This window comes from Polypterus senegalus, chromosome 1 (genome assembly GCF_016835505.1).
Source record: "Polypterus senegalus isolate Bchr_013 chromosome 1, ASM1683550v1, whole genome shotgun sequence".
NCBI classification, from domain to species: Eukaryota; Metazoa; Chordata; class Cladistia; order Polypteriformes; family Polypteridae; genus Polypterus; species Polypterus senegalus.
The window spans coordinates 309404180-309537547 of NC_053154.1; the positions used below are offsets into that span (position 1 = coordinate 309404180).

A 133368-nucleotide genomic window follows, 5' to 3' on the forward strand; every position below is an offset into this window, starting at 1 on the left:
ACTGTATCCTCTTTTGCCTTGTTTCGAATTGCATGTTCACGAAGTTGGGGCCTGCACATGAAGAAAGAGTATAAAGCTTTGGAACATTGCCTGGCACACCTTTGAATATACACTTGCGCCTCAGAGTCGTTGGATGACTGCTTTTGTGAAGAAAGCTTATCATCTGTATTTTAGTGATCAAGACAAGGAATGGGCGCCTCACATTTGCTGTGCGACATGTGCTGTCATTCTGAGAGTCTGGCTCAGAGGCAATAGAAAGATGATGCCGTTTGCTGTTTCGATAATATGGTGAGAACAGAAAGACCATGTGATGGACCGTTACTTCTGTTTGACTGACGAGTCTGGTTTATCTGCCAAAAACAAGAAGTCAATTGAATATCCTAATCTGCCTTCAGCAATGAGACCCGTGCCACATGACGACAGTCTTCCAGTTCTGAAACCAGCAGATGATTGGACCTTAGACGAACCAGATAAAGAAACTGCAATGCAGGGTACTGACAGTGACATTGAACAGGATTTTGAGCTGTGCTCATCAGGCAATCCACATCTGATAACACAGTCCGAATTGAACAATTGGGTCAGAGATTTGGGTCTGTCAAAAGCAAAAGCCGAGCTGCTGGGTTCTAGACTGCAGGAATGGTGTTTGCTGTCACCAGGTATGAAAATTTCTGTGTTTCGATACCGACTTCATGATATAACCACATTTTTTGCACAAGTCGACAGTCTCTGTTTCTGTTGTGACATTGAAGGATTATACTCGGCCTTGGGTTGTGATCACAACTCGGAAGAGTGGCACCTCTTCATTGATTCGTTAATGTTAAGCCTGAAAGCTGTTCTGCTACACAATGGCAACGTTTGTCCTTCAGTACCTGTTGGCTATGCAGCACACACGAAAGAAATGTATAAGAATATGGAACTATTGCTGAAGCACGTCCAGTATAGCAGATACAACTGGAATATCTGTGGAGATCTTAAATTCATTGTTCTGTTACTAGGACTGCAGCTCGGCTATACAAAGTACACTGTGTGCACAATTATTAGGCAAGTTGTATTTTTGAGGATTAATTTTAATATGGAACAAACACAGTGCTATCAGTCAATCCAAAATGTTAATAAACCTGAAACCTGAATGTTTCACAACGGAAATGTGAGTGTGAACATCATCAGGGGAATACATATGTGCGCACAATTATTAGGCAACTATTAGTGTGCAGATTTATTATGCAACTAAAGGAAAAATGAAAATTTTCCCATCTCACTTGTTTATTTTCATCTGTTATAGTGAGAATAATAAACAAACACCTCAAAATTTACAAATAAACATCTCTGACATTTCAAAAAAAATAAATCAATCAATCAATGACCAATATAGCCACCCTTCTTTCCAATAACAGTCATAAGCCTTTCCATTCATGGAGTCTGTCAGTTTCTTGATCTGTTGACGATCAGCTTTTTGTGGAGCAGTGACTACAGCCTCCCAGACACTCTTCAGAGAGGTGTATTGTTTTTCTCCCCCGTAAATCTAGCGTTTAAGAAGTGCCCACAAGTTCTCGATAGGGTTTAGGTCAGATGAGGAAGGGGCCATGTTATTATTCCTTCATCTTTAAGGCCTTTACTGGCTGGCCACGCAGTGGAGAACTTCGATGCAAGTGATGGAGCATTGGCCTGCATAAAAATCATGGTCTTTTCCTGTATCACTGTTTGAAGAAAGTGTCTTGAAAACTGGCAGTAGGTTTGGGAGTTGATTTTGAGTTCATCTTCAATGCAAAAGGTCCAACTAGCTCATCTTTAAAAATACCAGCTCATACCAGTACCCCACCTCCACGTTGGAGTGGAGCTCTGTGCCCATTACTGATCCACAGGTCCATCCATCTGGTCCATCAAGAGTCACTCTCATCTCATCGGTCCATAAAACCTTTGAAAAAAATCTGTCTTCAGATATTTCTTGGCCCAGTTTTGACATTTCAACTTATGTTTCTTGTTCAGTGGTGGTTGGGTTTCAGCCCTCCTTACCTTGGCCATGTCTTTGAGCACTGAACACCTTGTACTTCTGGGCACTCCAGGTAGGTTGCAGCTCTGAAATATGAAAGTACTGGAGGATAATGGGTTCCTGGTAGCTTCACGTTTGATTCTTCTCAAATCTTTGGCAGCTAATTTGCATCTTTTGTTCTCAACACGTTTCTTGCGACCCTATTGACTATTTGCAACAAAATGTTTGATGGTTCTGTGATCACACACCAATATCTTAGCAATTCCAAAAGTGCTGCATCCCTCTGAAAGACTTTTTACAATTTTTGACTTTTCAGAGTCAGTTAAATCTCTTTTTTGGCCCATTTTGCCTGAGGAAAACTAGCTGCCTAATAATTCTGCACACCTTGATATAGGGTGTTGATCTCCTTAGGCCACACCCTCCCTCATTACACAAATACACATCACCTGACGTGCTTAAATCCAATAAGCATTGAAGTTAATACAGCTTGGAGTTGGAATATACGCATTAAAAATGATGATATGGTCAAAATACTCACTTGCCTAATAATTGTGCACACAGTGTACTGTTGTGATAGGGACAGCCGTGCCAAAGAGTCGCACTATTCTTGACAGAACTGGCCACTCCGTAAAAAGTTATTTCCAGGGCAGAAAAATGTGGCACATGAATCGCTTGTCAACCCAGCAAAGATATTTTTGCCTTTTCTTCACATAAAACTGGGACTCATGAAGAATTTTGTGAAAACACTGAACAAGGAAGACAATGGTTTTCGTTATTTAATACAGATGTTCCCAAGAATAACTGATGCCAAGATCAAAGAGGGCATTTTTGTTGTCCCCCAGATCAGACATGTCATGAGTGACAAGCGATTAGTTGGACCAGAAAAAATTGCCTGGAAAGTCTTCAAAGACGTTGTTGACAATTTTCTGGGCAATTACAGAGCCCCAAACTCCATTCAGCTGGTAGACAAACTTCTCAAAGTATACAAGACAATGAAGTGCAACATATCACTCAAGATTCATTTCCTCCACTCACACTTGGACTTCTTCCCTACAAATCTTGGTGCTGTCAAAGGTTTCACCAGGACATTGCTACGATGGAGAGACGATACCAGGGTAACTGGAATCCATCAATGCTTGGTGACTATTGTTAGACACTGCAACATGATGCACCAAACATTGAATACAAAAGAAAATCAGGAGCAAAACACTTTGAATTCTGTTAAATTTAATAGCTTATGCGAAACATAAACATGACTAAATACGTTATTGTCAGTAAAGATATAAATGTCTATTCCTCAGAGTTCCTACGTGATGCAGTAAAACCAAATCTATATTTATGCATAACCAGTTGGTACCTGTCATAATCAGCAAGGAGGACTTTTCGGGAATCAAGACTTTTCAAAAAAAATTATTGTGCAGTGTTTGCTGTGTGTTGTTGCTGCACTATTTCTTTATAGATGTTTTTTCTGTTTATTATCATTTGACTCGTTTTTGGGAGGTGTGTGGGATTTTATTGCACGAAGTTATTACGAAGTTCATTACGAAGTTCATTAGTATTCACAGTCTAACAGAAGACTTGACGAGTCGTATTGTATTTATTTACATGTTGTCTGTAATAAATGTTATTTATATGACTCTACAGTTGTGGCCAAATGTTTTGAGAATGACACAAATATGAATTTTCAAAGTTTTTTTGATGGCAATTTGCATCGACTCCAAAATGTTCTGAAGAGTGAGCAGATGATCTGCCATTAATTGCAAAGTCTCTCTTTGCCATGAAAATGAACTTCATCCTAATTAACCACTGCATGTCAGCCCTGCCCCCAAAGGACCTGCTGACGTCATTTCAGTGACACTGTGGTGAGAGTGTCGATGAGGACAAGGCTGGAGATCACTCTGTCATGCTGATTGAGTTAAAATAGAGAGGTGAAGAAGGACTCGGAGCATCAAAAAAAAATCCAGCAAGCACCAGGAGGATGGCCTGGTGGGTGTCAAGAAGAGCAGCAAAGAAGTAAAAAAAAAAATACATCAGAGACAGACTGATATTCTGGAATTGGACTGCTGAGGACCTCATAAATGCTCTTCAGAATGAATGGGCACCAATTCCCACAGAAACCCTCCAAAATCTTGGATAAAGCCCTCCGAAAAGAGTGGAAGAAGCTGTTATAGTTGCAAAGGGGGGCTGACACTATTTTAAAGTGTAGGTATTTGAATGCAATGTCATTAAAGTCCATGTTGGTGTAATGATCAGGGGCCCCAATACTTTTAGCCATATAGTGTATAAATTCCTTATTTAGATTTCAACCCGTCTTAGATGGGCATCACAGGTAGTTTCTAATAATTGGTAAACATTCCAAAAATCCTATTTTCACTTTGTTATTTTGGGGTATTGAGTGTTGCTTGATGTGTAGAGAAAAAAATATTTTAAGCAATTTCTGGAGAAGGGGACTTCTGTAAGCAGACATCTGAGTAGACACACAGGTGCATGCAATTGAGGAACACAGGATCATGGAGTTCTACATGTCTCAAGACAGTAGAAGCCAACATCCCGTGTAGATTTGCCGCTAGGGGTAAATGGAGTTTATTTGTTTGCCAGAAAAAATAAAAGCTGTAGGAGAGTTAGTGTTTCCTGCACAAAATGTTACAGAAGTACTTACTGGAGAAGAAGAGCTGAAACTGTGCAGAAGAAACCAACAAGGTGCAAACTAGGACTTAAGGGCATGTCGGACTTCAAGGAGACTGCATGGGGACCCCCTCCAGGTGTTCAAAATCCTCCAAGGCATTGATTAAGGAGATACAGCAGAATTCTTTTGAATAAACAGTGAATCGCGTACTTGATGACATCAGTTGAAAATAAACAGAAGCGCATTTAGGACTGAAGCCTTCTTTACACCGAGATTTGAGGGAATCTGGAGTAAGCGACCAAGAGAAGATGCAGAAACCTTGAGAACTTTTAAGAAGAATCTGGATGTGACAATAGGACGGCTTAGCTATTAAGTACTGAGGTGGATGGACTGACATCCCAGCAGGATCATCTGCCCATACACATCGGTGGCAATGTCCCTTCTGGTAAGACCCACTATGGGGCTCGCATGGGAGTTGTGGTCCTACAAGGCTGCACTGTTAAGTTCTATGAGAAGCTGTCATGAATGGAGTGCTCTGAGGCTAAGAGGGTTCCACCTGTCCCAGAAGTGCTTCTCTGGAGTGTCAGGCCCTCGGGTCCTCACCAGATAAATCTGGCGGACCCCGACTCCTTGATAGAGGGACCAAGGTCAGTGAGACAGTAAGAGAGGTGCAATTTGACAAATGGTGCAATAAATGGCTAAAACAGTCCCAAAAAATTGAGCTTAGCAAAAAGGCAAAGGAGAAAAAAAAATCCAACAGCTTCTAGAATGTACTACAGATGTACAGAAAATATCTCAAGCAACAAAATAACAAAATTATTGTGAAAATTGCACCCATCCAATTGTTGTTCCATCAGGGTCCTTCACTCCCTACACATTTCAATTATCAACGGACTCCTGCTGTCAAGCAACCCCGGACGTCCTACCCTTCACCCAGCTTATCCTTTTTCCCCTTTGCTACTTTCCTGATAGGCTTTTATAAATTCACTTAGCAATCAGCTGACAAGGGACCTGGGCACCCATTCCCCTGTCATGTGTCTCATGCCCCTTTAAACCAGGGAGTTAGCCACACACTCACTTATTCACCAGATGGCACTCGTTCTCGCTCATGTACACTTCCCAAGGGCTTCCTCAACTTCACCTCCTCAGCTGACAATAAAAGCAACAAAAACAGGGGGGCTGAACACACCGCAAGGAGATGCGGTTGCTCCTCCAAAGCCACGCTTAAACGGTGATACAATGGGAAACAAATAACAGTTGTTTAGTTTACCTCCTCTGGATCTCGTGCGGTGCTTTGAATGTTTAAAAGCCTGCACAGCAGCTGACCATTTGTGTCACTGCGTTGTCTCTCTTCTACCCCAGAAATCCTCAAACACTATTCAATCTCTTTTCGCTGTTCCATTATTTTACCGAGTAATAATTTCCGTTTGTTTGTGCTAATATGATCTTTACTCTCATTTTTTTGAGACTTTCGAATTTTCCTACTTCCATTATCTCTAACCTGCTCTGCATATGTATCACAGGACTTGCTTCCAAAGGTTGTACGTATGACGTGACTTGTCACGTCTCCTGGGACGTGAAAGTGTCTCTCTTCAAAAGATCACGTCTCTTCGCAGGATAAAAGTCTCGTATCATCGGAAAAAAAAAATTTTATAATAGAAAGATATATAAAAACCTCCGGCTAGAATATTGGATATCTCTGGGTCCACGGTTCTTTAGGCTGATCCACCAATTAGCTGTGAACTCCCCAGTCTCACTGATATTGCACAGGTGGTGAACCAGCTGAGGGGGGGAAAGGCTGTAGGGATCTGTGGTGTCCGGGGTGAACTTCTAAAGGCTGGTGGTAAGGCTGTCCTCCTGGCATTGCAAGCAATCTTTGCTTCCATCTGGGAGACTGGCATCATCCCAACTGACTGGAAAATGGGACATGTCGTCCCTAACTGGAAAGGGAAGGGTGACCGCCTGGATTGCAGCAACTACTGGGGGATAACACTGCTCTCGGTGCTGGGTAAGGTCCTTGCTAGGGTCGTCCTCAATAGGCTCCGTGATTACTTGCTCACCTACCAGCGACCAGAATAGTCTGGTTTTACACCTAAGGAGCCTACCATCGTCCTCATACTGGCACTGAGGGTTCTCTTGGAGCGCAAAGGCGAATATCAGCAGAGTTTCTTTGCAGCCTTTGTCGATTTTCTTAAAGGGTTAGACTCAGTTGATTGAGCTGCCCTGTGGGACATCCTGTGGGTTCGTGGGATCCCCTCGAGGTTGCTGGATATCATGGCTGGCCCGTACACTGGCACTGTGAGTGCTGTGCAGAGTGGAGGCAGGATTTCTGCATTTTTCCCAGTTGATTATGGGGTTTGTCAGGGGTGTATTCTGCTCCTACTCTGTTCAGTGCTTGCATGGACTGTGTTGTGGGCAGGGTTGTAGGGTCCAGCGGCTGTGGGGCATCTGTTGGTGAAGAAAGATTCATGGATCTTGACTTTGCTGACGATGCTGTGATCTTCGCGGAGTCAATGGAGGCTCTGATTGGGGCACTCGAGAGACTAAGTGAGGAGTCTGAGTGTCTGGGCTGCGAGTGTCCTGATAAAAACGAAGATCCAGGCCTATAATGACCTCTTGGGCACGGCCATCAGCAGAGTGTCGACCTTGTCGAGAGGTTTACTTACCTCGGCAGTGACATTCATGTCTCTGGTGACTCTTCCTATGAAGTCAGTAGACAGACTGGGAGAGCATGGGGGGTCATGAAGTCGCTGGAATGGGTTGTGTGGTGCTCCTGATATCTGTGCAAAATCTCGAAGGTCCAAGTCTTTAGAGTCCTGGTGCTCCCTATTTGTTAGACATGGACGCTATCCAGTGACCTGAGATGAAGACTGGACTCCTTTGGAACTGTGTCTCTCCGGAAAATCCTTGGGTACCATTGGTTTGACTTTGTGTTGCTTATGGAGTCCCCAATGAGGCACATTACCTGCATTGTGAGGGAACGTCAATTACGGCACTACAGCCATGTGGCGCGTTTCCCCAAGGGTGATCCGGCTGATAAGATTCTCATTGTTGGGGATCCAAGTGGCTGGACTAGGCCAAGGGGTCACTCACGTAACACTGGCTGCTAGAGATAGAGCTGGCAGATAGAGAGTCATTTCTGGAGGGTGGGACTGGACCGCATGTCTGCCTGTGGAGGTTGTAAACCAGTATCCCGAGTTTTTTCATTTTGTGGTGGGTGTGGCAACGTGCTGTACCAGTGGATGCGCCCCAACTTGACTTGCAGTCTTTAAGGCTTTATTGCAGTTCCATATACTTGCTGCCTCGAAATCCCCTGAAGAAATGGATGAATGGTTGCCAGTGCAACTCCCCAAGAGCCTGTCGAGGAGAGACGCCACCAACACTATCTAAAATCCTCCCAAGATGCGTCACCCGGTGATGGCTGACTTTGTCTTACACTCGTTCATGTACACCGGAAAGGATGCAGGTACGCGCCATTTCTCAAAATTTTATTTATATTACTGAAGATGGACAAGTGTTAAGCTCTCCATGATGGAATGAGCCTGTGCTGCATATGCACTCGGCTTCACAGGGCACACTGCTGACTCTTTCCAACTAAGATTACGTAAATGAAGGCTCAAGTCAACTAATGTGACACAGGCTTAAGTTGCTAAACACACCTTGTAAAAATGCTGCCATAGACAAAGGAAGAGTTGTGGTAACTTCTGGTGTTCCTCATTTAATGTCCAGAAGATTTTTGCTTACAAAACCAAAGTAAGGGTGCAATGAAATGATGTCACTCTGGATGTGACATGATCACTTGCTCTTTTGACTCACATCTCTTTTTGTGTTTTGGTCAGCAACAATGAGAATTCCTGGAGTTGGGTGGTATTTGAGGTTATGAAAAGTAACAGCATGAGTCCCTGAGAAATATCTCCTCTACTTGAAAGCAGACCGAAACCACTTTATTTTAAGTACTGTCAACAACAACATTTATTTCTGTAGTGCGTTTTCCTACAAACGAGGAGCTCAAAGGGCTTTAGAAGATGAAAAAAGAAAAATATAAAAATAACATTAGGCAATGCTAAGTTACAAAGAATAAAGTAAGATCCGATAGCCAGGAGGACAGAAAAAACAAACAAAAAAAACCTCTGGTATCCTCAAAGTCTTCCCAGTATCTCCACTCAGTCCCATACCCACAAGGCTCGTCTGCCTGATGACCGTGTTACACACATGCAACTTGAAGGCTTTTCTAAAGGTAGTTCTACTCTGAGTGATGGTGGTCCTTTTGCCTGATTCTTCTCCCCATTCCTCTTCTACAGATCTGATGTTTGGCATTCCCAATGATCCCACCCCTTCCAGTCTGGCTTCTTCTTAAGACACCGTCCCAGGGGTTTCAAACTCCAGTCCTGGTGGGCCGCAATGGCTGCAGGTTTTCAGGATTGGTAATAGGATTTCAGCCACCATTATCACAAACACAGGCACCCCACAGGGATGCGCTCTCAGTCCCATCCTCTACACCCTGTTCACCCAGGACTGTGTCACCTTCCACAAAGATAACATCATCCTAAAGTTTACAGATGACACTGCAGTGATAGGATGCATCACTGGAGGGGATGAGGTGGCCAACAGGAGGGAGGTGGCCAGTCTGGCATCATGGTGTGAGGACAACAATCTCACCCTCAACACATACAAGACGAAGGAGATGATAGTGGACATGAGGAAGGAGAGGAGACCTCACCGGCCACTGTTCATCCAAGGGCTTGAAGTGGAGAGGGTGAGCAGCATTAAATACCTGGATGTCTACATCAGTGAGGACCTCACTTGGACACTTAACACTACACAGCTGGTCAAGAGGGCCCAGTAGCGTCTGTACTTTCTGAGGAGGCTGAGGAAGTTTGGTATGTCAACTAAGATCCTCTGCAACTTTTACAGCTGCATTGTTGAGAGCATCTTGACCAGCTGCATCACCGTGTGGTACGGCAACACTACTGTTATGGACCGCAAACGCCTGCAGAGAGTGGTAAAGACTGCTGAGAAGATCAATAGGACCCCACTGCCCTCTCTGCAGAGCATCTACAACTACAGAGTCCGCAGCAGAACTAACTCGATCCTCAGGGACAGGGACCCCACCCACCCTAACACAAACTGTTCACACTTCTACCCTCAGGCAGGTGGTACAGACGTATGAAATGCAGGACTTCCAGGCTAAAGACCTCTTTCTTTCCCAAGGCCATTAGACTCCTAAATAACTTACTGGAGTTTATAACTGTGGTTCACCTCATTCTGTCGACCTCACACAACTGTATTTGACTTGTCCATCACACACCTACCTGCACATTACACTTTATATTTCAATTTTGTTTTTATACTTTATGCTGCCTCTGTTACTTATTATCTGTCTGCTACTTATTATTTATGTTTATCTTTATATGTTGGTTTTGTCATTTGGTGTGGACAGCAAAGAAAGAATCTCATTGTACAGGGAGACGTGTGATCAGTTTTCACAGCTAATTAACTTCTTTTCCCTTCATTTTAATAGCCCTGCTTTTAAGGATTCAGTCCTCTGAATCGATTCTTTCTTCATTAAATGGCAGCCAAACAGAAATGAGACCTGAAACAAACCAACAGTTTATCAGCTAAACTAAAATTTCACTCCAACCAATCTCTTAATGAGAAGCCGATTCTTTCTGTTAATTAAACTTGTTATTTAATTCCATGGCTTGTTGCTGCTCTCATTATGCCACAGCAGACATTTCCAAAACTGTTGATTTCCTGTTTTTTTAAGACCACCGTCAAAATGTTTTGGTGACCTGAGAGATCAACCTTACTGAGGCCTTTACCTTTCTTTATTTTCAGATATTGTGTGATGGGCACAGGTGAGCTGGTCATGTGGTGGCTTGTTTTGTGTCTCATTATTGTTTGGCTGCTAATTAAGGAAAAGAAGGCAACTAAGGGGTCTGAGTCAAGTTAGTTAAAACTAAAGAAAAAGAAGTTAATTAGCAGCACATACTGGTCACTAATGAAGAAGATGGTTAGAATGAAATCCTGCAGCCACTGAGGCCCTCAAGGCCCAGAGTTGGACACCCGTCATGTGACTCCAGTCTGGAAAAACCTATTGCAGATTTTATTGTTTTTTCCTCAATTATGCAGGGTTCGCCTTCAAGGTGCCCCAACACTTCATCTTTGTCTTGTCATATCTTTACAGCCTTTATTGCATGCCCTGTGTGTATTGTCCAACTTGTTACAGTAATAATTGTTTTATTTCTATCGTCCGACTTCATTGTCCTTCATATTTACTCTACATGTGCATTGAGGCTGTGGCTTCATTCAACTTCTAAAGTCCTTTCTAGTTGTTCTCGCTATGAAATGTGCCTTCACTGTGTAAGGCAGATTGATTGTAGATTTATTACTGAGACCCCGTATGCCAGAGGCAGTTTTTCATGCAGAACAATTATAGTAATGTCACAGTTTGAAAGGTGTAAAACCACAGTTCACACTCTTGTGTGACAGCCACCTTACAATGGCAGGTACAAAGTGAGTCAGATGTCTACATATAACTGTTCATCAAAACCAAAGGACATAAAGTAAAGCCCTGACATAATCAGGATTACACCAAAATAGGGCAACGTGTGCGATCTGTGTAAAGGTGGATCTTCCTGCACGTTAGCTGTCTAGCATGAGAGTAGGCGGAAGTTCTCAGCTGCACAGGCAGCTCTTTCCATTATAACGCTGGTAAGGACCACAGATGACATGCGGTTTGTCAAATGTGTCACTTGGCAGAAATGAGAGGGCCTTGTGAAGAAGTGAGACCAGGTTTCTGTGTGTGCCCCTCTCACGTCAAGTGTTGTGAAGTGGTTAAGTGATTAAAGCTCAGCAGTAAGCATGTCTAGACTCAGAAACCTGTTGGATGATGAACACAGATAACTAAAGAGGAAGAGCGAGAGGAACGGTGAAACCACACTTGAGGGGGGCTGCTTTCCAAAATCTGTAGTTGTTTGTGCTTTGCATCAGAAGCCCACATTGTGCAGAAAATATCTCCTTTCCTTTACAGCTTCTCTGCCATGGAAGGAATTAAAAATGATACCACTGGAGGGATGCCATCTCTGGAGGGCATTAGGCATGCATTACTGGAGACCCCTTTGCTCACATCACAGGAAAGGATCGCACATACATTTTCTTAACCTGCTTATCTACACCAGCAGCATCAGACACATGCCAGGAACCATCTAGGACACAATGACAGGCCATCAGATTGAGAAATTCACTTCTCCTTGGCCCAGATAGATAGATAGATAGATACTGTAGATAGATAGATAGATAGATAGATAGATAGATAGATAGATAGATAGATAGATAGATAGATAGATAGATAGATAGATAGACGTTCCCCGACGACCATGGTGCTACATGGAACACAGGACAATGAAGAATCCACGACACGTAACATAAAGACATGTAATATATAAACAACTTGCATATATAACAAGGTGCATGTGAGACAAATATGCAAACATGTGCAACCATGTGCAATATTGCAGAGCAGAACACATATCAGATATCAGGTCGGTCCATGAGTATTCAGGAATATGTCTGCTTCTGGGATAAAACTGTTACACATTCTGGTGTTGAGGGCCTGAATACTTCGGTACCTTTTTCCCAATGGCAGAAGTGTAAACAGTGAGTGTGCAGGGTGTGTTGGGTCATTCACAATGCTGGTGGCTTTGCGGATGCAGCGTTTGGTGTAAATGTCCATGATGGAAGGAAGAGAGACACCGATGATCTTCTCAGCTGTCTTCACTATCTGTTTTAGGGCTTTATGATCCCTGACCGTGCAATTTCCAAACCAGACAGTGATACAGTTGTTCAGGATCCTCTCTATGGTTCCTCTGTAGAATGTTGTTAGAATAGCTGGTGGAACATGGGCTTTTCTCAGTCTACGCAGTCCAGCAGTCCAAATCCCAGTGAGGTGCTATACAGACCTATTGCTTTTGGTACAAAGGACCCCCAGTCGTATTTCTTAACACACTTTTGCTAAATAATTCATTAGCCGAACATCCTCAGTGTTGGCGTGTCACAGAGAGGATGTGCAGCTTTATTCAGAATGGCAGTCAGTTGTGTCTTCAGTCTCTGCTCTGTCACTACCTACAAGGTGTGCAGAGGGCATCCCATAACCAATCCTGCCCTTTTAATCAGCTTCTTGATTTGGTGGTCCTCCCTTGAACTGATATTACTGCCCCAGCATGCCATACTGGCGATCACAGAGTTATAGAAGATATAAAAGAATATCACTAACTCAAACTGAAGGTGTGAAGTCTCATAAGAAAAAAAAGATCCTACTTAGGCCTTTCTTCTCTAGTTCCTCTGTGTTATGAGACCAGTCCCATCTGTCATTGATGTGGACCCTCGAGAACTTGTAGGAGTGGACCACCAATTCTCCATTCTCTGAAAAGTGATTGAACATGGGTGCTCTTTGGTGTGGCAAAAGTCATTAGCAGTTCTATTGTTTTGCTGATAAGATACCCCCTGTCTCATCCCCTTTATCGATACCCCCATAAGTGCAGAATCATCTGAGAATTTCTATAAGTGACCTGACCTGCTTTTCTATTTCTAGTCTGAGGTGTACAGAGTGAAGAGTAAAGCAGACAGGCCTGTTCATGTGGTGCTCCAGTGTTGCTCACACATTCCTTGAGTCTCACAAAGTGGGATCTACATGACAGATGGTCCATTATCAGGACACCACAGACTCAACCACTTCCACATCCCTAAATTTCCCACGTAAAAGGGATGGCTAGATGGTTTTGAAAGCACTGGAGAAATCAAAAAACAGAATCCTCACAGTGCTGCCAGGTGAGAATAAGCCTTGTTGTGCACAGAGATAATCGCCTCCTCGACTCGTCTTTGTCTGTTAGGCAAACTGCAGTGGGCCCAGGTGGTCTCCCAAAACAGAACTCAGGACCAGTATCTTAGAGGTCTTCATGATGTCTTTAGTCATGAGGTGAAGAGGTGCCTGCCTTCTTTGGAACAGGAACAATGTTTTCCACAGCAGTGACGCTTTCTGGAGCCTTAGTGACATACTGAACAGGTGACACAGAACATCACAAAGTTGGCTTGCACAGGACTGACTCTATCCACAGTTTTTCCTGTGTGTGTAGCTTCCTCAGTTGTCTCCTTCCTTGGTCTTCAGTTATGGACACTAATGTTCAGAGGTGGACTTTTCACTGACCATTCCAGCAGATGTGGTCGGAGTTGCTGGTGTAGTGGGGAAGGTGTGGAGGGACTGGTCATTGGAAGAGGGTGGAAGTGAGAGGGGAAAATGTATTTAAAATTGGTTCATGGTGTTTGCTTAAGTTACAGACATTAATAGAAGACTTTAGAGGGAATATACGAGACCACACACCTTCAAGTATGATACAGATCTCAATTTTCCGTTTACAATAAAACAGACATCGTTGATTTTTTTTTTTTTGAGATATGCAGGATTTGGGTTAATTAGCTTTTGGAATGTTTTGTTTCTTCTAGCGTGGGTGTGACTTCTATCTCACTAAACTTTGCAAACAAAAAAAAAAAAAAAACGACCTGCATTAAATGAAAGGAGGGGGCAGAGGAAAAACATGAAAGGGTGGCTGTAATCATAATGTGCAGGAAACGCGGGCGAGAAAGCGTAGCTGAAGAACTGCCGACTGCCTGAGAGGATCTTTAGACGCTGGTGAGTGGACATTTGCTAATTCAAGGGAGGCTTTCAAAAAGAAGTCAGGACAACTTGAAATAATGTCTTGAACAACTTGAGACATCTCAAACGCGTTTTGAAATATCCCAAGATGATGCCTCCTTGTTTTCAGATGCCTCACAATAGAATATAAGACTTGTTGAAAGCGGGAAGTTTTACAGTTAATTACAGTAGAGGTCTTTCAGACCCCTTCACTCTCTCCACACTTCGGTAGATTTTTTTTTCAGTAGATAAATTTGCCATTTTTGCTCATCAGTCTGCAATTAATAACCCATAATGTCAAACAGGATTCTGAAAGGTTGGCACAGTTATTAAAAATCACAAGCTGAAATCTGTCATTCCTAGACGTATTTCAGACCCTCCATTTAGGACTTTGAGGAAGCCCCTGGGCAACAATACCAGCTTTGAGTCTTCTTGGTTTATTACCAAAGCCTTTGCACCCCTGGATTTGGCCAGTTGATCCCTTTCGTTCTTAGATCCTCTCAAACTCCATTAGATTGGGTTGTAAGAGTCAATGAACTGCCATCTTCAGGGCTCTCCACACATGTTATATGGCAGGGGTGGGCAATGGTGGTCCTTTAGAGCCACAGTAGCTGCAGGTTTTTGTTCCAGCCCAGTTTCTAAATGAGGAGTCAATTATTGCTGATGAAGTGCTTATTGCTTAAGTGACCCTTTGATGCTTCATTTAGGTGGTCTCACTTAAGGTTTTCCACCCTTAATTGCTTATTTCAGTCTTAAACGGCTGCATTCAGTATTTTAAATGTTTCCTTATCAGCAATAACATGTAAATGACAAAGAAGACAGCAGTTCTCCATCTCGCTTGTTTCCATTTCCATCTGTGTATGTTCATCATGCTCTGTTTGAGTTAATAAAACACTGAACAGAAAATGTGACAGACTGAAAATGATCCGTTTTAGGCTTCAATTCATTTGGAAGATATCCTTGGCAAGGAACAAATCTACGATATAAGAACCTTACATTGCAGACTAACACGCCATACAATTAAATAAGGTCTGAGATTGGCAAGAGATTGGTTTCTAATGAAGCAGCTGGGTTGGAATGACAACCTGTAGCCACTGTGGCCCTCTAGGACTGACATTGCCCACCCTTGTTCTATGGGGTTTGGCCTGGACAGACAAGCACACTTGGAGACTTGTCCCCAAGACATGCCAGCCTGGGTGGAAACTGACTGAGGATGTGATGGAGGGATTATATCTCTCGGCTGACTTAGGACACCTGGGCATTCTCCAGAAAAAGCTGCAATCTGTAGCTGGGGAAAGGGAAATCGGGGCTGACCTGCGCAGTGTGCTGCTATTTCTACCATCACCAGGCAAATCAGTTTCAGAAATGAGACAGCAAATGATTACGAGAAATATTACAACTAATTGCCATGGGTATTATACAGAGTTACTGCTGTGTTACTGCGTTGTCTTAATTTTTTTTTAATCTTATCACACTGTTTTTTTTAATTGTATTTTTATTTTTAACTTTAATTGTACATCTTATATATAAACGTATAAGAGTGGAAGTGTGTGTGTCTGTCTAGCCAGGAAGTGCAAGGCTACAACATGAAGCTGAAAGAAAGCGAATCCGTTACCAAATTGAAACCACCGACAAAAGACAAACTTGCTTAGCCACTAATACACAAGTGAGGTGAGCAAATCGACAAAACTAAACCTCCGAGGAGAGAGAAACTCGCTTATCTGCTGATAGACAATGGAGGTAAGTACATCGGCAAAACGAAACCGCCGAAGAAAGAGAAACTTGCTTAGCCGCTAATACACAAGTCCACTGACAGACTGAGGAGATCGTTCCTCCCCCACACTATGCGACTCTTCAATTCCACCTGGGGGAGTAAATGCTAACATTACTCAAAGTTATTGTCTGCTTTTAAGTGCATTTTTATTACTATTTAATTTAATATTGTTTTTTTGTATCAGTATACTGCTGTTGAATTATGTGAATTTCCCCTTGGGATTAACAAACTATCTATCTATCTATCTATCTATCTATCTATCTATCTATCTATCTATCTATCTATCTATCTATCTATCTATCTATCTATCTATCTATCTATCTATCTATCTATCTATCTATCTATCTACAAGCGAGGCAAGCACATCAGTAAAACGAAACCTCAGAGGAGAGAGAAACTTGCTTAACTGCTGATCGACAATGGAAGTGAGCACATTGGCAAAACAAAACTTCCAAGGAGAGAGAAACCTGTTTAGCCACTGATAGACAACGGAGGTGAGCACATCGGCAATACGAAACCTCTGAAGAGAGAGAAACTTGCTTATCTGCTGATAGACAGTGGAGGTGAGCACATCTGCAAAACAAACCACCGAAGAAAGAGAAACTCGCTTAACTGCTGATAGACAATAGAGACGAGCACACTGGCAAAACAAAACTTCCAAGAAGGGAGAAACTCACTTAGCTGCTGACAGACAATGGAGGTGAGCACATCGGCAAAACGAAACCTCTGAAGAGAGAGAAACTTGCTTAGCCGCTAATACACAAGTACAATACAATACAATTTATTTTTTGTATAGCCCAAAATCACACAAGAAGTGCCGCAATGGGCTTGTGAGGCAAGCACATCAGCAAAACGAAACCTCCAAGGAGAGAGAAACTTGCTTAGCCACTGATACTCGAGCGAGATGAGCACATCAGCAAAACGAAACCTCAGAGGACAGAGAAACTCACTTAGCTGCTGACAGACAATGAAGGTGAGCACACTGGCAAAACGAAACCGCTGAGGAAAGAGAAACTCGCTTAGCCGCTGATAGACAATAAAGGCGAGCACATCGGCAAAACAAAACTTCCGAGGAGAGAGAAACTCACTTAGCTGCTGACAGACAACAGTGGCGAGCATATTGGCAAAATGAAACCTCTAAAGAGAGAGAAACTTGTTTAGCCAGTGATACACAAGCGAGGCGAACACATCGGTAAAACAAAACCTCCAAGGAAAAAGAACCTGACTTATCTGCTAATGCACAAGCAATGTGATTGATTGATTGAAGTACCAGAATCCATGGTTTCTAGGAGCTTGGGCTTTTTACCGCACGGGCTGACACATCTAGTACAATATAAAATGTAATTTTCCAAAGCTGACTGGATTGATTCTGGATTGATCATTACGTGGCAGAGAAATCAGTACAAGAAAGTAGGTTAAAGTGGTATGGGCATGTGATGAGGAGAGGCCAGAAATATATGAGCAAAGAGTGATGGGAATGGACATGCAGGGGAAGAGAAAAGTGAGGAAGGCCAAAAAGGAGTTGGATGAATAAAGTGAAAGAAGATCTGAAGATAAAAGGGTCAGATTGAGGAGGAAGAGCTGTTTGGAGAGGGCTGATGAATCATATCAACCCTACATAGAAGAAGAATAAGATCAAATGTCATTTAATCAATTTAATGCAGAGATTCTGCAACTCACATACTGTATAGCAGTTTACAGTTGTGGTCAAAAGTTTTGAGAATGACTCAAGTATTGTTGTTCACAAAGTTTGCTGCTTCAGTGTTTTTAGATGTTTGCGTCAGATGTTTCTGTGGTATACAGAAGTAGAATTACAAGCAGTTCATAAGAAAAAAGAAAAGGAAACATTTTAAAAATAACGTAACATGCTTGTCAATGTAACTGTCATGGTCTTATTTTAGTATTGAGAGTGGAGTTGATGATTGTAAAGAGTTTAATTTAGGATTGTAAATGTCGTGTATGAGAAATGCCCATTTCTAAGATGTAAGGACCTCTTTGTAAACGACGTTTGCAGTTCTGTCCTCGGGCTGTAAAATGACCGAGCTGTCTGCTAAGCTTACTTTTGAGCATGCAGCGTACAGTCGGCCAAGTGAGAAGCAATCTTGTGTCAAGTCAATGACGACCTTACTGGAAATTGAAGGCGTTTGAATTGGAATGGGAGGTCAGAGGGTATGAGAGGGATGTGAGAAATAAATCCATTCTCCCCTGAACCAGTTCCATTTTAGACAGTTGCCTCCGTGAGGTTCTTGTGCAGAGATTTGATCTGAAGCCTGGTGCCATTACAAAGTTTTGGTGGTTGTAAGTTTCGTAGTAACATAATTGGTGCGCCGACCTTCAATAGTAGAGGATGCGGAGGCCTGCCCGGAGGATTAAGAGTGTGAAGAAACTAAATGAAAAGTCAGGAGTCACCAGCAGGAAGAGGTGAAAGAAGGTGAACAATAACAGGCTTGAAACGGTGGAGTAAAGAAGAAGGGAGCAGTGAGCATGACAAACAGTTGAGGAAAGTAAAAGGAAAGGCACATGAGCGCGGAATGTCATTAATGTATATAGGCAGGGAGCCAACCTCGTGGTAGGTGCGTGGACAGCGGCCGTGTGGAAAAAGGAAGGGGGAACGTGGGTGGTCCTTGTGCATCTCTGCCATGAAATAAATCCGCTGTTAACAGAAATAAGGAATGAAACCGCCAAAAGGAGAGGTCAGTTTCCAAAGTTCCTTATGGCATAATGGTGAGAACCACCAAAAAGAAGATTTTCGAAAGTTCGTTACGGGGCACAGCATGAAATGAAACATTCTTAACGTTTGTAAGTATAATGTAAAGGATGAACATGGGAAATTTGGGCATCCTACATATATTGGAAGTCCCAGAAATAGTGAGGAGGGGTTTCCCCTATCTATATATACAGTTTAGGGGGTACACCCATTTCCCCTCCTTGGGTGTTGCAATAGGACATGAAACATACCAAACTTTTGTAAGTACACTGCAAGGAATGAGCAGGCGAAATTTCAGCTTCCCACCAATATGGAAAGTGTGAGAATTAGTGAGGAGTCAGTGAGGACTTTGCCTTTTATATGTAGAGGTACATTAAGTTTATATAAATCAATATTTGCAATGTTGGCCCTTCTTTCTTTTTCAAGTATTCTGGACCAAATCCTGACCAATGGCAGCCCATTCTTGCAGAATCAATGCTTAGAGTTTGTAAGAATTGATGGGTTTTTTGTTTGTCCACCCACCTCTTGAGGATTGACCACAAGTTCTCAATGGGATTAAATGTCTGGGGAGTTTCCTGCCCATGGCCCCAAAATTTGAATGTTTTGCTCCCCAGGCCACTTAGTTCTCACTTTTGCCTTATGGCCCGGTGCTCCATCATGCTGGATTGTTCATTTTTGGTCACCAAACTGTTCTTTATTCATGGCTACAGGATCGGAAGGGCACCATCAGTGCAGAGCTTGCTCAAGAATGGCTTGGAATTGTCTAAACAGCATTGAAGAAGTAACTGTTTATGTTTAAGAAATGTCAGCAAAGACATTTTTAACCAACATACAGTTTAATGTCACAATGATTGCACTAATCTCTAGAGCAGACTGCGATAAGATCTGAAAGCAGACAAGCACAGACCATCTAATAAGTGGGAGGCCTGGTCTGAATTAAGCTCATGTCTACTGTATTTTAGCTCGTCTCTTACTTCTTCTTTTTAAACGTGATAAGCAGCACTTGCATTTCACCCACTTTGAAGTTCAAATTCCCTAAATAGGCTGCTTGCTATTTCTGACTACAATGCGTTCCGTAAACTGACAGCTCATGTTGACTCACAGATAAGAAGCTAAGCAGTCATTATAAAGCTTGTGCTGCTATTTCCTAATAATAAAAGAAATAAACTGGGTTTGTGTGCTGTTCACTTCTTTTCATTTTAAAGTTAAGGTATATTTCTACATCAAAAATTACAAAAATGCAGAAATCAAAAGCTTCCACAGCCCTGAGAGAGCCCCCGGTTCAGATGTGCCTCTCTCATGATCTTCTACAACTCTATGAAGGCCATCGTAATTTTCAGCTCTGTGCTATACTGGGCTGCTAACATTACTTCAAAAGAAGTCAACTGAATCAACAAGGTCCTTAAAAGGGCAGGCTTGGTTGTATCAGCACTCCTTAAATTAACTACAAATTGGGGGTCCACATTCATGACAGGTTGGAGTGGTCTCGTAACACAAAGGAACTATAGAAGAAACATCAGAGCAGGATCTTCTTCCTTCAGACACTGCATTCCTTTAACATGGGTTGGTTTTATCACTCTGTGATGGCCAGTGTGATGTGCCAGGCTGGAAACATCACTTCAAGAGATGCCCACAAAAAGAACAAGCAGATAAAAAGGACAGGCTCAGTTATGGGACGCACACTGCACCCCTGGAGGTCATAGCAAAGGAGAGAATGAAGACAAAACTGAGTGCCATTATGACCAGTGCTGCACATCCTCTCTCTGACACACCAACAATGAAGGCTTTAATCCAACAAATCATTCATTAGAAGTGTGCATAGAAACACGACTGGTGGGCTCCTTTATACTAACAACAATACTCCTGTATATAAATTGCTTTTTTCTCTTTTTCTCTTGGGTGGGGATTGAATTATACTTTGATTTGATTTGTTAAGTTTGACTTGACTGTGTGGAATGTTATCTGCCTCTAATTAAAATCAATTAAAAAAATGTCCTTGCTTATTAGCCATTCTGGTGTGTGATCAGGCCATTGTGGGAGTATAGACACACATACATGAGCTCCAATATACACACATACAGTGGTGTGAAAAACTATTTGCCCCCTTCCTGATTTCTTATTCTTTTGCATGTTTGTCACACAAAATGTTTCTGATCATCAAACACATTTAACCATTAGTCAAATATAACAGAAGTAAACACAAAATGCAGTTTTTAAATGATGGTTTTTATTATTTAGGGAGAAAAAAAATCCAAACCTACATGGGCCTGTGTGAAAAAGTAATTGCCCCCTTGTTGAAAAATCACCTAACTGTGGTGTATCACACCTGAGTTCAATTTCCATAGCCACTCCCAGGCCTGATTACTGCCACACCTGTTTCAATCAAGAAATCACTTAAATAGGAGCTGCCTGACACAGAGAAGTAGACCAAAAGCACCTCAAAAGCTAGACATCATGCCAAGATCCAAAGAAATTCAGGAACAAACGAGAACAGAAGTAATTGAGATCTATCAGTCTGGTAAAAGTTATAAAGCCATTTCTAAAGCTTTGGGACTCCAACGAACCACAGTGAGAGCCATTATCCACAAATGGCAAAAACATGGAACAGTGGTGAACCTTCCCAGGAGTGGCCGGCTGACCAAAATTACCCCAAGAGCGCAGAGACGACTCATCCAAGAGGTCACAAAAGACCCCAGGACAACGTCTAAAGAACTGCAGGCCTCAATTAAGGTCAGTGTTCACGACTCCACCATAAGAAAGAGACTGGGCAAAAACGGCCCGCATGGCAGATTTCCAAGACGCAAACCACTGTTAAGCAAAAAGAACATTAGGGCTCGTCTCAATTTTGCTAAGAAACATCTTAATGATTGCCAAGACTTTTGGGAAAATACCTTGTGGACTGATGACACAAAAGTTGAACTTTTTGGAAGGCAAATGTCCCATTACATCTGGCGTAAAAGGAGCACAACATTTCAGAAAAAGAACATCATACCAACAGTAAAATATGGTGGTGATAGTGTGATGGTCTGGGTTGTTTTGCTGCCTCAGGACTTGGAAGGCTTGCTGTGATAGATGGAACCATGAATTCTACTGTCTACCAAAAAATCCTGAAGGAGAATGTCCTGCCATCTGTTCGTCAACTCAAGCTGAAGCGATCTTGGGTGCTGCAACAGGACAATGATCCAAAACACACCAGCAAATCCACCTCTGAATGGCTGAAGAAAAACAAAATGAAGACTTTGGAGTGGCCTAGTCAAAGTCCTGACCTGAATCCAATTGAGATGCTATGGCATGACCTTAAAAAGGCGGTTCATGCTAGAAAACCCTCAAATAAAGCTGAGTTACAACAATTCTGCAAAGATGAGTGGGCCAAAATTCCTCCAGAGCGCTGTAAAAGACTCATTGCAAGTTATCGCAAACGCTTGATTGCAGTTATTGCTGCTAAGGGTGGCCCAACCAGTTATTAGGTTCAGGGGGCAATTACTTTTTCACACAGGGCCATGTAGGCTTGGATTTTTTCTCCCTAAATAATAAAACCACCATTTAAAAACTGCATTTTGTGTTCACTTGTGTTATATTTGACTAATGGTTAAATGTGTTTGATGATCAGAAACATTTTGTGTGACAAACATGCAAAAGAATATGAAATCAGGAAGGGGCAAATAGTTTTTCACACCAGTGTACATGAGCTCCAATATACACACATGCATGAGCCTACAGTAATTTCACCCTGGGGACAAAAAAGATCCATCTATCTACAAATCAAAGGAGACCTAATAGTACTTTGGCATTGATGAGCAGTGGGTGCTGCCACTGGGGATGCTGGGGGATGTAAGACTGATCAGCCACCTTTTGTGTTTCCACGCAACCCACATCTGGAATACTAATCACCCACTGGATTACAGTTCCTTTCTGGATTTATGTGCTTGTCCTGTGCCTGTTTGTTCACACAATTTCATTTTGGTTGGTAAAAGTCTTTGTCTGGGAAATGCTCCCATTAATAAAGTATCTATCTATCTATCTATCTATCTATCTATCTATCTATCTATCTATCTATTATATAGTGCCTTTTAATCTATCTCACTATCAATCTATTATGCCATGCCTTTCACTCTATCTATTGTATACTGCCTTTCACTCATCTATCTATAATATAGTTCCTTTCACTCTATCTATCTATCTATCTATCTATCTATCTATCTATCTATCTATCTATCTATCTATCTATCTATCTATCTATCTATCTATCTATCTATCTATCTATCTATCTATCTATCTATCTATCTATCTAGTGCCTTTCACATCTATTTACAATATATTAAAAATAGCAGCGGCCCTGAAGGGCACTGAACCCTACTGGACACTATAATTAACATCACTCAATTCTGATAGGTTTCCTCACACTACAACACTCTGCTTCCTTCCAAAACTCTACCCATGATCCTCACTGTGATAAGACAATCAAATAAGAAACGTATCCTTATCTAAGGATAATAATAAAGAATGCTTCTCAGACCCTGTCATTTTGGGGTGCCTTGCTCGCCTCCTGTCCACTTTCTGACTACTGTAAAGAGGAGATGGGCCCACATTTCCTGCTGTGATAACATAATACATTTTCTTGCAAACACTTCCCATCCTTGACTTGGGTTGTACTTCAATAATATTTACCCACCCAATGTTTCTCTGTATGTTTTTTACTTTGTTCCATTTTACCCCCTATTTTGCCATCCAATTAAATTGCTGGGCTGGATTGGCCACACACGCACACACACGCACACATGCACACACGCACACACACACACACATATAGATAATAGCATTTTAAGGTTTACTAACAGAATTAATACATTTTTCTGCAAATCTTTACACTTAAGTCAATTCATTTTATTGCAGAGCGAGTTTCCTGTTCAGCTGGTTACAAAGGAAAGATGATGCCAAAACACAAGATAACATGGGACACTTTTAGATAAATGCAGGAGAAAGCGTGGCTTTGAGTTAAAGCACAAACCTCACTTAGTTATCTAGAGGTGCAGCTCCAGCCTATTTGTCTGCTGTTGTATTCACACACGTCACGTTTGTCCATTTCTCAGTTCTAGTTAGGTTTGTGACTAATTACGGCATACACTGATGTGATATCTTCACTTTTCAGTGTTCTCTCCGTGTTCTGAATTGTCGTGACAAAAAAAAACATAGAAAAGAGTAATTTAATTTAAAAGTATCACTCAAAAGTATATTAGCTACACTACCAATCTTATTTTCTTCTTTCACTTTCGTTAGTATGTCCCCATAATTCAGACTGCATGATTTTTTAGTGCCCTCCATAATGTTCGGGACAAAGACACATTTTTCCTTCATTTCCCCCACTGCTCCACAGTTTATAAGTGCAAATCAAAGAATTCAAACAATCGCGATCAAAGTGCACATTGCAGACGTTCATTTCAGGGGATTGCCGACATTTCAGTCACACAATTCTTTTTCTTCCTGTTCCTGTCATTTCAGCCCCCATTATGTTTCGACTGTGCCAGCCATACATGCTCAAGCCATAACACCCCCAGCACCACCCTGTTTAACAGATGAGGTGGTCTGTTTTGGATCTTGGGCAGTTCCTTGTTGCCCTCACCATCACTCTGATGAGGTTTACCTTTATCTTGTGTCCACAAAACCTTTACCCAAAACCTTTTTCTCCAGTTTTAGTCTGGCCATCCTGCTTTTGTGGTTTGCATCTTGTAGTGTGTCCTCTGTATTTCTGTTCATGAAGTCTTCTGCTGATAGTCATCTCTGACATGTCCACATCTGACCCCTGAAAACTGTTTCTGTCAGACAGGCATTTCAGGATTTTTCTTGACCATAGTCTGTCATCAGCAGTGTTGGTCTTCCATGGCCTACCAGTCCCTTTGTGTTTATTGAGCCCACCAGTGTGTTCTTTCTTCTTCATGATATTCCAGACAGTTGATTTTGTTTTTTTCTAATGTCTCTAATGGTTGTATTCTTGTTTTTCAGCCTCATAATATCTTCATTGACTTTCATTGGCACAATTCTTGTTCACATGTTGAACAATGACAATGGCAGGCTTCAAAGGGGGAACTGCAAACTGAGGTATCTTATGAAGCCATGAAACCCACCTAATGAATCACAGACACCTGAGATGCAAATTGTCCCAAACATTATGGAGGACACTGTATTTTGTTCATCTCTTTTATGCTTTGTTCAAGAAATTATTGGAAAAATATTTCCAAACTGAAATTATTATTATACTTTTGCAACAAACATACAGTCATTTGAAAAAGTAAGTACACCCCATGGAAATTGTTTGCCTTTTTAACATATTAGAATTAGCAAACAGTAAATCATCATGCAAACAATGTCTACAGATAATGTTCATATACTTGAATAAAAACATAAGGACAATTTGTGTTTCAACCAAAAAACTATCAATGTTTCCAAAAACTATCAATAGATGTAATTGTCTGCTGAGGAAAAAGCAAGTCCACCATTCAGCTCAGAGGCTGGTATTGTCCCCATTAGGAGGAGTAACTAATTGTAAGCCAGGGTGCCCAATTCTAGTCTTGGTGGGCCACAATGGCTGCAGGTTTTCATTCTAACCATCTTCTTAATTAGAGGGCTGTTATTGCTGCAGATTAACTTGTTTTGACTCAGTTTTAATTGACGTGACTCAGACCCCTTAGCTGTTTCTATTTCCTTAATGAGCAGCCAAACAATAATGAGAAACAAAACAAGCCGTCACATGATCATCTAACTTGAAAATAAAGAAAGTTGAAGGTCTCGGCCATGTGGGTTTGTTCAGGTCACCAAAACATCTTGACGGTGATCTTAGAAAAAGCAGAAGATCAATAAAATGCTGTGGCAGAATTAGAGCAGCAACAAGTCATGATATCAACAGCAAGATTTGGCTTCTGGTTGGAGTGAAATTGGCTGGAGTTTGACGTTCTAATTTAGGTGGTCATCCATTAGCTCATTTCACGTCTCATTTCTGTTTGGCTTTAATTTAATGAAGAAAATAATCAATTCTGGGGACTTAATCCTTAAAAACAAGGCTATTAAAATGAAGGGAAAATGAGTTAATTAGCAGTGAAAACTGAACACTGATTAGGAATAGGGTGAGAATGAAAACCTGCAGCCACTGCGTCCCACCAGGACCTGAGTTAGACAACCCTGTTGTAAGCATTTTGCATAACTGGTCACCAGTCTCTGACATCAGCTCAGCGATATTTTAACCCCAATGCCTTCAGCTGTGACTGTTTCAAATCCCTTCACAATATTTCACTAATGTAGTGAAAAGGTATTTCCATTCAATCATATAAAAATGCTATTTCTGCATCCAATGATAATAATATCTCTGGGGTGTTTGGCTTTGCTAGTGAGTATATTACATTAAAAAAGCGTTGAAGATTGAAAGATAAGTGTCGACCCTTCATAAATCCAGTTTGATCTTGTGATATTACCGAATGCAGCACTTTCTCCATCCTCCTAGCTATGATTTTTGAGAGTATCTTAACATCATTATTCAAAAGTGACATTGGCCTGTATAATGCACGTTGTAATAAGTCCTTATTTTGTTTAGGAAAGCCGTTGATTAATGCTTGGCGAAAAGTTTGAGGTAGAATTTGATTGTCTCTAGCTTCTGTACATGTTGCTAATAAGAGGGGAGCTAGCTGAGTGGAGAATTTCTTATATAATTCAGCAGGGTAACCATCAGGGCCTGCTGCTTTCCCGCCTTGAAGTGACTTTATAGCATCTAGTAATTCTGATAGCCCAGAGGTTTATCCAGTTCCTCCACACTAAAAGTATCTATTTGTGGTATCTGTAATGTATCCAGAAATACATTAGATTGTGTGTTGTCTTCTTTAAACTCAGTAGAATATAAGGATTTATAGTAGTCTCTAAATGTGTGCATTATATTTTTATGGTCAATGATTTCATCTCCGTTTGTGTTGGTGATTACTGGGATTGCATTGCGAACTTCTTGCTTGTGGATTTGTTGAGCTAAAAGCTTATTAGCTTTCTCTCCGTGTTCATAGTAATGATGTCTTGATTTATAAATTAGTTGTTCAGTTTCTTTAGTTGTTAAGAGGTTGCGCTCTGAATGCAGAGCCTGCCTTTTCCTATGTAGTGCCATGCTTGGACGCCGGGCATGTTCTTCATCTATTCTAGTAATTTTGCTTTTTAGGTCTGATACTTTCTTGGTTTCTAATTTACTCCTGTGGGAAAGATATGAATTAATCTGTCCTCTTAAGAAGGCCTTTAGAGTTTCCCAGTGTATTCCTGCAGAAACCTCTGAGGATGTATTTGTCTCTAGGAAGAAACTGATTTGTTTTGATATAAATTCTGTACAGTTCTCGTCTGCTAACAGAAGCAGGTTAAGATGCCATCTGTGAGATGAGTATGTGGGGCATAATGATTTTAGCTCTAAGATCAGAGGGGCATGGTCAGAAATAACAATAGCGTCATACTTGCAAGATTTAATCGTAGGCAAGAAATTATTATCTATAAAGAAATAATCAATCCTTGAGTAGCAATGATGTACTGGTGGGTAGAATGAACATGTTCTTGAGTTTGGGTTTAGAAACCTCCAGGGGTCTGATAAGTTGTGGTCAGTTACAAACTGTGTAATTGTCTTTGCAGTGTTAGATGTCATCCCCCCTGTGACAGGAGTCCTATCTAAGAGTGGATTTAAAACACAATTAAAGTCCCCAGCCATTATAATTTTATGAGTGTTCACATTGGGAATGGATGCAAATACATTTTGCATGAACTCCTTATCATCAACATTAGGTGCATAAACATTTATCAAAATCATTTTACAGTTAAATGAGTTGTCCATGACCATCATACAACTCCCTTCAGGATCAGATACTACATCTGATGCTACAAATGAGACTGTTCTATGTATAAGAATTCCCAAACCTCTAGTTTTCTCTAGAATGGAACATTTGGTAGTCCAGTCTTTTTGCAGCCAGAACTGATCCTTGCTTAGTAAGTGGGTCTCCTGTAAAAATACTATTTTAGCATTTAAACCTGTTAGGTGAGAGAGTACTTTCTTTCTCTTTAATTCGTAATTCAGGCCTTTAACATTCCAGCTCACAAAGTTACTTGTCCCATCATGGAGACATTGATTCTGAATATTTGATGTAATTTTGAAGTCTTAACTGTAAGGGAGACAGCTTTAACCTTAATTTCCAATTCTCCCCACAAGTTATTGCCATGTAGCCTATTGTTACATTGGTAGTTATCATTATAAGGATTAATAGGATAGATTAGATATAGCCTGCTCTCTTTCTCTCCCCCCTTGTCCTTCACAATATTTCAATGGGATTCAAATCACGGCTTTGACTCTACCAGTCCATAACTCTCCATTTCTTTTTATTTGTAGCCATTCCTTGGAAGATTTGCTAGTGAGCTTCATATCATTATCATGTTGAAAGGTCCATTTTCAGTTTAGCTTAGGCTTTCAGACAGATGGCCTCATATTCTTCTAAAGCACACTCTGATGTGATGCAGAATTCACAGATGACCTAATGACTGCAAGCTGTCCAGACAGCAAAGCAACCCCAAACCACATTTCCACCACCTTGCTTCACAGTCGCTTTTTGGTTCTTCTTCTGAAATGCTGTCTTCAGTTTATGCAAGTCTTGCTAGAATGCTTGCTTTGGCTTTTCCCTGACTCACCTCACATGCAGGTCACATTTGTTCAGTCTCTTTTTGATTGTAGTTGTATGCACTTTGACACCAACTGTTGCAAGAGTTACCTGCAGCTTCTGCAATTTAATTTTGAGATTCTTGGAGACTTCTTTTATTTATGCTGAGGCTATGGTGCTCAGTAGGGAAAAAGTGGACTTTCCTCTGAGTGGGTGGTGAGTTACTGCTTGAAATGGAAGGGCTTACATACCTCAGGGTCTTGTTCACAAGTGAGGGGAAAAGGGATGGTGAGATCCTCAGATGGATAGGGGCAATGAGTGCAGTTTTGCAGTTGTTATACCGTTGTGTATTGGTGAAGAAGACGCTGAGCCAGCAGGTGAAGCTCTCATTTTACCTGCTATTGCAGCAGTGCTACCACTGGGAAGGACTCCATTTCCCAGCAGCCCCAAAAAGGTATTGCCCTCATTACATGTCTGAAATGGGTGCATGGGGCTGCTGGGGACAAGAAAGGTCAGTGGGAAACTTGAAAAGTGGCCAACGAATCATCAAAAGGAAGGTCTGTGTTTCTGTGTACCCCTTTGTCCCGTCAAATGTAACCCCTGTGAAATCATTTATACCCTGGATCGATGGATTAATAGTCTCATTGCCTTCCTGTCATGTGTATAGTGGTGGATAAGTCGTCATGCGTCTTCAGAGGGAGCACTCCCACAAACCTCACCCCTCACCACTCAGGACTACCGGTAGGACTGTTTAATTAATTTCTTATGGAAGCTGTTCCTGGAATTTTCGCCACCATATTTACTTTATATCATTTCGTCCATTTCTGCTACATTGGAACTGTGTTAAGGACATTGTCGTGAGTGTTTGTTGTGAAGTGCTTATTACTGTGTGTTGTATTTGATCTTGGCGTAGGGGAAGAGGCGGATTAACTGATTATTTGTTATCTATATTTACTTGCCATTTAATATATTATTCACTCATGTATTTGATCTGCATCTTTGTCTCTGAGTGTGTGCAGGTTGGGATTCGATCCTGGAATATCCACCCAAAAAATAAATACATCACCGTCCTATAGATGGTGTGAATCTGAGTGGCACCAACCCGCTATAATATATTTCCTAACCCTCACCTATGATCATGAGCTTTGAGTAATGACCGAAAGAATGAGATCATAGGTACAAAGCAGCTGAAATTAGCTTATTCTGCTGGGATGCTGGACTCACCATTAGAGATAGGGTAAGAAATGCAGACATCTGGGAGAGGATCGGAGTAGAGTCACTGACCCTCCACATCGAGAGGAGCCATTTGAGGTGGTATGGGCATCTAATTCAGATGTCTCATGAATGTGTGCCTGCATAGGTTTTACAGGCATGTCTTGCTGGGAGGAGTCCCTGGGAAAGAACCAGGCCTTGCTGGAAGGGTTATATCTTCCAGAAGGCCTGGGAATGCCTTGGGATCCCACATTAGTAGTTGGCAAGCGTGGCTGGAGAAACGGACGTTTGGGGCTCACTGCTAAGACTGTTGTCCCCATGACCTGGTCTTGGATATGCGGTAGAAAATGCAAGTCCTGGACAAATTAGCATTATAAGTAACCTACAAAACTAGATCTCTAGTTGGTTACCCAGCAGGAGACAAAGAGAACATAAAAAAGGAGAATTCTCCATATGGAGTGAGGTCATCATTGGAGTCTCTTAGGGGTCTGTCCTTGGACCCTCATTACTTTTTCTGATTTATATTAATGACAATGATTCTTGTATAGTTAGTAACCTTGTCAAATTCACAAATGACAGTAAAACTGGAGGGATGGCAGACACTGAGGAGGCAGCAGAAAGAGTTCAAAATGACCCCGACAACCTTCAGAAATGGGCGAACACCTGGAGAGTGCAGTCTAATGTACTATACAAGAGAGCAAAGTGCTACACATGGACAAAAGGAACAACAATGATAAATACAAGATGGGAGACATTGAGCTACAGGAACCAACATCTGAAAAGGATTTAGGGGGTTTATGTTGACGCAACATTTCATCAACTAAACAATGCAAAGAAGCAATTAAAAGGGCAAATAACATGTTAGGTTATATCATGAAAACTGTTGAATTTAAGACGTTATATTCAGACTGTATAATGCACTAGTGAAACCACATCTGGAGTATTATGAGAAGTTCTGGTCAACTCACTACAAGAAAGACTGTGCAGGGGAGAACAACCAAGTGGATCATGGGACTGAAGGACATGTCCTACTCTGACATTCAGAGAATTAAATCTGAGAAGACTGAGTGGGGACCTAATCCAGGTATTTAAAATCCTCAAAAGCACTGATCAAGTAGATTCAGCAACATTCTTTCATCTTATGGGAGAATCAGGTACTCAATGATGTCAGTGGACATTCAGGGGAAGTGCATTTAAGACAGAAGTCAGGAAGCTCTTCTTCACACAGAGTTGTGAGACTCTGAATCAATCTACCAAGAAATTAGAGCAGAAACTTCAACAACCTTTAAGAAAAATCTAGATGAGATGTTGGGACAGCTTAACTATTAGCTAAACACACGGGCTTACCAGACAGAATGGTCCCCTCTCATTTGTCAAATGTCTCATGTTCTTATGTTGTAGTGGTTGTTTGAAATTTACACCACTTGTAGATGGTTTCCCTTACAGTGGAATGATTGATTTCAAGTTATATTGAAAGGTTTTTTAAATCCGTTGCCAAACTCATAGGCATCCACAATGTTTTATCTGAGGGTCTTGACGAGAACTTTTGATCTTGGCATGGTGACACCCCACAAGTCAATAGCAAAGAGAACACCAAAACCTCAATATCTGTGGTTTAAATAAGACAGTCAGGTCCACCTGCAGATTCCATAAGGAGGTTCTAATCATGGGCACCTCATCTAGAACATCTGATTTTAATTTGATGGATTTGAAGTGGCGATTAATGGAGAGATGGTCTTACTTTTTCCAATTGAAAAATCATTTTTGTTCTTTTAGATGTTGCGAATGAATACACTACATCAGTTTGATTCATCATTTGTTCAAGTATATCACCTTTGCACTGTCTGCATGAAGATCTACTGTTTGCCTGTTCAAATATGTTGAAAAAGTCAACAATTTCCATGAGGTAAACTTGATTTTTCATGCGACTGAATAAAAATTACATTTTCAGGGAATGTGTTCCTCCTACATGACACAACATAACTTAAATTTTCTGACAGTGAAATTAAAGCTAAAGAAAAACCTGCACAACTAGCAGACAGGCGACAGTTCCGCATTTCTATAACATCTACGGCTCTCAAGGATATTTGGAAAACAACATGTTGGTTGCAGTAAGAAGTTGTTTACCTGAGCATCGCTTTTGTTTGACACGCAGCACTTCAGTCTTTTTCTGGTCATGCAGCCTTATTTGAAATAAATAAAAAGTAAAAAAAAAAAAGAGGATTGTACGTGAGAGAGTTGCAATTATTTCAGGTTAACAAACCAGTTATTTTCTTTTACAGCTGTTTATCATGCAGTTTTTTTCCAAAGTAACTTACAATTTACACACATTCTGATGTGGAAGTATACAGTGCTGACATGGACAACCAAATCTAGTTGTGACTCTAGTCTTTAGAAGAAATATGTAGAGTCTACTCATGACAAGTGCTAAACAATTTTGCTTTTCTCTAATACGAAAAAAAAAAAAAAAAAGATGACAATATCCATCCATTATCCAATCCACTATATCCTAACTACAGGGTCATGGGGGTCCGTTGGAGGCAATACCAGCCATCACAGGGCGCAAGGCAGGAAACAAACTCCGGGCAGGTCGCCAGCCCACCACAGAGATGACAATATCATTTTATCTAATACCATTCAGAAAAACCCAAAACAGTTATATAAGTAAATGCTGTTAGATGAAGAGGATGTGACATGAGAGAGAAGAAAAGGACGACAAAAATGAAATGGTATGACAAGCACATTCTCAAGGAAAACCCATTCTGTGTGTGTTGGCTTTAGTTATTTAATTGAAGCTCCTGGTAAGCACCTCATTTCTTCTTACAAAAGAGGCACATGGTTGTGGCCAATCCACTTTGTTCTAGAAAGTCTTTTTTTTTTAAAGAGGTAGGTGGGCTGCCGCTATCAGAACTGTCTATTACCGTAAATGTTAAGATTTCATCTCACAAAACCACAGCAAACTACAAGCTTAAAAACAAAACGTCAAATGGTGGTCGTGAACCACTTCTCTTTCCTATGGTTGCTTATCTTCTGATTTTGTTTCTCATTCTATAAAAAGTTAAACTGTTCCCAAGAGCCTTTTAATGTATTCCTAATAATAATAATAATAATAATATGGCGGCACAGTGGCACAGTGGTAGCGCTGCTGCCTCACAGTTAGGAGACCCGGGTTTGATTCCCTGGTCCTCTCTGCATGGCATTCACTTGCCCTCCTCCGGGTGCTCTGGTTTCCGCCCACAGTCCAAAGACATGCAGGTTAGGTGCATTAGCGATCCTAAAATAGTGTGTGCTTGGTGTGTGTGTGCGCACCCTGCGGTGGACTGGCGCCCTGCCCGGGGTTTGTTTCCTGCCTTGCGCCCCGTGTTGGCTGGGATTGGCTCCAGCAGACCCAGATAATGGATGGATGGGTGATAATAATAATAATAGTATAAGGATAAATCAAAAAGTTAACACAATTTGAAAATTACAAGATAACCACAATGGATAGAAGTGGGTATAATTCAAGACTGTTGTAATAGCTTATGTGTAGTTTTAACAGGCACAGCTCAGTGCTCCTCCATTAGTCAAGTTCAAGCCAAAATCAAATAGACATCGATGCTCTGGGATTGTTGAACAACATGCCATCGTCAGATTTCTTCAGACAGAGGGAGAGAAACCTGTTAAAATTCACTGACGAATGTTGGCTCAGTACAGAAGTGAAAACAGCAGGACTCCATAAAAAGTTGATGAATGGATGAGGTTTAAAGCAGGAAGAGCAGATACAACCAACCAGGCTTGAGCCGATCGACCATCAACATCATGCCCACATAGCAAACGTCTTGATCAGAGAAGACTGCTGGATTATGTTGTCCGCTCTTGCTACAAGTTTGGATGTCAGCTGTGAATCCGCACATGGCAGAGTGCTTGATGACCTAGGATACCGTAAAGTTTGCACAAGATGGCTATCCAAACAGCTTAAAGATCTACTCAAGCCAACCTGCTGAAATTTAGTGAATTTCAGCAGTTTTGACTCCCTATGCCTACAGAAACCTCACTACGATGTGTTCATGTTCATGTCACCTTGGCTTCATCACACTGTTCCAGCGTGGTGCGGTGGTGTCACCTAATGCACTTGGGTCCCAATCCAGGTGGTTTATTGAATGGTGGGTGTGGCAATCAGCACATGCCCCCCACCGCTGGCTATCTTCAGTTAAACTAATGGCAGAGTACTGCGCTGTGTCCTTTACTATTTTATTGCTCCTTCTTGCTTTCTCTACTCCTCCATTTCCTCATTTGCAACATGTTTCAGTGCTTCACTATGTATCACCTCAAGTATTAATGAGGGATGGTTGCGCTGATCTCTCAATGGCACTTGCATATTTAATTAGCCTAACCCTCGATTAACCACTCTGTGTCAGGACACCTACACTAACATTTGCAACATGCCAAAAAAAAAAAAAGCTGCACCGGCCATTTTAAAAACAGCCCTATGACATCACACAGTACCAGACTTTCAAACTGGTTTGGACAGTATTGAGCATAAAAACACCAAGTAGTCAAACATGCACATCTTTGATATGTGGGAGGAAATCAGGATCAGCAGGACAAAAGCATCTTTTGCTGGAATCTACCTTTAGCAGTGTTTATTTTATTGATGGTGCTTAGCTGAGCCATGTTTGTCTACCAGAGAAAAATCCAGACAGATAGGGGCAGAATATGGCCACCTCAAATACAACAATTCAGATGTAATATATATACAGTCATATGAAAAAGTTTGGGAACCCCTCTCAGTCTGCATAATAATTGACTCTCCTTTCAACAATAAAGATACCAGTGGTGTGTCTTTGATTTCCTAGGAACATCAGAGCACTGCGGTGTTTTCCAAACAAAGATTTTTAATGAATCAGTATTTAGTTGTATGGAATTAAATCAAATGTGAAAATCTGGCTGTGCACAAATGTTGGTCTTCTTGACATTTTGCTGATTTGAATACCTGTTACTGCTCAATGCTGATGACTTGGTTGGATGAGCTCGTTAAGCCTTGAACTTCATAAACAGGAGTGTCCAATCATGAGTGGTAAAAGGTATTTAAGGTGGTCAATCGCAAGTCGTGCTTCCTTTTGACTCTTCTCTGAAGAGTGACAGACAGCATGGGACCCTCAAAGCAACTCTCAAAAGATCTGAAAACAAATTGTTCAGTCTCATGGTTTAGGGGAAGGCTGCAAAAAGCCATCTCAGAGGTTTAAACTGTCAGTTTGAACTGTAAGGAAAGGAATCAGGAAATGGAAGGCCACAGGCACAGTTGCTGTTAAATCCAGCAGGTCTGGCAGGCCAAGAAAAATACAGGAGCGGCATATGCAGAGGCAGGATTGTGAGAATGGTTACAGACAACCCACAGATCACCTCCAAAGACCTGCAAGAACATCTCGCTGCAGATGGTGTATCTGTACATCGTTCTACAATTCAGCGCAATTTGCACAAAGAATATCTGTATGGCAGGGTGATGAGAAAGAAGCCTTTTCTGCACTCACGCCACAAACAGAGTTGCTTGTTGTATGCCAATGCTCATTTAGACAAGCCAGATTCATTTTGGAACAAAGTGCTTTGGACTGATGAGACAAAAATGAGTTATTTGGTCATAACAAAAAGCGCTTTTCATGGCAGAAGAACACCGCATTCCAAGAAAAACACCTGCTACCTCCTGTCAGATTTGGTGAAGGTTCCATCATGCTGTGGGGCTGTGTGGCCAGTTCAGGGACTGGGGCCCTTGTTAAAGCCGAGGGTCGGATGAATTCAACCCGATATCAACAAATTCTTCAGAATAATGTTCAATCATCGGTCACAAAGTTGAAGTTACTTAAGCAGGGGTTGGATATTCCAACAAGACAATGACCCAAAACACAGTTCGAAATCTACAAAGGCATTCATGCAGAGGGAGAAGTCCAATGTTCTGGAATGGCCATCACAGTCCCCTGACTTGAATATCATTGAAAATCTATGGGATGATTTGAAGCAGGCTGTCCATCAAATTGAACTGAACTGGAGAGATTTTGTATGAAGAATGGTCAACAATACCTCCATCCAGAATCCAGACACTCACCTGTCTAATTTTGTTATGATGCGTATTGCATATTTTCTGTTAATCCAATAAACTTAATGTTACTGCTGAAATACTACTGTTTACATAAGGCATGTCGTATATTAAAAGGAAGTTGCTACTTTGAAAGCTCAGCCAATGAGAAACAAAAATCCAAACAATTAAGAGGGGTTCCCAAACTTTTTCATATGACTGTATAATATATAATCGTAAAGAGGTCTCTTCAAAGCCACCTGCTGTGTTATAGGAAGCAGAGTCATAAGAAAACTGAAATGTTTACAGCTTTTATAGCTTTAGTAAGGAACAACTAAAACCCTCAGGATTAAAGTATCACATTGAGTAGCTTATAGCACTGAAATATACCAACAGCCACAAAACCATGAAACCACTTAAATAGTCAAATAAAAGAAGAAGATATACAAAGCAGAAAATGAGCAGCTAAGACAGAGCAGAGGACACAAAACTAAAGTGATACTTTACAAAGTCTAGGGATTAAAAAAATAATTATAGAAGAGCAGTTATGTGCACTTACCTATCAATACCAAGAAAAGGAGATTGAAAAATAATGAAACAGCAAGAACAAATTTCACACCTTAAAAAAAGTGTAGAGTAATATTTTAGAAACAATGCAAAACATGAAAGTTTAATTTTGTAAAAAAAAAATAGAGAGCTATACTTAGGCATATACACATATACAGCTACAGTTATTGCATATACACGGATCCGACACAACATTAAAAGTGCTGAGAATGGACACAAATAGATGAACATACACAGGCTTGGTCCGCAATAGAAATTAAATCCTGCTGCACTGCTTTATATTCTTTGCTTTGTAGCCCAATAAATACAAGTTTTTGCCAATTTTAATTTTTGTATTTTAGTTTTGTTTATAATGTGTGTTTAATCTGTTGTTCGGTGTCCTTGAGTGTTTAGAAAAGTGCCTACGAATAAATAAAATGTATTATTAAAATGATATACTAAGAACCCAATTGTGCTTCTCTCACTCAGAATATGAACCAATGTAGGAAGCATTTTAAGAGAGAGAAGCTTTTATCGGTGGCACCTCTACATGAGAACCATCTTTTTCCACCCTCTCAAACATATGCAGTTTTTAATGCCTGGAAAACATTTGGGATTAAACCACTTAGAGATCTGTACATAGACAACGTCTTTGCATCCTACGCACAACTACACTCCAAATTTAACTTTCCAGCAACACATTTCTTTCACTACCTTCAAATTAGAAACTTTGTTAAACAGAACCTGCCCAATTTTCTCCATCTCCCACCTCCCTCTATGCCGGAAAAAATATTGATCAGTCTTGAGGACTCAGACAGCATTTCTGTGATACAGTGGTACCTCGGTATACGTCCACTTTGGAATAAGTCCAACTTGGTATACGTCCTGTTTAGATGCGAAACATTTTGCTTGGTATATGACCTTTGTTTGGAATACGACTCGTGTGCTAGAACACCGCGCGCTACCCGCGTTTACCTTTCTTGAGACAAAGCCACGACTGCCCACGAGCATCAGTACGCCAGTTGCTAGCATTCAGTAAATAAAAGTATGAAAAGTATGAAGGTGGCATGCATCTCCGGGACATGGCTGCTGCATACCGTATGCCGAGAATGACGGTATCTACGATTGTGAAAAACAATGACGTTATTAAAAAGTAAATTGAGGTTACATTTTCATTTATTTCATCTAATTGCTTTTGTATTTATGTATTTTAGTATTAAGCAGTGTTTAAATTATTTTATACAACCCCATCAATGTATAATATGCCAATAACAAAAGGATTTTTTTTTCATGAGAACGGATTAATCATTTTCCCTTTATTTCTTATGGGAAAATTTCATTTGGTATACGTCCTGTTTGGTATAAGTCAAAGGATCTGGAACAGATAAAGGATGTATACCGAGGTACAACTATATATAAAAAATATTTTACAGTCCTTCCCTTTTAAAGATCAAAGAGGTCACTGGGAAAAAGATCTCTCACTCAACATATCAGAAAAGGAGTGGAAGGTAGCAAAGCAGAGAATTCATTCAAGTTCCATATGCGCAAAGCTTACAATTATTTAACTAAAAATGATATATCAAGCACATCTCTCTCATTTAAAATTGTCCAAAATGTTTTCAGGGCAAAATCCAACCTGCGAACGCTGCAATCAAGTCCCAGCCTCACTGGGTCACATGTTTTGGGCCTGCACCAAATTAACATCATTCTGGACCAAAATCTTTCAGTGGCTTTCAGACAGCATTGGTGTCCCAATCCCTCCTAATCCACTAACAGCTCTGTTTGGTGGGCTCACAGAGGGGCTTAAAGTGGAGAAGGACGAACAAACTGTCAAGGCCTTTGCTACACTATTAGCACATAGACTTATTGGAAGAATCCTAACTCTCCTCTCCTAAGTCAGTAGGTAACTGATGTTATACACTATTTGAAACCGGAAAAAATCAAAACCTCACTTAGAGGATCTGTGCAGAACTTTTTCAAAACCTGGCAGATCGAATCTACAGTATAATATTTTACAATAACCTTTTAAAAAACTGAGGAATCAGATTCTCTCCCCTCTTTTACTCCATTTATCTTTATTTGTGTATTAATTAATCTGTGTATGAAGTGTTTATTTGATTTTAATAAATTCAGTAAAATTTAAATAATAAGTAAATAAATAAATACAAAAAACAAAAGCGAATATCATTGATTATTGCATCACAATGGCACCTGTCAAGGGGTGGCATATATCGGGCAGCAAGTGAACAGTCAGTTCCTGAAGGTGTTATGCAGGACCTTGAAAAATAGGCAAGCATCAGGATTTGACTAATATTTGGCAGTGGCTTGACAACTGGGTCAGAGCTTCTCCAAAATGGGAGGTGATTAGAACCTACCAAAAGTGGTAAAAGGAATGACAACAAGTAAACCAGCAACAGGGTCATAGGTTTCCAAGGCTCATTGATGTGTATCTGTTGCAATCCTACAGAAGAGCCACTGTGGCACAAATTGCTGAAAAACATCATAATAGCCATGAGAAAAATGTGTCAGAACACACAGTGCATCATGACTTTCTAAATAGCCACAGACTGGTTAGTGTGCCCATGCTGACTCCTGTCCTACACCGAACGCAAATACAAAGGGGCACGTAAGTGTCTAAGAACTGAACCATGGAGCAATAGGAGAAAGTGGCCAGATCTGATAAATCAGTTTTCTTTTAGATCATGTGGACAGCTAGTTGTGTGTGTGTCACTAACCTAGGGGAGGGTTTGGCAGCAGGATGCAGTATGGGAAGAAGCCAAACGAGCAAAAGTAGCATGATGCTCTGGGCAATGCTCTGCTAAGAAACTTTGGGTCCTGACATTCATGTGGATGTTACATTGACATGTACCACCAACCTAAAGAATTCTGCAGACCACATACACCCCTTCATGATAACAGCAGATTTCAGTAGAATATTACACTGTGCCACACTGCAGAAATTATTCAGGAATGGTTTAAAGAACAGAACAAAAAGCTCAAGGTGTTGATTTGGCCTCCAGAGTCCCCAGATCTCCATCCAATTGACCATCTGTAAGATTTGCTAAAAAAACAAGTCCAATCCATGGAGGCCCCACCTGGCAACTTAAAAGGCCTAAAAGGAACTGCTGCTAACGTCTTGGTGCCAGATACCACAGGACACCTTCAGAGGTCTTGTGGAGTCCATGCCTTGATGGGTCAGAGCTGTTTTGGTGGCTCAAACATCTCTTTAAATTGTTATTTTCATCATGCCCTAGATATGTTTTTTCCTCTCTGAAGCGTCACTCATGCCACTTTTTATAAAATGTTCACTTCTTCTTCCTGATTTAAAAATGCTGAACATGCAAAAGGATGCAATAGCTCTTGTGGTTTATAAGAAATTACTACAATGGTTTACAGTTGTGCTTGAAAGTTTGTGAACCCTTTAGAATTTTCTATATTTCCGCATAAATATGACCTAAAACATCACCAGATTTTCACTAAAGTCCTAAAAGTAGATAAAGAGAAAACAGTTAAACAAATGAGACACAAATATTATGCTTGGTCATTTATTTATTGAGGAAAATGATCGAATATTACATATTTGTGAGTGGCAAAATGATGTGAACCTCAACGGATTAGCAGTTAGTTTGAAAGTGAAATTCGAGTCGGGTGTTTTCAATCAATGGGATGCCAATCAGGTGTGAGTGGGCACCCTGTGTTATTTAAAGAACAGGATCTATCAAAATCTGCTCTTCACAACACGTTTGTGGACGTGTATCATGACACGAACAAAGAAGATTTCTGAGGACCTCACAAAAATAGTTGTTGATGCTCATCAGGCTGGAAAAGGTTACAAAACCATCTCTAAAGAGTTTGGACTCCACCAATCCACAGTCAGACAGATTGTGTACAAATGGAGGAAATTCAAGACCATTGTTACCCTCCCCAGGAATGGTCGACCAACAAAGATCACTCCAAGAGCAAGGCGTGTAATAGTCAGCGAGGTCACAAAGGACCCCAGGGTAACTTCTAAGCAACTGAAGGCCTCTCTCACATTGGCTAATGTTCATGTTCATGAGTCCACCATCAGGAGAACACTGAACAACAATGGTGTGCATGGCAGGGTTGCAAGGAGAAAGCCACTGCTCTCCAAAAAACACATTGCTGCTCATCTACAGTTTGCTAAAGATCACGTGGACAAACCAGAAGGCTATTGGAAGAATGTTTAGTGGACGGATGAGACCAAAATAGAACTTTTTGGTTTAAATGAAAAGCGTTATGTTTGGAGAAAGGAAAACACTGCATTCCAGCATAAGAACTTTATTCCATCTGTGAAACATGGTGGTGGTAGTATCATGGTTTGGGCCTGTTTTGCTGCATCTGGGCCAAAACGGCTTGCCTTCATTGATGGAACAATGAATTTTGACTTATATCAGAGAATTCTAAAGGAAAATGTCAGGACATCTGTCCATGAAGTGAATCTCAAGAGAAGGTGGGTCATGCAGCAAGACAACAACCCTAAGCACACAAGTCGTTCTACCAAAGAATGGTTAAAGAAGAATAAAGTGAATGTTTTGGAATGGCCAAGTCAAAGTCCTGACCTTAATCCAATCGAAATGTTGTGGAAGGACCTGAAGCGAGCAGTTCATGTGAGGAAACCCACCAACATCCCAGAGTTGAAGCTGCTTTGTACGGAGTAATGGGCTCAAATTCCTCCAAGCCGGTGTGCAGGAATGATCAAAATTTACCGGAAATGTTTAGTTGCAGTTATTGGGAAGTCACACCAGATACTGAAAGCAAAGGTTCACATACTTTTGCCACTCACAAATATGTAATATTCAATCGTTTTCCTTAATAAATAATTGACCAAGTATAATATTTTGGTCTTATTTGTTTAACTGGTTTCTCTTTATCTACTTTTAGGACTTGAGTGAAAATCTGATGATGTTTTAGGTCATATTTATGCAGAAACACAGAAAATTCTAAAGGGGTCACAAACTTTCAAGCACAACTGTATATCTAATATAACAGCCAGTAGTACAACAATGAATTTCATTACATACCTAGTGAGGAGATAATCAGCCTCAGCCAATTATTGACCACTTGTGCAGGCACATTTGTTACCTTCATTTATCAGATGATTATTTTTTGGTATTATTTTCCATTGAATCCTTAAACCAATGCTTTCTAAATTCTTTCATTGGCATCAAACCTTAGAGAAAGTGGACAGGTTGATTGCTGAGTTTGAACAGGTTAATATATTCTGTTATGGATGTTGTGGCAGATGCCCGGGCCCTACACCTGGCTGGGATGCTCCTTTGGCACTGAATCCAGGGTATCACCCATGGGAGGCTTATTTCTCCCCTGCAACACTTGGTGGCAGCCCCCTGGGTTGCACTGGGGCCACAATTATGGAAGACTGGAGCTCATCCCTGTTGGGCTCTGTGGTCACCACCAGGGGAGCTGCACGGCTTCCTGAGCCCACGTGGGTTATAATGCTACAACACCCTGAATTAGGTTAATTATCACCTGAAGCTCTCCCAGGTGGGCTATAAGAGGGGACTGCAGCCACTACTCAGTGCGCCAGAGTCGGGAGGAGGAGGAGAACAAAGCTGCCTGGGAGGAGTAGAGGAAGAAGAGTGTGTGTTGGTGCTTTTCTTTTGTGTGTGTGGCAGGAGGCTGGGGACCAGACCCCGCCAAGATGCCTGGAAGGATCAGGAGGCGATCTATATGTACCCTAGGCCACGAAGGCCAGCCTAGATAGCAAGGGGACCACGGGGAAGTAGCAAGGAGGCTCAAACCCGTGGCTTCCGCCAGGGATTGCCCCAAGCCTCATAAAGCCAGGCAGATGCGCAATTCCACCACACCTGGGAAGGTGGAGGAAGGTCCTTCCAGCGACGCCCAGAGTGCTTCCATCCGCCACACCAGGAAGTGGGAAGAACGTCAGCAAGCACCTGGAGCACGTCCAGGTGACTATAAAGGGGGCCGCCTTCCTACATTCAAGGAGCGAGAGTTGGGAGCTGGAGGTAGACGAAACTCCAGCGACAGAGGGAAGAAAGCTGGCCCAAGGACATTTGAAAGGCTGTTATTCATGACCTGGAAAAATAGGCAAGCATCAGGATTTTGACCAATATTTGTCAATGGCTTGACAACTGGGTCAGAGCTGCTCCAAAATGGCAGGTCTTATGGGATGTTCCCAGGATGCAGTGACTCTGCTAAGAAACCTTGGGTCCTGGCATTCATGTGGATGTTACATTGACATGTACCACCAACCTAAAGAATTTTGCAGACCACGTACACCCCTTCATGATAACAGTAGATTTCAGTAGAATATTACACTGTGCCACACTGCAGAAATTATTCAGGAATGGTTTAAAGAACAGGACAAAAAGCTCAAGGTGTTGATTTGGCCTCCAGAGACCCCAGATCTCAATCCAATTGACCAACTGTAAGATTTGCTGGAAAAACAAGTCCAAACCATGGAGGCCCCACCTGGCAACTTAAAGGCCTAAAAGGAACTGCTGCTAACGTCTTGGTGCCAGATACCACAGGACACCTTAAGAGGTCTTGTGGAGTCCATGCCTTGATGGGTCAGAGCTGTTTTGGTGGCACGAGCATCTCTTTAAATTGTTATCTTCATGATGCCCTAGATAAGTTTTTTCCTATCTGAAGCGTCACTGATGCCACTTTTATAAAATGTTCACTTCTTCTTCCTGATTTTAAAATGCTGAACATGTAAAAGGATGCAATAGCTCTTGTGGTTTATAAGAAATGACTACAATGGTTTACAGTTGTGCTTGAAGTTTGTGAACCCTTTAGAATTTTATATGTTTCTGCATAAATATGATCTAAAACATCATCAGATTTTCACTCAAGTCCTAAAAGTAGATAAAGAGAAACCAGTTAAACAAATGAGACAAAAATATTATACTTGGTCATTTATTTATTAAGGAAAATGATTGGATATTACGTATTTGTGAGTGGCAAAAGTATGTGAACCTCAACGGATTAGCAGTTAGTTTGAAAGTGAAATTCGAGTCGGATGTTTTCAATCAGGTGTGAGTGGGCACCCTGTGTTATTTAAAGAACAGGATCTATCAAAGTCTGCTCTTCACAACACGTTTGTAGACATGTATCATGACACGAACAAAGAAGATTTCTGAGGATCTCATAAAAAGAGTTGCTGATGCTCATCAGGCTGGTAAAGGTTACAAAACCATCTCTAAAGAGTTTGGACTTCACCAATCCACAGTCAGACAGATTGAGTACAAATGGAGGAAATTTAAGACCATTGTTACCCTCCCCAGGAGTGGTCGACCAACAAATATTACTCCAAGAGCAAGGCGTGTAATAGTCGGCGAGGTCACAAAGGACCCCAGGGTAACTTCTAAGTAACTGAAGGCCTCTGTCACATTGGCTAATGTTCATGTTCATGAGTCCACCATCAGGAGAACACTGAACAACAATGGTGTGCATGGCAGGGTTGCAAGGAGAAAGCCACTGCTGCCCAAAAAAAACATTGCTGCTCGTCTGCAGTTTGCTGAAGATCACGCGGACAAACCAGAAGGCTATTGGAAGAATGTTTTGTGAACAGATGAGACCAAAATAGAACTTTTTGGTTTAAATGAAAATCGTTATGTTTGGAGAAAGGAAAACACTGCATTCCAGCATAAGAACCTTATCCCATCTGTGAAACATGATGGTGGTAGTATCATGGTTTGGGCCTGTTGTGCTGCATCTGGGCCAGTACGGCTTGCCTTCATTGATGTAACAATGAATTCTGAATTATATCAGAGAATTCTAAAGGAAAATGTCAGGACATCTGTCCATGAACTGAATCTCAAGAGAAAGGTGGGTCATGCAGCAAGACAATGACCCTAAGCACACAAGTCGTTCTACCAAAGAATGGCTAAAGAAGAGTAAAGTTAATGTTTTGGAATGGCCAAGTCAAAGTCCTGACCTTAATCCAATTGAAATGTTGTGGAAGGACCTGAAGCGAGCAGTTAATGTGAGGAAACCCACCAGCATCCCAGAGTTGAAGCTGTTCTTTACGGAGGAATGGGCTCAAATTCCTCCAAGCAGGAATGATCAAAATTTACCGGAAATGTTTAGTTGCAGTTATTGGGGAGTCACACCAGATACTGAAAGCAAAGGTTCACATACTTTTGCCACTCACAAATATGTAATATTCCATTATTTTCCTAAATAAATAATTGACCAAGTATAATATTTTTGTCTCATTTGTTTAACTGGTTTCTCTTTATCTACTTTTAGGACTTGAGTGAAAATGTGATGATGTTTTATGTCATATTTATGCAGAAACATAGAAAATTCTAAAGGGTTCACAAACTTTCAAGCACAACTGTATATCTAATATAACAGACGGTAGTACAACAATGAATTTTATTACATACATTTCTTGATAAATTTCAGTCGGATTTTAGAACAAATCACAGCACAGAAACTGCACTCGTTAAAGTAGTAAATGATTTGCGAGTGAATGCAGACAGAGGCCATTTATCTGTTCTCATCCTCTTAGAACTGAGTGCTGCATTTGACACCATTGATCACAATATTCTTAGAAATCGCCTTAGTCAATGGGTGGGCCTCTCTGGCATGGTCTTAAATTGGTTTGAATCCTACCTGAGAGGGAGATAATTTTTTGTTAGTTGTGGGAATTACAACTCGAAGACACATGATATCCAATATGGTGTTCCACAAGGCTCTATCCTGGGTCCGCTGCTCTTCTCAATCTACATGCTTCCGTTAGGTCAGATTATCTCAGGGCACAACGTGAGCTACCACAGCTATGCTGATGACACACAACTGTACTTATCAATAGCACCTGATGACACCGACTCTCTTGATTCACTAACAGAATGTCTGACTTGTATCTCAGAATGGATGAATAGTAACTTTCTCAAGTTAAATAAAGAGAAAACTGAAATCTTAGTGATTGGCAATAATGGATACAATGAGGCTATTAGAAATAAACTGGATACATTAGGATTAAAAGTCAAGACGGAGGTAAAAAGCTTAGGGGTAATTGTTGACTGTAATCTGAATTTTAAATTGCATATTAATCAGATCATTAGGACAGCATTTTTTCACTTAAGAAACATAAGTAAAGTTAGACCTCTTATATCACTGAAAGATGCTGAGAAATTAGTTCACGCGTTTGTTTTCAGTCGACTAGATTACTGCAATGCAGTCCTCTCAGGACTACCCAAAAAAGACAGAAATCATTTGCAACGAGTGCAGAATGGAGCTGCTAGAATCCTAACTAGGGAAAGAAAATCCGAACACATTTTTCCAGTTTTGATGTCACTACACTGGTTGCCTGTGTCTTTCAGGATTGACTTTAAAATTCTGCTTATGGTTTATAAAGCCTTAAATAATCTGCCCCATCTTATATATCGGAATGTCTGACACCTTATATTCCAAATCGTAACCTCAGATCTTCAAATGAGTGTCTCCTTAGAATTCCAAGAACAAAACTTAAAAGAAGTGGTGAAGCGGCCTTCTGCTGCTATGCACCTAAAATCTGGAATAGCCTGCCAATAGGAATTTGCCAGACTAATACAGTAGAGGAGTTTAAAACACTGCTGAAAACACATTACTTTAACATGGCCTTCTCATAACTTCACTTTAACTTAATCCTGATACTCTGTATGTTCAATTTCCTCATAATAACTATTCAAGGTGGATCTAAAATCCATACTGACCCCTACTCTCTTTTCTGTTTCTTTTTCCGGTTTTTTTGTGGTGGTGGCCTGCGCCACCTCCACCTACTCAAAGCTTCATGATGCTCCAACAATGATGGACGGATTAAAAGGCAGAAGTCTACATGACCATCATCATCATCAAGCCCTTCCGTGAGAACCCTAAATCCAAAGAGGACTGTTTCATTTATGTTAGGTAGAATGCCCAGAGGGGACTGGGCGGTCTCATGGTCTGGAATCCCTACAGATTTTATTTTTTCTCCAGCCGTCTGGAGTTTTTTTGTTTTTTCTGTCCCCCCTGGCCATTGGACATTACTCTTATTCAATGTTAATTAATGTTGATTTATTTTGTTTTCTTATTGTGTCTTTTATTTTTCTATTCTTTATTATGTAAAGCACTTTGAGCTACTGTTTGTATGAAAATGTGCTATATAAATAAATGTTGTTGTTATTGTTGTTACATACGTAATGAGGAGATAATCAGCCTCAGCCAATTATTGACCATTTGTGCAGGCACATTAGTTACCTTAATTTATCACATGATTGTTTTTTTATATAATTTTCAATTGAATCATGAAACCAATGCTTTCTAAATTCTTTCATTGGCATCAAACCTTAGGGAAAGTGGACAGGTTGATTGCTGAGTTTGAACAGGTTAATATATTCTGTTATGGATGTTGTGGCGGATGCCCGGGCCCTACACCTGGCTGGGATGCTCCTTTGGCACTGAATCCGGGGTATCAGCCATGGGAGGCTTATTTCTCCTCCTGCAACACTTGGTGGCAGCCCCCTGGGTTGCATTGGGGCCACAATTCTGAAGGACTGGAGCTCATCTTTATTGGGTTCTGTGGTCACCACCAGGGGGAGCTGCACGGCTTCCTGAGCCCACGTGGGTTATAATGCTGCAACACCCTGAATTAGGTTAATTATCACCTGAAGCTCTTCCAGGTGGGCTATAAGAGGGGACTGCAGCCACTACTCAGGGCGCCAGAGTCGGAAGGAGGAGGAGAACAAAGCTGCCTGGGCGGAGCAGAGGAAGAAGAGTGTGTGTTGGTGCTTTTTTTTGTGTGTGTGTGGCAGGAGGCTGGGGACCAGACCCAGCCAGGATGTCTGGAAGGATCGGGAGGCGATCTACAGGTATCTGTACCCTGGGCCACGAAGGGGCAACCGCCTTGGATAGCAAGGGGACCACGGGGAAGTAGCAAGCAAATCTGTGGCTACCACCAGGGAGTGCCCCAAGCCTCATAAAGCCCGGAAGATGTGCACTTCTGCCACACCTGGGAAGGTGGAGGAAGGTCCTTCCAGCGACGCCCGGAGTGCTTCCGTCCGCCACACCAGGAAGTGGGAAGAACGTCAGCAAGCACCTGGAGCACAACTGGGTGACTATAAAGGGGGCTGCCTTCCTACATTCAAGGAGCGAGAGTTGGGAGCTGGAGGTAGACGAAGCTCCAGCGACAGAGGGAAAAAATGTGGCCCAAGGACATTTGAAAGGCCATGATTTGGATGTTTTAGTGTGGGAGCACTGTGTGCTCTGCGCGATTTTTGTGGTGAATAAACATGTGTTTTATACTTGCTGGTGTCTGTCTGATGGTGTCTGGGCGACCTCTCACATGTGTTTTGGGGACAGTGTAGGGCCTGTGGGACACCCATCTCAATAGAACTGGGTGCAAGAAAGAAAATGGCCATGGACAGATCACTAGTCCACTGCTGGAGCCACTCAAACACCAACAACCTCACAGAGAGCCTAATCTCCTACCCTTCGCTGGTAATTTGGGAGGGAAACCAGACTCCAAAAAGGAAAAATCATATCGAAGTGAGTATAAAGTGTAGGTTTCTCACATACATACAACATTTAATTCAGGCAAGCAAGAAGCACACTAAAATGTCCAAACCCAGAGCTGCTAATGAGTGATCAGAGGTAGGAGACAGAAAAGCTCATAACAGAAATTAACGACATGATGGCCTGAGGAAGGGAACCTGAGGATCAGTTTGGAGAGATTCGGGATACAGTTTAAAGCCACTCTTATTGAGTGTACAGTCAGGATGAGAGCAGGAGAGAAAAGACGAGGACTGAGGATAACAGAAGAGCAGAAGTGAGAAAGGCACAAAGAGAGAGAGAGTGCATTGTGTGCTCTGGTTTAAATAAGTGCTTACCTTCATGATATGACCCATTTTCATTTCCTGAAACCAATCATAATGAAAAATATGAATCTCTCCCACAACCTCATTTTTATACCAGTTGACAAGGGCATAATTTCCCCCCAAAAAATTAAACTTTCATTTGATAAACTTGATGAGCTCTATAGAGTATCTTCCTCTGAAAACATTTAAAGGACATAATATAGCCGATAAGGTGAAAGACGGTCCAAAGGAATTATTGCAGTATTTTAGTAGTAAACGAACAGTCAAGGAGAGGGTGAAGTGCATCAGGAATAGTAAAAGGGAATTAAAGAAATTCAGAAAAGTGAAAGAGTGGATGCTCTAAACTCCAGAGGTAACAGGGACTACTAAGGAGGTACTGAGGGATTTGGAAATTACAGAGAGGGAAGAGCTGCTTAGATTAAATAAGATGAAATCAAACAAATCACCAGGACCAGAGAATATTTATCACAGAGTTCTTAAAGAGGTTAGCGAATATGATAGATATAAACCCTTGACACATATTTTTAGGAAGTCACTGTGCACTGAAGAGATTCTGGAGAACAGGAAAAGGGCAAAAAGTATCCCATTATATAAAAAGAGTGACCGGGCAGATCCTAACAACTGTAGGCCAGTAAGCTTAACGTACATCACAGGAAAATTAATGGAAGGAAGTATTAAGGATAAGATTGAGCATGTGGACGAAAGTCGAGTCAACAGCAGGCAAACACCAATATAAAATAAATTTCTTTATTCTTGGTGGCAGAGAGACTATGCAGCCCCTGTCAGCCAGTTCCACTGAAAGTTAGATCAGATAGCCTCACATTACAAGGAGTTTCTCTCTTTTATAGTAGATCTGTTACATGTTCAAAGCAGAACTTACCATAGCAAGCTTTAGTAATCAACATCTTATCTTGTTTAGGCATTCAATGTTTTTGCACAACGGCCTGGAGGAATTAGCTACATACCAAAGTCTTTAGCAATATGCTCAAAATAGTTTAAGCAAGGGCTCAGAAACCGGTCACAGCTGATTTCGTAATATCACAGGGTGTTCTGTTATTATCAAGAGATCGGCAGTTTATAAATAATGCAAGTTAGTCTCTCAATTCTGTGCACAAAGCTTAATTCTTTTTCTGCATAAATGAGGAACAAATCATATAGCTCTCTGCAGCATGATTAATATAAAATACAGTCCTTGATATTTGTGAGTTAAATAATAATGTTTTCTCTTCCTCAAGCAACACATGGCAAGGACAGTTTTACTGAACAGTCAGCATGGGATCAGAAGATGGAGGTCGTGTTTTACTAACATGCTGGGATTCTATGAGGAGGCAACAAAAGGATACGATCAAAGTGGAGCAGATGAGATTATTTATCTTGACTTTCAGAAAGCATTTGATGAGGTGGCACATGAGAGGTTGGGCATCAAACTAAAAGAAGTGGGAGTTCAGGGTGATGTTTTTAGATGGGTGCAGAATTGGCTCAGACACAGGAAGCAGAGGGTGATGGTGCGAGGAACCTCATCAGAACTGGCCGATGTTAAGAGTGGTGACCAGCAGGGGGCAGTGCTAGGGCCGCTGCTATTTTTAATATATCTACTCTAAATGGTTTAGATAGGAATATAAGTAACAAGCTGGTTAAGTATGCAGATGATGCCAACATGGGTGGATTGGCAGAAAATTGAGAATCTGCTGAATCATCACAGAAGGACTTGGACAGCAGACGGGCTTGGGCAGATTTGTGACAGCAGATGAAATTTAATGTCAGTAAATGTAAAGAATTACACATAGGAAGTAAAAATGTGAGGTTTGAATACACAATGGGCGGTTGGAAAGTCAAAAGTCCACATTATGAGAAGAATTTAGGAGTCATAGTGGACTCTAAGCTATTGACTTCCCGACAGTGTTCAGAAGCCATTAAGAAGGCTAACAGAATGTCAGGTTATATAGCACCTTGATGTGTGGAGCACAAGTCACAGGAGGTTCTGCTCAGGCTTTATAACACACTGGTGAGGCCTCATCTGGAGTCCTGTGTGCAGTTTTGGTCTCCAGGCTACAAAAAAGACATAAGGGCTATGGAAAAGGTCCAGAGAAGAGCGACTAGGCTGATTCAGGGCTACAGGGGATGAGTTATGAGGAAAGATTAAAAGAGCTGAGTCTTCACAGTTTAAACAAAAGAAGATTAAGAGGTGACATGACTGAAGTGTTTAAAATAAAGAAAGGAAATTAGTCCAGTGGATCGATACGGTGACTTTAAAATTAGTTCATCAAGAACACGGGGACACAGTTGGAAACTTGTGAAGGGGAAATTTCACACAAACATAAGGAAGTTTTTCTTTACAATAAGAACGATATACACTTGGAATAAGAGACCAAGTAGTGTGGTAGACAGTAACACTTTAGGGACTTTCAAAACTCAACTTGATGTTTTGTAGAATAAATAAGTGGATAGGACTGGAGAGCTTTGCTAGGATGAATGGCCTGTTCTTCTCCAGATTTTTCTAATTTGCTAATATTCTAATAAGGCAGGGAGCAGGAAGATTTTAAAATTGATTGTGAGTGGTACATTCCTCTCAGTTCCATTCAAAATGTAATCATGTTGCATTGAAAAGATGTGAAAGGCATTGAATAAACGTTATAACCAGATTAGATTAGAAGATAAGAAAAACACATGCATCTTCTGTAATCCTTCATCCACTGTTGTAGCAAATAAAAACAAGAATAGATGGATTCTTACCTTTTGCAAGGTGTGTCTGTTCTTTGACTTCTGTTTTATCTTCAACAAAACAAAACATTTTAATAAGTTATGATAAAAAAAAGCTTATTCGGAGGATATGAATGCTTAAGACAGTTTACATTCACTTAGAGAGAAGCATGAAGTGTAGCTGATAAGACCATTCACACATCCTTCTGTTTTTTCCAAACCAAGCTGTGGTCTTTGGGAGCAAACCTTGAGTGGGATACGTCATTGGGCCCACTCTTTACACGCCAAGGCTGGGCCCACTTATAGAAACATCCATCAGGAATTCCAGAATTTGACTTCACAGTTTGTTCACACAAGACGTGTCTAAGGCTCTTTACATTACAAATCATATATGAAGAATATTTGAATATAATTATATAAAAAACAACACAACAATAGTGAGGAAAAAGATTATGGAATATATTAACCAATACAGCTAAAATAAATTGGAAATTCTTGATAAACAGTGAATAGGATTTGGAATTTCTTTCTAACTAAAACATTATGCAACATAACATCAGTACAAACAAGAAACTGGTTATTAATTTTCACCGCTCCAAAGAGCCTCTGTGTTCGGTCACCATTCATGAAGTCCATGGAGAGGTGGTGCACTCTTAGGGGGTCCATATCAGTGAACACAGGAGGTACACTCTTGGAGCACATTTAGCCAGGGGTTCATTCCACCACGGTATGCTAAGAAGCAACACTTGGGGTCTTTTCTCCCCATCAGGCAATCCACCCAATGTACTTATTAAGTGTATTTATTTATTTGCTTGTTTGTTTGGTTTGCTTGTTTATTGGTTGATTGATCGGCTGTTTTATCGATCCTGTGAGTCTGCATCTTTCTTTTTTATGTTCCTCATGCTGTACACGTTTGAACTCCCCCTTGGGATCAATAAAGTTTTATGTAATCTAATCTATAACTAGATGGGCCCTACCATTCCCTACAAAAATTAAATATATTATGATATACCCAAAACTGTCAACATATATTTCAGTTTAATATAAAATACATAAGGGTAAAATTGTATTTTTAAGATTTTACTTGAAAAATAATGAAACATATATTTCACTTAATGTATTGCAACAAACATATTTCCATCAATATTGTGTATAAGACAAGCACAACACTGTGTGTCCAGACATCTATATTAACTTATTTGGCTTTTTGTTTTTCTTGGAAAAAATTAAACACAATGAAGTCCCCAGAAACTCACCAGATGTCATTCAAGTAAGCAGCTGCGTTGATTTCTAAGCTGCTATTTATTCCCGACTGAAAGAACTGCATATTTTCAGGAGACGCCTTACTTATTACTTACTTTAGACAGTAAATTATAAAAAAACAGCTCAGCACTGTAATTTTAGGATAAACAAATTACTTCAAGGGGCTATTGGCAGAAAACATTTTTAATTTATATATTGTCACAGGAGGCTGGGGGACAGACCCAGCCGGGACACCCAGGAGGACTGGAGGAAGGCTTATGCCTCCTCCAGACCACAAAGGGGCGACCACCCTGGTGGCTTTTGGGACCATGGGAACTGAGCATAGAAGCTCAACCCTATAAAGGCCCGTAGTTACCCCAGGGGGCACCCCAATGCCTGAGGAGCCCTGGCCCTCAAGAGAAAGAAAACCAGGGACACCCGGCGTGCTTCCGGGTGCGCAGTCGGTACTTCCAGCACACTGGGGAGTCTTGGCGGCAACTTATTGGGAGGCACCTGGAGCACGTCCAGGAGTGTATAAAAGAGGTCGCCTCCCTCCATTCGATGGCTAGAGTCAGGTGAGGAGAGGAAAAAGTCTTATTGGAGAAGAGTGGAGGTGGCCTGAAGAGAGAAGCATTGGCTAGAGAAGGCCTGGACTTTGGGGGAGTTTTGGGGGTTGTGTTGCACTCTTGTAAATAGCTGAAGTTGTAAATAAACGTGTGCTGGTGCTTTTCAACATATCTACCTGTCTGTGTCTAGACCACGTTCCACAATATCTTCAATAATATTTTCTGGAAATGAATAAATCAACTATCAGGCTAACAAAAAAGGTCTGGCATATTAGAGCATTGGCTCTTACGCAAAAGACATTCTCATGTAGCACATCAACATTTACAGCAATAAGCTTGAACTAAAATGACAACTCCATCCATCCATCCATTATCCAACCCACTATATCCTAACTAAAGGGTCACGGGGGTCTGCTGGAGCCAATGCCAGCCAACACAGGGCACAAGGCAGGACACAAACCCCGGGCAGGGCACCGACAACTCAAAAGCAGGAATGTTAAAGAATTCAAAGATTCTTTAGAAACAATTTTCTTGAAATTGACTACTTTTAATTACAATTTAAAAACCAAGAACTGTACTGAGGACAGAATATACTGCAAGTGACAAACTTAACTTAGCTTACTTCTCCTTGGCTAAGATTAGAATTTGTGCTGTCTCAGAGCAATATACTGTAGTGTTTAACATATCTATATATAAAAAACACCTACGAGGTATTGATTGGAATGTATTCTCAATGCTGAGTTAATATATATTTTTTAAAATATACTTCAATAAAAAAAATTCTGTATATATATATATATATATATATATATATATATATATATATATATATATATATATATATATATATATATATATATATTAAAATATACTGAAATGTGTAATATTTAAATATATCATAGAGTATAATATAACTGAAAAATACACTGTTACTGAACCTTCTGCAGGTAGTAATGAAGGAGAGAATTAAAACTAAACTGAGTGCCATTATGAACAAGGCTACACATGATCTCTCTGTGACACACCAACACCAAGGACTTTCAGCCAAAGAATTACTCAGCAGAAGTGTGTCAAGAAACACTATGGGGGGTCTTTTATACCAACAGCAATATTTCTATGTAGCACCTCATTGGGACTGGGACTGCCAAGTAATTTTCACGCTTTATAGCCATTCTAGTGTATGTTCAGACCAAATTGTGTGTATATGTTTACTTACTTATCTGTCTATTTATGTATTATTTATTCAAAGAGCTTCTGTAAAAAGCCAAATTTCCCCCTGGGGACAAATCTATCTATCTATCTATCTATCTATCTATCTATCTATCTATCTATCTATCTATCTATCTATCTATCTATTATATAGTGCCTTTCCTATCTATCTATCTATCTATCTATCTATCTATCTATCTATCTATCTATCTATCTATCTATCTATCTATCTATCTATCTATCTATCTATCTATAGTGCCTTTCCTATCTATCTATTATATAGTGCCTTTTAATCTATCTATCTATCTAATTTCCAATTCACTAAATACCTCTTTAGTAGTCCCTCTTACGTTGATAATTTTATAATAATAATAATTGATAATTTACTTCATTTGCCATATACAATTTTTGGTATTAGGATTTTGTCACTTTTCACACACCCTAACATAGTCTCCAGAGAGCTTTGGGGTCAGAGTGCAGGGACAGCTATTTGTATGCCATCCCTGGATTAACTGCAGATTAAGGGTCTTGCTGAAGAGCCCAGCAGAGCAGCATTCCTTCTGTTAATGCCAGGGTTTGTATTGGCAAACTTGGAGTTGCCAGCTCAGATGCTTTAGCCAAGAAGCCCCTGTTTGGAGGTTACTGACTTCTTCACACATATAATCTTCAATAAATTGCATGTTTAAAGCATTTATTATTTCACTGTGTGCACTTCAGAAAGTATTCAGCCCCCTTTATTCTATCAGATGTTGCTACACATAATGCCTAAAGGGCTCTCAAATTATGTGAAACAAGATGCTCTGGTCTGATGAAACCAAGATTGAACTGTTTCACTTCAGTTTCAGCATCATGTCTGGAGGAAACCGCTCTTCATCAATACCATTCCAACAGTGCATCATGGTGGTGTCAGCATATTGCTGTGTGCTTGTTTTTCAGTGGCAGGGACTGGGAGTGAAGACAGAATGAATGACTTCTGAGTTAAGCAAAGTAATGGAATATCTTTAATGAGAACCTCCTCTAGTGTACTCTAGGCCTCACACTGGACTAAAGGTTAACCTTCCAACTGGACAACTAGTCAACAATGGCCAATGCAAGAGTGGATTGGGTCGACTCTGTGAATGTTCTTGAGTTGCCCAGCAAAAGACCAGACTTGAACTCAATCAGATGACCCAACAGTCTCCATCGAAACTGACAGAGCTTGAGAGGATCACTAGAGAAGAATGGCCGAGAATCCCCAAATCCAGGAGTGTGAAGCTTGTCACGTCACACCCAAGCAGACTCCAAGGCGGCCAAAAAGGCTTCAATGAAAAACTGAACGCGGTGGTCTGCCAGTTGCTAGGATCTGAAGTACTTGTGTCAAAGAGATATTTCAGTTTTCCATTTTTACTAAATTTGCAACAATTTCTAAACTGCTGTTGTCACTTTCTCATTCTGGGGTATTGAGTTTTGCTTGGTGAGGAAAAAAAGTGTAATTATTTTAGTGCACAGCAGCAACATAAATGAGAGAAAAGTGAAGGGGTCTGCACGCTTTGTGAAGGCACTATGTGTTTGAATCTCCCTTTACTACTCCTGGTGCACTTTCATCTCCTCCTTGACTTTCCTTTTGCTTCTAAAATATTGAAGGAATTCCTTTGGCTCATCTTTCACCTTTTCTCCATATTTCTCTCTAACTCTCGTTTAGCCTTCCTAATCTCCTTTTTTAACTCTTGCTTTCTTGCCGTGTGCTCTACAGTTAGTACTTGAATTCTGATTAGATTTGATTTGATATACTTTAATTAACCCAAAGAGGAAATTGTCTTTTTGCAAGATCTTTGGGTGTCAGAGCACAGGGTCAGCCATTGCACGGCACCCCTGGAGCAATTTTCAGGTTAAGGGCCTCGCTCAAGTAGGATCTCTTCTGGCAGTGGCGGAATTTGAACCGGCAACCTTCCAGATACCAACGCAGATTCTTAACCTCAATTACTAGACTTGTATGGCATCACATATAAATCATTTTTAAACCTGACACACTCACACTCTTAAAGACTTGGGACAGTTTATCTTATTTACACTGGATCTGCTCAGAGTTTCTTCTACTAAAATAAAAAGTAGCTCTTAGTTTTTGAATATGAGCTATAAGTGCGCTATAATAGCATTATTTTATAGCCACCAGATCCTAACAGTTGAGTCACATATACCTCCTCAATCCTATCCTGACTATTGCTGAACACTAAGTCTAGTCTTTTAATATTTAGTGTAAATCTGCCCTTCTACTGTCTTAAAAATCCTGGTCCTTTAATTGCACTTCATGGTTCCTTACTGAGTCTTGTTATTCCTTGTAGAATTATCACTTGACCGAGCGCCATTTCACACTGGAGCGGGTTCTCTGCATATGAAGTTGGTTCTTTGTGCTTTGAAAAGCTTCCTAATACGCACACTGTAAAGAATTGCTCTAAATTCACAGAGAGTTTCCTACAGTAGTTTCCTGCATCTTGTTTACACAGTAACATGCTGTAATATTTTAACAAATGGCTGTACATCTACAGTAAAGAACGTTTTTCAACACTTAATACAGCAGCATATTGAAAATGCAATATGTAAACTAGTTAAGATACAGTAACATACTGGACAAGCAAGGCATTCTGGGATTGGTTTGTGACGACGAAGTAAGAGCGGTGCAAATTGAGCAGAGGTTTTAGTTCAGAAAACCACATGAGAACGTTTAGAACTTACGTCCTGTTAATTATGTTATAGCTTATAATTAGTTATCTTTTTATCACTCCACCTATTCAGTTCATTTATTTTCAATATTATTTGTTTTCCACTTTCCATTGTTGGGTCGTGACGGGTAATAAATAGCGTGTGAGGTGGGAGAATCGAAAGTTCCAGAAACAGTTCACTGCCGTTTTGACTTGGTGAGCCTCTGTCTCATTTAGTTTTTGTCAACGTGAGTGAGTTTAGTTAGTTATTAATTTATCAATCGTTTCACATCCTGGGCATTCTTGTTTGTATGTGTGTATAACTGTGTAACATCATTAGTTAGTTTGTACTTAAAAGTATCAGGTAGCCTGTGTAGCCCACACAACGGTTTTGCCCTGCTTGTAATGGAAAGGCCTTTCATCCAGTTCATGTTTAAACAATATCTTTATTTTTAACTTTGCACAAAAACCCTGCATATGCGTTTTTTCCCAGTGTGTCATTAGACCGGATACATAAAGTAAAATGTCAGCTAGACATCCAGACATTATAATATAATAGATGTTACAGTGCTCTATCATTTTACATATACGGACAGAGTGGTTTTGCACAAAGTACATGTATTCCAAACTCATTTAACTCTAATATTACAGAATCATACTGTATCACACTGTATTATCAAATTATAGTGCAATACACTAAATGTTAATTACAGTAGCTTCACTGTAAATGTACAGTAACTGGCTGGCAACTCTGTAAAATTACAAAGACACATTTTACAGTGCAGAAAAAGCTTGAGATCTTCAATGTCTGCTAGACTACGTAACAGGACACCAACAAATTAAGAAAACCTGCAGGTAGCCTGACTTACTGGACATATGCAGCATGAGTCTTTTTAAAGTCATGGCCCATCAGTATTTCACAAATCTGTTCCCATCTAGTCAGGGTTATTCACTGTGTAAATAAATAAAGGTCCTTTCTGGAGCCTTCACGTTGACGCGTCTTTTGGGAACCAAAAATGGTTTGTCTATGGTTTTGCTCTGAAGAACTACCCGGATTTTTAAGAGTGTAGAATTCTCTTTAAATGTTTTAGTGAGGCTTCACCTGGAGTAACGTGCAGTTGTGGTCTCCGGGCAAAGAAAAAAGACAAAGCAGCACTGATTCCACATGATCTGCCATCCCTCCCAGTTTTGGTTATACAAGAAGAGTCGTCTACTGGAATAAGTAAAACTCACTCAAGCCTTGTGAGTTTAGTTCTAAGACCAGCAATTTCATTCATCCATCCATCCATCCTCCAACCTGCTATATCCTAACACAGGATCTGCTGGAGCCAATCCCAGCCAACACAGGGCAGCAATGCATAAAACAAACCCCAGGCAGCGCACCAACCCACCGCAGGGCACACACACACACACCAAGGACATTTTAGAATTGCCAATCCACCTAACTTGCATGTCTTTGGAGTGTGGGAGGAAACCCACGCAGACACGGGGAGAACATGCAGACTCCACGCAGGGAGGACTCGGGAAGCAAGCCCAGGTCTCCTTACTGCGAGATAGCAGCGCTACCACTGCGCCACCATGCCACCCATAGCAATTTCACCGAACTAAAAATAATAATAATAGTAATAATTAAATAACAATTCTTTACATTTACAGTATATAACACTCCGACCACCACTAATGTGTAGCAACCACCTGGACGATGGCAGCAATTTTTTTGCACCACCACACATTAGCTGTTAAGTAATAAAGTGGTGAGAGACAGTGAGCCAATTGGAGAGAGGGGCGATGATTAGGGGGCTAGAATGACCATTTTCTAGATGTGATGGTATCCTGCTAGGTAGCCTGCTGGACATTAAAGATTTCTGTTTTGTCCACAAATTAGGAACCTTTGTAAGCTCAAGAGAGCCAACTTCGTATGAAAAGAATCCCTCCCAGAATGGAATGAGTCCTGGTAAAGCACAGGGTCTTGCTTTTCCTAGTAAAGTGCCATCACAGGATCAGGATTTCTAAGAGTGCATGTCAGACTTACTGTATGATCTAAAATTTCAGTTTAATAATAACCTGAGTAAACGTTGAGCTTTGTGAAAGATGATTAAAAACACAATGAGCATGCAAGCTTTGTAGTAAGCTGTACCTCAAAGCTGTAAGCATAGTCCACTTAATGAGAAATAATTTTAATAATTTCTAACTACAGGGTCACGGGGTCTGCTGGAGCCAATCCCAGCCAGCACAGGGCGCAAGGCAGGAAACAAACCCGGGGCAGGGCGCCAGCACACCGCAGATTAAAACGATGTAAGAATGGTAAATACTTCACTGTGAGAACTGAATGATTGTATCAATGACCTCTTATTCATGTCAAAATAAAACAAACATTCCTCGAGACGCGATTTACTATAATGCATGCCTTACTTTTCCTTGAAGGGTTAGTAACGTTTCTAAAGATGATCTCGCACTTTTTGTCTTTCTCCACACAGTAATAGTAGGAGTTCTTGTCCTCCTCTGTCGCGTTTCCGATGACCAGTGTGCCGTCCGGTGTCACCGAGAATCTGTCTGAGGTCCCAAGGTTGCGGAATACCGAGTTGTCTCCTGGTCCGTATGTGTGTAGTAGCGGCACCGGGAGCTCCGCTGGGTGTTGCAGTCTGAACCAGTAGATCGTAGTGTTGGTGTGTTCACAGAACACCGACACGTCTGAGCCAGACGAGTAAAAACTCAGCAAAGGAGCACAGAGAAATCCATGCCCTGAAAATTAAAATAACATAAAAAAGGAAGAAAGTAGTTAACATTTAATACAGACGACAAGCAGTGCAGAAAAAGTAGATACGTACATTCCTTATACAAACGCTAGTGCACTTTTCATTGATTAATAAGAATTACTTACACAGAATCCATACTGAGGCGCAATGCAGAAACCCGTTTATGTCCATAGGTTAAGAAATGCGAATTAACGGCGACGGCAGGTTCTTATGATGTTACTTTCAAAGTCATATTTATAACAGCAACGGCAGACTGTTCATCGACAAGCACACGTTGATCTGAAGGAAAGTGAACTTGGGATCGCCCAAAAGAACAGAAAAACTGATGTGGTTTTGATCAGGGCGGAGACTGAAGGGAACTACAATGAGAAAACTCATCAGCGGCAAAAATAAATAAAAAAAATGTCTCCAGTTTAAACGTTATTTTTTCAATCAAAGCATTTGGGATCGACTAGACAATTTTTAAATTATGCGATATACTCGAACAACCGTAACAATGCACGGCATTAAAGCAATACTGTTCATGTATCAAAAAGAAAAATAAACAAATAAATAAATATTGGAAACAACCATGGAAGGTCATTGGTCGAACACTAGCGATTCCCATATCCACGTTTCTGATCAGTCAATCATACTGCAACAAATATTGTGACTTAGAAAATATTTTGTATGAATGTATATAATAACTGTGTATATGTGTCCCATTTTTTGGCATTCTATAGATTTCCTAGGCATTCCACAAAATGCCTAATTTCACACATTGACGGTAACATAAACGGTTATTACACTCATGGAGCAAATCATTAGGAGCACTAGGCTGATACTGGACAGAGCCTCCTCTTTCTCTCAGAACTTCCTCAATTCTTCATTTAATCGATTTCACAAGATGCTGGAAACATTCCTTTGAGATTCTGATCCATATTTAACATGGCTGAATCAGGCTGTATCTGCAGATGCGTGACTATATATATAAAATACATTTCCTTAGCTTTCCATTTGTCTGTCCAGGATTTTATATCACCTGTAGCTCTCAAACAGTTTGAACTATTGACCTGAAATTTGGTACACATATACTATGTGACATCTACTATCCGCTTTCAGGGTGATGATTCACCTCCAATGTTATTCTTCATATTATTTTTTATTTTATTTTACTGTAGAATCAACTCTCGGCAGCGGCCAGCAGGACGGTCGTGTGGCACATGTGTACTGGTGCCGTTCTCTTCCCTACCACCTTGGCCATCACTTCCCCTACCTTTTCATATATTAAATCATTCTTGAGGCAACTTAAAGACTTAAGTTCCAGCTTAACTGAAAAATTAAGGAAAACATACCAAGAAATTGCAACACAAACACTGACTTAATTAGTTTTAACGCGAAAGAAGAGAAGAAGCAGGCTGCTAGGGTTGAGAGAAGAAGAGCTGCTCAGGAAGCAGCAAGCGCATCAACGACTGAGCAAACGAATGCTAAACATACAGAGAAAGACTAGGAATGGTCAAGCCAAGTGGATTCACTGAACGTTATCATGCAGTGCTCTGTTACTGGTTTATGTATACTGTATATACTTTATTGTGGAAACCAGTTTTACAGCACAATTCTCATGCACAGTACACACTTCTTTTATTCTTTCTTTCTCTTCCTCTCTGTCCTTCCTCCTCCACTCCTCCTGGCAAGCTTTCGTGCACTTCCTCCCAACTCTGGCTCACCCAGTTGTGGCAGCTGGCCCCTCTTATAGAGCACCCAGAAGTGCTCCAGGTGTTCAGAGATCTTCTTCCAGCAGCACCTCTGAGTGTGACAGAAGTACTGCACAGCACAGGACTTAGCAATAATCCAGGTGCCCCCTGGAGGTAGCAACAGGGCACCAGTTGGGTTGATCTTCCAGGCTCCAAACCTGTGGCCCCTCTTCAAGCCCGGGGGGCTGCCCTCTAGTGTTCCAGTGGAGTTAATGCCCTGAATATGCTATCTCCTGTGGTCCGTCCATTATAGGGGCGTACCATCCACCACAATATATATATATATATATATATATATATATATATATATATATATATATATATATATATATATATATATATATATATATATATACTGTGGGGTACAGCCCGGACACAGACAGGCTGACATGTTGTTTCACCACACACGTGTTTATTTACAATACTCTATATTACAAATAAGTGCACTAACCCAGTGCCGCAGCACCAATCACCCCTTCAAGTCCTGGCCGCACGACAATGCCTTGCACAGTCGTCAGACTGCCTCCACTCCTCTCCTCTGAGCTTCGTCCACTTCCACCTGACTCTTGCTGTCGACTGGAGGCGGCCCTTTATGCGCCCGGATGGGCTCAGGTGCTTCCTGAGGAGCTTCCGCCGACACACCCCCATGTGGCGGAAGCACCAACTGTGTAGCCGGAAGTCCTCCGGATGTTCCTGGTCCTCTTCCCCGCCACACCAGGAATTGCTGGGCTCCAGGGTTCTTCAGGCACCAGGGCGACGCCTGGAGGTGGCTTCGGGCCCCTACAGGGTTGGGCTTCCAAGCCCCCTACCCGAGGCCACCAACAAAACCAGGGGAGTCACCCCCACGAGGCACCAGCCCTCCTCCGGTCCCCTCGGGTGTCCCAGCTGGGCTCCACCCCCAGCCGCCTGTGACAATACACTGTAAAAAATAAATCTTGCATGTGTGAAAAATAATAATAAAAAATAGCTAACTATACGCAAAATAATCATTACCTTAATTAATAAAAATGGGTTTTACCCTTTTTCTTGATTATTTTAATTCTAATTCAATAAAAAAATTAAGAATAATGTTAACTTATTTTTCTTAAAATATAAACATTTTTTATAACTTATTGTTAAGTCAAATTTAATGACATGGCACTTCCTCTCACATCGATTTCTTGGTCTTTAAAACAACGCATTCAGCTGTAACGCTTATCCATGATAAGAGATATTTTACTACGAATGTGTAAGTATAAAGCATATTAATTCCGTAATGAATAACTGGTATTTCATTTCGTATAGTTACAAACGTAAGCATCTGTTGTTTTCACGAAACCTTTCCCTTTATGTGGGAAACATGGCGGGCAAGGTAGCGTCTTTCTAACAACTTACCTCGTTGGTTTGCTTTAAAAAGCAAGTACATTTCTCGGATAGTTACGTATGTTCATATGTTTTTTTTTTTTTTATCGTTTAAAACTTTTATTTTACACAGAAAAATAAAATGACACTCTGAGATAAGTTTGAGAACGATATGGCGTTTGTCCTAAACTATGACCTGTAAACAACATATAAAGATGTTTGCCTAACTGTCACGGTATTATTTGACCTCTTATTTAATGAGTGTTCTACAGAGGCCATGTATTTTCTGGTTAATTCTTAACACTGTGATTTATTTAGCGATGTTTGATTTCCTATTTTATTTTATTTCAGGATTTTCGCTATCGCATACTGAAAAGTAGTGGAAAAGGCGGCCATTCATTTAAGCGGACATGTTGGCGTAAATGCAGGACGTGTTTGAAGAGCGGCACCTGCTGCAGGATTTCACTCCTTCACTCTCTGTTTCCTTCCCATTTACCACTCATTCCTGGGACATTATTTGATTGAGATATACTTTTTGAAGAAAGTTTAAAAAAAAGAAAATAAAATTTTCATTGACATTTGAATGTCAGTAATTCAGTAAAAATTCTCCTCAGACATTTGATTTAATTGTCCTTTGAAAATATAACTCCGTTGTTGTGACTATCTGTGTATGTTCAAATAAATAAAGATATATGGATTTTAAGCATGTACAGTATTTGTTATAAAGTCATTACTGTCCAGCATTGCATACTCACTTTTTTTGAGTACTTTAATTCAAATGAAAATCAGAGTAAAATGAAATCATTTTTGCCATTACTTATATTTAATCAAACTCATTTATTTTAGGTAAATTTGAGTTAATTAATAAATTAAGTTTATTCAATAGTGCAGTATATTAAATCTACTCAAAAATATTGCTTGTAATTTGTTGCCTTATTTTTTTTAAGTAATTTTAATGCAGCATTTTTTACAGTATATATAATACAATATATATTATATATATATAGTATATTCAGTGGTACCATGAGATACGAGTGCCCCAATGTACAAGTTTTTTGAGATATGAGCCATCACTAGGTCGATTTTTTGCCTTGAGTTACGAGCCAAAATTCAAAATACGAGCCATCAAAGAGCTTGTTGCCACACATTCGGAGGAACTGACAACGGAGGAGTTGACGGAACTACAGACACAGCAACATACGGAGATTCTGCAGGAGATCAGTATCAAAGAGGAGCCAGAGGTGGAGGTGGTTATCTCTTCAAGTGAGATAAAGGAAGTGTTGGCAATGTGGGAAAAAGTTTTCGGACTTTATTGAAAAGAAACACTCTGAAAAAGTTGCAACTGGTAGTGCAGCAGCGCTATTTAATGACACTTGCCTAACTCATTTCAGAAACATTCTAAAGGGGAGGACTAAACGAAGCTCCATGGACAGGTTTCTATTAAAACGCCCTGCGAATGAAAGTGACGAAAGCATGGCAAAAAAGAAAAAAACTAGTGAAGAAGAAAATGAAGTTAAGCAAAAGTGAAGTGAAAGAAAAAATAATACAATACGCTAATCGGCTCAGCCAATATCTGTTTACTTCTTTAGATTCTCTTTTATGTATTAGGTTTTATTTTGTTTGTATACAATATTTGTTCATTATAAATACATTTCTTATGATGAAAACATTTAACAAAAAATGGGGGTGTTTTTTGGGGGGCTGGCATGAACTAATATCATTTCAATTAATTCCAATAGGGAAGATTGATTTGAGATACGAGCATTTTGACTTACTAGCTCGGTCACAGAATGAATTAAACTTGTATCTCAAAGAACCGCTATATATATATAGTGGCAGACATCCAATGACACCTGGAAAAAGGAAGGACCAGAAGGGCAATATCTTCCCTGGGATGCAAGAGGGCAGCTCCTTGGATTTCATCAGGGCCACAGGCCTTCAGCTTGGAAGCTCAACCCTGTTGGAGACCATGGCTACTGCCAGGGGATGCCTGGACGATCCCGGAGCCCTGGACCGCAGCACTTCCACCACTCCAGGAAGTGCTGTAGGAAAATCATCAGAGTGCTACCTGAGCACATCCTGCAACATAAAAGGGGTCACCTCACTACACTCAGGGAGCCAGAGTCGGGAGGCAGAGGATGGAGCTTGCGGGAGAGGAGTGGAGGCAATAACCAAAGATATATATATATATATAGAATCATTACTTGGCCAGGACGTCCAGAGTCTGGAAGGACCGGGTGAGATAGTATTATCAAGACAGTTTCTTCCCCGGGCCGATAAAGGGCAGCTCCTTTAGTTTCCAGTGGGGCCACAGGTTATGAGCATGGGAGCTCAACCTTGTTGGAACCCGTGACCACTGCCAGGGGGCATGGACCATTCCAGAGTCTTATTTGGTAACGCTTCCACCTGGTGGTGTCACTATATACTGTATATATATATATATATATATATATATATATATATATATATATATATATATATATTCATACTGAGGACAATGGCAATGAAACTTGATTTCACATTTTTCCAAAATGATTTGAAAAAATATACTACTCACTTTAAAAGGTTTTTTATGAAAATTTCCACTTTTTTATTACTCTATTGCTCCGTTACTTCTGGTTACAATGCAATGTTGAAGGCTGTTTCATACACATTGACTTTCATACTGAACTTCTTTTAAAAAGCCCTATAAATGCAGAGCAGATTGTTTTTCCTTCGATAAGACAAGAATGTCCCTGCTGTATAAGAAGTGAGCAGCGTTTGATCTCACACTTTCGATTTTAAAGCTCAACACTTTCACCTAGAGTGATCATTTCACAACAGTTTATTCAATTTCCTCATATAATCTTCATAAATCTGATGACCTCAGAAAAGGTTGGGCCGTTCGAGTGTTCATCATTCCTATCACTTTTTTTTTTGTTTTTGTTTTAATAACATAAAGTGTTCGGTCATTGAAGGCAAAAGTTGGTTAAGTTTAGTAAGCAGAATTTTTTCCCATTCATCTGTCTTGCATGTCTTCACCTTTCCGGGACATTTCTTTCTGTATTTTACACCTCATACTGCGCCATGCAGGTCAGGACTACATGCTGGTCAATCTCATACCTACAGTCATACACTTGTAATCTGGCCAGAAAAATGGAGGAACTTCTCCGGAAAAATGATCAGGATTGTCATTTTTTCCAAAAAATATTTGAAATATTGATTTATTGGGCCACAAAACGCAATTGTACTGTTCTGCTTTCCATCTCACATGAGACCAAGCCCAGAGAAGTAGATAACACTCCTGGTCAGTGTTGATATTTGGCTTCTGCTTTACACAGTAAAGTGTTCATCTGTGGATACCACAGTGAATGGCATTAACTGATAAAAGGTTTATTGAAGTACTACCAAGCCCATGTCATGACATCCATTACAGGTGTACAGTAGAGGGTTAAAAAATGCTCCAAAATCCTACCAATTTGTCTTTAGGGAATATTGATCTGAAAGTGATGAATTATTTACTGACACATCATTGAAAACTTGGTCAGTCAGGTCTCATCCTTGTTCTTGAAGGACTTTGCTTTTTTTGGAGACTCTATGTATACAATAACACAGGCTAAGTTCCAGGGTTTTTAAATATGTGAGTGTCCTTCAGTCCAGAATACTTTAGAAATGTACAGTTTTTGTCTACATATTAGGATGTTTTTCAAAGCAAAATGAGCCAGGATTTTAAGAGTGCACCCTGTAATACTGTGATCCTTTTCCATTAAAGATATGGGTTTGTGGCAGACGACCATGGACCCTGCCCCACCGGGAAGCCTGGAAGAAGGACAGACCAGGAAAGGGGCACTATCTTTCCCTTGGCGCAAGACGGCAGCCCCCTTGGATTCCGTCAGAGCTTGGATGGTCCTGGAGCCCTGGAGGACAGCACTTCCGTGCTGCCAAACCAGTAACTGTGTACGCCCGGAGTGCTTCCGTGTGCAAGGGCAGCACTTTCACCACATTAGGAAGTGCTGCCGGAAGACCATTACAGAGCACCCGGAGCACATCTGGGGCATGATAAAAGGGGCTGCCTCACTCCCTTCGAGGAGCCGGAGTCAGTTGGAAGAGGATTTAGAGCCCGTGTCTATCTGTGCCGAGGCTGGTCTTTCACTGGTTAAAATGTTTTAGATAACTATGGGTGGATGAAGCCCCACAAAGCTTTTGAACCATCTTCCTGATTGTGCCAGAAAAAGATCTGAAGTTTTGAAGCTTCAGAAATAGTGCCATCTGGTGGGTGACAGAAATCATAGCAGCCATGATTTCAATATAGCCCAAATACCCCTCACCCTTGTTGATTGCATAGTTTCTATCGGACAACTACACTAAAACACACCTCTGTGTGCGTTCATTTTGATCTTATGACAGTCATGTTCTCATTAGTCCTAAAAATATAATTTAATGCCATTATGAATGTTGTAGCAATGCACAAATGCATCCTGACAGATAGTGTTGTTACTAGTGATGGGAAAATGAAGCCTCGTGAATCTTTGAGGCTTTCTTTCTATATTTGTGCTGAAAAAGATTTAAAGCTTTGAAGCCTCAGCCCCAGTATGAACAGTGACATCTGGTGGTTAACTGAGTTCAAGACACACTGACAAGAGTGCAAGTGAAGCAGCACTCACTGTTTCAGTCTCATGTCACCAGTAAAAAAATCAGAAAAATCTGTGTTTATTATATTCTGCTAAGGTCCTTGTCTATTTATACTATTTAATGAATACACAATCAAATATTAAATAATGAATTTATTTCTTAGAAGAGACTTTGGCACTGTGCCAGCAGTAAGTGTTCTGTGGCATCTCTAAATTAAGAGTATGGCAGTATAATGGCAGACTTAATGTGCAAACACACTCATCCACACACAAGACAAATTCCAGATTTAATTTAAGGATAAATATAACTTGGCAGATTTAGGATTTAGAGAGTTTTTTGTTTTTTTTTTTAAAAAAAAACAAGTTTGAATCCGAAACACTGGACTAAAAAGACTTACCAGAGATATTTCCTGCTGCAGCTTTACAAGTGGTGATGGGGTTTGGATGAAGACCTAAAGGTCTTGTTTTGTTTAGTCTTTGTGTTTCTTTTTATAAGTTAAGTTTTATTTACCAGTTGTTTAGGTGAATAATATGGTACATAAGGATTGCTAATAAACAGAAGTGAGGTGACAAAAGGATTTTTCTTCAAAGGTTTTTTTCAAAAATAATATATTTTCTGCCGTGGCAGGCTTCAGTCAGCTCCTCTTCCAGCTCACCACTTCCTAAGCTCTGGAAAATATTCTCTCACATGCAACCGATGATGCTGGAATGCATAGATATTTTGAGGCCAGTTTCCACAATGTAGCATAAAGTGTCCTGAGTGCTGCCCAGTATGTGGGGGGTCCTCTGATCTTGCCAGGTGTGGCTCTCTCATATACAGTACCTATGAGACAGTAAAAAAGGTTACTTAGGATGGAAAAGAATAATGTAACTTTCAGCAGTATCGGGTGAATCTACAACGTACAGTGTGGCGCTGGCAGATGCACTACTTATGTGTTATTGAGATTCTACATGGCTGTCCAACAGTGCCCACAAGTTGTAGTTTTCACTGGCTGATGTAGTTGCTCGCTGTGTTAAGTCAACAACTTCTGGGGTCTCATGGCTCATAAGGCCAGCACACTCCCGTTTCAGCCTTTCTCCAGCTGCCTGGGCATTACTTGGGTTGGTAAACTCAACCTCTTTAAAATGAGGATCCAATATCGTGGCCAAAGACATGGATGTGACTTTTTCGAGGTTATCTTTGTTGATCTTTAACATAATGGCTAGTGTAGCACTGATTCCATGACCCATTTGGGAACACTGTCCTGCAATAACATGCTTAGCAATCATTTATAAGGGGAATTGCCTTGGACCCTGACACCCGCCTCTCCTCAGAGAGCTCTACTGTTGCCTGATTAAATGGCCTAAGAACTGATAGACATTGATTTATTGCCTCCTACTCTTTAGCACTGAAAGATGTTCTGTCAGTGCTCAGAGATGCCAGTGCTGCCCCCAGTGGTTCTCTCTGCTCATATAGGCATTGAAACATCCCATAGGTGCTGTTTCATCAAGTGCTCACCACTTGTACAAGCTTCATTTGAGGGATACCCATATTAGATTGCATAGCACACATCTTTTCCTTCGCAGTTTTGCTTGATTTGAAGTGTCCCACAATTTTGCGGGCCCTGCTGAGCATATCTTCAATCTCTGGGGTTTGGGAAAGGGATTTCCTCACAATGAGGTTTAGCATGTGTGCAAAGCAGTAAATGTGTCTAATGTTCAGCTGATTTACACCAGCTACAATGTCGTGTGCCCCCATCAGTGTCCATGCCACTGACTTTGTCAGATATTTCCCACTCAGCCATTAACTTAGCAGTAACTTCGGCTATACGAGCTGCTGAGTGGGTCAGGGGAAAGTGTTGTACCCCTAAAAGTAAAGTTGCCAAATATAGGCTCTCAGTTACATAGTGGTATGTAAGAGGGAGATATGCATCCGTGTTAATGGATGTCCACATGTCTGATGTCAAGTTAACTGCTGTAGCCTGCTTTACTTCAGCCATTGCTTTCTTTCTGGTGGTGTTATATCTTGCTCCCACCATTGCCTTCACAGCTTCTCTATTGGGAATGGTGTAAGATGGATCCAGGATTTTAACAAAGTGTCTAAATCTTTCATCCAAAACCATGGAAAAAGGACGGCCATCCTTTACTATCATTTCCACTAAGACCTCATCCAGCCTCTGTGTTCTGGACATGAGGTCATGTATCTGTTAGGTTCCTTTATGTTTTGATGAATTTAACATTTTATTAATATATATTTTTATTGTTAGATATATTCATATATACTAATTTTATCCTACTGTGGAGAAATAATTAGCTTTATGTCAGGGTCTCCAGCAACAACAGGACTATCATCATGCCTGGCACATACAGTGCATCCGGAAAGCATTCACAGCACAACACTTTTTCCACATTTTGTTATGTTACAGCCTTTTTCCAAAATGGATTAAATTCATTTTTCTCCTCAGAATTCTACACACAACACCCCATAATGACAACATGAAAAAAGTTTACTTGAGGTTTTTGCAAATTTAGGTTTTGGTCTGGTTTCTCCAGAGATGTTCAATCGGATTCAAGTCTGGGCTCTGGCTGGGCCACTCAAGGACATTCACAGAGTTGTCCTGAAGCCACTCCTTTGATATCTTGGCTTTGCGCTTAGGGTTGTTGTCCTGCTGAAAGATGAACCGTCGCCAAGTCTGAGGTCAAGAGCGCTCTGGAGCAGGTTTTCATCCAGGATGTCTCTGTACATTGCTGCAGTCATCTTTCCCTTTATCCTGACTAGTCTCCCAGTTCCTGCCCCCCACAGGATGATGCTGCCACCACCATGCTTCACTGTAGGGATGGTATTGGCCTGGTGATGAGCGGTTCCTGGTTTCCTCCTAACGTGACGCCTGGTCAAAGAGTTCAATCTTTGTCTCATCAGACCACAGAATTTTGTTTCTCATGGTCTGAGAGTCCTTCAGGTGCCTTTTGGCAAACTCCAGGCGGGTTGCCACGTGCCTTTTACTAAGGAGTGGCTTCTGTCCGGCCACTCTACCATACAGGCCTGATTGGTGGATTGCTGCAGAGATGGTTGTCCTTCAGGAAGGTTCTACTCTCTCCACAGAGGACCTCTGGAGCTCTGACAGAGTGACCATCGGGTTCTTGGTCACCTCTCTGGCTAAGGCCCTTCACCCCTGATTGCTCAGTTTAGATGGTCGGCCAGCTCTAGGAAGAGTCCTGGTGGTTTCGAACTTCTTCCACTTACGGATGATGGAAGCCACTGTGCTCATTGGGACCTTCAAAGCAGCAGAAATTTTTCTGTAACCTTCCCCAGATTTGTGCCTCGAGACAATCCTGTCTCAGTGGTCTACAGACAATTTCTTTGACTTCATGCTTGGTTTGTGCTCTGACATGAACTGTCAACTGTGGGACCTTCTATAGACAGGTGTGTGCCTTTTCAAATCATGTCCAATCTGAAATTACCACAGGTGGACTCCAATGAAGCTGCAGAAACATCTCAAGGATGATCAGGGGAAACAGGATGCACCTGAGCTCAGTTTTGAGCTTCATGGCAAAGGCTGTGAATACTTATGTAATGTGCTTTCTCAATTTTTGTATTTTTAATAAATTTGCAAAAACCTCAAGTAAACTTTTTTTACGTTGTCATTATGGGGTGTTGTGTGTAGAATTCTGAGGAAAAAAATGAATTTAATCCATTTTAGAATAAGTCTGTGACATAACAAAATTTGGAAAAAGTGATGCGCTGTAAATACTTTACGAATGCACTGTAGGCGTCTCACCATGGTGTGACGATGCGGGTTCAGCTCCATGCTCCCATCGCTGTTCGGGAGCCCTTGAAACCAACACCGTTGGTAATGTCACCGATGAGATAGACAGTTGAGGCAATAACTATTGAGCAAGGGGATGGTTCAAAAAGTGCAAATTGCTTTTATCAAAAAGATCAAAACAAACAAAGTGTTTAATAAATAGTGCTGTGCAGTTCAAAATTTTTCATTAAATAAATAATCCATAAAAACAAACGTGGAGGTTAAAAAATACACAAAAAAAAAAACAATCCTTTAAAATCGAGGTTAAAACGTTCCTTAGGAAGCAGACTTTAAAACCAAGAACAAGCCCGGTGCCTTCTTTTAACTGGTGACTCCTCTGCTTCTCCCTGTCCAGGCTTCGCAACAGGGGAGCCACTCTACCTGCAGCTGACCTTCACACCACTACAGATCTGGTGGCGTCCCGATCCCTGGCTTCGGTTCTGCTCCCTCAAGACCGAGACTTGGGAATTCCTCTCACGGCCAAGGCTCTCATGTAGAGGACACCACATCCCAAATCCTGACTCCCGCTGCCTTCCGCGGCCCCATGCGGAGTCACCCGTCTCCTTCTTTGGTCACTCCCGCTACATGCTGGCTCAGCGGAAGCGACAACAACAACTACGCCCACTCGCTTGCTTGCTCTCCTGCACTGACTTGCTTGCTCTCTCGCTCCCTGTAACCTCCGTTCTTTCCGTTTCCTTTTTTTTTTTTTTTTTTTCTCTGACCTCTCTCTGCCCGACTCGCCCATATTTTATATTGTGAGGGGCCATAGTAGCTGCAGCACATTAGCCACGGGAACAGTCATGGATGTGGGCAGTTCCTCACCTGCGCACTAGGTGAGAAATGCCCACACCGCAGATTGCCCTCTGGCTTGCTATGGCCCAACGCCCCCTCACTAAGCTGCCGCGAGTGCGGTCACATTTATTTAAAAAACGGCCTTTGCTCAGCGAGCTGTGGACCCATAACACCACATATGGATGACGTGTTGTTGATGTAACACAACTCTTGCGTGCACAGTAAACACCACCCCTACACTGAATTGTAGAATTGAGACACAATAATTTTTAAATTTCATTTAACAGTTGTAATAAGAAGAGACAAGAGACATGGCAAGGTTTGGGGCAGCCACCTTTATAATTCAGTATCCTGGCTTCAAAAGTAAATGCTTTTCAGTTTTAGTCAAGTTTACAAGACCAAGTCCAAAACAGAACTGAATTCCAGTGAAAAGGTGTGAGGCTTTATAGGAAGTCTGGGGGAAGTGATATCTTCCTTGGGGCCAGGACCGAAAGTGATGTCGTCCTTGGGCCCGAGACTGTAAGTGATGTCATCCTCGTAGCCGGGACCAGAAGTGGGGTGTCCCGAGTCGAAGCGGTGGCTCCTGGTGGGATTTTCCGGGAAAGGTCTGCAGGGAACTTAGAAAGAGTGTTAGTGCACCCCGCCACCCCCTGGTATTATCATTCATCTCCAAGCCCTTCAGCTGCCTCCTATTCACACGTGTGTGACACAGTGTAAGAATAAGATTTTAATCAGAATATAAAATGTAGACCATAAGGAGATAACATATTCTACCTTATTCGGTGGTATGAGTGCTCCAAAACTTTTGAACGCCGTTTTCCGCTGTTAGTCGCCATCTGTCACCAAAGCTCTCCAAATCTCTCTCTCTTCACAACCCAACATTGTTGAATGAGAATGATGCATTTTAAATAGCCTGCCTGTTAATCCGACGAAACGCTGACAAACCAGTGAAGCGCACTGTGAAGCACTGATGATGTTCGAAGCATCAAATGTCATGGGTCACGTGACAGCGGTGTTTTGACACAAGCTCCGACAGAGTGATTCGACTCACTACGCTTCAGATTGACTGACACAAAGCTTCGACGCTTCGGTATCATTTTCCCATCTATAGTTGTTACCATAGTGATGTAAACAACAAAAATAGATCAGGGCATTTAGATAGAAATGCTATCATACATTACAAACCATAAGTGCCCTAAATGGTAAAGAGAATCTTAACAGGGTTTATGGAGTATGCTTGTGGAACCTGGCACACATGAAAGAATTTTGTAATGTGCCTATGGTAGGCTAGAGCAGGGGTCATCAACATCAGTTCTGGGGTCCCGCTGTGGCTGCAGGTTTTTGTTCTAATCAGTTTAAATTTTTAATTGGACACCTGGGATAATTAAGTGAACTGTTATTTGCCAGACTCTGTGTTGTGGGACAAATGCAGAAATTAGAAAACTAAGTTTTGTAAAAAAAAATATATATATATATATATATATATATATATATATATATATATATATATATATATATATTAAAATGTACCAAGCAGTTAATGGGAATGATGTATTTTTTTTCTTTTTAACAATATTTTCATCTTGATTTTCATTCTATTTTTTGCCGGGTGCTCTAATTGTTTAATTAATCCATTATTGTCTAATTAGTGGGTCTAATGCTGCAGTAGTTGTAGCTTTCATGATTCCATGTTTGCCTGGCTGTCTGCTCTGCTCGTTTTTAATTGTCATTATTAAGATACGATAAAGGGAGCAAACTGCACAGAGAAAGGGCAAAATATAATAAAATCAACAAAAGGTTGTTAAGCATTTAAATCTCCAGCAAAAATGGAAATATTCCTAAATGTCTTATAAATGTAAAACATGCTGTGGTACTTTCTTAATGTAGAATAAGAGAAGAGAAAAAAAAGTACCAGCTAATTAATTGAGATCGGTGTTATCAGGTGTTGTCACTGATTAGGAATCTGGTTGGAACAAAAACCTGAAACCACAGTGGGCCCACAGAACCGACGTTGATGACCCCTGTTAGAGTATCAACAACATATTATACATTCAGGAACAGAAGAAAAGTATAGCATGGGAATGATTTTATCGTTGGATAACAGGTTCCACACTTCTGGGCTCCAAATTTAATTCAGTATCTTCTGGGCAAAAGATGCGAGCCATAGTTCCACATCCACTTTCATTGCATATGGTACAGCACAAAACTTCAAAGCAGTCCGAGCGCTGCTGGTGCTTCAGTTACGTTTGAAGCTTCGGACATCATCACTCACATGGCTGAAAAGCTTTGACACAAACTTTAAAACAGTGAGCTTCATTAAACCAATACAAGCTTCCAAGAAGTGGTGTCAACAGTCTGATTCTTAGCTTTAGGCTAGTTTTATATTGTTGGTTATTGCAGTAATCAGTACATCTATATTTAATTGCTTTGGATTTAATAATAATAATTATTAATAACAATAAATTACATTTATGTAGAGCATTTGTAACCTATTTAAAAAGCAATTTACATAGACAGTGGGGAAGCACTTCAACCTCTACTAAAGTGCAGCCTATGAGTGCAGGGATGAGTGAGATAATTAGCCAGTTAGGGACAGGGGATGATTAGGGAGCCAGAATGAACTGGCAAAGTCATGATAGGCAAATTAGCCAGGACATTGGGGAACACCCTACTCTTTTCACAAGATGCTCTAGGAACTTTTATGACCACAGAGAGTCAGGACCTCGGTTTTAGATCTCATCTGAACAACGGTGCCAGATTTTAAAGCACAGTGTCCCTGTTGCTGTACTGGGGCATTGGGACCCACATACAGACCACAGGAAAGTGCCCCCTGATGGCCTCACCTACGCTTATTCCAGCAGCAACTCAAACTTTTTAACTAGATGATGTGACCCCTAGGGAGCATTGAAGCACCCCAAACCCCAAACACAACCTCACAGACACAAGTCCCAGTTTAAATAAAAGGGTTTATTCTCACATCTATCTGTTCAAACAGGTTCAACAATAACATAAACACAAACACAATTGTTCTCTCTCTTTTGTTCTTCTCCACACCTTCCCAGCAAGCTTTGTCCTTCCTCCACACCTGACTCCAACTCACCTGGATGAGGTCGGACTGCTTTTTTTATCTATGATCCGGGTGCACTTCAGGAGCTAGAGCACAGCTGGATCAAACAGAAGTCCTTGAGAGTAGGGATTATGAATCCTGGGAGCTCCCTCAGCGACTGCCCCTTAGGGTTGCACCATGGAACTACAGGTCCCAGCATGCTCACTGGGTGTTCGTGTGGGAATAATACATCTAATGTACCAGGGGAGAAAATATTCAGCAGAGCTCATCTTTTCTGGCCCTTCCATTGCACTGACCTCCTGGATGAATATGAATCCTTTATCAATCCTTGCTAGGATGGCAGAACATATGTGCAATCCATTACAATGATCTCCCATCCAAATGTTTCCAGGGGGATGATAGAAGGCAAAATGGTTATAGGATATAGATATACATATAGATATAGGGTAAAGGATATCTCTTAAAATTTTTGGAGAATGATAATGTTTGGGAACTATCTGTTGATTTAAACATCTGTGATATGAGTATCCCATTTTAAGCATAAAGGGGTGTTTACAAAATGTTATGAGGTGTAAGGTTTGATTATGTATGCTTCATGGCAAATTATTAGGTGATCTGGGGCTGCACTATCAATTTGGTATTAAATGCTTTGATTTTGCTCTGATTTACTTTTTAGTGATGGCATATTACGAAGGGGAGTCAAGCTAAAGTTACAAAATGGGACTTATCAAAAAATGGAACAAACCTTTACAAAATATTATTAATAATAATACAATTTATTTGTGCGTTGGCGCTCAAGGACACCGAGCAATAGACAAAACACAGATTATAAACAAAACTAAAATACAAAAATTAAAATCAGACAGAGCAATTGTAATCAAAGAGAAAAAGAAATGAGTTTTAAGTTTAGATTTAAAAAGTGAAGATGATTCAATATTTCTAAGTTCAGATGGTAGTGAGTTCCAGAGCTGGGTAGCAGAGCAACTGAATGGTGGTAAGAAGGACGAAGGGGACAGTCAACTGGATGGAGGAAGAGGATCTAAGGGTGCAGGAGGGAATGGCAACATGGAGGAGGTCAGACAGATACAGAGGGACGAGGTTGTGGAGAGCCTTAAAAGTTAGTAGGAGAATTTTGAATTGAATTCGGAACTTAACTGGAAGACAGTGAAGCTGCTGCAAAACGGGAGTGATATGGTGAATAGAGGGGGTTCTAGTAATGATGCATCGGGCAGCTGAATTCTGGACCAGTTCAAGCTTTTAAAGAGATTTGTGAGAAAGACCAAAGAAAAGGGAATTACAATAATCCAGACTAGAAGTGACAAGACTATGAACAAGGATAACAGTGGTGTGGGGAGTGATGGAGGGGTGAATACGATTAAAGTTACGCAGGTGGAAATATGCAGACCGGGAGATGTTGTTGATGTGGGACTGAAAGGATAAAGTACTGTCAAGGATGACACCTGTGGGGAAGGGGAGACAGAGGAATTATCAATAACAAAGGAAAAATGATCAGTTTTGGATAATGTTGATTTTGTACAAATGAGGAGAACCTCAGTTTTGTTACTTGTTATTTAATTTAAGAAAGTTTGAAGAAAACCAGGATTTGATTTCTGCTATGCAGTCAATAAGTGAGGAAGGTGGAAAGGAAAAAGTAGGTTTGCTAGTGAGGTAGAGCTGGGGGTCATCAGCATAACAGTAGAAGATAATGTTATATTTACGAAATATATTACCAAGGGGAAGGAGGTAAATAGCGACGGTAGAGCCCACCTGAAGTAACAGTGGTGGGTTGGGATGTGAAAGTTTTAAGTTGAACAAACTGAGTGCGACCTTAGAGATAGGATCTGAACCAACCTAGTGGAGTGTGGGTAGCGCCAAGCGAAGATAACCTATTGAGAGAAGTAGTGTGACAAATTGTGTCGAAGGCTGCACTCGAATCAAGGAGGATGAGAATAGGAATTAAACCAGAATCAGCTGCCACGAGGAGGTCATTAGTAATTAGTCCTGTTTCTGTACTGTGGAGGGGGGACGAAAACCAGACTGGAACTGTTCATGTAGATTATTTGGAGATAAATGAGAATGAAGTTGAATAGCTACTATTTTTTCAAGAATTTTGGAAATGAAGGGTAGTTTAGAAATAGGACGAAAATTACTGAAATTAGTCGGATCGGCACCAGGTTTTTTCAGTATTGGTGTTATTGTAGAAGTTTTAAAAGATGAAGGAACGGTACCAGTAGTGAGAGAAGAGTGGATTATAGCAGAGATAATGGGGACCAGAAAGGGGAGGCAGGCTTTGACCAGGTGGGTGGCTTAGACTTACAAACAAGATCTGAGATTTCTGAGAAAGTAGGAAGCTGTAAAGAGGACAATAGGTGAGTTGGTGGGGGAAAGTCAAATGAAATACTGGAGGAATCTGTACAGAGAGACTGGTGTATCTTCTGGTTTATTTAATTAAAAATGGAGATAAGGGAATTGCAAAAATCAGTTGAATAAAGGTGAGAAGGTAAAGAAACTGGGGGTTGTGTGACATTATTAAGCAGTGAAAACAATGACTCGGTGTTACCTTTATTGGAAGAAATAATGTGAGCATAATAGATAGATTTGGTTTGGGCAATACAGTCATACAGTAGATTCTGTCATTTCTCAATGTATTCTCCATCCTTCTCAATACACTTATCCTGTATGCATGTATTCCAGCAGAATAAAAGGAAGGGAGAGAGGGACTTTATGAAGGGCAACTGTGTTTCTTTGCCATAGTTTTACTGTTAAGAGAGCCAACATACATATTTCTCTCCCTCTAGGTTAAGTTTTAATTTCCCCTTGGGGACAAATGAAGTATCAGTATATTTTACTTTGTGGTAGAAATTTAACATTTTATTAAAGAAAGAAACATCCTCTAACAGGGCAATTGAGTAATCAGGTAGGAGAAAAGCTGCTCATTGCATCTTTTAATGACTCCTCGGCAAAATGCCTTGGAGGGAGCATTCAGTCTGTTAGAGCAGGGTCAGCATGGTCTGAGAAACAAGGGATATAAACTGTTGAATTAACATACAGTGTCAAATCAATGCATACATTTTCTGCTGATTTCTTAGTCATCCTTCAGTACATTTTATATATACTGGTACATTTTTTTTTTACTTGACCATCTCAGTATTTTTCCTAAACCAAATCTTATATTTCAGTGTACATTTTGTTGTTAACTTGGCCTTTATTTGGTTTCCCACATTAATTAACTCTTCATATATCCATCCATTATCCAACCCGCTATACCCTAACTACAGGGTCATGGGGGTCTGCTGGAGCCAATCCCAGCCAACACAGGGCGCAAAAGCAGGAAACAAACCCTGGACAGAGGAGAACATGCAAACTCCATGCAGGGAGGACTCAGGAAGGGAACCCAGGTCTCCTAAATGCGAGGCAGCAGCGCTACCCACTGCACCACTGTGCCGCCCCAAGCTTCATCCTCTGTTTCAAAATGTTCTATGGAAATAAGTTTTACTTTGTTGTTGCTGTAGTGAGTGTTTAGTAAGCAGTTACAATTATTTGGACTTTTGAAACAAAAACCTGTTGATGACGATGAGTCATCAGACTGTTGTTGAGGTGGACAAGATCAGTTGCAAGTGGGCAAAAATGTAGCAAAGCTGTAAGCATTTAATACAGTTCAGAATGAATTAAGTATGGTTTCACAGGCATTGAAGAAACTGATATTAAACCACTTCAGTGTGTAATATGTGCTGAAAATGTAAGCAATGGTACAAAGAAACTACAAAACTGTTCCACCATTTGAATCCAAATGCAATGATTTTGTTGGTAGGTCTGTAGTCTTTTTAATAGTTGAAATTAAGAAAGAAAGTAATAGAAACTTATTGAATCGATGATAAAGCTAGCCTAAAAGTGTTCCTACCCAGTGCAGCCATGATAGCTCCATTGAGTAAGAAAATTTGGGGCATCATCCCATTTATTGTCCACAGACATAAAAAAAAAAAAACACTTTTCGACGTGTGCTTCCTGATATGTGGGTTATTAAGGTTAAACAAATGATGTTTTGTTGTGCTCCTTAGCCTTTGTCGCAGTGCTAGCGGAGCTCTGTCCAGCGGGTCTCTCATGCCAGTAATGATGCCTCTTTCAGGGAGGCCTGGGTTTTTATAGCGGCTGAACTTAAAAAGGGGCAGTGTTAGTTACCCTCACAGGGAGAGTGCAGTGTTAGCGATAGAGCACCTCTCATCCTGGTGGGTTATTATATACCTGGGCTGAGCCTGTGAGGAGGTCCTTCAGCTTGTATGCATGACAAAATCTTATTTTATATCTCTAAGAATTGCTCAAGCAAAAATCCTTTTACCATAATAATAATAATAATGATAATAATAATAATAATAATAATAATAATAATAATAATAATAATAATAATAATAATAATAATAATAATAATAATTCTTTATATTTATATAGCACTCTTCTCACTACTCAAAGCACTTTAGTTAGTGTAGAGCCACTTCATCGACCACTATTGTGTAGTATCCCCTTGGATGCTACAATGGCGGTCATTTTTGCACCAGTACACTCTCCACATATTAGCAATTAGGTGATGAAATGATGAGAGAGAGACAATTAGATAGAATGGATGATTAGGGGGCCAGAATGACCAGGCCATGGAAGGCAATTTAACCAGAACATCGGGAAACACCCGCTCTTTACGAAGGATATCTAGTGATCTTTTATGACCACAGAGAGTTTGAGCTTTACATCTCATCTGAAGGACAGTGACATTTTCAAAGCACGGTGTCCATGTCAGTACACTGGGGTACTGAGATCCACTCTCAGATGACGGGGTAAACGCCTCCTTCTGGCCTCACCAGCACCTCATCCAGCATCAACCCAAGCTTTTCCTGGTTGGTCTCCCATCCAAGTACTGAACATACATAGCTTCAGGTGGAGGGCCTGTTCTGAAGTGCAGTTGGTATGGTTTTATAGGCAAAGATTTTATTTGCCATGTGTCCTTGACATAACTCATGAAATGGTGGGAGAGAGTCTTCCTGAAAAAATGACATCCAAACCCCTTTCAAACAATAAAGTTACATGAGGGGTGGAGGCTATGTCTTTAGACATAGAAAATCAATTGATATTAAAAATGAAACAATCAAAGTGGTTTTCTGTTCAAACTGATGAGTCCACTAATGCACCAGACACACTAGTGTACATTAAAGACATTGACTTTGAAAAGCTTTGTGCTTGTGAAGTAGATATGGCTTTACTCAAAGTACCAGGCCTTGAAACCGGTGATTAAACTTTTAAAGCCTTAAATAGTTATGTACAAAAATAAAAATTCATCTTGGACTAAATGTGCTGGTTTGTGCACTGATGGTGCTGATACATTGATAGGGTAGAAATTTGGAATTACAAGTTTAGTTAAAAAAGAAACAGGTGAAGATTTACAGATAACCCATTGAATTGCCAGGCAACATAGTTACTCTGAATTTCTTGGTATTCCATCCATACGCATAACAGGATTAAAATAATTAAACATCACAATATAAAATATCTATAATGGGCTGGTGCCCTGTATAGGGTTTGTCCCTGCCTTGTGCCCTACGCTAGGTGGGAAAGCTTCCAGCAATCCCCTGTGACCCTGTTCAGGAGTAAGCCAGTTAGAAAATAACTGACTGAATATACAATACATTACACCATCAAGACATTATATACAGTACAGGTGAAAAATACATCACTTCGCTCGCCAACCCCCAGTTCAATGTAACATTTTCGTCTGTGATATTTAAAGGTAAGTTAAATGTTTTGTGAGCTGTTTTACCATATGGAAGAAGAATTGCTGCTATACCTGTCCATGCTATCAATGTAATGTTTTTTTAATAGCTGTTTGCAATAATGGAGTAAATATTTATACAAAAGTGTTTTTCCTGTTCCACCTGGTCCATCTATGAAGAATAATAGCTGTTTAATTTCTCTGAGGAGACTTTTTTGAATTGTGTCAAAAATGGATCTTTAATCATTGTTTAATTGTGATATATTTTTCTATGGTCTTCCACTGTTACATCTTCATCTGCTTTTATCTCTTTCTTTATCTCTGATTCGTTAATTTCTTGTGGAAGTCCAAATTGTTGCATCATTAAATCTTCTGCTTCTAACAATTCTTTGATGATTGAAAGAGCTGTTTGTTCATTTGACTTTTCGGATAATGGTCTTTTGAATGCTTCTCATAATTGTAAAGCATCAACTTCACCTTTCATAATTAAGTATACGAAGAAGTGTCAGGCATCATTACAGACATGGCATCAGACATCATTTCATACATATAGTCGTCCGATTTACATAATCCTGAAATTCCATAACAGAAATAAGTTTCGAGTTTGGTATTTTTCCATCCAGTCATTTTAGCTCTAGACCGTCCTCAAGAAACTGTGACACACAGACACACACCCATCATCAAAATATTGATTTTTTTTGGTATCATGGGACCCTAAAACATTGACATACGTTGACAAACTGAAGATTCAAATTTTGAATCTAAAACTTTCGCTTCTTCTCCATAGATGATAGATTATGGTGGGGGAGGGTGCAAAGCAAAAAGTGCTTGCCTGTTATGTTAGAACAACCACTTTATATTAGGACTAGACATTAAGCCCGTTACAATAACTGGCACTAGAAAAGTAGTGCATAAACATTAGTAGGAACAGTCCATATTAAATGGCAAGGGACCTTGTATGTGGCTGTAATATGCGTCACTGTATTGTGTGCCTTTAATTTTCTCTCTCAGTAATACTGGTTTGTATTTCCGTAAAATGCCTGTAATTTTCTCTGACAGTAATACAGTGGAACCTCGGTGCACGACCATAATCCGTTCCAAAACTCTGGTTGTACCCCGATTTGGTCGTGAACCGAAGTAATTTCCCCCAAAGGATTGTATGTAAATACAATTAATCCGTTCCAGACCATACAAACTGTATGTAAATATATATTGTTTTAAGTTTTTAAGCACAAATATAGTTAATTATACCATTGAATGCACAGTGTAATAGTAAACTAAATGTAAAAACATTGAATAACACTAAGAAAACTGTGAACAGCAGAGAAAACTAACACTGCAAGAGTTCACGCCATAGCGCTATGAACCGCTCGCTAAAAACACTTTTTTAATGAGTTTTAAGCACAGGGAAAAAAATGAACATCTGAAAAATCCGTAATTTAATAAACCACCAAGAAAAGTAACATTGCAACAATGCACGTGGGCGCCTGTGTGTGTGTGTGCCTCTCTCTCGCGCACCTGTGTGTGTGTGTCTCTCGCGCGCCTGTGTGTCTGTGTCTCTCGCGCACCTGTGTGTGTGTGTCTCTCGCGCGCCTGTGTGTGCCTCTCTCTCGCACACCTGTGTGTGTATGTGTCTCTCTCTCTTACATGCTTGTGTGTGTGTCTCTATCTCTCTCGCGCGTGCCTGTGTATGTGTGTGTGTCTCTCTCTCGCACACCTGTGTGTGTGTCTCTCTCTCTCTCTTGCATGCCTGTGTGTGTGTCTCTCTCTCTCTCTCTCTGCACAGGGAATGCACACGGAAAGACTGAACACGTGAGACCCCGCGCATGCGCACTTCACCAGAAGACACACACACGGACACCTGGACACACAAAGGGATTTTATTAAAAAGATTAATGAGATCATATACTGTATATAACATTTAACCTTGTGCTTTGTTCTGTTATAACAATTTTCATATAAGAAGTTTAATTATGTAAACTGCATTTTAGACTTTTATTTATTAAGTACTTTTAGAACATTAGAACAATTTAGATGAGAACAGGCCATTCAGCCCAACAAAGCTCATCAGTCCTGTCCACTTAAGTATTCTAAAATAACATCAATTCAAGTTTGGAAAGTACTTAAAGTCCTACTGTCTATTTGGTCACTTTTTCCAAGACGCCTGCTTCATACAAACACCAGCAAAATGAACCAATCACAATTTCTTTTTCCTCCTCCAAAAAGAGTGTTGCCCAATGTCTACCTACTCTGACTCAATATAACTGAAGCAGCAAGCTTCCTTTTAAACTAAACCTTGGAACCTGGGCCATGCAGAAACCAGGACAGTCCTCCCAACAGGGCTGCATTTCCAGCCTCCAACTCTCATGCCACCCTGCAGGTGCCCTGATTGGGTTTAGCTCTGAAGAACACTGCCACTAGCCGTATGGGGAATCTCCCGATGAGCCCATTCAACCGATACTGAGGCTGAGCATGAATCTTTCCTTTATCCCAGCCAGGATGCCTATCCTTACTCTCTGGCATCTACAATGGAAAAATGGTCTTTAAATGTAAAAACTTTGTGAATCGTTGTGTTAGTCTTACATGACTGGCCGTGATGAAGACTTGGGACTCTCAAAATGTGATGGTCTCAGAGACATTAAGACTCAATGGTTTCTTTAATCAGATTCCTGTCGACATCAGGTCTTGATGCTTGAAGATGCAATAAAGCATTATTGTCAAATTATGACAAATTACCTGAGATTTATTTTCTAAAAAAGTGTAATAAGCATGTACAGTAATATGTGAGTTTGCTTGCTTACATGTAAAAATGTTGGAAGCCTTTGTGCTTCAATGTAATGATTTTTTTACAATTCTAATAATGTGGGTAGATGTTCTTTACAAATATAAAGACATCACAAAGTTTATAATATGATGCAATTTACAAAGAATTAAAAATGAAGCAAAATGAAGTACAAATCTGTTTTTATCCACTAGACGGCAGGCAGCCCTTAGAGAGAGAGAGAGAGAGAGAGAGAGTCTGGGAGTATTTACTACTGAGCCACAGCTGTGAAGAAGCTGATGTTTAAATCCCTTATTTATTTATTTATTTATTTATTTTCTTTAGTTTATGTTAATATTTTTACCTTTGTTAATTATTTCTATTATTCTGCTTTTTTTTTATTATTATTTTTATTTTTTTGTGTACTATTACGTCCATGTATCCATGCCCATGTTTTGATGTTTCTTGTGCTTTGTGGGTGGTTTCCCAAAGAGTCGGGGCCACCTGTCCATATACAAACTAAGGAAATACACAATTCCTTGTGGTACACTGGCAGTGGTGAATTCTTGAGATTGCAGCCTATCTATTGCTGATTTTTTGGATTTCAGACCTTATGCTGTTTTTGACTTTGTGTTTTTGGGACTTGTTTGCCTTGGATTGCCTTTGTTGTTTAATATAATTTTTTCTGAGCCTTTTGCACTCCTCCGAGATTCTTGTGCTACAGAACATTTTGGAAAATAAATCTTTTATTTTATAAAGATCCTTTGTCTGCCAATTATGTTTTACAAGCTGAAGGATTATTGATCCTGCAACTTGTGAATTTTTTTGCAACAGTTTTTGGAACTTTGTGCTAAGGAACTCTCCAGGACAACAGTCCCATACAGAAGCTCAATTTATCTCTTAATAAGGTAGGTAAGATCCGAGGAGATGACCCAATAGAATTTTAGATATACAGTGTGGTCCAGATCTAATTATGCAGATCCAGATCGTCTGGATGACTTTGATTTATGCGGAGATGATTCCAGTTCGGCGCAAAGACGATTCTTCATGTCACCAGTTCGCACACTTCTTGATGGTCTGGGATTTTTCGAGTGATTTTCTATGTAATAAACTTAATAAGTTATAGCGTAACTAAAATTGCATAATTAGATCTGGATTACCCTATAGTATTCCTTTATTTGGGAGACATCATAACCCAGAAGTCATCACTTCTGCTTCACATCTCCAAGAGTCTAGGACTTGAATCTAGCAATACCTAAATGAATTTTGCATGTTCTCCAGTGTCTATATGTATCATCCAATGTCTAGGCTATGTTCTAGGTTAATTTTCAACTCTAAAGTGGTTGGGTTTGAATTAATTTGGCTGTGTGTGTGTGTGTAACTATGTCCTGTAACTGACTAATATCCCATTTACTCTAGAGCGAAGTCCTGCTTTGTGCCCAGTGTTGCCAGTATAGGCATAAGCTATACCTAGTAGTAAAAAAAAGGGATCTAATGAAGAAATTGGTAAAAGTGAAAAACAACAAGCACAGCAGACCTCCAGGACTGTAACTGAGGACCTCTGATCTACAAAGGAACTAAACTTTATATTTGATGAATGAAAGCACCAACAAGGTGGCACGGTGGCGCAGTGAGTAGCGCTGCTGCCTTGCAGTTAGGAGACCCGGGTTCGCCTCCCGGGTCCTCCCTGCGTGGAGTTTGCATGTTCTCCCCAAGTCTGCATTGGTTTCCTCCCACAGTCTAAATCATGCAGGTTAGGTGCATTGGCGATCTTACATTGGCCCTAGTGTGTGGTTGTGTGTGTGCCCTGTGGTGGGTTGGCATCCTGCCTTGCACCCTGTGTTGGCTGGGATTGGCTCCAGCAGACCATCGTGACCCTGTAGTTAGGATACAGCGGGTTGGATAATGGAGAGAAGGAATCTCTAAAAGGCATAGAGTTAAACACCAACTATCATTATCAACAAGGACTAAGTTCTAATTAGGACACTGCGGCCCTCCAGGACCGTGATTGAGGACCCCTAAACTACATGATGAGCCCCATCTAAATGATAATATGTGGCTTCCCCTGAAAAGCATTAGAGAAAGAGGTCTTATTTTAGGAGTGTGTTATAAACCACCCAATGCAGACAGTAATTTCAACACTCATCTTGTTAGTAATATTAAAAAGGAAAAGATTACAGGGAGATATTATAGTCATGGGGGACTTAAATTATCCAAATATTAACTGGGATAACCTTGCAATTAAGGGAGCACAAGAGTTTTTAGAAGTAATCAGTGACTGTTTTTTAGCACAGCATGTTAAAGCACCAACACGGGGTGAAACCTGTCTGGATTTAGTACTATAGAACTAAAATATAGCAAACAAGGTTTTAAAATAAACATAATGGCAAATAATATATCATTTTAATGACATAGTTCTGTATAAGTCAAAATAAAAATCTCTAACATATAAAACACCAAGTCCAAGGCTGGGCAATATAATGGATACTTACTGACAATAAGAATAAGAAGCTCTCGCTAAACTAATTTTGCTCATTTTTTAAACACTCGGAATGCTAAACAAATACATCAATCCAGTCACCTGAGTCTGTCTCTTTCGGAAATCACTCAAAACAAAAGTAATGGGACAGTCATGTGATAACACTAGTCAGGAAGTGATGAGTCGGATCCAAAAGAAGGAGATCAGCAAGCACCATGCTGCATGAATCTAAAATGTCACAACACAATAGCCACAATCATCACACCCCTCTGACAATGTCACTTAGACAAAGCCATTTATAAAATCACCGGGAATGATTTAACGATGTTTTTCACACAACTTAAAGTAGTTACTGTGGGGCACAGCCTGTTTCAGTAACTATGTGGAGAAAAGAGAAGAGTGGAAGGAACAAACTCCAGGTAAAGAATACATTCCTGAAAGGTGGCATTATGACAGCAGACTTGACAACAATAAAAAGAGTGTTGCCCTCTCTCGAGTAATGATGTCCAGTTGCACAATCCTCCAGATTTAAAGGGGCAGAGCACAGAGTAAAGTACATCCTCATGCAAACTAAATAAAAAATAACTGAAATCGTTAAGCAACATCAGACTGAAATGAGTGTCATTGGCATTTTTTTTGTAAATGTTACTCACTTCAGATATGTTCAAACAGTGCAGATCAGTGGTATCAGCTAGGGATGAGTCCCACATTCAGTGAGCTGGCATTCCTTCTCTCACCAGCAGCAGGGTACCTACTGTATAAAAACAGCAAGCGAGCATGCAGTGTCCTAGAGAGAATGCTATCTAGTACAGCAACGGGAAGCAGTCCTTTTAATGATAGCGAGCCACCTAAAAGAGCAAAGAAGAGAATAAAGAGGAATTGATACTTTTCATTATGTGCCCAGCTTTTCCTAAAAACCAAATTAATTTATCAGTCTCCAAGCTTACTTAGTCTGAGATGGGTCAATATTCTTCAAGAATGTCTAATCACAGCACAAGCTTCAAAACTGATCACTAAATAATACATTAGAAAATTAAAACAATCTAGAAGAGAACAGGCCATTCTGACCAAGAAAGCTTGCCAGTCCTATCCACTTATTTCTTCCAGAAAAAAATCAAGTCAACTTTTGAAAGTCCTTAAACACTTATTGTCTACCACACTACTTGGTCGCTTATTTCAAGTGTCTTCGTGTAAAGAAAAACTTCTTAATGTTTGTGCGAAATTTACCCTTAACAAGTTTCCAACTGTGTCCCCGTGTTCTTGATGAGCTCATTTTAAAGTCACTGTCCCGATCCACTGGACTAATCCCCTTCATAATTTTAAACACTTCAATCAGGTCACCTCTTAATCTTCTTTTATTTAAACTGTAAAGGCTCAGCTCTTTTAATCTTTCCTCATAACTCATCCCATGTGGCCCTGGAATCAGCCTAGTCGCTCTTCTCTGGACCTTTTCTTGTGCTGCTATGTCCTCTTTTTGGCCTGGAGACCCAAACTGCACACAGGACTCCAGATGAGGCCTCACCAGTGTGTTATAAAGCTTGAGCAGAACCTCCTGTGACTTGTACTCCACAGATCAAGGCGCTATATAACCTGACATTCTGTGAGCCTTCTTAATGGACGAGTGGTCATAGATATAAATAATTGCTGGAGCTAAGTATGTCGTATGACTTCATCCCCATTTTGCATGTAAAGGCTCAGGAAAGCCAACTGGTAGCAAGGTCTCTTTTCTGTTACAGCTTTGGAGCAGCAAACAGGGTCAGATTTAAAAAGCCATCATACAGAAAGGTATGAGCAACTGTATATCCATAAAGGACATTAATAGTAATAAACTGAGGATCGCCCATGATTATCTGTAATTTACTTTATGACGGATAAACTAGAGATCTATTATAGTAGCAGATGTGAAGTATGGTATGCAAAAATGTGTGAAGCTTTGCAGATGCTAACAGAATGCAAACTTAATGAGCTTAATGTCTTGCGCCCTGTACTGGTTGGGATTGGCTTCAGCAGACCCCCGTGACCCTGTGTTAGGATATAGCGGGCTGGATAATGGATGATTGGATGGATGTGTGCCGTGCCTGCATTGATCACAATAACACCATCCCTCCAAAATGAGTGCCTGAAGTACCACACGATTCATCCAGCTGTATTTCTGTGGGCCATTGAAACAGGGTGTTTAAATGAATCAATGCACATAAAGCAACCAGCATGGAAGAAATTACAGAGAAAAATAAAAAAAAACTGTCTTAGGTACCGATCTGTTGGCTTTTGGACTTCTTTAATATTTTCACTGTGGAAAAACGTACTGCAACTCATAGATCTGGCTGTAGTGTTCAACAAGTAAGTATTCAGTGTATTTAGTATTTACTATTAACTATACTGTGTTTGCACGCTTGCTTGTCTGTTAAGATCACTCAAGAAATTATCTGAAGCACAAAGAAACCAAATAAGAAAAAAATTGCAATGTTGTCATTTTTTTCTTAGATACAAAGTGGACTTTCCTGTTGTCCTCTGTCAAAGTAGGGAAATAGAGAGCATTCTGGGAAATGGAGAGCATCAATTTTGAAGCATATTTTGATGAAAGGTGGCAAAGAGGAAGCACATGTTTAATGAAAGATTTAAAACAGCTGACAAGGGGAGTCGTAGAAGACAAAGGCGATGCCCAGATTGCCAGTTTCAGTAAACCAGTCAGTATATTTTTATTGTGCAGGTTACTTAAGGTAAATGAATTGGTGAGGATAAATTGGTGTCTGTGTGCCCGCCTTGTGGTGCTCTGGCAGCCTCTCCTGGTGTTGGTTCTGCCTGATGTTTGATAAGCTTATTAGAAATGCATTACCCTTTTAAACAGCCATTTCACTCATAGTCAGTAGGTGGCAATGCACCACAGTAGTAAGAGAATTTTAAAATTCATGCACAGTTTTACATTTTGATCATTTTTGGCACACGAGAACTGCTGAACAGTTGGCTGGGCGAAGGCTTTCAAGTAATATTGAGGATTATATTAAAGAAGGCAACGTGAGTCATATATTACAAATGAATTATTTTTGTAGTTTGTCCGTGATGGCGGGTCTTCACAGCAGTGATGCATTATGAAAGTTATTGAAGCTTGTGTTTCTGTTCTTTTAAGTTTTCCGTAAACATTTTAGATATTAAATTAAGTGTTGTGCATATGATATCTATTTTCCTGTGAAAGGGGAATGAACTTTTAGAAGATAACATTAAATATTATGGGTCTTTTTACGCACCAAACATTTTAAGGCATATGATTAGATGTATGAGTAGGTTAGTTGAGGACTGTTAAACTAGGGAATACAGGGAGTTAAGGAAAGGTAAGGGTTAAAACTGTACATGAAGGAACAAACGGTGTAGAAATAAAAATAAATAGTAATGTAAATTCAAACCCAGAATTTAAATGTAAAACTAAAATGAGTAACGCATTAAAAGAGCTTAACTTAAATTCAGAATTATGCAAGTCTTCTTCACCTAGATCAGGGGTCCTCAATCACAGTCCTGGAGGGCCGCAATGGCTGCAGGTTTTTATTCCAAGTAGTTTCCTAATTAGAAGACAGTCCATGCTGATAATGAAACTTGGTATTGAACTGTTTGGCTTGTTAACGTTTGCATTTATCTAAGAGATGTCTGAATTGCACTGTAGAGTTTCCTTCTGTGAGAACATTATCATCATGTTTTGTGGACCAGAAGAGATTTAAATTTACTGGTCCTTCCAATTCCCCTCTATTTATTAATTTCTAAACATTTTTTTTATCTCAGAGACAGAGAGAGCTGCTGGTTTATTGGTTATCTGCCTCTCATTATTAACTAATGTCTGATTAAGAATACAGGCAACAATTAAAACTTAAATGCAGCTGCTAAAATCTAAAATAGGCAATTAAGTGTTCTGAATGGCAATTGGCAAGAGAACTCAAATTAAGCCCAAAAAAGTATTGCTTTAGTAGTAAATAAAAGGGGGTCTAATGAAGAAATTGGTAAAAGTGAAAAACTGCAAGCACAGCAGACCTCCAGGACTGTAACTGAGGACCTCTGATCTACAAAGGAACTAAACTTTATATTTGATGAATGAAAGCACCAACAAGGTGGCACAGTGGGTAGCGCTGCTGCCTCGCAGTTAGGAGACTCGGGTTCGCTTGCATGTTCTCCCCTTGTCTGCGTGGGTTTCCTCCGGGTCGCTCCGGTTTCCTCCCACAGTCTAAAGACATGCAGGTTAGGTGCATTGGCGATCTTACATTGGCCCTAGTGTGTGGTTGTGTGTGTGCCCTGTGGTGGGTTGGCATCCTGCCCGGGGTTTGTTCCTGCCTTGCACCCTGTGTTGGCTGGGATTGGCTCCAGCAGACCCTCGTGACCCTGTAGTTAGGATACAACGGGTTGGATAATGGAGGGAAGGAATCACTAACAAGGCATAGAGTTAAACACCAACTATCATTATCAACAATGACTAAGTTCTAATTAGGACACTGCGGCCCTCCAGGACCGTGATTGAGGACCCCTGAACTACAAATGAGCCCCATCTAAATGATGATATGTGGCTTCCCCTGAAAAGCATTAGGGAAAGAGGTCTTATTTTTGGAGTGTGTTATAGACCACCCAATGCAGACAGTAATTTCAACACTCATCTTGTTAGTAATATTAAAAAGGAAAAGATTACAGGGAGATATTATAGCCATGGGGGACTTAAATTATCCAAATATTAACTGGGATAACCTTGCAAATAAGGGAGCACAAGAGTTTTTAGAAGTAATCAGTGACTGTTTTTTAACACAGCATGTTAAAGCACCAACACGGAGTGAAGCCTGTCTGGATTTAGTACTATAGAACTAAAATATAGCAAACAAGGTTTTAAAATAAGCATAATGGCAAATAATATATAACTTTATTAACATAGTTATGTATAAGTCAAAATAAAAATCTTTAACAAATTAAATACCAAGTCCAAGGCTGGGCAGTATAATGGATTCTTACTGAAAATAAGAATAAGAAGCTCTCGCTAAACTAATTTTGCTCATTAGTTAAATACTCGGAATGCTAAAAAAAAAATACAGTAATCCATTCACCTGAGTCTGTCTCTTTCGGAAATCAATTAAAACAAAAGCAATGGGCCATTCTGTTCAATAAAGCTTGTTGGTCCTATCCACTTATTTCTTCTAAAATAACATCAAGTCGAGATTTGAAAGTCCTTACAGTCTTACTGTCTACCACACTACTTGGTCGCTTATTCCAAGTGTCTATCGTTCTTTGTGTAAAGATAAACTTCCTAATGTTTGTGTGAAATTTCCCCTTAACAAGTTTCCAGCTGTGTCCCCGTGTTCTTGCTGAACTCATTTTAAAGTCTTAATCCACTGGACTAATTCCCTTCAACATTTTAAACACTTCACTCAGGTCACTATTTAATCTCCTTAAGGCTCGGCTCTTTCTGTCATTCCTCTTTGTTCATTCCCTGTAGCCCTGGAATCAGCCTAGTTGCTCTTCTCTGGACCTTTTCTTGTGCTGTTATGTCCTTTTTGCAGCCTGGAGAACCAAACTGCACACAGAACCTCCTGTGACTCCACACATCAAGGCACTATATAACCTGACATTCTGTTAGTCTTCTTAATAGACGAGTGTGTATGCATTGTCACGCACGAGCGCATGGGGAGCAGTTTAAAGACTCAGAACTTATCGCGTCAACCCATGCCGAGGGACAGCGGCGGCGCACTAACCTTTCTCTTTTTATCTCATCAGCCAGAACAAGGACTCGCCGCCGTAATAAAGCATGATGTGAATGAAAGACGCCATGCTTCCATCACCCATCATCTATCTCACCATTTCTGTTCAATTTCCTGTCCCCCTGTATAAATGTTCCCTCATTTGATTGTTTCTTTGTCCGTTGTGACCATTTGTTGTACTATGGAGATATTACTCGTTTTGTTGCAGTAAACCGGAGCGGAAACCCCAAAAGTTTATCCTGTCTCACTTGCTTTCTTCACAGATTGGCAGGATAGAAACCCGAAGATGACAGATGGGCAGGACATAAATGCTGTGTTAAATACCCTGGTAACTGAACTCCAGACCCAGCCGGGACACCTTGGAGGACCGGAAGTGGGCGTCCTCTTAATTCTTCCCCCCAGAACTTCCTGGTGTGGTGGAAGTGCTGAGGTAACAGGTCCCCAAGGCATTGGGGCGCCTCCTGGTGGTGACCACGTGCCCCTACAGGGTGGGGCTTCCATGCCCTCAACCCGTGGCCCCCAGAGCAACCAGGAAGGCGGCCCCCATGTGATCCAGGGTCATTGCCCCTGGCATCCCTGACAACATGTTTAATGAAAGATTTAAAAGAGCTGACAAGGGGAGTTGTAGAAGACAAAGGCGATGCCCAGATTGCCAGTTTCAGTAAACCAGTCAGTATATTATTTTTATTGTGCAGGTTTCTTTCTGCAGTCCAAACACATGCAAGGTAAATGAATTGGTGAGGCTAAATTGGTGTCTGTGTGCCCGCTTTGTGGTGCTCTGGCAGCCTGTCCTGGTGTTGGTTCCGTCTTCTGCCTGATGCTTGATAAGCTGATTAGAAATGCATTAACCTTTTAAACAGCCATTTCACTCATAGTCAGTAGGTGGCAATGCACCACAGTAGTAAGAGAATTTTAAAATTCACTAACAGTTTTATATTTTGGTCATTTTTGGCACACGAGAACTGCTGAACAGTTGGCTGGACAAAAGCTTCGAAGTAATGTTGAGGTTTATATTAAAGAAGGCAACGTGAGTAATATATTACAAATTAATTATTTTGTAGTGTGTCCGTGATGGCCTGTCTTCACAGCGGTGTTGCATTATGAAAGTTATTGAAGCTTGTGTTTCTGCTATTTCAAGTTTTCCGTATACATTTTAGACATAAAATTAAGTGTTCTGGATATGATATTTATTTTCACGTGAAAGGGGAACGTACTTTTAGAAGATAACATTAAATATTATGGGTCTGTTTATGCACCGAACATTTTAAGGCTTATGGTTAAATGTATAATTAGGTTAGTTGAGGACTGTTTAAACTAGGGAATGTAGGGAGTTTAGGAAAGGTCAGGGTTAAAACTGTACATGAAGGAACAAACAACGGTGTAGAAATAAAATAAACAGTAATGTAAATTCTAACCCATAATTTAAATGTAAAACTAAAATGAGTAACGCATTAAAATAACTTAACTTAATGTCAGAAGTACACAAGTCTTCTTCAATTAGATCAGGGGTCCTCACTCACAGTCCTGGAGGGCCGCAGTGGCTGCGGGTTTTTATCCCAACTCGTTTCCTAATCAAAAAGCAGTTCATGCTGATAATGAATTTTGGTATTAAATTATTTGGCTTGCGTTCATCTAAGAGCAATTTAAATTACACTGTAGAGTTTCCTTCTGTGAGAACATTATCCTCGTGTTTTGTGGACCAGAAGAGATTTAAACTTACTGGTCCTTCCAATTCCCCTCTATTTATTAATTTCTAAATTTTTTTTTTTATCTCAGATACTTCATGGTAAGCACATGAGCTGGAGAGTTGCTGGTTTATTGGTTATCTGCCTCTCGTTATTAACTAATTTCTGATTAAGAATACAGGCAACAATTAAAACTTAAATGCAGCTGCTAAAATCTAAAATAGGCAATTAAGGGTTCTGAATGGTAACAGGCAAGAGAACTCAAATTAAGAACAAAAATGTATTGCTTTTGTAGTAAATAAAAGGGATCTAATGAAGAAATTGGTAAAAGTGAAAACCTGCAGGCACAGCAGACCTCCAGGACTGTAACTGAAGACCCCTGATCGACAAAGGAACTAAACTTTATGTTTGATGAATGAAAGCACCAACAAGGCATAGAGTTTATCACCAACTATCATTAACAGCAATTAGGACACTGCGGCCCTCCAGGACTGTGATTGAGGTCCCCTGAACTACATGATGAGCCCCATCTTAATGATGATATGTGGCTTCCCCTGAAAAGCATTAGAGAAAGAGGTCTTATTTTAGGAGTGTGTTATAGTCCACCCAATGCAGACAGTAATTTCAACACACATCTTTTTAGTAATATCATAAAGGCAAGTTTACAGGGAGGTATTATAGTCATGGGGGACTTAAATTATCCAAATGTTAACTGAGATAACCTTGTAAATAGTGGAGCGAAAGAGTTTTAGAAGTAATCAGTGTCTGTTTTTTAACACAGCATGTTAAAGCACCAACACGGAGTGAAGCCTGTCTGGATTAAGTACTATAGAACTATAATATAGCAAGCAAGATTTTAAAATAAACACAATGGCAAATAATATATAATTTTAATAACATAGTTCTGTATAAGTCAAAATAAAAATCTCTAACATATAAAACACCAAGTCCAAGGCTGGGCAATATAATGGATACTTACTGACAATAAGAATAAGAAGCTCTCGCTAAACTAATTTTGCTCATTTTTTAAACACTCGAAATGAAAAAAAAATACAGTAATCTAGTCACCTGCTTCTGTCTCATTCGGCCATCAATCAAAACGAAAGCAATGTGACAACACGAGTTGGGAAGTGATGAGTCGGATAGAAAAGAAGAAGATCAGCAGGCACCGCGCTGTTACTCTGCAAAATGCTGCATGAATCTAAAATGTCACAACACAATAGCCACAATCACCCCACCCCTCAGGCGATGTCGCTTAGGCAAAGCTATTTATAAAATTATCAGGAATGTTTTTACAATGCTTTTCACACAACTTAAAGTAGTTACTGTAGTACACAGCCTGATTCAGGAACTATGTGGAGAAAAGAGAAGAGTGGATGGAGCAAGCTCCAGGTAAAGAATACATTCCTGGAAGGTGGCATTATGACAGCAGACTTGACATAAATTAAAAGAGTGTTTTCTTGGTCTAAAGCTGACACGACTGAGGTTGGAAGGAGCCATGTAACATGGAATTTAACTCTGTGAGGTGAAGTTTAAGAAAAACTGATTCTATGATTTGACACCCACTGTACACCCAACCTAAATGGAAAGGGGGTCTCTCTTCGAATTGCCATTCTCGAGATTTCTTCCATTTTTTTTCTTGTCTTCTTAGAGAGTCAAGGCTGGGGGAGGCTGTCAAGTGGCAGGACCTTTTAAAGCCCACTGTGGCATTCTTGTGTGATTTTGGGCTATACAAAAATAAACTGTATTGTGTTGTATAATTGATGTGCGCATCTGTCATCTAACCACTGTGTCTGTATGTGATTCTGTTAGCATGTTATAAGAAAAAGATGTAGGCCAAGGCTTTTACGTGTTTTGAGTCACATTCAGTAAATTCAGTTTGACAGGTAATGCGTTCTCAGATCAATGATTTCATGGCATACTGACTGCTCTGCTGTTTTATCAATCACTCAGCTCAGCATCATTTGTTACGAACCGTGGCAGAACATATCCATTGATGTAACAGAATGAATGGAACAAACTAAAGGAGTAAAATATGCAGCCTGTAGTGACAGTGAAAGTGTTGGTTAGTTTTGCACCCACGAGTCTGTGAGCAGGCAAGCAAACAGGAAACATATCTTTACCTCAACAACACCAATATTTATTTCTGTATGTCACAGAAGTACACAGAATGTAACTCAAAGTGCTTTACAAGACGTCAAAGAAGTAGTTACAAGAAAAGAAAAACAAATGAGATTAATGAATAAGATAAAAAATCAAATATCAGCGTACATAACATAGGTATATAATTAGTAGAAAGGAAGAGCCCTTATGTACTATATAGTATTGTATTCTAAATTTCTGTAGAGGAGTATGATGATAAAATCAAATGTCTGTGAGGACAGGAAAAACAGAAACTCCAGTGAAGAAGGAAAAAAAGACCACTCAGCACCAACCTACCACTTCTACTTTAGCACTTCTACCTAACACAAATGTTCTTAGATGATTCCTCATTGTTTTCAGGCTTTGTCCCGGAGGAATTGACCCAGCAGGTCTTGTGGACGGCTGAAATCTATTCCTTCCAGTTTACTTTTGTTGTCACAAACATGTCCTAAAAATGTGGATTACTTTCTTTAATTGAAACCTTTGCTCTTCTAACTGCCTTGGCATGACTCCGGCTCAGAATTTAATGTAAACATGGTAAGGTCCGTATCAGACTCTGGGTGATGTGCTTTAGTGTTTAGCCTGAATAACTCTTGGGGCAGTACTGCGTCTCTGCGTCTGTCTAGTGGATAAAATAATATTATACTGCAAAAACCATGAATTTTTCAATGTGTTCTGTCACTTTATGATAATACTGTGGCAACTTATCTATATTCATGAGTGGGACGGAGCCTTCAACCAAAAACACAATAGCAAATGAAAATCCATAAAGCAGAACAAACTGTAACTGAACCGCTGCTTGAATGAAGCAATTGTAATGATGTGAATTGGTCATCAGACATCAAAGACTGACTCCTGTTCAGTAGATTTCGACCAGCCAGACTGCGTTATGTTCGTGTTTGGTATCAGTGTCATATTGACAATCCTACACCTCCTCATTGTTTATTTATGGGTAACCCTCGTCTAAAGGAGTCCATGTCAATATGCTCTGAGCTGGTGATGATCCTGTAAACAAGTAACAAGTCCAACTTAGCATCATTGCAATAGGCCTCAGAGTGCTCTAGAATTGCAGCGGATCAAGACCAAAACTTAGTGCAGTTGCAGTCGGCTTTTAGGAGACTGAGATTGGGAACAAAGTTGCATACTAGCTTAGACCACTAAGTGAACAGGTTTAACATGTTTAATATGGTGGGTAATGTTACAATATAAATTTTATCACTAAAAAAGCACAGATATGCCATGTTAGGTTTGAACACACAATGGGAGGTCTGAAAATCGAGAGTACACCTTATGAGGAGGATTTAGGAGTCATAGTGGACTCTAAGCTATCGACTTCCTGACAGTGTTCAGAAGCCATTAAGAAGGCTAACCAAATGTCAGGTTATATAGCGCCTTGATGTGTGGAGTACAAGTCACAGGAGGTTCTGCTCAAGCTTGAGCAGAGGTCTCATTTGGAGTCCTGTGTGCAATTTGGGTCTCCAGGCTACAAAAAGGACATTGCAGTGCTAGAACAGGTCCAGAGAAGAGCGACTAGGCTGATTCCAGGGCTACAGGGGATGAGTTATGAGGAAAGATTAAAAGAGCTGAGCCTTTACAGTTTAAATAAAAGAAGATTAAGAGGTGACATGATTGACGTGTTTAAAATGATGAAGGGAATTAGTACAGTGGATCAAGATGGTGACTTTAAAATGAGTTCATTAAGAACACAGGGACACAGTTGGAAACTTGTTTAGGGTGAATTTCACACAAACATTAGGAAGTTTTTCTTTACACAAAGAACGATAGACACTTGAAATAAGAGACCAAGTAGTGTTGTGGACAGTAAGACGTTAGGGGCTTTCAAAACTCAATTTGATGTTTTTTGGAAGAAATAAGTGGATAGGACTGGCGAGCTTTGCTGTGGTGAATGGCCTGTTCTCGTCCAGAGTGTTCTAATGTTCTAATTTACACTCTATGAATATTACATATTCAAAAAAAAAAAAGGAAATAAAAACAGCCAGGATTGTGGTCTCCTTCAGAGATTTAACCGCATACACATATTGTGTGACCGGTGAAAAAAAAATGTCGCCAATGCTATTGAGAGAGTGTGAGATGTTAAAAATTTCATGACTGTAGCCACAATACATCCACTTTTAGGAAGGAGTGAAATTTCTAGGGCATAATCTCCAGGTCCACCGGAGACAGCAGATGAAATCTGGAAATATTCTGACCTTTACAATCTGCAGTTAAGGGGGTTTGGGTGATTATTTTAGCAGGGGTGATGTCAACATCCTAAAAATCCTGTTGTGCTACAGTCAAATAATATCACCTACTGTTCAATGCAGGAACATGCACAATATAAATGAATGTGATCTTACGATTGCTATAAACTCTTCTAACAGTATGACAAAACTAATCAATTGCACTGACATATCTACCTTAAGAAAGATAAAATAGATGTTTTTATAACCTCTCGTCTAGATTACTGCAATGCACTTCTTTTTGATCGCTCGCCTACAGTTGGTGCAAAATGCCACTGCTCGATTTTTAACCGGCACAAGAAAGCATGAGCACATTACCCCAATTTTGGCATCCCTTCACTGGCTTCCAGTTCATTTTAGAATCCATTTTATGACCCTTGTATTTGTTTTTAATGGTTTAAAATGGTTGTGCCCCATTTTATTTGTCAGAACTGCTGCACCATTATTTACCATCTCACTCTCTCAGGTCAGCAGATCAGATGCTTTTACGTGTTCCTAAAGCACGATGCAAACTCCGAGGTGATCGAGCTTTTTCAGTTGCAGCCCCAAAACTCTGGAACAATTTGCCGTTGCACGTTAGGCAGACTCCTTCACTTGCTGTCTTTAAATCTTATTTACAAACACTCTTTTACTCCCTGGCTATTAACCCAGTATGATATGTTGACTATCTGTGTACTTTTTTATTATGAATCTCTACAGCTCTTATATGTTTATATTTCTTTTACTCTTTGGTTATTGTGTGTCTTATAGGTTAGGTTTTATTGTACAGCACTTTGGTCAGCCTTGATGTTGTTTTTAAAGTGCTTTATAAATAAATAAATATTAGTTTGCCTTTGGCAATACTGATAATTAATCAAATAATTCCTATTTTCCTTACCTTACCTTTCTCTGTTGTAGGAGGGGGTCTCTGGCCTTTAGATTTATATCAAGTTAACTAAAGCCTACTCACTTTAAAAAACAGAACAATACAATTTATTGAAAAACACAAGGATTTTAGAAGTACAGCATGATAAATGCACGCATATATTGACATATAAGACTGGACGCAGACACACTAGACTGACAAACATATAATACTGAATAGGCTGACTGGTATTTAAAGTTCTATTTTACCTTGGCACAGATAAATAGTTTTGCGATACCAAGTCTTTAAGTGGAGGATTCTTCGCGTGTTGGAGTTCACTTGTTCTCTTTGCTGCCTGATCCTTGTCAGTGCTGCGCTACTGCTGCTGTTAGGCCCTTTGCTGTTCTGTCCACAACTTAGAGAAAATCATTCATTTTTCTGGCACAAGAGTTTAGATTCTGAAGTTCCCTTCTTGAAGCAATGGCTGCTTCTCAGCCTTCAGATTGGCTCACTGTTGAGCCTGGCAAACTGGATCTCAGCTCTCAAGTTCACAAAGAAATGAGATGAGTTTGTCGGATTCAGCTCTCCGAGGCTCGCCACTTTTTCAGTTTCAGAAGATTATTTTGCATATTTCTCTTTCCCTGAGAGAATCTCCAGGGAATCCAGCGAATATCCCAGAGAGACAGAGAGAGAGCTTCTTCAGGATGGTGTAGAGAGTTTTAAGGTTAGGTCGAACCTTCCCCTGATTGGATTAAAGTCACTTCCAGTTACAAAACCAGTGTCTTCTAATAGATGGGTTCTTCTGTCCTTTTTAGTTGTCATCCCTTGAATTAGAGGCCTTTCAGGGTCAAGAGGGGCCTCTGTATACAGGTCAGGTCACCTCTGATTACACCTTTGCTATCAGTGGAAGTCCAGGCAGATCCTGCTAAAAGCTGGGGTTCAGCCACTTAGTCTGGAATGCAAGTGGGGGTTTTGTGAAACTGGATGACCGCATCCCTTTTAAATCTTAACAGGCCTGGTGTGCCTCAAAAGCCTTGAAGAATGAGTCATGTCCCTTTGTCTTACACTGTCATTATGAGGTGGACTGGTGGCTCTGACGCTAAGGCTCTGCGCTGGTATCCTGAGGGTTGCCGGTTCCCTGTCCTTGCCAAAAAGAGATGCTACTCTGCTGGGCCCTTGAGCAAGGCCCTTAACCTTCAATTGCTCCAGGGGTGCTGTACAATGGCTGACCCTGTGCTCTGACCCCAAGGGGTATGTGAAAAAAACAAGTAATTTCCTTTGGGATTATTAAAGTATAATTAAAAAAATACTCTTTCTGAGTCCCAGTGTACTATTGATTTTTACTTATTTGGGTTCTCAGATTTAAAAAATTAAGAATCCCTGATCTACCGTGTTGGGTGAAGCAAGCACGGCCTATTAGGGGAAGATTGAATGCCATGGTGGAGGCTAGACTTCAGGTGGAAATCAGTTTCGGTGTAAAAATTCCTGATACCAGAATCTTAATTTAATGTGGACCTTTTATTTAAACTGATAAAACAATACGAATCCCAGATCATGCTGCCATTGCTAACTAACCCATTCTTCTTTAGTTGCTCCCATGCAGTACTTCTCTTGTGAGGACCACTCTTAGCAATCTGACAGGTTGGTAAGTCTGAAAAGTACGCAAGCAAGTAAAGTGAAGGCTCTCGAGCTAAATTACAGGAGTGCTAACCATAGTGTCGCCATTACGTTTGACATCCATAATATGAAAATAATTAGTAACATAACGGTGAGAAAGTAAACGATACATTTTAGAATATCTTTCAACTTAGTTTAACAGCTAAAGTAAGTGACTAAAAAGGTGTTATCAAAATAGCAACAGAGGTTACATTTTGAATTATTCTATTTGGAATTTCAGTTTTAGTGTGTTGGCTGTTAGAAAAAAAAAATTTAAGTGGGTTTGACAATCTAAATTTTATGATATCTATGAAATATCTAATATGTCTGAAATACATTTTCATTAAAAGCATGCTTGCTCTGTTTTGTCTAGGGTACTTTTCTTTCCATGTTTCATTCAACTGTGTTGCCTTCATCCCAAAGGTATGGACACTTCAACGTTACTCATTACTGTTTTGTTTGTTAAATTATATGTTGTTCGTGTAAATTCAGAATACCTGTTCAACTTCCATACAACTCTTGTATTCAAGTTTAAATCCGCAGTTTGGATCACATATACCGTTTAAGGCCTTGCAGTCTTTTACAAACAAACATTTCTGGTTTAATTTAGTTAATAGGCCAAAATAACTTAAACTTGAACTTCCGTCTTCCAAGGACATAACTCTGGGGAAGGAATCTAGTTAAGCTGACACTTTTTACAGAAGGAAAATCTTCATGTTTAAAGTGATGACATTTTAGCAGCTTTAGGGGATTTGAACAACTTCTGTTCAGCAAGGACACAAAAGAAAAAGCATCTTTTTCTGTTACTGCCTAAGAACTTTTTGGAAGTTTGGACTGTCTGGTCCCCTTTCTTATGACTTGACCAGACCCAAAAACCTAATTCCATCAGCACATGTGAGTGAGTAAATTCACGTTTTTGAAGCCCAGTTCTTGCACTTCCATTATATACTAGCGAGATGTTAGCTCTTTATTTATCCATGGGGGAAATCTGGGTTTTTACAGAAGCTCTTTAGATAAATAAATACATAAAAATAGGCACACACTTTGGTCTAAGCACACACAAGAATGACTATAAAGCAAGAAAATTAAAAAAAGACAGAAATCTTCTGACTGGGCAGTCCTAGTCCCAGTGAGGTGCTATCCAGACACATTGCTGTTTGTATAAAGGACCCCCAGTCACGTTTCTTGACGCACTTCTGCTGAATAATACGTTGGCTGAAAGTCCTCAGCATTGGTGTGTCAGATGGTAGATGTGCAACATTGTTCATAATGATACTTAGTTTTGTTGTAATTCTGTGCACCACTACGACCTCTAGGGAGTCCATGATTGTGCCCCATAACAATTCCTTCCCTTTTAATTAGCTTGTTGATTCAGTGGTCCTCTCTTCAATTGAAGTTGCCAGCCCAGCACACCACACTGCACTGGCCATCACAGAGTTGTAGAAGATATGAAGGATGTCACTTCTCACATTAAAGAAACTCAGTCTCAGTTGGAGCATAAAATGCACCAGAGATTCTCACCTTGAAAGAAGGCTCTAGGAGTCAAAGGATAAGCAAACAGAGTAATTCATTTTATTTCAATAAACAATAACGTGGACTCAACCCAATTAAGCCAAGCTGAGTTGAGCTCCGAACAAGCCAAACATTACAGCTTATATAATCATTCCTAGCTTGAAACAGCTCATTCACTGCTTATTCTGACTCCCCACTCCAGCTGGTCTCTTGCAGGCCATTTCTGTAGCCACCAATATTTCTTGTAACTTGTCCCTCATTATCATTCCTTCTCTTATTTCCTAACCGGCCCTTAACTGGTTCTCTGACCCCAGGATGTCTCCATTCATCACTACATGACTTTTTATTTTCCATATCTCCTAAAGAAAAAGGGCTGCTCTGCTCTCTCTTCTCAAGTTCCTCTGTGTTGTGAGACCAGTCCAACCTGTCGTAAATGTGGACCCCCAAGAACTAGTAGGGGTGGACCTACTCTATATCCACTCCTTGAATAGTGACTGGACATAGAGGCTGTTTGGTGCAGCGAAAGTCAGTCACCAGTTCCTTGGTTTTGCCAATGTTAAGCTGTAGACTCCTCTCCTCTGTTTCACCCCCCTTATTGATATGACCCATAAGCACAGAATCATCTGAGAACTCCTTCTATTGACCTGACCTGCTCTTCTGTTTCTAGTCTGAGGTGTAGAGTGAAGAGTAAAGCAGACAGGCCTGTTCATGTGGTGCTCCAGTGTTGCTCACACAGTCCTTGAGCCTCACAAACTGGGGTCTGCCTGACAGAGAGTCCATCATCAGGACCCCAAAGGCTCATCCAATTTCACATCTCTGAGTTTCCCCCTTAACAGGGATGGCTGGATGGTATTGAAGGCACTAGAGAAATCAAAAATCACAATTGTCACAGTGCTGCCAGCTTTCTCCACGTAAGAATAAGCCTTGTGGAGCAGACAGATAATCGCCTCCTCCATTATAGTCTTTGTCTGTTTGTCGGCAAACTGTAGTGGGTCCAGGTGGTCTACCACAAGAGGACTCATATAGTCCAGGACCAGCCTCTCAAAGGTCTTCATGATGTGAGACATAAGTGTCACTAGTCTGTAGTCCTAAAGTGAAGAGGCGCCCACCTTACAATGCAGGATGTTTTCCACAGCAGCGACACTTTCTGAAGCCTTAGGGACAAACTGAACAGATGACAGAGGACACCATATTCTGAAATTTCAAGCATCACCTTTCCTTGCCTTTTCTTTTGCTGTTGTATTTTTGCTAGATACTTGTCATGCACTGTTGTGCTGTTGCTTCACAGATTAAAGATTTTTATAGCCACTGAATGGTACAGTAGGTATAAAGCTGCCTGTGCAACTCACTAAGGTCCTGTCTTGTTCAGTGTTTCTCAACCTTTAATAGTGTTGTGACTCAGATTTTCTTTTGTAAGTGTATTGGCAACCCACAAGGGGTATTCCCCCTAGTGAAATTGAATATGGTCATCAGAGGAAGGTCCCCTCTGGTGGGGAAATCATTGACGAGTAAGGGGGTGTATATATATATATATATATATATATATATATATATATATATATATATATATATATATATATATGTATATATGTATATATATGTATATATGTATATATATGTATATATGTATATATATATACACACACATAATCAGATTTTCACTCAAGTCCTAAAAGTAGATAAAGAGAAACCAGTTAAACAAATAAGACAAAAATATTATACTTGGTCATTAATTGAAGAAAATGATCGAATATTACATATTTGTGAGTGGCAAAAGTTTGTGAACCTCTAGGATTAGCAGTTAGTTTGAAGGTGAGGAGTCAGGTGTCCGGTGTTTCAATCAATGGGATGCCAATCAGGTGTGAGGGGGCACCCTGTGTTATTTAAAGAACAAGATCTATCAAAGTCTGCTCTTCACAACACATGTTTATGGAAGTGTATCAATGGCACAAATAAAGGAGATTCCTGAGGACCTCACAAAAAGAGTTGTTGATGCTCATCAGCCTGGAAAAGGTTACAAAACCATCTATAAAGAGTTTGGACTCCACCAATCCACAGTCAGACAGATTGTGTACAAATGGAGGAAATTCAAGACCATTGTTACCCTCCCCAGGAGTCGTCGACCAACAAAGGTTACTCCAAGAGCAAGGCGTGTAATAGTCGGCGAGGTCACAAAGGACCCCAGGGTAACTTCTAAACAACCTGAAGGCCTCTCTCACATTGGCTAATGTTCATGTTCATGAGTCCACCATCAGGAGAACACTGAACAACAATTGTGTGTATGGCAGGGTTGCAAGGAGAAAGCCACTGTTCTCCCAAAAAAACATTGCTGTTCGTCTGCAGTTTGCTAAAAAATCACGTGGACAAACCAGAAGGCTTTTGGAAGAATGTTTTGTGGACGGATGAGACCAAAATAGAACTTTTTGGTTTAAATAAAAAGCTTTCTGTTTGGAGAAAGGAAAACACTGCATTCCAGCGTAAGAACCTTATCCCATCTGTGAAACATGGTGGTGGTAGTATCATGGTTTGGGCTTGTTGTGCTGCATCTGGGCCAGTACGGCTTGACTTCATTGATGGAACAATGAATTCTGAATTATATCAGAGAATTCTAAAGGAAAATGTCAGGACATCTGTCCATGAACTGAATCTCAAGAGAAGGTGGGTCATGCAGCAAGACAACGACCCTAAGCACACAAGTCGTTCTACCAAAGAGTCAAAGTCAAAAAGTCAAAGTCAACTTTATTGTCATCTCTGCTATACACTGTACAGGTACATAGAGAGACGAGACGACGTGGCTCCAGGTTTCCAGTATAGACAAACATAGAACAGCATAACAGAGGATATAGAATAAATAGGCATATGAAATAGACAATAAATAAGTGACACATTTTAAACTAGAGAATGTGCAATATGCATTTAAATAAAGTTTAAGAGTTTTTAAATAAAGTTAGAACTAGAAAAGACGAAGAGGTAGGAAGAGGAAGTGTGATGGCTGGGAGTGAGTTCATGAGTCTTATGGCTTGTGGGAAGAAGCTATCACGCATCCTGGAAGACCGAGACCTGATGCTGCGGAAGCCTCTGCCAGAAGGAAGGAGCGTGAAAAGTCCGTGTGAAGGATGAGAGGGGTCGAGCACAATGCAGGAGGCCCTTTTGATGCAGCGTCTGTGGAAGATGTCCTGCAGTGGCGGAAGAGACGTTCCAATGATGTTTCCAGCTGCTTTGATGATCCTTTCAATCCGCCTGATATCAGCAACAGTACTGTTTCCAAACCAGGTGGAGATGCAGCTGGTTAGGACGCTCTCTATAGTGCCCCTGTAGAACATGGTGAGGGTGGGAGGGGGCAGGTTGGCTCGCTTCAGTCGTCTCAGAAAGTGTAGACGCTGCTGGGCCTTTTTGGTGATGGAGGTGGTGTTGGTGGTCCAGGTGAGATCATCTGAGATGTGAACTCCCAGGAACTTGGTGTTTTTTACAGTCTCAACCATGGAACCGTGAATGCTAAGTGGTGTGTGGGTGGAGCGAGCTTTCCTGAAGTCGATGACCATTTCTTTAGTTTTGTCCACATTCAGAGACAGGTTGTTGTCACTGCACCAGGCAGCCAGCTGCTTCACCTCATCTCTGTATGCAGATTCATCGTTGTTTTTGATGAGCCCCACCACGGTCGTGTCGTCTGCGAATTTGATGATGTGGTTTGAGCTGTGCAGGGCAGTGCAGTCGTGAGTCAGGAGTGTAAACAAAAGTGGACTGAGAACGCAGCCCTGAGGAGCTCCGGTACTCAGCCTGATGGTGCTGGAGACAGTGTCACCGATTCGGACGGACTGAGGTCTCTCTGACAGGAAATCAAGTATCCAATTGCAGAGTGAGGTGCTTAGTCCCAACTTGCTCAGTTTCACACACAGTCTATGGGGGATGATGGTGTTGAACGCTGAACTAAAGTCTATGAACAGCAATCTAACATAAGAGTCTTTATTGTCCAGGTGAGAGAGGGAAAGGTGAAGTGCAGTGGATATGGCGTCCTCAGTTGACCTGTTTGTGTGATAGGCGAACTGCATAGGGTCCAGTGAGTGGGGGAGCTTGCTCTTCACTCGTGCCATGACAAGCCTCTCAAGGCACTTCATGATGATGGGGTCAGTGCGATGGGCCGGTAGTCATTCAGGCAGGAAACTGAAGATTTCTTTGGCACTGGGATGATGGTAGTGGACTTGAAGCACGTCGGGACGATCATCTGGCTCAGTGAAGTGTTAAAGATGTCTGTGAACACCTCGGCGAGCTGATCAGCGCAGTCTCTCAGCACTCGACCTGGAATGTTGTCCGGACCGGCAGCTTTACGTGGGTTGATCTTGGAGAAAGTTCTCCTCACGTCAGCTGCAGGCAGAAAGAATGGTTAAGGAAGAATAAAGTGAATGTTCTGGAATGGCCAAGTCAAAGTCCTGACCTTAATCCAATCTAAATGTTGTGGAAGGACCTGAAGCGAGCAGTTCATGTGAGGAAACCCACTAACATCCCAGAGCTGAAGTTGTTCTGTACGGAGGAATGGGCTCAAATTTCTCCAAGCCGGTGTGCAGGAATGATCAAAAGTTACCAGAAATGTTTAGTTGATGTTATTGGGGGGTCACACCAGATACTGAAAGCAAAGGTTCACATACTTTTGCCACTCACAAATATGTAATATTTGATCATTTTCCTTAATAAATTAATGACCAAGTATAATATTTTTGTCTCATTTGTTTAACTGGTTTCTCTTTATCTACTTTTAGGACTTGAGAGAAATGATGATGTTTTAGGTCATATTTATGTAGAAATATAGAAAATTCTAAAGGGTTCACAAACTTTCAAGCACAACTGTATATATATATATATATATATATATATATATATATATATATAGTGGAAAATGAGCTATATAGGCATCGACTCAACACAGACTGACAACTGAGGCACATGTAAAAATAAAGAACAAGATTTTTTTCTTGTGTTCAGCCATGGGGCACATCTTCCCCGTGTCCCACAGGCCCTACACAGTCCCAAAAACACCAAAAGAAAAAACAACCAAAAACACGCACTCTTCTTCTTCTTCTTCTTCTTCTTCTTCTTCTTCTTCTTCTTCTTCTTCTTCTTGACTCTGGTGCACTAATTAGTGGCTGCAGGCTCCTTTTAAAGCTCTCCCAGAAGTGCTCCAGGTGGTAATTGGCCTAATTAGGCTGCACTTCCGGTGTGGCTGCATTCCAGCCCACAGAGGCTCGTTAAGCCATGAAGCTCCTCCGGGTGGTGGCCATGGAGCCCAACAGGTTTGAGCTCTGAAGTCCCAACCCTGTGGCCCCGATCTAACCAAGGAGGGCTGCCCTCACGCTTTCCGGGGGACATTGTCTGCATCCTATTGCTGCTCCCCCAGTCCCAATGTCAAAGGGATGTCCCGGCTGGGCATGGGTCCCGGCCGTCCTCCACAATATACAGTATATATAATTATTAGTGTGAGCTTCCACAATGACAAATGTCAGTTATGTAGTTACCTCCCCGTGGATTTTCATTTTTGATTTTTATTCGTCATCTTTTGTTAAACCATTTAACACAGTAAAACAGCTTTTTAAATATGTTTGGTTGAATTTACAGAGGTTTTCTTTGAATACCTCTAAAATGATATTTTTACTGAGTGTTCTTTTTTTTCTTTTCGTTTTCAAGTTCTTGCAGAAGAAACTGTTGTAAGTGAAGTGGGAACTGATGCTTTATTGCCATGTAGTTATCCAGATACTCCTGTCAGTAAAGCAAAGATTTACTGGCAAACTTCTTCTGGAAAAATTGTGCACTATTTCATCGAAGGCAAAGATATTCTAAACACGCAGGAGCCGGAATATAATGGAAGGACTCAACTTTTTCACAGTGAGCTGCAAAAGGGTAATTTTTCACTTGAAATAAAACGTCTGACCAAATCGGATCAAGGAGTTTATGTTTGCATCAATGTCCCCAACTCACAAAAGACATTTATTGAGCTTGTTGTTAAAGGTGAGTGGCATTTTGTTATGATTTGTATTTTTTTTTCTTCAATCTAATTAACTATGAAATTTTACCAAATTTCCAATCAATTGCAGACCTTACTGTTTCACCTGTGTATCCTTTTTGATAATTTCAGAACTTGCTCTATTTCTCCAGTAGCAATATAGAGTCTACTGAGCATGGTAGAGACGCTATATAAATAAAATGTATTATTATTACTGATTAGTAAAAATAAACAAGAGAACAGCGTTACAATGTTGGAGTTACCACTAGTGATCCAGTGTAATTTACTGTAGACCAAGCTGACTAAAACAAAAATAAATTAGAATTAGTCAAATCTATAAGTAACAACACATAATAATTGTAAAACTGGCATTTGCCTCACAAGTATTGAAAGTGGTGAGGTGGTTTTGGAGTCAGGTCACTAGTTTCCTTTTGGGTCATCATTAGTGAGAAGCAAACTCCGCTGAATTTGCTTCACCTTAAAATCTGCAAAAATGCAGAAATGTTCTAAAATCTCTGGAAACTCTGCAAATTGTATTGAACGGGGAAGAAGAAACGGCGGGGATTTTTATTTTCCCTGTAGCCTGGAAGTACTCCCAAGTCATGGGGACGGAAGAACAAAAGTCAGGGGTCAAGGACTATTTGAAGGCCTGTTCGAGTCCCAGCAAGCGGAGCCGGAGTTTAGAGGTAGAGTGACAGAGCTGTTGGGAGGAGAGCAGGAAAAGAACTGTATTATTGATTATTGATTGTGTATTGTGGTGGTGGAGGTGCTTGAAAAGAACATTATTTCAAGAAGAAAAGAAATTAAAATATTTTCTAGTGCTTTTACCTGGTGTCTGGACGTTTGTCTGTGGGTTTTGAGGAGCAACAGCGCCCTCTAGTGTCACAGTGTATATGCCAGAAATTACTTATGTATGTGCAAAGCAGATCGGGCAGCACCATAAAATGTGAGATGGAGTTTACTTGTAATACGTTTGTGTGACACAAATTGGGCAGATAGCACAGTATGACTGTTACAGCACTTTGATATCACGTAACACATCACGGGGAGTGGGCCGGGGGGAGTTCATTTGAGCTGGCCATACGACTGAGATAATCTGTGAACAAGGTCACTGGTGAACACAGCAAATTTGCTATCTGAAGCGTTTTTGGGGATTTTGCTGATCAACAGTAGTCATCATCTTCCTTGATGAGAGTAGCAGAAGGAAAAAATGGGTAAGTGGTGGTGTTAAACTTACACACTTCCATGGTGTACCCACCGAACCAGTCCCCATAAGAGGTGCTCAATTGTTTGTCATTCTCGTCATTACTCATTTGCCTGCTGCTTTCTTGAGATAATTGTCTTTCTCTCCCTCATTCTGTGCCTTTGCTTTTCATGCAATAGTCCATCTCTTGCCGACAATATATGGGCAAAAGTATTGGAACACCGGACCCTTACACCAACAGGGACTGTAATGACATTGCATTCAGATACATAGACTTTGAATTGGTCCCCCCTTTTGTAGCTATAACAGCTTTTAGTCTTCTTGGAAGGCTTTCCACAAGATTTTGGAGCGTTTCTGTGGGAATTTGTGCCCATTCACTCTGGAGAGCATTTATAAGGTCAGGCACTGATGTTGGACGAGAAGGCCTGGCTTGCAATATCCATTCCACTTCATCCCAAAGGTGTTTGATGGGGTTGAGGTCAGGGCTCTGTGCAGGCCACTGAAGTTCTTCCACACTGGACTCATCCAACCATGTTTTTATGGACCTTACTTTGTGCACTAGGACACAGTCATGCTGAAATAGAAAAGGACCTTCACCAAACTGTTTCCACAAAGTTGAAAGCATAGTATTGTCCAGAATGTCTTGGTATGCAGAAGCATTAAGATTACCCTTCATTGGAAGTAAGTAAGTGGCTGAGCCCAAACCCGGAAAAATAGGCCCAACACCATTAACCCTGCTCCACTAAACTTCACAGTTGGTACAATGCAGCTAGGTAGGTAGGTAATGTTCTCCCAGCTTCCACCACACCAGACTCACCCATCTGACTGACAAACAGAGAAGCATCACTCATCACTCCACAGGACATGTTTCCAATGCTCCACAGTCCAGTGTTGGTGTGCTTTACTCCACTCCATTTGACATGATATGGTGATGTGAGGCTGGCATGCAGCTGCTCGGCCATGGAAACCCATTCCATGAAGTTTTTTTGTGCTTACATTAATCTCAGTGGACATTTGGAATTCTTCAGCTATGGAATCAGCAGAAGAGCGTTGGCGTCTTTGATGCACCATGCACCTTAGCAGTCATTGACCCCGCTCTGTGACATTACGTGGTCTTCCATTTCATGGCTGAGTTTCCTAAACACTTCCTACTTTCCAATAATACCACTTACTGTTGACCCTGGAATATTCAGCAGGTGTGAAATTTCACAAATTGTCTTATTTATAAAGGTGGCATCCTATCACAGCACCACACTTGAAGTAACTGAGCTCTTCAGAACGACTCATTTTATTTTACAATTGATTATAAATGGAGTCTGCATGGCTAGGTGCTTGATGTTATACCCCTGAGGCAATGGGTCTGACTGAAACACCTGAATTTAATAATTAAGAATTGTGCCCCAGCTCCTTTGTCCATATAGTGTATGTTAATCTATGAAGCCATTATAGAAGTATACATAAAAACTCATTTTTCACAAATAAGTGAAACATGTCAGCCATCTATAACTTCAATCCTGCCTGCATGTCAGATGAGAGGATTCAGGTATGAACTGATCACAATAAAGAGATTCCTGATGGTTTCAAGGAGACTGTCTGTGAAGTTATTTCTGATTTCTGTAGTGGCCATTTGAAAGACACTTCAGACTTTTGTTTTGTTTATTTTGTTATAAACCTGTGGGGGAACGGAACAAAATATTTCAAATGGAGTGTCACATGACCATAAAAAAGTATTTAAATAAATGGAATGTTGTAAACACAGTACTTCAGTACCAAATGAGTCAAAATACCTTTTAAAAAACTGTTTATGTGAAACAACAGGCATACATGAATGGATGGATAATAATAGGGATTACACAAAGCAGTGAAACAATTTAATTGAAATACATCACCTGAAGCAGAGCTGAATCCATTCATTTGTCAGGAGTAGTAAAGGAGCGTCACTGTTATACATCTCAAAATTTTGACAGGTGTATGTCCTGCCTCCCTGGCATTTCCGGTACCCAACTGATGCCAGCTGATTAATGAGGCGTTCCTACACTCTGGGTCTCTCTACCCGTTGTCGGAGCGATGTTTGACAGGCATCAGACCTTTTGTCAGTCATTCGAAAGGAAATGTTTGGCCGTTTTTGGCCTTGGTCCTAAAAAATAGGCTGGTCATCTTTGTAAGCTGAGACGGACCTTCGGGGACCTGTAAGGTGATAAAAAGGTAAGTCAGCAATAGGGCGGAGCAGGCGTACAGAGCTGGTGTGTGTACAGAGAGTACAGAGAGCGTGAGTGACAGACACGGAGGGAGGATGTACAAGAAGGCTTTAGAGAGAATCTATTACACACCCAAGGAGCCTGGCAGTTTTGGTGGTATTAACAGCTTGTTGAGAAATGTATCAAGTCGTCGGAAAAATGTCAAGCGTAAAAACGTGTTGGAATGGATGAGTGAACAATATACGTACAGTGTGCACAAACCAGCATGGCTGAGGTTCAAGAGAAACAGAACCATTGTTTCAACGATTGATGACCAGTGGCAAGCAGATTTAGTAGAGATGTCTTATTGCTCAAAATTCACTGATGGACATAAATTTATCCTTATGTGTATCGATGTGCTCTCAAAATATGCTTGGGCTGTGCCATTAAAGGCCAAGACAGGGAAAGAAGTTTCTCTTGGTTTTAGTTTGATCTTTAGACAGGGTCGAGTTTCTAAGAAGCTACAGACAGACCAAGGCAAAGAATTTCATAGCACATTGGTACAAAAACTACTAAAACAGAACAATATTGTACATTTTGTCACGAACAGTGATGTAAAGGCCACCATAGTAGAATGATTCAATAGGACCTTAAAGTCCAAAATGTGGAAATATTTTACATATGCAAATACTTTTCGGTATATAGATGTCCTGTCAGACTTTCTTCAGAGTTATAACCACAGTTTTCACACCACGATTAAAACAAGACCTGTAGATGTGACTCCAGAAAATTCTCTGAGTGTTTGGAAAACAGTCCATGGCAGGGCCGTGCAAAGAAAATCTACTCTGTGAACTTTAAAAATAGGTGATCATGTCAGAGTTGCAAAATTAAAAGGTGTATTCGAAAAAGGCTATGAGCAGTCGTTTACAGATGAAATATTTATTATCGTGGACTGTTTAAAATGACTCAAACCTGTATCTATACTAATAAAAGGCAAAGCCCTCACTGATTGACTCACTGACTGACTGACTGACTGACTCACTCACTCACTGACTCATCACTAATTCTCCCACTTCCCGTGTAGGTAGAAGGCTGAAATTTGGCCGTCTCATTCCTTACAGCTTACTTACAAAAGTTAGGCAGGTTTCATTTCGAAATTCTACATGTAACGGTCATAACTGAAACCTACTTATGTACATATATAGCCTGCAGCTCGGTCGCCGTGAGAGGCGGAGTTGCATCCCCCATCATCATGCCTCGCACGTATTTGACTGCCTGCCCATATAAGGCCGTCCGTCAATAGCAATCCAATAGACACGCTGCCGCTAAATATTCGCGGGTGAAGGACTGTGCTTACAAAGATGAGATGGTCAGGGATAGACTAGTGTTTGACACAAACTCAGCGAAAGTACGAGAGAAACTTTTAAGTGCCGGGTCTTAGCTAACATTAAATAAAGCCGTGGACATCGCAAGATCGCACGAGATAGCACAAACACAGCTGAGAACCTTCGATGCATGTACTCCGAGCGGCTGACGTGAACTGACTGTGACCGCAGTACGCAGACAACAAGCAAGAACTCCAAAGAGTGCTGAACAAAAGACGCATTACACAATTGAGAAGGCAGCAAAATAATATGAAGCGAGTGACGCATACAAGCAACGACGAATACGATATTTGCGAGATACAAGTTTAATAAGAAGAAGCAGGGTATAAACGAGACTTTTGATCACTTTGAAACAGGGTTAAAATTTCTGTAAAATTACTGGTGAAGGACTGTGCTTATGCAAACGAATAGGAAAGCGAGGTGTAAAGCTTAACTTTAAATTAAGTTCATAGACAGGCTGCCGCTGGCGTTTGTGATGCTGAGAGACTGTATTTGTGGAGGGATGGACAGTTAAGGCGGGTGGGGGAGTCACGTCATCATCTCCCCTCCCATTCACCTCATTTCATTCACTTCATTTCGCTCTGAGCTGAGCTCCGCAGCTAACGCGGTTTTGCGGAAACAACTTTGTGATGCTGCCGCCAAATACTCACAAAAAAATCCACAAGTTAATAGACACGCTGTCGCTAGAGTTTCTCCACACTCTGAATCCTCCAGGCATTCCTGAGCATAATCTCATTTTGAAGGTTGGGGCACCAATAATGTTACTGAAGACCTTACAGCAACCGAAACTTTGTAACAGCACGAGACTTCAGGTCACATGTCTGCAAAAGAACCTAATTGAGGCAACTATTTTTACTGGCAGTTGCTCAGGGGAGAGAGTTTTTATTCCTCGCATCCCCGTTATACCCTCTGATCTCCCATTTCAATTCAAATGCCTCCAATTTCCAGTAAGGCTCTGCTTCACGATGACAATTAATAAGTCTCAGGGACAGACCCTACAAAAGGTTGCCATTGATTTGAGGCAAGATTGCTTTTCACATGGCCAACTATACATTGCATGCTCAAGAGTGAGCTCGCAAAGCTTGGTCATATTACAACCGGAGTGCTGAACTGACAACGTCGTATACAAAGAGATCCTTAACAAATAATTATTGGTATATTTTCCCTCAGTTTAAAAAGGTTTACTTTTCTTCTTAATAAAAATTTAAAAGCAGTACTTCGCCTCTGCGAAGTGCGGGTATTTTGCTAGTATAAACTAAAAGATTATGCAGGTGATGAAATTCAAGGGACATTTTATATAGAAGAGTTACAAAAAATAAACCCCGATGCTAACCAGATGTACCGCATCCAGAACATTCTAGCCACTCACGGGTGTGGTAGAAACAAGCATGTGTTGGTAAAATGGCTTGGTTGGAACAAGAAATGTAACAGTTGGGTCAAGGCTTCAGAAGTGAAAGACAAGGAGTTGAGAAAGCAAGAAAAAAATGTCTAAAGTCAGAAATGGATTTTATGTGACACTGCTGAGTAATTCATCGGCCAGGACTTTTCCCAACAACACAATAGCATCATTCACTGTTCAGCTAGCCAAGACAATAGAACTGTCCAGAGCCTGGGAAGTGGCATTGGTGGAACTGACCAACCCAAAAACGCTCAATTCCATCACTCAGGGAGCACATTTTACACTAATGAATGAGGAAACAAGATCAACAAATTGGACATACACTTCAAACAAAGGCCATTTCAAGAATATAGAAGCATTGTTGTTGGAAATTAATCATGTCATTAATACCAACCCAATATCGCCTTGTACTTAGGTACAATCCTGCCAGTAGAACCATTCACCTTTAAATTAAGTTCATAGACATGCTGCCGCTGGCGTTTGTCATGCTGAGAGATTGTATTTGTGGAGGGATGGACAGTTAAGGTGGGTTTTCTGGACGCGGTACACCTTGTTAGCATCAGGGTTTATTTTTTGTAACTCTTCTATATAACATGTCCCTTGAATTTCATCACCTGCATAATCTTTTAGTTTATATACAGGTTTGATCCGTTTAAAACAGTCCACGATAATAAATATCTCATCTGTAAATGACTGCTCATAGCCTTTTTCGAATACACCTTTTAATTTTGAAACTCTGACATGATAACCTATCTTCAAAGTGCACAGAGTAGATTTTCTTTGCACGGCCCTTCCATGGCCTGTTTTCCAAGCACTCAGAGCATTTTCTGGAGACACATCTACAGGTCTTGTTTTAATCGTGGTGTGAAAACTGTGGTTTTAACTCTACAGAAAGTCTGACGGGACATCTATATACTGAAAAGTATTTGCATATGTAAAATATTTCCACATTTTGGACTTTAAGGACCTACTGAACCATTCTACTATGCTGGCCTTTACATTGCTGTTCATGTCAAAATGTACAATATTGTTCTGTTTTAGTAGTTTTTGTACCAATGTGTTATGAAATTCTTTGCCTTGGTCTGTCTTAGGAACTCGACCCTGTCTAAAGATCAAACCCTAACCCTGAGAAACTTCTTTCCCTGTCTTGGCATTTAACGGCACAGCCCAAGCATATTTTGAGAGCACATCGATACACGTGAGGATAAATTTATATCCATCATTGAATTTTGAGTAATAAGACATCTCTACTAAATCTGCTTGCCACTGGTCATCGATCGTTGAAACAATGGTTCTGTTTCTTTTGAACCTCAGTTGTGCTGGTTTGTGCACACTGTACGTATATTGTCCACTCATCCATTCCAACACTTTTTTTCGCTTGACATTTTCCCCACGACTTGATATATTTCTCAAGAAGCTGTTAATACCACCAGAACTGCCAGGCTCCTTGGGTGTGTAATAGATTCTCTCTAAAGCCTTCTTGTACATCCTCTCTCCGTGTCTGTCACTCACGCTCTCTGTACTCTCTGTACACACACCAGCTCTGTACGCCTGCTCCGCCCCATTGCCGACTTACCTTTTGACACCTTACAGGTCACTGAAGGTCTGTCTCGGCTTACAAAGATGACCAGCCCATTTTTAGAACCAGGACCAATATTGGCCGACCATTTCCTTTTGGAAGACTGACAAAAGGTCCGAACATTGCCCCGACAACGGGCAGAGATCCAGAGCGTGGGAACGCCCCATTAATCAGCTGGCATCAGTTGGGTACCAGAAATGCCAAGGGGGGCAGGACATACACCTGTCAAAATTTTTAGATGTATAACAGTGACGCTTCTTTACTACTGTCAGGTTACAGCACACGTAGCTTCACATGCTCTCATGGGCTTTACTGTTCCTGTTCCACCTGGTATCATTCATTTGGGGATCAAAGATAACTTTCATTCACAATCCCCAACTTCGTAAGCTACTCCAAGCCAGAATCCTTCCAGAGACCTGCTGGTCATGTACCCAAGCTAATGGATTTTAGTACTGAAGAAGTTCCTTTGAAAGCACTTTCAGGTCATTGGTCTCCAGTCATGAAATACTTTCCACATATAAATAATAATAATAAATTTTGCCATGCTTTTACACTGTAGATGTCACATGGGCTGGACGGGCATTCCGACTGGGAAGGAAACAGGAAGCAGACCCGGAAGAAAGAGATGGACGGACAGCCCCTGTAAAAAAACAGAGATATTGCTGGGGAATTTTTATTCCCCCAGCACGATTGATGGCAGTAGTCCCAGAATATCCTCACCCAGTGGGAAGCCAGCAGGACATGCTGGGAAATGTAGTTCAGCAGGGCAGGACCCGGAAGTCCTTCCATTAGGCAATCGCCCTGGCACTGGAAGTACTACTGCGTCTGTAATAAAAGGGGCTGCACTCCCTTATCCAGACTAGTCGGAGTTGGGAGGTAGAGAGGCCACACTTGAGTGGAGGAGGGCAGTGTGGTGGTGAAAGAAATTATAATAGAGAGAGAGAAACCAGTGTTTTTGTGCTTGTTGTGACATATTTGAGGGGCATTTGGTTAATAAACCAACCTTTATTTGCACCCTGGACTGTACTTGTGTGTTTGTGTCAGGGTTTGGGCTGGCTTATGCCCGGGTTTCCATCACAACACATAGAGAAAGAGGTTGCAGATGACATACACCATATACTGTTATGTGTTAATGTCAAGAATAGCAGTTGTGATGAAGCACCACCTTGTTTTGTAGAGCAAAATTCTTCAAGTTTCAATGCAAATTCAATTCTGTGCAACAACATTTATTTCTAGGGAAAGTTTTCATACAAATTATGCAGCTCAAAGTGCTTTACAATATGGAGAAAGAAAAAGGAAAAATATAAAAATAAGATTAGGCAAAACTAATTAACAAAGAATAAAGTAAAGTGGACAGAAAATACAAAAAAACTAGAGGACTGGAGAAAAAAAAACAAAATTAATGATCTCCATCAGTTCTCGTGGTTTTTGAGGCTTTACATGGAAGAATTAGACGATGATGGACATGTGGACATCCAGCCTTCAATCCATCAATATAGGGATAGCGAGGTATTTTGATCAGGTGGTTGGAGCGCAGATCACAATGACAGAAAACTGGAAAGAGAACTTCAGAGAAAGTAGGGGTTAGTACAGATTTTGGAACCTCAAAAAAAAAAAAGATAATTAAATGCATATACAGAGTATCAAGATTAAATTAAGATGAAGTTACGAGAAAGCCATGTTAAAGTAATGATTTTTCAGCAGTGTTTTAAAGTGCTCCACTGTATTAGCCTGGCGAATTTCTATCGGTCAGCTATTCCAGATCTGAGGTGCATAACAGCAGAAGGCCGCCTCAGCACTTCTTTTAAGTTTAGCTGTTGGAATTCTAAGCAGACCCCCATTTGAAGATCTAAGGTTACGATTTGGAGTGTAAGTTGAAGGACATTCTGAAATACAAGAGAGAGCAGATTATTGAAGGCTTTGTAAACCATAACCAGGATTTTAAAGTCAATTTTAAATGACACAGGTTAAACATTTTGATCATTACTGTTTAAGATTACTACTACTACTATCGTTCAAAGTGTAATTAATAAATGAAATTCATGAATTATTTCATTCTTTATTAATGGTATCTGAATTTTACAATTGAAGTTTTATGTTTTTCACAGATGTTGAAAAGAATACTACACCTCAAGGAAATTCCACCAAAGAAACCAGGGATGGAAACGGCAGTTCCCAGATAAAATTGGAAGTTCCCCTTCTTATTCTTCTAGTATTATTTCCTGTAGTTCTTCAACAATCCATGTGAAATGGTAAGCGGTGTTTGATGCGAATGTCCTTTTCTTTACTTATAAGAAGGAAACAAGGAGCTCGGGCTCTTTGATCCCCCAGGTACCTGGCCAGGAGACAGTCTGTGCGAGGTGCCATCCTGTGTCTACGTGGGGATTTCTCAGTGTACTTCACTATTTCCACTCCATCCCCAAACCCTCTAACCGAGCCCCACATAACTGTGTGCAGGTGTGTGATTGACTAGCACCCAGTCCAAGTTTGGAATAGGCTTTAGATTACTGCAACTGTATTTTGGAATAGGTGGTTTAAAAATGATTGTGTAATGATTAGAGTTACAATTTATGTTTTAAAATGAGAACCATCCAGTCCGAATACGATTTCAGGTTCTGGGCATGCATAGATTTTGTTGATGGTGGTCCATTCAAATACTACACCTTAGGACTTGGGGTGTTATAATTCACTTAACAGAATGAAGAGTGGCTGAATTTTAAAATGCATCTTACTTCCAAAGGACCAGCATCCATTTTTCACTTGATTATATTCATTGAACATTTTTTATAATCCCTGCTTTCATGGCAAATGAAATGAATCTGCTGAAATGAGATTTAAATTTCAGGATTTGCTTCAATAAGTTATCCCTAAAACCAGAAAAATGAAAAGATTTGTCTGCTTCACACAGCATCGAAGGGAAAAGAGTTTCCAGAGCGGAAATACATCACAAGGCACAGCTGTGCAACATTATTTCAAATCACTACAGTTTAGTCAGTCAGTCATTTTCCAATCCGTTATATCCTAACACGGGGTCTCCTGGAGCCAATCCTAGCCAGCACAGGGTGCAAGACAGGAACAATCCCCGGGCAGGGTGCCAGCCCACCGCAGGGCACAGACACCCACACACACACACACACACACGGGACAATTTTAGGATCGCCAATGCACCTAACCTGCATGTCTATGGACTGTGGGAAGAAACCCATGCAGACATGGGGAGAACATGCAGACTCCATGCAGGGAAGACCCAGGAAGTGAACACAGGTCTCCTAATTGCGCGGTAGCAGCGGTACCACTACGCCACCATGCTGCCCTCACTTACGGTGAAATTACAGGAGAAATCTACAAAAAAAAATAAAAGCAATTCTTTTCTACACAGAAGCATAATTCAGTCATCCCATCCTGACTGCATGTAGTTACACACTCCACAAGTTTCAGGCATATTCACACTCCATTCTATAAGCGCAGGAAGGCTGAAGAATGCATCTATAAACTAATTAGCAACCTCATGTGAAAGGTAGAGGCTGGTCTTTGGTGGACTGCAGAGAGCGAGATTGTATGATTGTATATTTAGAACATCAGAAAAATCTGAAGGAGAACAGGCCATTCAGCCCAGCAAAGCTCACCAGTCCTTTCCACTTAATTCTTCTGAATTATCATCAAGTCGAGTTTTGAAAGTTTTACTGTCTCCTACACTATAGTACATGGTAGCTTATTCTTTCATTTTTTGTTTAAAAAAACTTCCTAATGTTGGTGTAAAATTTCCCCTTCACTGTTTCCAACTGTGTCCCCGTGTTCTTGATGAAGTCATTTTCAAGTCACCGTCTCACTCCACTGGACTAATTCACTTCATAATGTTAAACACTTCACTCAGGTCTCCTCTTCGTCTTCTTTTGCTTAAACTTAATCATTCCTCATAACTCATCCCCTGTAGTCCTGGAATCAGCCATGTTTCCATGTGCTCAGGTGCTGACCCATTGACTAATCTGTAGCAAAGCATCAAAGATTTGAACTTAATGCGTGCTGACTCTGGGAGCCAACGATGTGACCTTAAGAGAGGACTGACATGAACCCATCTTGGCTGGCTGAATACAAGATAGGCTGCTGTATTTTAAACCATCTGCAGTGGCTTGATAGCACATACAGATCCTCCTTCTAGTAGTGAGTTGCAGTAATCCAGATGTGACAATACCAAAGCTTGGACCAGAAGCTGTGCTGCAAACTCAGTCAGATAAGGTCTGGTTCTGTGGATGCTATCCAGTGTGAATCGGCATGATTGGGAGGCATTTGAAATGTGGTCAGAGAGAGGGAGCTGCTCATTAGTCACCAGTGCTTGAGGCACACAGCAGTAATGAGATATCATCCAGTTCTGTGTAATGAGAAGCAAAAAGTTTCCATTTGTGTCAGCTACATTACTTGCAGCGCATGACTTCCCAGCTTGGTTTTAGAATTTCCTGTAATACGCTGCAGATTGCCAACTTGTGAGGCTGCTTTCTGTAAACAGGAAGTCGGACACAACTGAAGCTGGTGGAGGCATGTCAGTGTGTATGGTTTCTATTTCGGAGGCATACTGAAACACTCAAGACCGTTTTAAGAGAGTCTCTGTCTAACTTTTACTTTAGAATTTCCTGTCTTGTATTGCTTTGATGTGCTTTCTTGTGTGCTTTGCAAAGGGTGTGGTTATGCTGAAAACATATAAAATGAGTGAAAATTCACATAAATTGTGCTGCCTAAATATCTGTACAATATAACACGATGACTGGATTGACTGAACTTTATATGTGATTATAAATCTTAAGTAAATATAATTTTCCAAATATTTCTCATTCTATGATACACTTCTTAAAGTTGTGAATGTCTTTTAGTAACCAAGTATGTCATGTGTCTCAGTGTCTGTCTTAACCACATCAACTGACAAGTCTGCTGTTTGCTGTTCCTCATTCTGGACCTCTTACATCCCAGCTATTTTGGCCAATTTAATCTCTAACACTGCAAAACCACATTTTTAAAATGCTTTACAGTTAAACTGCAACTAAACTGAACTTCTGCGAATTGACACTAAAGTGCAACTTAAGAAAATGAGCTCCTTCTCAGTCACTCTTTTCAGTGAAACCTTCTTCTAATGCAAGGAATCTTGGTGTCATTTTGATTCCCACATAAACCACATTAAGATTCTTCTTATTTCCGCCTCCATTGCATAACCTGTGTTTGCTCTTTCCTCTCCTTTTCTAGTGCCGAGAAACTTGTCCCGTCTCGCATCAATTATTGTAACTTGCTGCTGGCAGATGCCCCTTTTAATCTTATATAACAGCTCCAGCTGATTCAAAACTCTGCTGCATGAGTTGCGACACAAACAAGCAACAGCGAGCACATCATGGCCATCCTGCTTCGCCTTCACTTGGCTCCCTGTGTCTTACAGGACTGAATCTAAAATCTACTAATAACCTACAAAGCTTTAAATGGCCTTGCAGCGAACTACATCAGTGACCTTCACCATCACTCTGCTCCTGTCCACCCACTAAGGTCCTCTGACTCTGGCCTTCTGATTGTGCCCCACACTAACCTGCACTCTATGGGTGACAGCAGGGCCTTCAGCTATATAGCGCCCAGAGTTTGAAATGACCTCCTGAAATTAATTAAATCATCTGATTTCATTCAGTTCTTTAAAAAACAATTGAAAACGTGTCTGTTCAGGAAGGCGTTGAACTTAACCTGACATTCTGCCTCCTCTTTCACTTTACCTCTATGTCTATATGCTCAGGATAATTTGTGTGTCTGTGTCATTTCACAAATGATGTGATTTATTCAGGCTTTTCTTTTACTATTGAATTTAGTATTTTACTCTGCTTTATGGTCTTTTATTCTATTTAATGCTTTTATATCCTATATTATCTGTTTAGTGTTCTATGCAGAAATATTTGTCTCCAATGTTACATACACCCTGCTGTTTAAATAAGCACTTTGAGCGTAGGAATGGTGCTATAAAGATAAAATGTATTATTATTTATTATTATTATCATTATTATTTCAATTTAACCTTTGAGATGTGATAACTGCAACACTCTTGCCATGGGAAGATTTAATGGTGTAGGTGGAGGGGGCCTTGCCCACCCTAGCAGATGAACTATGTTACTAAAATAAACCTAAAATATTTTTTTTTTTCTCATTAAATTTCTTAAAGTCCTCTTTCATATATACAGTGGAACCTCAGTTCACGAACGTCTCGGAACACGTACAAATCGGTTTACGACCAAAAAAGTTCGCCAGACTTTTGCATTTGTTCAAGACCACACACTCGGTATACGAACAAGCCAGTTTCCCTTTCGGTTTGTGTGTGCCGATGATTTCTGCACGTGTTCAGTCTCTCCCTGTGCAGCCAGCGAGAGACAGAGAGAGAGAGACACACACACGCACACACACACACACGAGTGAGAGATTGATGGCTGGACGCATAAGGCCGAGAAGGCAGTTAAAGAATGCACTGGGCTTGTTTTTATAGAGACTGATTCGAGCATTGTTTTAACCTTGTTCTATTTAATGAAAACTTTTTTCTATTGGATTTTAACCTCCACTTCACTTCTGTTTACAGCGATCGGTTCGTAGCGTGCATTGTTGCAATGTTACTTTTCTTGGTGGTTTATTAAATTACGGATTTTTCAGATGTTCATTTTATTCCTTGTGCTTAAAACTCATTAAGAAAAAGTGTTTTTAGCGAGCGGTTCGTAGCACTATAGCGTGAACTCTAGCAGTGTTAGTTTTCTCTATTGTTCAAGGTTTTCTCAGTGTTATTCAATGTTTTTACATTTAGTTTACTATTACGCTGTGCATTCTATGGTTTAATTAACTATATTTGTGCTTAAAAATCTTTCAAAAATATATATTTACCTACAGTTCATAGGGTCTGGAATGGATTCATTGTATTTACATACAATCCTATGGAGGAAATTACTTCGGTTCACGACCAAATCGGTTTACGACCAGAGTTTTGGAACGAATTATGGTTGTGAACCGAGGTTCCATTGTATATAGTATTAATAATGAAAAGATATGATGATTTAAACCTTCTTGCCCTAAGCAACTCTCTCTGGCACATCGCTGATCTTTAAAATGAATAGAGAAACATGCTATATGACTTTGATCAAGGATTAGTTTGTAGCGTTTGCCACGTCAATCTTGTTTTTGGCATTGTCATTTCCCCCTTATAATTTGTATATATTTGTTTGACTGTGTTCGACTTACTCCAAAGTGGAGGTCAGATCGCAACTTTTTGGGAGATGATGTGCTGTAGACTGCCCAATGGGAAGGGCAGGATATTAGTTAAAAGAGACAGGAAGGCCCTAGCAGAGGGAGGAATTTTCAAAAATCAGAGGAACTCAATAATTGCAGGAAGACAGAAGTTTTTTAGCTGAAAGAAATGAAAACTACCAGGTAAAGCCTGTTTTGTACCATCCAGAAATGGAGACCTGTTGCAGTGTGAAGAGTGTGGAAGAATAAAATATATTTTATCTGGGAAGCTTCCCATTTTCTGTATGGCATTGAAATTACCTGTTTTTAGGTCCAGAGTCTCATCCGTTGTTGGAGATAGACATGTAGGAAGGAGCTCCATTAGCAGCTGTGTTATTTTAACCATTTTTATGTAATTTCAACATGTTCTGTATTTATTTATCCAGAGGGGATTTAATAATACTGTATGCAAGCACAAATAAGCACAAGTAGCAAACAAATGGCTCAGAAGGAAAAAGATAAGGCAGCAAAATTCTCATCAAAGTCTGAACCTCCCCCAAGTTCATGGTACGGCCTCCCAGAGACTGACCTAGAACAGACAGGTGAAGGTACAGACCAGCCAGGACTTGACATGGCAGAGCATTAGTGGGAGCAAAACTGCAAGTGAGGTAGGAAAGCAGTATTCATCAATTCCACGAGGATCATGGAACTTGCATCTCCACACAGATCAGGAAAGATCGAAACTCACTCTCCTAGCTGAAAGTAATGATTGCCACACTTGGGTGGAACCTAAATGATATAAGGCGAGTTGCAAAGATGAACAATAGAAAATAAAGAATGAAATAAAGGTCCTAAATGAGAAAAGTGAGAAACTGCATCAGGGTATAAAAGCCCTGGAGCAACGTTCAAGTACTAAATTTACTACAACCTTTACAGAAATGCTATGAAAAACTGATTAAAAGTAGTGAGAATACAAGTAAGTCAGAGAGTAAAATTTTCAAGTACTTCTTTCTTAGCTTGAAGATGTTAAGCAAATGTATATTACCCAGAATGGAGAATATGCTGAGTATCTCTGGCACTGCCCTCCATTGGTTCAAGTCCTATCTGACTGATAGGCAAGAGTTTGTTAGTCTTGGCAACAGCAGATCCAGCTTGGCACCAGTCACACAAGGAGCTCCTCAGGGCTCTGTCCTCAGCCCTCTTCTGTATTTATATGCTTCCCCTTGGCCATATTATTCGTAGCAATGGACTGGGTTATCATTTTTATACAGATGATATTCAACTCTATTTCAGTGTCAAAAGTGGAACTTCATCAGAGCTTTCTCAGCTCACAACCTGCCTTAGTGAAATTAAAACCTGGATGGAGCAGAACTTTTAAAAATTAAATTGCAAAAAAACTGAACTCCTGCAAATTGGCACTAAAATGAAACTTAATAAAATGAGCTCCTTCCCTGTCCATCTTGGCGTTGATCTCATCAGACCTGCCTCTACTGTAAAGAATCTTGGTGTCATTTTTAATTCCTCCCTTTCTTATTTTGCTCACATAAACCACATTAAGAAACTTTCGTACTTTCACCTCCATAACATATCCCGTGTTCGCTCCTTCCTCTCCTTTTCTAATGCTGAGACACTTGTCCCTGCTTTTATCACATCCCATATCGATTATTGTAACTCGCTGCTGGCAGGTGCCCCTTCTAATCTTATATCACAGATCCAGCTTATTCAAAACTCAGCTGCAAGAGTCCTGACTCAAACCAGCAGCAGCGAGCACATCACACCCATCCTGCTCCGTCTTCACTGGCTCCCTGTGTCTTACAGAATTGAATATAAAATCCTACTAATAACCTACAAAGCCTTAAATAACCTCACGCCAAACTACATCAGTGACCTTCTCCATCACTATGTGCCTGTCCGCCCACTAAGGTCCTCTGATTCTGGCAATCTTGTTGTGCCCCACACTAATCTATACTTTCATTATTATTATTATTATTATTATTATTATTATTATTATTATTATTATTATTATTATTATCATCAATAAATATATGTAGATGAATTAAACGTAGCTTTCAGAAGTGTGCACAGAAGACCTTAATGGCTGAGAACATTATTTCAATGTTCTTGCACCAGTTCCTATTTTATGTAGCCAGTCCATTAACACTGTCCTGTGTCCTTGCACTGCTGGGGTCAATCAAAATGCCTTCACTTTGCCCCGTTTGCAGCTGCTCGGTCTCTCTTTCTAACAAGACACAGCTGTTATTGCTGTTCTGGGAGCAGTGCCCTCTACATCCACTGTTGCTTGCACAGAAGCAAGGTTTCTCCTGTACAATACAAAAATTAGTGTTGATCCTTGGCATTCATATCTCTGAAGACCTCACCTGGAACATCAGCTGCTCATCTGACTCCAAAAGATGACAACAATAGCTTTACTTCCTGTGACAGCTGAGAAAGGTGAAATTCCTCCACTCTTGCAAAGATGTTATAAAGTGTGTGCTGACTAGCTCTATCATGGTGTAGTACGGGAACTGTAGTGGTATAGATCACAAGTCATGAGGATTGTTAAGACTGCTGAGGACATCATCAGTGTGTCTCTCCCTTCCATACAAGACACCTACTCTACAGCACAGGCAGCCTCTGCCAAGCATCTAGCACTGTGGCTGACCCCTCACACCCTGCATATGGGCATTCTGAGCTGTTCTGTTGCCAAAAGTCTTGACTCCTTTTTACCTCATAGTGCCAAGAAACCAACCCTCGAGGGCAATGTAGCCATAGAAGTCCTCTCCCCTTCCATTCTGGCTGATATAAAAGAGAGACATCCCCAGAAGGTGACTTCTCATTTGGACCTGAGTGCTGGACTGTTAGGAACGATTCTAGACCCATAGTAACCACAGAACGCCACTAGAGGGTAATAAGTGGCCATTGCCTATATTGCTTGATAGCACCATTGTGCACTTGTTAAGTTCATGCCCACTTGGCATTTTGGGACTCCCTCTGTCGTCTCACTCACCCCCACCCCGTACTCTGTGAATATGTGAATAAATAGAAACTGCTTTGAGGAATATCACACAAAAAACCTACGCTGTGATCAGCAGTGCATTTAATGATTTGGGGTCCTATTGCACAGATGAAAATGGGGCTCAAATCAATTCCTTCTACTCACCCTTTTCCTAAAGCAGGAGTGGGCAATCTTTTTTGGAGGTGGGCTGAATTGTTAATAATGATGTATAAAATTGGTCATATAAATCTACAAACCTAAGAAATGGGGTCTGAATATTTTCTGAATTACCTGTAAATTGGCATAGTGCTGTAGTCAATGTTCAAGTTTCCAGATATTCAAGCAATCTTACTAGAGTGTGAAGTGAGTTATTCAATCCTTCTTGTTTTTTAAAATGTCCATCCCAAGTTAATGGCTTTGTTTTAGTATATTAGACTTCATTTTGATTTCTTGCTCAGATCCATTATTTTTGCAACTATGAGTCTCTGGGCACTTCCCTACCACAGGGCCTTTGTTTTTAGGAACCAAATAGTTCCTGTATTATGAAGGTCCTGGGCCACTTTGGTGTGCTGACTTCCCATTACACAATAGAAACTGTAACCTTTATGTAAAATATGTGACATACAAATGTGGCCAAACTGTTGACTTAATTTCAGCCATTGACGCATTGCTGTGCGTGGCGCGGCACATCAGGGAGACGGCTATGAAGAGCGATGACGTGTGATGTGCAGCCTGATTTTGAGTTCACGGCAGACCTCCTTCCCTTATTGCTTTTTACTCACTTCGGACTTCTGGGGGGACCTCCACTTATTATGTCATTGCAGTTTCAATGTGATGAGGTGACATGGCTCAACAGGAACACTGAAGTAAAACGGGGGTTTGGATTAATCTGTTACTTGCTTTGTAATTGATTTGATAGCGGTACCGATAGCAAAGTCAATATTTGAGTACCAATCCAGCACCAATAGCATACTGATATTGATGTACAATCTCTCACCGAAACTTCTCAATTTCTCATCTAACTTTAGTAACACATTATATTCAGTGGAGTACAGATGAGGTTGTGATGTGAGTCTGAACGTGTGGATTAGGATACATATACAAACATTAAGCTATTTTCAAATTGTTGATGCATTAAGGAATAGCTAAACATAATGAGCTAACCTAATTAATATTACTGCTACGATGATCACTGACAAATGCCTTCAGTAGATGATGTTTCAGAGGTTGTCATCTGTCATTCATCCACAGTGGACACCAAAAGCACTGTCGCTGTATCTATCGTTCCCTTTCCAGAGTACGAGGTGACACACAAAAATTATCGGATTGGTATAAAAAATAATATTTATTGAGGAATTACAGCATTGTAAACATTGTCATCTTCTCTATACTCCTCATCCCGATCTCTACACCGCTCCTATACGTACCTTTCATTGATTGAAACAGTGCTGGAAGTCTTCTTGCTTGAGGCTCATCAACAGGCTGGCCATTTTTGTCTGCACTTCATCCATTGAAGAAAAATGTGTTCCCTTCAGGTCACTTTTGATTTTCGGAAACAAGTAAAAATCACAGGGAGCTAAATCGGGCGAATAGGGAGGATGATTGAGGACAGGAATGTTTTTGTCAGTCAAAAACTGCTTTATGGAAAAAAGAACATTCACGAGAAATTTGATGTTGATTCGTTGTTTGGTTTTCTTCACCCGACATTATCCTGGCAACTTGTGTAGCAATTGTCGTGCAAATACTGACTGGGCTATTCACAGGACATACCTAGCCAGTCACGTTTGAGAAGGTGTGGAGGAGGGGATATAGTTCTATGATTCCTGTCGGGTCGATCTCCAGACGGTTTTCCAGGAAAGCCCCAAGCCCAGTCGGTTATTTTTGTGTCTCACCTCGTATGATGGTCTGTGATCAAGAATGGTGTCCAGCATGCCAAACTGCTTGTTGGTTTTTCTGTCTGAACCACTTTTATGATTATGGCCTTTCAGTTTTTTGTCTTCTTGTTTTGTTTTTCAAATTTTCACGGCACTGCTTTGCACTGAGTTTAATCCCCAGTTCAGCCAAATGTGTCAAAGTTTTATCAGCAGGGATGGATAACTCCAATTCCTTTTGAATCATCATCATCCCCAAACACAGCCCTGTTTGCTGTATTTACAGTAGCTGCATCTTCACTGATAACTCTCCAAAGTCCAAACTACTAACAGATTTATAAGGCAGCTCCAGCCAATCGGCACAATCCATCACCCAAGACCCACCCACAAAAGTTCCTGGTGGAGCAAAAAATACCTACGCTGGAGTAGGAGTTAAAAAGGACGAGGAACTGCAAATGGCTGGTCTTCTTGGGTTTCTAAAAAGCTCCCGAAATGCACATAATTTATTGATTCTTAGCTTTTTTCCCCTCATTTCTGCATTTTTTTTTTCCATTTTAGCCATAACGATAATGCCTTTACCACCATGAGGGGACTGCACTGGTAGTCTTTTGTGGTCTTGTTTTTTAATTTGTAATGTGATGAAAATCTCTGCTCCATTTGACAAGCTCTTCTTTTCCTACTGTTAGTTTTATTCATTTAGTAGTGTTATGACAGACAAGCTGTTAAAAGCAGGTACAGCAAGCAGGTTTTGACTGAATGTTGACTGAGCCTTTTCTTATTTTAATTTATTTATTTTTTAAATCAACAGGTGACCAAATCTACAATGAGGCAAAAACATCCACGCAGAACAAATGGCTCTCCTCCACAAAAACATCTTCTGATACACAGCTAATGGCAGCAGGGTGCCAGTGACAATTATTTACATCATCTGCTGAGGATTTTAGCAAAATATTTGACTGCCGTTTATCCAACAGTCCCCATTGTGCGTCACTCTGGCCTACTTGCAGGGCTGGATGCAGATTAACATCATGCCCAGGATGAAGAACTTGCAGGTTAAGGGCCTTGCTCAAGGGTCTAACAGAGTGTAATCCCTTCTGGTGTTTACAAGATTTGAACTGGAAACCTTCCAATTACCAGTGCAGATCCCTAATCTCAGAGCCACCACTAAGGTCATCATGAATAAATCATTTTGGCTTTGTAGTTTCTACTCTTACTATTATCCATCCATCCATTATCCAACCTGCTATATCCTAATTACAGGGTCACAGGGGTCTGCTGGAGCCAATCCCAGCCAACACAGTGTGCAAGGCAGGAAACAAACCCCGTGCAGGGTGCCAGCCTACCGCAGGGCACACACACACACCAAGCACACACTAGGGACAATTTAGAATCACCAATGCACCTAACCTGCATGTCTTTGGACTGACCAGGAGGAAACCCACGCAGACACGGGGAGAACATGCAAACTCTCCTAACTGTGAGGCAGCAGCGCTACCCACTGCCGCCCCTCTTACTATTATACTGTTGTATTTCTGAGGTAGCCATGATCGATTGGCCATACAGCTATGTGAAGAAGATGACTTGTGTTCTGTTCTGTGTATTGTATTGTATTTACCCCATTTTTTGACATCCATTATATGCTCAACATATCTGGAAGGGAGTCTCTTTCTGAATTGCCTTTCACAAGATTTCTTCCATTTTTTTCCCTACAGGGGTATTTTTGGGAGATTTTGTTTGTCTTTTTAGGGAGTCAAGGCTGGGTGTTTGTCAAAAAAAACGGGGTTGTTAAAGCCTATCGTGTCATTCCTTGTGCAATGTTTTGTTGAATGGCTTTGCTGATATTTTGAAAGTGAATTGAAAATTACTAAGGAAAAGCTCAGATGTTCCCATACCTGTACAAGGTGAGCTCTAATAGATGATATGATTCAGTCAGTGATGGTGGCTCAACTGCGCTCCACATTTGTGTTTGAGAGCTCCATGTCCATTACAGCTTAGGCAGTAATGCAAGCAACTGGTTGAGATCACAGGTAATTGAAATGCTGCTATTGGTGGGACTGAGTGTTAAAAATGTTTAAAGTACACGGAAATGGTGTCTAATATAATAGCAGGAATTGTGGAAGGAAAACACAGTCAAGATGGACTCTTAGCCAACACTGGAGAAGTGTACTTGATAAACTCCATCGCTAAATTCTAGTTTTTGAAGCCAGGGTTGGCAAGGTAAGCCTTAAACAAACACTCCACCTAAAAATTTTGTCTTTTTATCAGTGGTGGCCAAGAACGATGTTCTCAGTTTAAAAGGTTCTTCTCTATTATGCACTTTGATCATTTTTTTCTGGAGCGAGCATCTATCAATAGAAACTCTTTATCCAGGGTTTTGCAGACAAAGAATCAGTTTTTCTTATTAGAATGAAGTTTTCTGTGCTCTATGGTGTGCTGTTCTGTCGCAAGGGATGCCATATGGTTGGTGGGCAGAGTTACGGAGATCAGAACCTGAAAATTTATTTGTGACAGGTGAAAAAGGGTGACTTGAGGTGGCACTTCATTATCTGAGTTCACATAAACTCCTATCTACCATTTTGCTAAAAAAACTTTTTTTTCTCATACTTTAATTTCCGAACCTACTTCTAACTGTTGTCCTTGAATTTTGACTTTGGTTATTGCCTAACGTCTTGGTTTTGTCTTCTGTGCCCATTTTTGACTTTTTCGCTACATCTTGATCACATCTTTCCTTTTGGTCAACCTCATTAAAACCTCTCTGCTCGCTAAAAGCAAAATTAACTATTTATTCAGAATCAGTTCTAAAGTTTAATCAACTTTTCATGTTAACTTCTTGACATTCTGAACCAGCCAATAGTTTCACTTGGATGTATTGCTTTTGTTTTCATTTTGTTTTTCTTTTTTTTAATCTTTTTAGTAGGCACTACCATTGTATGTTTTTGTGACTCTTTCGTTGTCCATAGGTGGCATAGTTTTTAAAGGTGACATTGGTGTAACATTACTTAAGTCTCCATGACATATATGCTTGTGTCCAAGTTTGTGGAAACAATTAGAAAATCTCATTGCGACTGTTTTGTTCTGAATACACATTTTATCCGGGATCCTTGCAACTAAAATTTCGATTAAGTTTTGGGTTCAGTCACTTTATCTTTGATCACTGTGTTTTTGACACTTGTTAGGTTTTGTCAACTTATCCTAACTACTGTCCCCGTGGCTTGCTGATCTCCAGCTTTTTAGAACATTAGAACAATCTGGACGAGAACAGGCTATTCAGCCCAACTAAGCTCACCAGTCTTATCCACTTAATTCTTCTAAAATAACATCAAGTTCAGTTTTGAAAGTCCCTAAAGTCTTACTGTCTACTACTTGGTAGCTTATTCCATGTGTCTGTGGTTCTCTGCGTGAAGAAAAACTTCCTAATGTTTGTTCGAAATTTCCCCTTAACAAGTTTTCTTGGAGAACTCATTTTAAAGTCACCGTCTCGATCCACTGGACTAATTCCCTTCATCATTTTAAACACTTCAGTCAGGTCACCTCTTAATCTTCTTTTGCTTAAACTGTAAAGGCTCAGCTCTTTTAATCTTTCCTCATAACTTATGCCCTGTAGCCCTCAATCAGCCTAATCACTCTTCTCTGGACCTTTTCTAGCACTGCTATGTCCTTTTTGTAACCTGGAGACCAAAACTGCACACAGGACTCCAGATGAGGCCTCACCAGTGTGTTATAAAGGTTGAGCAGAACCTCCTGTGACTTGTACTCCACACCTCAAGGCACTATATAATCTGATGTTCTGTGAGCCTCCTTAATGTCTTCTGAACACTTCTAAAGGGCAGAAAAACACGTAATTAGGATGTTGTAAGCGCACAACTGGATAACTGAAGTTTCAATTATAGTACATGAGTATTTTGATATTTAAATTATAGTACATGAGTATTTTGATGTTTCAATTATAGCTCACGAGTATTTTGATGTTTCAATTATAGCACACGAGTAATTTGAGTTTTCTTTCATGGATGTTTTGATAGTTTTTGCTGAGACTCCATACGAGCTCATTGTATCAGTGTTTATGTGATCTTTGTTTCTCATGTTCTCATGATAGAGATTAAGCATTTTTCTCAACCATCGCTGCAGAACATGCAGTCATTTTAGGTCATTTTAAGCAATTAGAAAAGGCACTTTATACCATTTAATCAATTTCAAGTACAGTATTTCTACAAATGAAGGGGTGTCACTTGGACACTACAGCCTCATATGAAGTATCCTAATATCAAGGCAGTAATACTGCTTTAATTTTTAGTAATAGCAATGTCTACAATGAAGTATTTATTTGTAATAAACATGTAAAGAGAATCTATATAAATAATGTATAAAGTAAGAAATGCCTTGTATTTCTTCGATTAATCTCTTGATAACCAGAAGCAGAATTTTTGTAATGTCATCAGTATTTGTAGCATAAATGGAACAGAGTTGCTAAGTGAGTTTGTATGTTTCATTATATATTTTACAGGTTGTAGGCTTGTTTTGTAATAATAAAGTATTACATTTTAACATGCATATGAAATGAGACAGTCTGTTGGCATTCTCAAAATGAAGTAATACAGAACGTTCATTTTGTATTACAGTTTTATGTAGTAGGTGGTTAAGGCAAAAGCCACAGCAAAGTGTCCAGCCATATAGGAAACTGTTTGACAAAATGAAATGCCAGTCAACATGGAAAATATTCTGAAATGTGATGGATAATGTATGTTGTGTTGTACATTTAATTTTCGCTCAATTTTCTCCTGTCGCAATCAAAAAGAAATCAATAAAATGATTCATTGCTTTTCAACACAGCACCTAATGAAGCATTTTGCATTTGTTCCTGTATCCAGCAGGGGGCACTAGCTCCCTTGTTGGAATGAGTTATTTTGTAATTGCGGCATGTTACATAACCTGAATCTATATAAATTTAATATAAAAAGGTGATACGCCTCCCTTAGTGATACGGCGGTAACAAATCACACAAGAGAAATAACTAAGCTTTCTTTAATGATGGTTTACACATCATAGATAGATACTTTATTAATCCCAAGAGGAAATATGTCATAACAGATGAAGGAAGCCATGACAAGACCTTTGGGAGTGGGGGCCCGATGTATAGAGTCTGCCATTTTTTTTTTTGCTGCATTGGAAGGATTTTCCGTTTCAGATGACATTATCTCCCATCCATCCATCAGCTTCAAAGGTGTGCCGGGCAATGTTCCAAGGCTTTATATTCTTTCTTCATGTGGTGGCCCCCACTTCGGTGAATCATGCCATTCCAAACAAGGCAAAGATGAAACAATGTCATGCTGACTCTGACACACAGAAATAGTGCATGTTGCCCATTTGCAAGTCATAGGGGGCAGACCTCCCCAAAAAGGAAGCCATTCAACCAGATATTCGGGTCACGTATTGCTGAGAAGCTCATGGACTATTTCTTTGCATGCCCTGAAAACGGAAAGAAAGTCAGAGTGACATGTTTCAGGGCCATAACACAGAGACCACCTCAGCATGTGGCCTTGCTGTAGTGGTGTAAGTATGGCATGTTTCAAGAGTCATGACCCAGGGATAGCTTCAGTGCATGTATACTTTCATTAGCGGTGAACGTACGGCATAGTCCAGGGTCACATAACCAGATGATGAGAAAGGCATTAACAGTGAGGGTATAGATAGATAGATAGATAGATAGATAGATAGATAGATAGATAGATAGATAGATAGATAGATAGATAGATAGATAGATAGATAGATAGATAGATAGATAGATACTTTATTAATCCCAAGGGGAAATTCACATAATCCAGCAGCAGTATACTGATACAAAAACAATATTAAATTAAAGAGTAATAAAAATGCATGTAAAAGCAAACAATAACTTTGAATAATGTTTGCATTTACTCCCCCGGGTGGAATTGAAGAGTCGCATAGTGTGGGGTCTCCTCAGTCTGTCAGTGGAGCAAAACAGTGACAAAAGTCTGTCACTCAAGCTACTCCTCTGCCTGGAGATGATCCTGTTCAGTGGATGCAGTGGATTCTTCATGATTGACAGGAGTTTGCTTAATGTCCGTTGCTCTTCTACAGATGTTAAACTGTCCAGCTTTATTCCTACAACAGAGCCTGCCTTCTTAATAAATTTGTCCAGGCGAGAGACATCCTT

At 40.5% G+C, this 133368-nt stretch overlaps 1 protein-coding gene and 1 long non-coding RNA gene across 2 annotated transcripts; both read right to left on the minus strand.

Moving 5' to 3' along the window:
* Positions 1 to 23650: 23650 nt before the first annotated feature.
* Positions 23651 to 59583, minus strand: LOC120514840. Its single transcript, XM_039735442.1, has 7 exons — positions 59371 to 59583; positions 58902 to 59231; positions 50828 to 50866; positions 48107 to 48133; positions 36265 to 36324; positions 31784 to 31839; positions 23651 to 23952 (listed from the first exon to the last, which is right to left on the minus strand). Exons 1-7 carry the CDS (start codon positions 59414 to 59416, stop codon positions 23881 to 23883), a joined length of 630 nt encoding a protein of 209 aa, XP_039591376.1. The 5' UTR covers positions 59417 to 59583; the 3' UTR covers positions 23651 to 23880.
* A 7587-nt stretch (positions 59584 to 67170) lies between these two features.
* LOC120514859 lies at positions 67171 to 94495 on the minus strand. The gene is made up of 3 exons (XR_005630528.1): positions 94042 to 94495; positions 86222 to 86416; positions 67171 to 67752 (listed from the first exon to the last, which is right to left on the minus strand). It is a non-coding gene; the product is annotated as an uncharacterized LOC120514859 (long non-coding RNA).
* Between the last annotated feature and the right edge of the window lie 38873 nt (positions 94496 to 133368).

Coding starts and splice junctions, on each gene's coding strand:
- LOC120514840 (XM_039735442.1), bottom strand. CDS start 59,416: ATGGACATAAACGGGTTTCTGCATTGCGCCTCAGTATGGATTCTGT. Junction 36,325..48,106: donor AAATGGGTCATATCATGAAG/GTAAGCACTTAT, acceptor ACTTTTTTTAAG/GTGTGAAATTTGTTCTTGCT. Junction 23,953..31,783: donor CAAACAAAAGCGATGCTCAG/GTAAACAACTTC, acceptor ACGACAATTCAG/AACACGGAGAGAACACTGAA.